The sequence below is a fragment of the Felis catus genome, chromosome B2 (assembly GCF_018350175.1).
Source record: "Felis catus isolate Fca126 chromosome B2, F.catus_Fca126_mat1.0, whole genome shotgun sequence".
Taxonomy (NCBI): Eukaryota; Metazoa; Chordata; class Mammalia; order Carnivora; family Felidae; genus Felis; species Felis catus.
In genome coordinates, this window is record NC_058372.1 from 151639409 (window position 1) to 151782382 (window position 142974).

Sequence of the window (142974 nt, forward strand, 5' to 3'; positions counted from 1 at the left end):
CGATTCGCGGCCACCGCCACCTTTCCTGGGTGTCCAGCCCCTCTCTCCTGGGTATTCCCCCCTCGGCCTCCCTCCGCTTGGTAAAAAGTGAGTTTGGTGTGTGTCGTTCGCGTGGCTGTCATTAAGGCAGTCTGTTATTGTGCGAGGCTGAATCAGTGGCTCTTTGTGCGCTCAGCTGTATGGTAATGCGGACCGCACCTGCTCCCCGCACAATGCCGAGAGAAAGAGCTCCCCTCCGCGCGCGCCGCGGCCTCTGCAACAATGTCCGGCACATGTTCTAAAGACCTTCCAGCCCGCCCCCCCCAACCCGAAATCTTTACACAACCATCACCTTATTAGGTTTTTACACGTCCATCAGACACTAGAACTTTTGTTTTCATTTTTTTTAAGGGAAATGAGTTTATTGGGAGGGCTGAGAACACACGTATCACACAATGAATTATCTAAATTGCTCTCATGCTTGTGTGCTCAATGCAGAATTAAGGTGGCGCATGGACCCCTACTCTGGCATCCAGCTTCATTAGGCACACTTCGGGGTCTTTTTCCCAACCCTGTCTGCTCCCCTCCCCCTCCCCCAGCACCTACGGCGGTGTCATCAGGGTGGAAGGTGTGAATGTGGGAGTAAATGTCACTCGGTGTGTGACACAGCCCCAGGGTGCCTGGCCACAAGGGCCTCGCCGCAGGTGTGCTATAGCCACCTTATTGGTGGGAACCGGCGCTGTCCTGGCAAAATGTGACCTTCATTGCAGCGGGTGTGGAGATCACAAAGTACTGTTTAATGAGCAGGAAGAGAGGAAATACCAAGTAAAACCACTGTAAACAGCAATCTAAAATCACTTGGGGACTCAACCATGGCCATCCTTCTGGACGTTAGGCAACCAGAACCTTGTTTCTTTGGCTCCCAAATACCCGTAAAGTTCCTGAATTGACAGATCTGTACACGTTAGGTTTTCCACTGCTGCCTGGTCAAAAAGCAAAGAATGAGTCGAAAGTAATGTGCATGTAAGGGTGAAGTGAGAAAGGCAGGCTTGGACCCCACCAGAACCCCCTACTGTTTGGTTCAGAACAAATGGAGACTTCAAAGATGCTACACCCCCGGGATGGTGGCAATCCCAGTGTGGCCACCCTTTGCAGACTTTGTAAGGACGTGCTACATCCCCACAGGGCCGGGTCAGCATGAATCCTAATTTAATCTTGCCACCTAGTGTCAGCATCCTTTTCTCACTACATCCATGTTTCCTCTGAAAGCTAGTTTCTGAGAACTTTGCTCTCTCTACAGCATAGAAGTTGGTGTGTGTGTGTGTGTGTGTGTGTGTGTGTGTGTGTGTGTATGGTGGGGGGAGCTGGGTGGGTGGGAGGGAGGTGAGAGGGTTCCAGGAGCAAGGGAGACACAAAGGAAGAAAGGAATGTGAGCTCTAAATCCTCTGTGCCTCTGAGTCTGAGAGTAGATTTCAGTAAGAAATGAAATTTCAGGAACCTTTTAATTAGAAAATGGAAGTGGGAAATAGTCTCGTCTGAATGCCTGTTTAGAAAACTGGAAATAAAAAGTTCCACGCGCAAGGGCTTAAACCTTGGGGGGAAAAGACTTGCCCCAAATCTTTAACAAACCCCCCTCAGTATCAAGTATTTGTTAAATTGACGTGGCACAGATTTCTCGATTACAGCGGCAAAGCGGAACTGAAAGGCATCGTAAAATCCATCAGAATCCTGCCCAAAGCGTTCATTCTTTTCCAACTTAATTTATGCCACGCGATTCTGTATTGGGGAAATCAAGCAGAAAGCCCTTTTCTTCTCCTTCCTCCTCCTCCTGTTCTTTCCTCTTCTTTTTTCTTCCTCTCCTCTCCTCTCTCCTTCTCCTTCCTCCTCCTCCCCTCCTTCTCCTCCTCCTCCCCCTTCTTCTTCTCCCCCCTCCCCCTTCTCCTTCTCCTCCTCCTCCTCCTCCTCCTCCTCCTCCTCCTCCTCCTCCTCCTTCTCTTTCCCTCTCCCCCCACCTCACGCTGGTCCCTCTCCCCCTCTCCCTTTCAAAGCTGAGCTAACGGGAGACTGTTTAACTTCTGTGTTTCTGTAGGGGCCTGTTGTAGTTTAACTCCTGCACACCAGTAGCTGAGATGAACAAAGGAGAGACTCGAGGTCCAACTATTCATCCTTTCTTTGCACTTTAATTTTCATTGATTGGGAAGACAAGGGGAGCCCTTAGGGATTCAGGCTGAAGGGGGGGACACGCCTTTAGACGCCATCAGCCCCCTAGCCAGCCATCTGCTCCGAACCAAATGGCGTTTTTCCACTCCTGACTGCGTGTCTCTATACTCCCGCAACGCACTCTGAACCCCCTAAATACAGGAGAAGGCTCCAGCTAGAGTATGTTAAATAGACTTGCCTCCACGCCGGCCCTAGTGGCCAGATCCCCTCCTCCCCGAACACTATAAATCCTCACCTTGCTTATTGGGAAAAAGCAGGAAACTTTCTTTTAAATACTTTTTGATTTCTCAGCAAATTTACTGTACAAAGTGAGACTCATTAGGGCTTAGAAGGCACCCAATCCATCAGACACAGGAGAGGACACAGAGATTTGCTGCCTGGTGGTGGGGTTTTAGTTTTGCCAGGCATGCATAGCTCATAGCCTGAATAACCTAGTGGCTAGGGTACGCTCGGGTTGTATGACCAGAACCATGGCCACAACAACTACAGCTAAGTTCCCTGTTTACTGGAGACCCTGGTTATTTTCCCCATCATTTTATTAGGCGACTTGGGGGAAAAGGCTCCCAGTCATCATTTTATCAAATTAAATGTGGCCACCTCAGTACTGGTGTGACGAAATACTGTGGACACCCAAATCTGTTTCAGTCCCCTTTTGCCCAAAGAAAGGTTCTATTCTCAGGGTGTGTGTGTGTGTGTGTGTGTGTGTGTGTGTGTGTGTGGTGGTGGTTGTGGGAAGAGGAAGGAGGGTCTGGGCAGATTGCAAAAAACAATGCCCAGAATAGGCTCCAGAGTCTAAGCCAGCCACAGGTTCAGTTTTCTGTATAAACAAGTCTGGAGACTGGAGTGATGTTTGTGTTTTCTTACACCAACTGAATACTGTATACCCAACAGAGAGGTTCTCTTATTCCTGAGAAGAATTAGAGTCCTTGTTCAGAACAACAAAATAAAAAAACTTCCAAGCAGCAAATCTGGTGTTGATCAAACATGCCAGGTTACTAGGAGAAGGAGGAGGAGGAGGGGACCTAAAGCATGTTTATTAATTAGTATCACATCCCCCAGCAATACATCCTACTGCCCCTTCTCATCAGTCACAGTTTGGGTATCTTTTTTTTTTTTTTAACCATACAACGCTATTACAATCCCATTGACTATGTTCCCTGTGCTGCACCTTCATCCCCGTGACTTATTTATTCCACAAACAGAAGCCTGTACCTCCCACAGCAGTTTTGGAATCACAAAGTGGTTAAAATAGCAGACAAATTGACCAACTTGCTGTGAAGGTGCAGATCTCTTCCGTAAGCCCTGGGTCTGTGTAGTGTAGTCACTAGGGACGTTTACTTCTTACTTCTTAAGGCTGTCTCGAGTCTCCCAGAGCCTCACACACACTGACCCCTGTGGATGTACGGATTTGTTTAGACTTGACTGAGCCCTGTGTGGATCTGTCGTTGAAGGTACATTCTGACCTAAGCCATCCATTCATACCCAGCAGGGAAAAAGAAGGGGAGGCGGGCAGAGCTAGCTTACATTTAGACACTGGGGACACTGGAGAATAAACAGGTCACAGCAAACCCAGTGAGGCCCCATCCATAGCCTCTTCTGACCTCCTGGGGCAGCCCCCTCATAGCAGAGATGGCCCCACAGACAGCCAGGACAGTGACTTTGGGCCGGCAGGTTCATGTAGGGCGTGGGGGGGGGGGGGTAGTGGCAGGAGGACAGACCCCAGCAGGAGAAGCAGAGGTCCTGACAGTTTCTCCTAAAGCTTTCCCTTCTCAGAGCAGGCTGGGCCGCTGGAGACTGTAAGTGGCACGGTGGCCCGGCCTTCCCGGTGGGGCAGGGTCATGGCGTGTCATCTAACCTTTCCTTTTCAGTGGGAGTGGCGGCCGTGGCGCGGAAGGGAAGGCAGGTCCCAGTCCCACGTGGTTTCGCGTGGCGGTCGCGGTGCCGCGCACGGGGGACACCCCACCTCCGCGGATGCAGGGGCGGCGGGTGGAGGCCGCAGGTCCGCAGCGAGTTGCAAAGGCATGTGCTGATTTGCATGAGAAAGGGCGAGTCGCGTGCTCAGCTGGCGGCCCCGGCGCAGATGACGGGTCCCCACCCCCCGCGCCGCTCCCCTCCCCCCCCCCCCCCCGTCCCGGGCCGCGGCCGCGGCTCCCCGAACCCGCGGATCATCTGCTCGGGCCGTCCCGCGCTCATCTCCATGACAAAGCGCGTGTTTACCTGGCCCGGCACCGGCGGGCACGCCTTTGTCCCGGATCGGATGACCGCACAGCTGCTCCCGCCGCCGCGCGCCCGCCCCGAGTGGCCCCTCAGAACTTTCCTGCGACTGAGCGCGCGGGGGCCCCGAGGGGGGCGTGGGGCGGAGGCTGCTGCGGCCCGGGAGGGGCTGTGCCGGACCGCGGCGCAGTGCCGGAGGGCTCCCCAGAGGTGGTGGCTCGGAGAGGTGCCCGCGATGGGTTGCAAGGGCCAGGGGGGCATGGGCGTGAGGCCGGTCACCCCCGCGAGCCACTGGCAGGTGCGGCGCTAGGGTGACGCAGGGCCACCCCGAGGGCCCAGGTCGACTTCGGGACGGGCCCATGCCAGCCGCGTGCGGCGACCCGGAGCGGTGGCAGGGTCGCGGCGCGCCCTTCGTGCGCCCCTGGAGGGGTGCGGCCTCTGGGGGGCCAGACCTGAACGCGGGGCCGTCCCCTGTCCGCGTCCGCGGCGGGAATCCTTGGTCCCGGGCCCAAGCGGCGCACCTGGAAACCGCAGCCTCGGACTTGGCACACAATGAGGAAGGGAAGAAAGGGCGTCGAGGGGCGCCGTCCGGCCGGCCCTGTCCCCAGGCCCTACTCCCCCAGGGCGCGCCCCCGCCCGGGGGGGGGCGGCGGGTCTCGGGCACCTGTCGCCCGGGCCCTGGGGCGGCCCGTCAATCACCCGGCCGGCGCGGGCGGGGGGCGCCTGGGGGCTGCGACCCTGTGCCCCGAGGCTCTAAAACGGAGTCGCCCGGAAACGTGGCTTGGCCCGGGGCCCTCCCCACGGAGGGTCCCCGCCGAACCCGCGCAGCCCGGGGCCGCGGCCGAGGAGCCCTGGGCGAGGCGAAGCTTTCGAGCGCGCTGTCCTTCCCACCTCCCCACCTCCCCTTTTCTGTGAGCATCTGCCCGGGGGAGAACAGATGTGGGCACCTGCGGTGACAGGCCGCATATGTTCCATCCTATTCACAGGCATTCAGACGTGGCCACAATGAGCAGCCTTTGTGCGCACAGTCACTAAATATATTAATCTGCACTCCCCAGAGCACCGGGCTGTTTAATTTTTCACTAGCAATAACATCTGATCTAATCCTTAAATCGGCTCCCGAAAGCCTGCCCTCCCGCCCTCCTTTTTTCTCTCTCTCTTTCCCCACCCCCTCTCCCGAAAAACGTGTGAAGCTATTCAACCTTCCACCTGTTGCCCGCTGAACTGGGCGTGGTTCTTGCAACATCTGATGTCGGTTCGGGCAGCGGGTGGGGGTGCGGGCGGGAGCGACCGTGTGGGGGCCGCTGTTGGGCCACATGGGCGTAGCTCGGGCATGTTTATCAGAAGGAAAATAAACACAAAGTGCAGAGTGCGGCTCCCCAAATGTTGTGCAAACAAAGAACGACAATTATTAAACAGCTTCCGAAGCAGCCCAGCACACCCATCCTCCCTGTGTACCGCCCTTAAAAACGTACGTGAAGTTGGCATTTATCTTTTTTTGATTAAACTCCAGGGGTTACTATAAACACCGGGCAATAGGCCGCGCCGCCAAAAGGTAACATAAATCTCAGACGTAAGACTTAGGTTTTTTAAGCAATTTTGTTGCATGGCTCTTTTTCTTAGCATCCCTTATTCTGTTTTGATTTGTCTTCGGCCACAATGGGTCCTTTAGTGCCATTGTGGGTGTCACAATGCAGACGGACATCAGGCTGTGAATGAAGACAGAGGCAGTTTAAACAAACCAGGCTCTTTCTTTCCTTCCCGTCCATTGTGATACGAATGGGCCTTCTGCACTGGCTGCTAGGAGACCGGCTTTGCAAGGCCCTACTCCAGTAAATGGGCTGGAGAGAAAGGGACCCCAATAAACAGCCTAAGTATTGGAGAAAAAAGAGGGGACAAATTTCGGCAAATGTCTTTCACCTTCGAATCAGCACATTTCTTAATCTCAAAAGGTAAGGCATGCTTTCTTGAGCTGCACTCCTTGCTTTTCGAGTTTCCTCCCTGCCCACTATGAAATTCTTAGTCTCTCCCCTATGATACGTCCCCGTCCCCGGAAGCAGAATGGGGACAGCACTGGCACTCCATCAAGGTTTGCTTTCAAAAAGCTATGGGAACAGGGCGGTGGCTGTTTATCAATCATTATCACTAATAACTAATGATCGTAAACTGCTTTCAAACTGTAAGCTGCTCACTGCTGGTAGGTATGTAGGGGCATGGTTGTGTGTCTGGATTTTTTTAGGAACAGTCACAAACCTATGCTTTCTTTTATTTATTTTTTTTAATTTTTTATGTTTATTTATTTTTGAGAGAGAGAGAGAGACAGACAGAGCATGAACAGGGGAGGGGCAGAGAGAGGGAGGGAGACACAGAATCCGAAGTAGGCTCCAGGCTCCAGGCTCCGAGCTGTCAGCACAGAGCCCGATGCGGGGCTCGAACCCACAGACCTCGAGATCATGACCTGAGCCGAAGTCGGATGCTCAACCGACTGAGCCACCCAGGCGTCCCTGCTTTCTTTTAATGGTAGTTGGAACTGTTCCTATTTACATTAGTAGGTTCATTAAGGCAAGAAATACAGTTGTTTTTAGGTTGTTAGGGGCCCAGTAGGAGTGAGTTAGGAATGAGCCACCGCCACCACCTTCACTTCTCGGTGGTTGGAACTAAGTCACAGGACAGCACTGAACCGACCATAGTCAAGGCAAATGGGAAAACCATGATGGGCTTATGGAAGTCACTGTTCACAGCTGGGGCTACAGGCAGATTTACTTGCCCAAAGCACATGGCAGCGAGAAGGCCACTTCAGTCACTCACTCATGTGTTCATCCACTCACCCGTCTTGGAGGCTGGAGGTGCAAAGGAAAGTTAGGTCTTCTCTCTGCCACTACATGCAGTATGCAATGAGTAGCGAAGGCTTTTATTTTCAGAAAGAGTTTGTATAGGATTACTTTGCCTTCCTTAAATGTTTGATGGAATTCACCAGTGAGGCTATGTGGGTCTGGAGTTTTCTTTGTTGGAAGGTTTCTACTTAGAAATTCAACTTAACAAATAAATGTATGGTTTAATGAATATAGGGTTACTCAGATTTTCTATCTCTTCTCAGGCTTGGTAGTTTTTATGGCTCAAGAAATTAAAAAACAATTTTTTTTAATGTTTGTTTATTTTTGAGAGACAGAGACAGAGCACGAGTGGGGAAGGAGCAGCGAGAGAGGGAGACATGGAATCTGAAGCAGGCTCCGGGCCCTGAGCTGTCAGCACAGAGCCCAACTCGGGGCTCGGACTCATAAACCGTGAAATCATGACCTGAGCTGGAGCTGACTCTTAACCGCTTAACCGACAGAGCCACCTAGGCGCCCCAGGCTCAAGGGATTTTTTCCTCTTACCTGAAGCTGTTCAAATAGTCTTCTTTTAACCTTTCGGTCTAAGTAAATTCTGTGGTTCCATCTTCCATCATTAATATGGGTGATCTCTGTCTTCTTTTTTTGTTGTGATCAATATAGCTACAGGTTTATCAGTTTCATTGCTCTCATCAAAGAACCAGTCTTGTTTCACCGAGCACCTTTGCTGATCAAGGCTAGATCTAGCCCAAGCCACTGGGCTTGCCTTCCTTCGGGAATCTCCACCCTCCACTTCCTGTTGTCTACTCCCTGAAAATAATCATTTCATATATTTTGTCTAGATTTCTAGTTGTTTAAAGTGGAAGGACAAGTTCTGTAGGAATTATTCCTTCATGGGCAGAAGCTGAAACAGGATACTTTCGGGGGCAAGTAACAGAAAATCCTAATTCAACACACTTAACTATAAGGAAGGGACACCATCAAATAGAATTCGGAGGTGGTCTTTGTGTGAGTTAATCTTTGGCTTAACCGCATCGTCCAGGCACAAGGCACTCTCCATGTTTCTGCTCCACTGGCTTTGGATTGACTTCAAATGTTGCTTAACTCCCTCCCATGACTGCATGATGGCTGAAGGGGCCCAGAAGTCACAAGCAGACATAACAATGACCAGAGGAAGAGGCTCATTTTCTTTCTGTGTGACACTTTGTAGCAGCCATAAAACACTTCAGTAACATTCAAGGTGGACTAACCATGTAGAAGTCAGTGTATTGTTATGGTTATGGCTTTTTTTCTTTCCCAGTTTTTGCATGGTGAACTATTGCTCAAATGAAACCACATCAACCCATGTGGTTGTGTTCAAAGAAATTCAGTTCGGCATTCAAATAAAATTAAAACTAACTCCAAATACATTTCAAAGGCTGTTTGTTACCAAGAGAAACCCGCCCTGATCCCACCCTTCCCAAGCTCATTTCATGCTCCATGTTTCTTCTGCTTCTCAGCGGATGTGAAGGCTTTGCCTTCACCATTATTCTCTCCCTTAACTCCCTTCTCCCTACTTTCAACCTACAGTTTCTTTCTTTCTTCTTTTCTTTCCCTCCCTATTTTTCTCTTTTATGTAAATCTGCCATCCTGTTTTTAGGTTCTCCTCACGATTCATGTCTGATGTGCACAATAGCGCATAGGAAACATCTATGTATGGTGTCAAGCAGGAGGTGGGGAAAGGACCTGAATAATCACATGTAACTTTTTTGCTTCTGTTATGCTGATTTCCATGTACAACTTTTCTTCTAGTGTCCTGGGAAAGGGGCCTGCAAAAGAATCTTTGGCTTCTCCCTTCCTTCACTATTGTGCACTGGAGTTGTAAAAAAAATTTTAAAGCCTCTAGAATTTAGACAGATTTGAGTTTGAGTAACAATTGTGCCACTTACCACTTGTACTAGTTACTTAACAACTCTTTAAAACTTAAATTTTTTTCTTTTACCAAAGTAATACAGTTCCAGATTTTAAAATTCAAGTAGTATTTCCAGATTATAACAAAAAATAGCAATCACCTACATCAAGCATTCCCACTTTCAATTCCTTCCTCTAACTTAACTCTTCGCTATTGTTTTTTAAAATTTACTCTCATATTTCTTTTTTAATGTTTATTTTTGAGAGAGAGAAAGAGAGAACGAGCAGGGGAGGGGCAGAGAGAGAGAGAGAGGGAGATACAGAATCCGAAGCAGGCTCCAGGCTCTGAGTTGTCAGCACAGAACCCAAGCGGGGCACAAAGTGTGAGATCACAACCCGAGCTGAAGCCAGAGGCTTAATGGACTGAGCCACCCAGGAGACCCCTCCCCCTGCCCCCGGGCCTTTTTTTTAATGTTTACTCTCCTATTTCTTATGAAAGAGTCTCTAATGCTATGTCTGTCTTATTCCCTTGCACGTATTGTCTATGGACTTCCCAGCTTTAGCAGACGAAGATTTAACTCTTCCACCAGATTTCCCACACGCATTTATGAACACGTATAAGATTGCCTCCCATTTTTTAAAAAAAATTATAGCATCCTTTTGTTTTAAACTACCATTCTGTATTTACTTTATTTTTTTAATGTTTATTTTTGAAAGAGGGGGAGAGAGACAGAGTGTGAGCGGGGGAGGGGCAGAGAGAGAGAGAGACACAGAATCGGAAGCAGGCTCCAGGCTCCAAACTGTCAGCACAGAGCCCGATGCAGGCATCGAACTCACAAACTAGGAGATCATGACCTGAGCTGAAATCAAGAGTTGGATGCTTAACTGACTGAGCCACTCAGGCGCCCCTCAATTTTTTTTTTAACAGATGTAATTTAAGGAATGTTTTCCATTCAAATAGAATTTTCTTAAAAATTTCTTTTTAAGATTTGTTATTTTTGAGAGACAGAGACAGAGTGTGAGCAGGGGAAGGGCAAAGAGAGAGAAAGAGAGAGAGAGAGAGAGAGAGAGAGAGAGAGAGAATCTAAAATAGGCTCCAGGTTCTGAGCTGTCAGCACAGAGCCTGACATGGGGCTCGAACCCACAAACCATGAGAACATGACCTGAGTTGAAGTCAGATGCTTAACCAACTGAGCCACATAGGTGCCCCGTGTATTTGCCTTACTAAAGCTAGGTAATTATTCACAGCTGAGGCATATGCGGTGATTACATTTTATTTTTTGTGCAGTTTTTTGTCTTTACTGGATTCAACAATTGCCTAATATATTTGCTTGACGTTTCTGTGTACCTCTTACTTATCATCACCAAACTCCAAAGATCTTCCTTTAAAGTATTCAGACACATCAGGTGTTCATGGGTGTCACTGTCCTGGATGAGGACGGTATCTCTGGGAGGCACCTGCTCTAGTTTAAATGGTCTCTGTCTAGGACTTACTTTCCTCCTCTGTCTTCACTTGGATTCCCTGCTACCCAGGTCCTAAATATCCCTCTTTCCTGACTACTTAATTTTCGAGAGTATCCCTCTGCCGGTTTCTGAATGGATTTGGTAGATCATATTTTTGAGCTGCGTATCTCAATATATCTTTATTCTACTCTCACACTTAACTAATATTTTGATTGAGAATAGAATTTAGTGTTAGAATTATTTTCTTCAGAATTTTAAAGTTAAGTCTCCACTGAATTTCAGCTTCCTGGGATTCAATTGAGAATTTCCATGCCCTTCTGATTTCCAATCCTTTAAATGTGACCTTTTTCTTTTTTCCTATGGAAACTTTTTTTTTTTTTTTAGGAAGGGGCAAGTCTGAATATTTATTACCCTTTTTAAAAATATGATTATTTACATAACTTGGTTTTTAATAATTGGCTCTCCTGAGTCAGTACAAGCCAGCTCCAGCACACCACTGCCCCTAAGCCTCTAGGAGGCCTTAGGATTGTACTGTCCACCAGGAGACAGCCCGACTACATTTTCTTATGGAACAAGCAGGGAAAGAATCTTTAGGCAGAATGCCACCAAGGTTCACTTAAATTCAGTTATCTCCTGGTCTCTCTTCTTCCTGATCTGCATGGAGGCCCAGAAGTAGAAGGATTTGCTCAAAGGAACAGAAAGGAACAAAAAGAACCAGGAAAGACTTCAATGCGAAAGGAACAGAGCCAAAGCTCTGGAGGGGGACAGGTCAGGGAAGAGCTGAGGTTGAAAGCCTCTGGCCCTCGGTTCTCAAGAAAGGCAGACTTAGAGTGGGGGTGGGGGGGGGGCAGATGCCTTTTATTGGTCTAACCAGCATAACTAGTAGTAGGTTTGGGCAGAGCTCCCCTATCTGTCCTGGCCCGCATCTTTCCTGGGTGTTCCTGACTCACCCCAGGGGAGGAGAGTGTTGGGCAGGGGTGGCAGGCAGAGCCAGGATCGAAAAGGGGATCAGGGTGAAGTAGAAAGCATGGGGTTACCAGATCACTCAAATAAAAAGCCCATCAGGGCAGAAGAGAGGATGTTTCCCCAAACAGGCCCCTCTGCCCTTGCCAGGAGTGGAAAGGGGCAGGAAGCTTTCACTAGAGGTTTCCTACTGTGCCCTTTGTGCTATCAGCATCTCCCGGATGTGTTCCTCAGCTTCCTTCACACTCTGCTCCAGGTAGGATTTTTTCTGTTCCAATTCTTTAATTTTTTCTTCTGCTATTTTGTTTCTCTGAGTTGATTGTGAATTACCTCCTTGGACTGAAGAATAAACATTCTTCCTACACCTTCATACATGTTAGTCTCATCTATCAAAGTCATAATCTCTGTATCTGTAAGATGTGCATGCTTTTTTGTCTGTTTAGCTGTTCAATCTGTATGTTTGCAACTTCACCTTCTGTTGAATGTCAATAACTTTGGCTTGAAGCTCTGTGAAGGCCCTCTTCAATTCCAGATCCACGGGAGCGGCCATCTTGGTTCACTCAGTGTGCCTCTCCTTATGGAAACTTTTAAAGATCTTTTCTTTATCGCTGGTGTCCTGAAATTTCATGATGTACCTTAGTGTGGATCATTTTAGATTTGTTGTGCTGGGCATTTAGCAATCCTTTTCAATATAAGAACGTGTCTTTTACATCTGGGAAGTTTTCTTGGATTATTTCTTGAGTATTTCCTCCTCTTCATTTTCTCTCTTTCTTGTAATTCCTATTTTTCACATGTCAAACTTTAATCTTCTAATTTTCTTATGTTTTGTGTTTCTCCATATTTTTCTCTTTGTTCCAATATCTGTGAGATATCATCAGATTTATCTTCTAACTTTAAACACTTTTTAAATTTAGGGCGCCTGAGTGGCTCAGTCGGTTGAGCGTCCGACTTCCGCTCAGGTCATGATCTCATGGCTCCTAGTTCGAACCCTGTGTCGGGCTCTGTGCTGACAGCTCGGAGCCTGGAGCCTGCTTCTGATTCTGTGTCTCCCTCTCTCTCTGCCCCTAACCCACTCGCATTGTCTCTGTCTCTCTCAAAAATAAATAAACATTAAAAAAAATTTTAAACACTTTTTAAATTTATCATGGCTTTTATAATTTTCAAGAGCTCTTATTTTTGGAATGTTCTTTTACATATTCCCTCTCTGTTTCTCTCATGGATAATCTTCAGAGATTGCAAAGAACAATGTTTTTTTACAGTATTTTTCTTCTTTCTTCTAGTTTTTTGTTTTTTCCTTTCCTTCTGTCTTCCTCACATGTCTGTCAATCCTCGGTCACAGGTGTCTATTTTGGAGGGAGGCAGACATGCTTATCGGAAGCTCTGTGGGATAGATGAAGACCGCCAAGTGGTGGGACTCACCTAAGGCAGTTTGAGGAGCTTTGGCTGGCCTGCCACCCTCCGCCTCCACCGTCTGGGTCCCCACAGGCTGCAGCTGGTGTCTCTGCTTGCCCCTTGCTCCTTCCGAACTCCTTTTGTTTCCTAGGTTTTCTTCTTCTGACCTTCCTCTTCTGAGATTCCACTTCCTTCCAGGCTCAAGTCACACTTTATCTTCTTGCTGCCTTCTTCATCCGCATGTTATAAACTTGACACTATGTTTCACTTGTTTCCCAATATTTAATGTATGTTCATTTGTCTTCCCAACCGCACCGTGTGTCCCTTAAGATGAGAGACCACTTCACATCCTTCTTGGTGTGGCACCCAACCAGTAGTAGCTGCTAAGCACTGTTGATTTTACCGAAAGAAATTTTTAAAGTCAGCCAGAGAGGAAAGCCTTGTATGCCGGGTGCAGAGATTCCTTCTCAGATGTAATACATACATGTGGTGTCGCTGCAGTTTGGTAATGCTTTCTGAGCACTTGATCTGTCAAGTGCTTTGCAAGAGACTCTGAAGAGAGCAGCATTTGATCATTTTACTTCAGCGGAAGCCTCTCGTTCCCTGGGGTTCACAGCAGCACTACCAGATATGTTGTGTGTACAGACAGGTTTTGAGATGCGGCCTAAATAACTAGGTATTACTAACAATTTAACTTCCTCCGTAATTTACCTAAAAATAAATTAGATTGGTTTAAAGGCTAATCTGCTATCACACTTGGCCAGTGAAACATTCTCTTGGTTGTAGAGAAAAGGGTGGCATTGCAGCTAGAGGAACGGACATTGGGTATAGTCTGGACTGCCTGATATCTGAGCTTTAAGGGAGCATGTCCTGACTGTGAACTTGACTGATCTTCAAGCGGTTTTCGAAATAAGGTGGATATGGTGCCTTACAAGCAGAGTCCAAACTCCTTAACATGAGATGGCGACGCTGCATGACCAGGTGATCCTGTTCACCATCCAGTTTTATCTGCCACCACTCTCTCATGTATAGGTTACAGTCCGTGAAATTCCTCTAAAACGTCCTGCTTCTGCACCTGTCCTTGCTTCTCCCCAGAAACCTCACTCCATTCAGACCAGAAAACCTGCCCAGCAAATAAATTCGGCTTCAAGGGTAATTATGATCATCATCATCACAGACAGCAATACCAACAAGTGGCTAAAATGTACGTGCTTACCAAGGGCTGAGTGCTCTGCCATATTCTTTGTTTTTTGGTTTGTTTTTGCTTTTTAAAATTTATTTGAGAGAGCGAGAGCAGCAGAGAGGCACAGAGAGAGGGAGAGAGAATCTCAAGAACTGTGACACCAAGACCTGAGCAGAAACCAAAGTTTGGTCGCTTAACCTCCCGAGCCGCCAGGCGCCCCTCTGCTATATTCCTCGTAAGCACTGCCTGGGAAGTACCATTACCGTCCCAACTAAAGAGTCGAGGAAGCTGTGCGTACAGAGGTTAAAAAACAACTTGCCCAGGATCACGCACACGATTCCGTATTCCCCACTCCCACTCCCCATACCTCACGCGTAAATGGGCACATTCAGAGTTGGTTAACACAGGTTTGCCCCGGTTTCCCAAAGTTTGTCACCCCACTTCGTCAGCGCGTTTCCGCTAACTCAAAGAAATCCGAAGAGGACTTCCGCTTGCATGAAAAAAGCCACCGGGGCACCAGTGCAGGTCTTTCCTAAAAGCGAAGTGGTGTACTCTTCGCTTTGCACCGTTTAGACTTAGAAAAGGTTTCAGAGAGCGCTCTGCTTTCCGACGGAGCGGCAACCTCCAAGAGCCTTTCGGGACAGCCGGGCTTCAGGCAAGCCTGACCTTCTCCCGAGCCGGCCGCGGCGGTCACCTGGGTCCCCGAAAAACTGGCGCCAGGGGCTCCGGGTAGCGTCGGCCCCCACAGGCCAGCAGGGCGAACGAGCCCAGGCGGCCAGCCTCAATCCACCCGCGGCCCGCAGCGCAGCACTGGCAGAAAGGAGAGGAAAGAGGCGGCGCCCCGCCGACGCCCACGGGAGGCGCAGGAACCGTGTGACCCCGACCGAGGAAGCAACGCGCGGTTTCCAAGGACACGGGCGTGGCGCCTGCGCAGCTCGCTTCCCCGGAGCCGGGGAAACCGGCCGGGCAGGCCCCGCCCCCCGTGCAGGGAGGTTCCGGCGAGCGGAAGCGCTTGGGGCGGAAGCGGAAGTGCGCAGACGGCTGCGGCTGGGCCGAGGGCGGTGCGGGCGCGTCTCTGGCTGTGCTGGCGTATCTCTAGGTAGGGCCGGGTCTGCGGGGCCAGCGCCGTCCCGACCGCTCCCCGCCTGCCGGGCTCGGCTCGCTGCGCTCGCGTTTCTGCGCCGTCGCGGCCGCCCCGGCCGTGAACCCCGTCGCGGGTCCCTGGGCCCGGGTCCGAGCCCTCCGCGGCCTTGCCCGCCCTCAGCCCCGCCGCCCCGCTCCGGGTACCTGGGAATCGCCGCCCACCGCCTTTTCCCTCCTGGGCCTCTCCGTCCCTGTCACCTCATTCCCTGATCTCCCTCCCCCCCCCCCCCCCCCCCCCCCCCCCCCCGGCTGCGACCTTCGCTTCCTCCTCTTTGGTGTCATCCTGACCCGAGCCTCAAGAGACGTGTGCCAATTCCGGGTCCTGACCTGACGGTCCCCTCAAGAGATGTGTGCCAATGCCGGCTCCGCTCTTCTCGGCTACCCGGCCGCACAACTGTGTGATCGCCCCCAGAGAGGCGTCCTCTGATGTCTGCACTCGCGTCTCAAAACTTGTGTGCCTTTCCCCCCAGGCATGTCTGGGCTGTCCTCAGCCGGGGCTCCAGCCCCTAGCAAGTGCTAAGTCCATGCAGAAAGGAAGATGAAAAGACGGCAGACCAGTGTATGGATAGCCGAGAGGACGACTTGTCTACGGTGGCCAAGCAGGGGCAGGAAAGTGTCTTTGCAGGAGCGGGGATTTGAGCTGAGGTTTAAAGAAGTAGGGTTAGATAATAGAAGTAGAAGGTAATAGCCTAGCGATGGGGAATGGCAGGAAGTTACAGAGAATTTGGGGCAAGGAAGTGAAGTGATCAGATGTCATTATTAAGAGTTAGCCTGGCAGGTGTAAGATGATGGCGTGGGGTGATGGTACATCATGACAAGAGGGCTTTTGCGGTTGTGCAGGACAGAAGCTTTAAAACCTAAACCCGGAAATGGTAGTGGAGAGAACTTGGAGGTGAGTTGGATGCGAAAGGCACGAGATGTTGGTATTTCTAATGACTTGTAGGTTTTTGGCTTGACGTTTGAGATGATTCAGAGAGTGAGAAATGGCTTGGGGAGCAAGTCTGGAGCATCAGGCTGCTGACTGCTCACCTCCCAAGCGTATTAAGTTGTTTGGCCTGGAGCTGTATTTCACGGTTCCTCTAGTCACCTCGCCCTTTATTTTTGTCCTTGGTCTCTGTCATTTGTGAGTCATGGCCTCACGTCTGCATGTGCTCAGTGACCTGCCCGTGTTTGGGCCTTGCTCGTAGGAGCTAGCCTCTCTGCACCGGCACAGCCTTCACACATTGTCTGTGTTTAGATTTCCTCGTCACCCTGTCTCCTGCCATCCCTAAGCTCTGCGAAGTGGTTCTCGCCGACCGTGTGGTCACGCTGGTCTCAGAGCTGCACTTGTCCTTCCTCACCAGCTGTGCTCAGGAAAAGCGCTGACAGCATCCCAGCTGTGCCAAACCCCTCACTGCCCATGTCTGTACGCACACTGTCTCTGAACCACCTTCCCTCTTACCTACCTTGTATAATTTCTAAACCCCTAATCTCTCCGACACGTGGCACCCTCTCCTCTGGTCACTTCTGGCCCGCTGTTTTCTCGCCTGCAAACTGAGAAGACAAGGAGGTGGCATCTGAGGTCCTACCCCATCCCTGAGCCTTAACCTGGGTGTCGTTTATGGGGTAGATTTACTGTGAAGCTAATGAAGACCAGGTTTCAGGGTCCCTCACTTTCATGGGCCCCTTCCAAGACGCTGGGAAAGACCTCAGTGGTCTTGTGTTTATAATTTTGTAGTTTTTAAAAAGAAGGACCCCAACCGTGTAGGCTTCAGGCCCTGCACAACTTGGATCCCTGTGAAACTGGCCATTTGTCACATCCTGCTGTCTTGCTGTTTGCATTCTTGTCCTTCAGACTTTCCCCTTCGTGTGTGTGCTAATCATCGGGGCTTGGAGACAGAACAGGAGTGAATGGAGCCCAGTTCCTGCTGGAACCCTCAGCCGGGGAGGGGCATGCATTTGGCAGAACCTTTGCAGCGATGCCTGTATTGATTTCACTGCTGCGTTGCCACCTTTTTCACAAAAAGGTTAATGGTGAGAAGGAAAGTCTGTTTAATTGAGGTCATAAAAGCAGTTCTTATCTCTGGAAGAAGCTACAGCAATACATGGAAAATCCTTCAGGGGAATTAATTGCATCCTTTCAGTAGTTTGAAAGTGAGGTAACCCTTATGCTGTAAGTTAGTTTCATAAGGCTTCATAATAAGTATGAATCACTTTTTATTTTGATTCCCTTTTACATATGTTTCTTTGTAAAGTGCCGTTGGGAAGATCTTCACAGACTAAAAACGTGTTAAGGCTTAAATTACTTACATAAAATAAGATATTTTTAAAGCATTTTGTAGCAGTAGGTTAAAATCTACCAAATTGAGAGGTAAATCATTATTTAATTTGTACAAAAAAGGGAATCGATGATCTACAAAGAGATTAAATGTTTTGTCTCCGGTCAGACATTGCCAACCAAAAACCCAGCTCCTGAGCATCCTTACAAGAAGGAACCCACTGCTTTTGCTGTAGAACATTTGCTATAACGTGGACCAAACCAGTAGGTCCTTCAGTATGCCTGTCTAGCTGCAGAGTCCTGCCGGGACGCGTGAGGTTCCATGAGGCTGTGCAGCTGAACTGCTGTTCCCATTAGCGCTGTAGCCCAGAGTGTTGCGTTATTGTAAAGTCATTTATATTCAAACCATCGCCACCCAGGACAAGAGGAAGGTAATTCTGTTTGAAACAGTGGACTTTTCTGGATAGTTTAATTCTGGGTTTTTGCCCAGTAAACACTAAAATCTCCCATTTCAGGGTGGCAGTCTTTGTAAAATATAACATTTCCCTGCTTTGTTAATAGAATGCATTGGATGTAGTATAAACTTTCTTTAATGATCTCAAACACTTTAAACATAATTTGTTAGTTGTGATGTAAACACTGTTAGAACTTGTTGAGGCGCGGGAAGCTATTCCGCTGTTATTTGTAAGGAGTTTTTGTGTCTCTCGGGTTTTTTTAGTTTTCCTGTTCTTCTGCTTTCTCCTTGTCAGCCCTCAGCAGTTCCTGCTGCTGTTGGTGTACATATGCCTGCTTCAGATGCCCTTTCCATATTTTTCTTTTCTGTGGACATAGAAGCTTCTTGTTAGAACTGAATAAAGAAATAGTCTGTAGATATAAGTAAGAGCTTGAAGAAGTCTCTTACGAATAAATTGTTTTAGCCTAAACTCATGAGTTTATATTGATTCTTATCCTGAATTCTGAATGAATGAAGCATAAATTTGTGCATGCATACGTGCGTCTTCACCTGTGTTCAGTGACAGTGATTTTCACATTATGTGTCATTGTCCTTTAAGGGGTTTTGTAGAGCTGCAGTGGGTTAGGGAAAGGCCCAGTGTTCTGGTTGCTCCTTCAGTCCTGATTATTCTGTTAATGCCCTTATGACTGGGAGAACCTTCAGGAAGGAGAGCTCTCTGGCTGAGGACACCCACAGGGTAATTCCCAGCACTGGAGCCGGCAGCAACCAGACCACTCCGATGTGACAGTTAGGTGGGGGTGTGGCTTAGTAAAAGGTGCGTAGGCTTTGGAGGCCGATGGGTTCAAATCTCGCCTCTCCTATTGTCTGTGGCCTCCGGCAGGTGCCCTGATGTGGCACACACACTGCCGCCCAGCACCAGCTCTTTTTCCTTCCTGGCTGGTACAGCATGCCTGTCGCAAGTCTGAAAAATGGATCATGGGCCCGTGGGACTAGAGATGTCTGCTGCGGGGCTTTTAGAGTAAGTGTGCAATATGGTGCATTGTGACACACGTGTGCACACTGCCAGGCTTTCTTCTCTGATGGACCCTGTGCCTTTCACTCCCTCTCTCAGGGCTCATATCTTAGTGACTTTGCCTTGCCTGCTGCTGTGTCCACAGCCGCTAGCACAGGGCCTGGAGTACAGTAAACACTAGATGGACATTTATGGAGCAAATCCGGGAACTTAAAACTCTTGCCTTTGGTACGTGTGTGGGGGCCAAAAGAGGGTCTCTTCCTCTGTTGTCTTGCAATGGGAGTTAGGACTCTGCACCCCACCAGTGTCAGGGTTCTTCCAGAGTCGGTGTCTGGATGTTGGGCAGCGAGAGCAACCAGTGCCTCCCAGAGCCCCGTCGTTTATCTCCAGTCTTGCCTGTCTCCATCCTTTCTCCACCGCGTCAGGTGAGTGTTTCTAAAATGTTCTTGTTTAGGAGCCTTGACCAGTACCTGGTCTCCCTTGGGAAGAAGTGCAGGTGCCTGTGTGTCCTTTGGGAGCCCTGTGCTATCTGGCCCTGTCTGCAGCATCATCGCCTCACTCTTCCGCCTTTAAATCAGAGTTCTGGCCACACAGAGGTGGTTTTTTGTTTTGTTGTTTTCCATTTTCCATGTTCGAGGAACACATAAGTAGCGTTGCAGGTAAAACTGCCGAATAGAACACATGTCTTAAGCACCTTAGAAACACCCATTTACTGATTAAAAAAAAAGATATCTTACAAACTTTAAAAGATTTTCACTCCTTATTTCTCCTGTGCCTCCCGCCTGCCTGCTGTCTCATCTCCACCTGGCGCACCCGTCTTTCCTGCCTTTCGTCAAGGCTCACTTCTAGTGCCCTGGCGCAGGACAGCCGTTGTGGATCCTTGATCTGGGATGGGTCCTCCTGCTGAGTATTCCCCAGCTCTGTGCCATTTCTCTGGCCTGTAGCTATGCTCAAGTGACTGTTGTTGGTTGAATGTTTTCCTGATGAAGCATAACCCTCTGGAGGGCAGGGCCCCTGTGTCTTGTTGGTAGAGAGGGTCTGCCGTAGTCAGTGACCTAAGGTGCTTGCTGAAGGAGTAAACCAGATGTATGTTCGGACAAGATCCCTTGGTATTGTTGAGAACTGAGTACTAATGAGTGGCAGCTACAAATGATACCTTGTCGAAAAAAGGACCAGTATGTGCTTTTACTTGACTCAGCAGTTTCATATCCAAGATTTGTCCCCAGGAAGTGCTCAGAGATGGGCTCAAAGATTTATATACACAGAAGGGATTCGCTTTCTTATCTCTGGCGTTGTGCATCCATTAAAAGTAACACTGCAGGAGAAGTTTAACACAATGATTTGGAAATCTATTCATGATCAATTAAGACAAAAAAGTAGATTACAGAAAAGTATCCCTATTTTTAAAAACAATGAGTAATAATAAAAAAGGCTAGAAATATGTACTCTAAAATTGTAGTCATTGTCTTTGGAAGATGAGATTATGAGTAGTCTTTTTTTTCCTCCCCCTTTGTGCTATCTCTGACTTTTCTGCAAAGGACATGACTACTTGTTAAATTAGGAACATTTTTGTGAATATATTTCCGATAGTGAAAAGTAAACCAACTTGTAAAAATCATAAATACAGTAAAACCTCAGTAAAACTTATAAAGCTTTGTTTTAAATTTTGAGATAACTTAAGAATTTTGACTGGTGCTGTGATGATTTTACTAACTTTAGGCGATGATGGTATGCTTTATGAATAAATTTGTAATACAAGTGAAATTGCGTCACAGTATATGAGGCAGGTCTTATACACCTCATTTGGCAGATAAGAAAAGTGAAGCTTATAGAATAAAGTAACTTGCTCAGTATTTTACTGCCGTTGAGTGGAAGTTAGAATCTGAATTCACTAGAGCCTTCCCTTTTATTGACAGTATTATACTGCCTAGCGGTCTGTCACTTCTCCCTAGGGCACTGCTTGGGGGGGACTGACCTATTGACCTAGCAGCTGCTGAGTGCCTACATCAGCCATGCGCCAGTCTTCTGGATCTTGGCACCAGTGGTCATGGCCTGACTGTGTCCTGGAGGGCCCCCCAGGACACCCTGCATGTATGATGTACGTACGGTGTACATCAGAATAGCTATAGGCTTTCCGTTGCTCATGTGAAGAGCTTCATAGAGATGTGGTGCGGGAGAAAAAATGTTCTGACACTTGCTGAAACAGTGCGGAAGGTTTTACTCAAGATTATGGCAATGGGGGTGTTCCACTAAGGGAGAGAGATGGGGCTCAGCTTTGAACACGGCAAAGATGTCTGGGGATTTGTAGCCTGCCAGCAGTAAGAACCAAGGGGATGACGCATTTGATCGGATCTTGAGGGTGATCATCTATTGAGGGCAGGGATCTTCTCCAGACAGACTCAGCAGGACTCTTGCTGAGTCTGGTCTCAGCCAGGATGCACGCAGATGCCCAAGGTTGAGGCCTTGTTGAGAGGAGGGCCCAGAGGAGTCTGACGGAAATCTGCCGCGGTAGGGCATCTTTTCGGTCGTTAATGAGTCCTGGGTGGAGGGGCTCCGAAGCATCGCCACCAGCGCGGTGGCGGCCGCCTGCAGCTTGCTTGTTCACCTGGTTTGTGCATTCGTGAATATTCAGTAAACACTGAGCTAACCCTGTCCCATGTGCTGCTGTGGCATAGGTATTCATGTCACGGAGTTTTCAGTCCTCTTTCTTGCCTTGCTGTGCTGAAGGGGGTCCCTGTCGGTTTCCCTTTGTAGGTGAGGTTGGTGGGGAGCCAGGGAAAGAAGCCCCACGTCCAGCGACAAGGTGACCTTCCTGAGGCGCAGGCCCAGCCAGCATGTGACCGGGGAAGGAAACACCTGACTTGGAAATGAAGCAAAGAAAAAGGAGGACCGTGTGTTTTGTCACCATCGTGCGGGCCGTTATTTAACAGATTCACCCAAGATTGTTTAGTTTTCTAACCCAGTGTGCCTCTCTGACTTTGCCACTTACTCTTGATTAGAGCCCGGATGCTGATGCTCCATGTGTCAGTTTATAGGTTTTTGTCTTGTACAGATACAAATTATTTCTGTCTGATAAACGTAAACCCCAAAGTTTTGATTTCATTGCTTTGTAGGTCTTCAGCTGAATTTGTCTCCGGCTGAAAATAGCTCATTTCAGTGAACTCCAGCTCTTTGGTGCCCTCTGAACCAGTGTCCCCTGTACAGACTTCCTCGTTAACTTGCATGCCCATTGGAAAAGTATGCTCTGACATTGTTGCATGCTGGTGCTTTAGGGTGGCCAGAGCTGCTGCTACCGATTGTCTTTCTGCAAACACTGATCTCTGGGTAGGAGGTGTCCCTCCCGCCCCCCCCGTCTGTGGGTTGTCCACGAGTCCGTTTGTCCCTGTGTCCAGAGGGACTCGGCCCCTTCTGTCAGTGGCGGTATAGAGATGTGTCTGTGCTGAGGCACTCACTGCACCTTTCATTTCTCTAAGTGTTCATCGTCGAAGGTTGTGAATAAAGAGACTTCGGGATTTCTCTTTCATCTTCTGCGTCCTCACTTCCCGGTAACCAGTATGTTGGGACGGGTCCAGCTGTATAGAGGGACGCCGTTCCTAGGAGGAGGCCCCTTCCCGTGTGACACGCTCTGTACTTGTGCGCCTGCTTCTCCTTCATCAGCTTCCTGCCTTGAGGCTTTGTTTCCCAAATCAGTGTCAGCTCCTTGAGGGCAGGGTCTCTGCTTCCTACTCTTTATTTGCCTGCAAATGGAGTCCATAAACTTCAATGCCTTCTTTTCATTCATTTATTCGCAAGTACTTACTGGGCCCCTGGCATGTCAGACACAGTGCTGGGTGTTGGGGATGTGACACAGTGACATCATCTGCCCTGAGGAGGCCTGCATTAATGGAAGTGATTCCCAGATTGTACTTTGGGCAAGAAACTCCTCTAATGAGACATCTGTTTTCTTTCTGAACGATATCTAGATAATGAAAATTGTGTATATGTAGGTATATGTACGTGTATATTTATAGTCACCTTTAAAACCACCTTTAAAGAATGAAAACCTCAGTACAGTTGGCCCCTTCGCACAGTCAAAAATCTGCAAATAAACTTCTGACCCCCACCCAAGAACTTACCTCCTAATAGCGTGTTGACGGAGCTGTACTGGTAACACTCAACTAACACAGTTTGTGTGCCATTTGTATTGTCTACCGTATTCTTAGAGTAAGCTAGAGAAAAGAAAACATTATTAAGAAAATCCTAAGGAAAAGATGATACTGTACTATATATATACGTGTGTATGTATATATAAAATCCACGTACAAGCGGACCCATGCAGTGGGACCCAAACTTGTGTTCAAGGGTCAGCTGTACGTGCTCTTCGCAGCAAAAGGCTTCACCAAAAAAAGGAAACCTACAATTATTTAAAACGGTAGTGTCCACAGAATTTATTTTCTTAGCCGTTTCATTTCATGTGAACTTAGGCGTCTCATTGAGGGGCGGGTGGCGTGAGCCTCAGAGCTGGAAGGACCGGAAGACGTCGTCCAGAGTCACCAGTCCCAGGTCTTCGCCTGCCCGGGGTTTTCTTTGTAAATACTGTAGAAGAGCACGTCGTAGCGGAACATTCCTGAGGTAATTTGCGATTCAGAATGTGAGAAATTGGCAGTGCGAAAGAGGAAAAACCCGTACATGTTTAATTACAATGGTGAGCTTTTCACTGCTGGGTGGGAAAGGACGAAAACATTTGAATAAAATCAAAGCAGAGGCTGAGCCTGACTTCTCCCAAAATAAAGAGGAGAGTGTTTGGAGCAGCTCAGTGTTGTCACTTGCAGTTTTAGTCGAAAAATGCTTGAAACAAAAATCCCTTTTTATCGGTGAGGGAAGGCAGCCAACCCGAATGTGGCGGAGCCGCCGCGCAAATGGGAGCCCACGTCTGTGTGGGAGCGGGCGCTGAGCTCTTTTGCTCCAGCTTGATCTCCGCGTGCGTCTTGAGCGAGCCAGTGGCCGACCGGGAGGTCCCCCCGGCGCCGGTGGGCTGGATGGGAGGGGATCCTCCTGCGCCGGCGGTGGGCTCTGTCGGATGCTGGGCACCCCCCAGGGAACGCGGTGGAAGCGGGGGAGTCTCAGGTCATCGTCCAGACAGAGTCGGAATCCGGAAGACCGCCTTCAGTAAAGCGCGCAAGTCTGCTGTTTTCAAAGCTGGGCACCGAATAATGGCCTGCAGTGTATGTGCTCTAAGCATCGTTTCTTTAATCCATCCTGACCACCCTTATGTGTGTTCTTTGGTTCTCTTTCCAAACCTGGGCCAGACTGCTGTGTTGGGACACCAGGACAAAAACTATCTGGCCTCAGAAACACAGCGGAACCTTCGTAAACAGAGGGTCCGCACCCAGAGGCCCAAACCGTAGAACTTCCTTGTAGCTGAAATAACCGTGAAGTCCAGCTTGGGCTTCAGACACTCCTACCTTGGTCATGTTCCCGAGGTAAATGCTATGAGGGTTCTTTCCGCAGTGGATTGGGGGGTGTATTCAGTAACTTAATGGGCAAGATTTTCTAAGTTTCAACATAAATGTGTGAGATTTATATCCACTCCATGTTTATATATTTTCAATATTCGTGGCCATTAAACAGATACGCAACTTCGGATCCTACTAGGGGCCAGTGTCCATTAACAGGCAATAAATTCTTAAAAGACAGTCCTGTGTGAGGGTACCTTTTTTCAACATAGTGATTTATTTGCGGTTTCTTCACTTGTAAAGTAGAGCTTATAGTGTTTTGCCTGTCAGAGATGTTTTAAAGACTGGAGATTTTGTGTGTTGAGTGCCCAGTGCCGTCTGGTAGGAGGCGAGCGCGCCGCGAGGCTGGACGTCACCGATGTGTGTTGGCAGCTGATGGCTGCCGCCCTCAGTCCCGAGCCTGGAGAGGTGTTTGTCCTCCCATAGCTATTTGTGTAATAAGGACTTTTTGTTTGTTCTGTCAGTGGACACGAAGCCATGATGAGTCTTAAAAGAAAACCAAAGTGAAAATTATAGGTCGTTAAGATCAAAGGTGTCATCATGGAATTTTTTCTGACCAGTGACAGATGTTATTACCTACTTGAAGAATGTCATGGGGCGCCTGGGTGGCTTCAGCGTCCGACTTCAGCTCAGGTCATGATCTCACGGTTCATGAGTTCGAGCCCCACGTCAGACTCTGTGCTGATAGCTCCGAGCCTGGAGCCGGCTTTGGATTCTGTGTCTCCCTCTTTCTCTCTGGCCCACCCCTGCTTGCGCTCTGTCTCCATAAATGAATAAACTTAAAAAAAAAAAAAGAATGTCATATGTTACATCCTTTATTATACATAGGACACCTTACTTTTTATACAAAGTACTCTGCTTAGGATTTTGCCAGATTTTCAGTTTGAAGTCTTTTTACTACTTTGTCAGTGTTTGCATTTTTTTTTAAGTTTATATATTTATTTTGAGAGAGAGCGAGTGAGTGACCGTGGGGGTGGGGCAGAGAGAGAGGGAAAGAGTGAATCCCAAGTAGGCTCCATGCTGTCGGTGCAGTGCCCAATGTGGGGCTCAATCCCACAAACTGTGAGATCATCACCTAAGCCAAAATCAAGAGTCACATGCTTAACTGACTTGAGGCACCCAGGTGCCCCTGTTTTTGCATTTTAGAGTAGACAGTTTTCCACTGAAAGCCAGTCACCAGCTCAGATGTTACATTTGACAGGGTGAAGTTTTATGTGTTTTTCTTTTTGATGCCTTTATTCAGGTATACTTGATAAATAGTAAACCACTTACAGTTTACAGTTTGATGAGGGTTAGCCTGTGTTTACCCGTGAAACTATCACCACAATTAAGGTAGTGAGCATATCCATCACTCCAAGAGTTTCCATTATGTAAATCCCTCCTTCCCAGCTGCCCTACCCCAGACCACCACCGCCTGCTCTCTGGTGCCACAGATCAGCCCCACTCTCGGTGAAGTAGAATTTCATACAAATGGGTCACATGGTGTGTATTCCCGTTTGGTCTACGTTCTTTCACTCAGCAAGATGGTTTTGAGAAGTGTCCGTGTTACGTGCATCTGTCTGTGTTTTGGGCTTTCAAAATTAACTTCTGCTTGAGTTCCTAGATGGGAAATGATGACTTTTTGAAAACTGTTACCCTTCATTAATAGTTTTAATACAAATCTTAGAGGACTGCTGCGCTGTGTTGTCCTTATGAAGGCCGAGTCTGGTGACTCATGCTTAGGTTAAGGTCCCTCTTTGTCTTCAGTGAAAACTCTTTAGGCTTCTAACCGGTATGCCATGTTACATACCTTGTTAGTGCCTAGAGTGTTTTGAAAATAGAGTGCGAATATTAAGCATTGTCTTCTGTTTATTTACTTTAAAAGGTATCCTATGTCTAGTGATCATGTCATAATAACTCATTTATTTTCCTTTCCAGATCCTTTCCAGGAGGTCAGTTATGGGTGTGAGAGGTTTGCAGGGATTCGTGGGCAGTACCTGCCCACATATATGTACAGTAGTGAATTTCAAAGAACTGGCAGAACACCACCGAAGCAAGCATCCTGGATGTACTCCTACCATTGTGGTTGATGCCATGTGTTGTCTCAGATACTGGTACACTCCTGAATCTTGGATCTGCGGTGGCCAGTGGCGGGAATACTTCTCTGCTTTGCGGGATTTTGTTAAGACTTTTACAGCTGTTGGCATCAGGTTGATATTCTTCTTTGATGGCACGGTGGAGCAGGATAAGAGAGATGAGTGGGTGAAACGAAGACTAAAGAACAACAGGGAGATCTCCAGGATTTTCCATTATATCAAGTCACATAAGGAGCAGCCTGGCAGAAACATGTTCTTCATCCCCTCAGGGCTGGCCATATTTACGCGATTTGCTTTGAAGAGCCTGGGTCAGGAAACTCTGTGTTCGTTGCAAGAGGCCGACTATGAGGTGGCATCTTATGGCCTCCAGAATAACTGTCTTGGTATTCTTGGAGAAGACACCGACTACTTAATCTATGATACCTGTCCCTACTTTTCAATTAGTGAGCTCTGTCTGGACAGTCTCGATACTGTCATGCTCTGTAGAGAGAAGCTCTGTGAGAGTCTAGATATTAGCCTGGCAGACCTTCCTCTTCTGGCCTGCCTGCTTGGCAACGATATTATTCCAGAAGGCATGTTTGAAAGCTTTCGGTACAAGTGCTTGTCTTCCTATACCTCTGTAAAGGAGAACTTTGACAAAAAAGGGAACATCATCTTAGCTGTAGCAGACCATATATCTAAAGTTCTTCGCTTGCATCAAGGTGAAAAAAAGCTAGAAGAGATGTTACCTTTGGGACCAAACAAAGCTCTTTTTTATAAGGGTGTGGCATCATATCTTTTGCCAGGACAGAAATCTCCATGGTTTTTCCAAAAACCTAAGGGTTTAGTAACTTTGGACAAGGAGGTGGGATCCATGAGTTCAGCCCCTGAATCTAAGCAAGAAGTTCCCATGTGTACAGACCCCGAATCCAAGCAAGGAGTTCCCCTGTGTACAGACCCTGATTCCAAGCAAGGAATTCCCATGTGTACCGACCCTGAATCCAAACAAGGAGTTCCCATGTGGACAGATCCTGAATCCAAGCAAGGAGTTCCCGTGTGGACAGATCCTGAATCCAAGCAAGGAGTTCCTGTGTGTACAGATCCTGAGTCCAAACAAGGAGTTCCTGTTTCTACAGACCCTGATTCCAAGCAGGCAGTTCCCATGTGTATAGATCCTGGCTCCAAGGAAGGATTCTTCCTGTGTACACATCCTGAATCCAAGCAAGGAGTTCCCATGTGTACACATCCTGAATTCAAGCAAGGAGATCCTGTGTGTACACACCCTGAATCCACGCAAGGAGATCCTGTGTGTACATACCCTGAATCCAAGCAAGGAGTTCCCATGTATGCATACTCTGAATACAGGCAAGGAGTTCCTATGTGTACATACTCTGAATCCAAGCAAGGAGTTCCCATGTGTACACACACTGAATTCAAGCAAAAATCACCTCTGGGTGCAGACCCTGAATTTAAGCTAGAAGCACCTATATGTACAAACCCTGGAATTAAACAAGAAGACCTTGTGAATATGGAGCCTGAAATGAAACAACAAGTAACCATGGTTTCAGACCCTGAAATCTTAAAGGTATGTAGATGTGCCCACCCAAATCTGACATGTCATGATTGAAAGTATATCCATTAATGGATTTGTCATGAATCTTTATTGACTACTTGCAGCGGTTAGGGCACTGTGGGGGACACAGAACAGGGCAATGTAGTTAGGAAGTATGACATAATGCATATGGAAACTCACATTATAAAGTATGCTGGATATTATTACATGTCTGTTCTAGAAGAGAGCTCTAGAAATTTGAAGGAGAGGTCACTGTGGGTTAAGTACAGAGAGAAGTTACTGAAGAGGTAGAGTGGAACCAGACCTTCATGAGAGCCGATATTTGTTCTGAATAAGCAGATCTTTGTTGCTTTGGGGCACATGGTAGAACAGTAGGCTGGAGGACAGGGTCTGAGGGGAGCCATGGGGAGAGAGGTTGGAAAGGGTAGAATGTAACCAGATTGGGAAGATTATTGCCTGCCCCACTAGGAGTTTGGACTTAATTCTGAAAGTGACATAGAGCCCTTCAGAGGTTTTACGGAGGACTGCTATTGATTAACTACGTGTTACGTGTGAGGCCAGGGGGGTTACACGTGTTGTGTCTTCCCCACAAACCTTCCATTGTTCCTAACAAAGTGTCACCATCTTCCATTCCAGGTGCGCAAGTTACAGACCTAGCAATTACCACTCCTGGTAACTGTTCTCTCCCTGTCTTGTTACTTGTACCTAGTCAGTTAGTCTCATCACCCTAGCATATGTGGTCTCTGGTCTGAATTACTCAGGAATGGCTGACAACTCTTCCGTGTAGACTTTTGCCCCTTCTAGTCCATTGGCCATGCTGCATGCAGAAATGAAGCCTTATTCTGTAACTCTTAGGGTAGAAACAGTAGCCTTAAGCAGGCCACGGCCTGCCATCACCTCACCACCGCCACTTCTCTAGCCTGGTCAGTCCCTTGTCTGTCATGGCCCGGCATGTGCTCCTCTGCCTCTTGGGAACCTCCCCTGCTCCTTTGCTGCTTCATGGCTACTAGTCTTCTGTCCCATCTGGGCGGTCACTCACTCAGAGAAACCCTGACCAGCCACCCACCTGCGGTAGCGCATGCCTCACTGGAATGTCATGCTCGGGACGGTGCCGCGAGGGCAGGGTCTCGTTTGTTTCTCCCACTGCTGAGCCCCTTGTGCCCGTCACACTGTGTCTCACTGTATCTTGAAGGCAGTATTCCTTTTCTCTCGTACCTTTAGGGCCTTTCCCTTGGTGGCTCCTTCCCTCCATCCTGTACAACTACATGGGTTCTCCTGTCTTGAGAAGTCCTTCACCTCTTCCTCCATTACATACATTGTAGCAGATAAGTTCCTTTAGTAACATAAAAAATTATGGTAAAAAGTAGAATGCAATATGTACTTTAAGAGAATTACAGGTGAAAAAGTATTAAGGAGTTAAAATTATCCTACCTGGAAGCATCCTTAAAAGGTGCTTCATGGAAGGAAAAGAACGTGAGTTAGAAATTGGAGGGAGGGCAGAATCTGAACCCCAGGTGGAAGTGTGCTTGGACAGTAGAGAAGGAGAGGTACGCATGGGGAAAGGCCTGTTCTCAACACAGACTTGGACACCATCCGAGCAGACTCCACTCGAAGTGAGGGAAGTGGACAGAGAAGACCTAAATCTAATTCTGCTTGTTTATTCGGTTTGGTTTTATCATGAGGCTGGATGTGAGAATGCTAGTTTAATACAGACCATGCAGAGATGATTCTCCACTGACGTATCTTTGTACGGCTGTTTGTAGTTACTGGAGGCTGTGCCTCACGTCGCCGGCCTTAATTGTCACGCAGCTCTCGGTAGACACGCTTGCCTCCCTCCTCACATGAGAACATGTTGCGAAAGGGCTAAATGACATTGCCTGCAGTCACACAGCCAGTACTTGGCAGACCCTAGCTTTGAACTCAAGCCTCTAACTGCAAGTTTGACCCTTTACAAGATCACATCTGTGCTCCGTCTCGCACGGGGAGAGGCGGGTTGGTCGTGGTCAGTAGTCTCGAAGTGCGAGCTCGGAAGAATTGGTCAGCTCCTGCTCAGGCCTGGCTTCAGAGAGAGAACTTGGAGCCACCGGAGCAGTTTGCCTGCAGGACAGGACAGGGAAAGGCACACGGGCAAAGGACGGCAGTGCAGAAGTGGAGCCTGCAGGGTACCTCAGTGCCTAGAGGAGGGCAAGGTCTGCCTTTCAGCCAGCCCGGCACTCGGGTCGAGTACGAGGCAGCATCACCCTGGGCTCTCTGCCTTTCCCGTCTTGACCCGGCCCCTGCTGGTTCCCGACCCACGCTCATTTCCCAGTTGTGTGTGGCCTGAAGCACCATTAGGCAAGGGAAGGTGGGTTCTAGTTGGGAGCAGAAGACAGGGTGCCACTTGAGGTGAAACGTCATGGGAGAGGGGCTTGTGAGGTGGGGGGTGGGGAGGCCCAGAAGGGGTGCATTTCCGGGAGCCCAAGTGAGGCTGGGGAAGGCTTGACTATGCCTGAGGAACAATGGAGCTGTTCCACTGTGACCGCATGGCAGTGGTCTCTAGCGGGTGTGTTGGTGGACTGGAAAGAGGACGCCGGGGCCTTGAATGTTAGGGTGAAGGTTTGTGGTAGCCATTCAGACGCTCTGGGGAGGGCAGTGGCTGGACCTTCTTCTAAGAACACAGGCTGTGGGTGCTGTGGAGGGTGGACTGGAGAGGGGAGGAATGGGCCGAAGTCAGTCGGACGTTTTCATAGTAATGCCTGTCATCGGGCAGACAACACGCTGTGTGCTAAGTCTGCTGGTGATTGGGAGGCTGGAGGTGGAGGAGGAATGAGACGATTTCGAGCCCAGATGCCCCGAGGAAGGAAAACAGAGACGCCAGCTTGATGTCATGAGCTTGAGGGGCGGTTGCTCCATTTCCGAGAGCCTAAAAACACTGGCATGTGATACAGGGGTGTTGATTTTTTCTCTTTAGAGGTTACTGTTTTGTTTTCAAGGAGAAACCAGTCATATCTGAATTTTGAACAGATTGCTAGAGCACATCACGTCCAGGCAGAGAGCTACCTGGTGTACAACATCATGAGCAGCGGGGAGATCGAATGCAGCAACACCTTGGAGGACGCGCTGGACCAGGCTCTGCCCAGCCAGGCTTTCGTCTACCGCCCCGTGCGCCAGCGCGTTTACTCCCTCCTGCTGGGGGGCGGCGAAGGTGAGTGGGGCGGGCCGCTTAGCAGCAGTGCTCTCTGGAGTTGGAGTCTGAGAAACGGGCCAAATGAGGTGGAATGCATTCTTTCAGGACGCGGATACGATTGGAAAGGGGTTTGTTTGTCTTTAAAATCTGTCCTTGAGAATACCAGTCACATCTGTACGGCATTAAGGGAAAACGCCAGGGGGCATCTCTCTCTAATCAGTAAACGGTTGATCAGTACTCATTAAAAGAAGAGTGCATCGTTGTTATAAAATCTTATGTTTTATCTATTTATATTTAATTTATTAATTCATAATTTATAATAATAATTCATATAATAATAATTTATTTATATTTAGTTTTGTATTTTTTTTCCTTAGAAGGTTTGGTGGTTTTTAAAAATGTGAAAACCCTTTTCTCCTGCAGGAGTGTGGGGTATGTTTATTATTAGAAGACAGTGCCTACTTACTCCCCCCTCAAAATGTGATTTTCATAAAATAATTTCATAAAATCTAGTACATCATGTTTTAAAGTATAAATGAAATTTTCCTTTAGAGTAGTTGTCGTTTCCTATCAATATTTTCATTGTGCAGTAGCAACAATTGTGTAGGGGGAGGACTGTCAGTGACCAGAACAGAAAATCTGGGGGCCTTCAACGCCAGGTATAAAATTAATTAGACCCTATCGCTCTCTTCGGAGCAGTTTGGGGGGGCATCGTGAGTGGAGAAGAGCACTTCATAGTAGAGACCAGGGACACATGACACGTGGGTCACCTCCTGCGTAAGGTCCTGCTCCCCCAAGACAGGCCTCCTGGGACACTGCTGTCTGACTCGAGAGTGCTTTGATGAGAAACGGGGCCTCTCACACTGTGACCAGGACTGGAGATAGAAGCAGCAGGGTCCCCATGAAAGCATGTCTTTGGTCCTTCTGCCTAAACTCCCATTATTTCCAAACATACCAATACAGTATTGGTGTTAGTATTATTCTGTTATTCCGGAAAGTAAACATTTACCTGACCTAAAGGTGGTGACAGAATTGTCAGATTAAAATACTGTAATCATTCTTTTCCTTGGTGGGAGATGGAGTGGCAGAGTTCTTTGAATCCAGTTTTATTAGATTCCCGGCACTGCCCAGGACATACTGCCTTTTCCCATGTGTGCTGTCAGGCTTCAGAGGCTTATGGGTCCTAAGAAAGACACAAGAAAGATGCTTATGCTAATTTAGAAACAGAAACAAAAGAACCTACGGGATAAACTTAGGGACCAGGTATTGTTTAAGTAATTTTTTCTATTTTCTTATGTGATTCTCTCTCCATATTCACTCTTCACATGAGTGATTTCACATTGATTCCCATGATTCCCATGGATTGATTCCCATGCACGCGCAGCCTGGCAAGTCGAAAGTCTGAGAAATCAGCCTTTTCTTTTAGGAATTACCAAACTTAATTTCCTCTTCTCTTTTTCTTGATTTTTAGGCATTTAAGAAGATTATTTCATTTCAATTCAGACACACCGAATTGTTGCCCATGTTTCTGCTGTAGTTTCAAAGTGCATGCCAGATTAAAACCTCTGAAATTTTGTTTTTCCTGTTAAACAGAGTTTTATTTTTTTAATTTTTAACATTTTTAATTGAAGTGTAGTTGACATACAATATTCATTTTAGGTGTACAACACAGTGATTCGACATTTATATAAAATAAAAAACGCTCAGCATGATAAGTATGGTTACCATCTGTCACCATACAAGCTTATTCCCACATTATTGACTACATTACCTACGCTGTACTTTCGTCTTCGTGCCTTATTTATCTTGTAACTGGAAGTCTTCTCCTTAATCCCCTTCCGCTGTTTCATCCACCCTTCCCTCCCCCCACCTCGTCTCTGGCAACCTCCGCTTTCTCGGTATTTATGAGTCTCTTTCTGTTTGTACATCTGTTTTGGTTTTTTTTAGATTCCACGTACCAGTGGAAATTATATGGTACTTGTCTTTCTCCATCTGGCTTGTTTCACTTAGCATAAGACCCTCTACACCCATCTTTGTTGTTGCAGCATTTCATTCTTTTTTATGGCTGGCTGATAATTCCTCTGTGTTTGCGTGTGTACCTTTATCCATTGGTCTATCGGTGGACAACTTGGGCTGCTTCCATATCTTGGCTATTGTAAATAACGCTGCCACAAACATAGAGTTGCACATATCTTTTCAAATTAGTGTTTTCTTTTTATCAGGGTAAATACCCAGAAATGAAATTACTGTATCACGTGGTATTTCTATTTTTAGTTTTGTGAGGAGCCTCCGTACTGTTTTCCGTAGCGGTGGCAGCAGTTTCCACTTCCACCGACAGTGAATAAGGGTTCCCTTTTCTCCACGTCCTCCCCAGCGCTCGTTGTTTTTGTCTTTTTGATTCTAGCCATTCTGACAAGTGTGAGGTGGCATCTCATTGTGGTCTTGATTTGTGTTTCCCTGATGATGGGTGACACTGAGCATCTTTTCATGTGTCTGTTGGCCATCTTTGGAAAGATGTCTGTTGGATGTCTTTGGAAAATGTCTGTTCTGGACCTCTCTCCCATTTCTTAATCAGATTGTTTGATTCTTTAGTGTTGAGTTGTAGGAGTTCTTTATATATTCTGTATACTAACCCCATATTGGATATGTTGTTCGTAAATATCTTCTTCCATTCAGTAGGTTGCCTTTTGGTTTTGTTGATGGTTTCCTTCACTGTGCAGAAGTTTTTTAATTTGATGAAGTCCCAGTAGTTTATTTTTGCCTTTGTTGCCCTTGCCTCAAGAGACAGATCCAAAAAAGGATCGCTCGCACCAATGTCCAAGAGTTTATTGCCTCTGTTTTCTTTAAGGAGTTTTATAGAAAAATCTCTGAAATTATGTGGCACCCCAGATAACAGACTAAACCCTAGGATTTTTCAGCAGTATCTGTTTCTTTTAAGAGGATCTCAGGTAACACTTTACATCTAGCTCTGGGTTTTGGAAGGATTGCGGAGTTTAACTGCGTCTGTGAGAGGGATAATTTGAATAAAAGTGAAAATGCTGCCATCTGAATATTTAGGTTTGGAAAAGTCATTAACCAGACTCTAAAACTTAATTCTTGTAAATGTTGACATTTTCTAGCTACTGTGCACTGCCCTTGTGGCCTCTCATGATAGAGGAAGGAAGTGAGGACGCACCTTGGGTGTCCCTGTTGCCCAGCAGCTCACGCGGGGAGGGGCAGAACCCACAAAGTGATTTAATGCTCCTTTACTTGCCCTGCACCTCAGAAAAATACTCATGTTAATATCTCTGTCACTTCCTGTATCCTGGCCCACAGCTTCAGATAAAAGTTCATTTAGGGAGTGAAAGTTCAGATCAGCAGGGCGGCTTTAACTTTAATCCTCTGGCTAGCTAATTTGTTATGTGATAGAAATTGCGGGTTTTCATATTCAAGCCTCTGTGTGGTCAGTACCTGACAAGTACTGCGTTTTCAGCAGCGTGGTTCACTCTTGTTCCGTGACTGTATTGTGTGGTCAGTGAAACTCATTGGGTTTAAGTCAATCACCTTAAAAGCAAAAGCTTTTGTTCTTTTGTAAATTAAGAGAAACTTTGTTAAGGGTTAATGTGGACTTAACCCTACTGGCCTAAATCGTGGAGAAAAGAAGGAATTTCCTGTCTGTGCTGATGAGAATTCTGGAGAAGAGGGGGAAGCCGGGGTCTCTGCTGGTCTTCGGCCCAGTGCGTGCCTTGCACAGAAGCAGGGTGTATGGATCCTATTGAGCTGGTCTCACTGGGCTGGGCAGCTCTTCCTGGATGGTAGCTGAGTAAGTGACTGCTGTGTGGCATTTCTCTTGGAATATGTGTCCAAAAACCGACTTCTCTAGGTCTTAACAGGAGAGGAAATAAAAGAAAATGTACCTGGTGTTGTTTAATAAAGGATACCAGTGCCTATCATGAAACTTCTTTCTTCTCATGTTGTTTGGAATTAAAACTCTGAGAAGTCAACCCCAAACCCTTATATGTAGAGATTTGGAGCAGTTGTAGATGAAAGATGACATAAAATGTGGTTTTGTAAATGTTTCAGTCTTGCTAAGGAGACAGTCGGCAGACTAGGCACGTGACGGTGGTTGAGTGTCCTCATCCAGCGAGACGCCAAAAGCCGGTGAGGTTTGTCTTGGGTGTGAGAGAATGCTCTCCTTTTGGAAATAGTGGCTTAGAACACCATTCACTCAGCTGACTGTTTTTTAGGGTGGTGAATACCTTGGCCAAGAGGATTACGTAGAAAGTAGGTTGGGTGTTTTTGTTTGTTTTTTTAGCAGCCATAAGAATACTATTCAGAGTTTCTTTGTTTCTTTTTCTTTTTGTATGTGTGGGATTTAGGCTAAGTTGAATGTGTTCATTAAAGTTAGTAAGCATCTGCCCTGGGACCCTGACGACGACTCTCTCCTGGTACCAGGAGCTCGGTCGGGTGGGCAGTGAGGGGAGTAAGCAGGCACGTGCAGTGTCGGCCAGAGAACTGTGGTGGGGAAGCACACAGGTCTTGAGTGGAGGAAAGGGCGAGGGGAGGGGTGTGGACCACATCCACATGTGGAGATGAGAAAGAGCATGGTGGGGTGGAGGATGGGAGGTGCTGTAGCCGGGGAGCAGGATGTGAGCCAGAGCTGGGGTCCTCGGGGGCCCAGCCGAGCAGCACACAACCCCAGGCACCGGTGAGCCAGAGACCTAGGGGTGCTGCAGGCCCGCCGTGCACAGATCCAGGTGAGGACGCCAGGGCACATGGCGTGTGTTGGGGCGGGGGCTGCGGGGCTCTACGTGCTCCCAGGTCTACATTCTTATGCTGGCACCTTGGGCTTTATTGTGCGATTTCCATTTAGGGTGTGCAGCCTGGTCTAACTTTCATTGCAAAAAAGCAAAAGCCAAAAAGCCTGCATTTACATGGACAGTGGCTTGGATGGGGTGAGTCTGAAGACAGTCTAAGCAGGGCTGGGCCGTGTGGGGAAGGAAACCAGACCTCAAAGGGTCAGGGGGTGGTCAAGAGGGCCCTGGGGAAGGGGAGGCAGGCGTGGAGGCAGGAGGTTTGGGTGCTGAAGAGACAGCAGCCCGGAGACCCCAAGCTAGGTGAGTGTGTGCGGTAGGAGAGCCACCTTCCACCTTTGCTTACGGAGTAAGGTAGAACAGAAGACAAACTGAATTTTTTTCTAATTTCTTTTTCAATCGTTTATTTATTTTTGAGAGAGGTAGATGTGAGCAGGGGAAGGGGCAGAGAGAGAGGGAGACACAGAATCTGAAGCAGGCTCCAGGCTCCGAGCTGTCAGCACAGAGTCTGAGTGTGGTTCGAATTTGCAAAGGTCGAGATCATGACCTGAGCCAAAATCGGACGCTTAACTGACTGAGCCCCCCACGTGCCCCATAAACTGAATTTTTAATAGCAGTTAATAATCCAGCACACACAATGCCTGTTTTATTTTTTACTTTATTTATTTATTGAGAGAGAGAGAGTGAGCAAGCGAGCACACACATGAACAGGGGAGGGGGGAGAGATAGAGAGAGAGAATCTTAAGCAGGCTCCACTGTCAGCGCAGAGCCCCACATGGGTCTGGATCCCATGACCCTGGGATCGTGACCTGAGCCGAAATCAAGAGTCGAATTCTAAACCAACTGAGCCACCCAGGCGTCCCAGAAATGCCTTCATTCTATATTATTCCTACCAGCTTTTTGAACTGTCTAATGTCATAGTAGTCTTGATAGTTGCATTAAATAGTAGATTGAAGACCAGAAAGGACTGTCCTCCCAGTTTTCACTAAATGCTATGTGGAGCAGTGTGAGGGCCCAAAAGGAAGGACATTATAGGAACCATCTAGGTGGTTACCTCTGCCCTCCATCATTGCTTACTTACCCAAGTTATCCTGCCGGCTCTCCCACCCCAGAGGTTCTTGTTCTTGTTGAAATGGGATCGGAGGGTAGGGAACTAATTGTTGGATGCCTGAGGTCCCTCTCAGTGACCTTGGATGTAAGGACTCCCTGTACTCACCAGCTTGAAATTGGTCCCCGGGGGAGCTGGGTCTGTCTCACTGTTAGCCTGGTGACGCGTGTCGGTACTCATGCGTATCTGTTGATCCGGCTGTCTCTACTCAGATGGCGCCAGCACCTGCCCCACTGTCAAGGAGTGGTTTGTGTACTCTGGGAACCCACTGAGGCACCCGGACCTCGTCAGGCCTCTGCAGATGAACATTCCAGGTACAGACAGCTTTGGTTTCAATAAATCAAATTTGTTCACCATTTGATACAAATCCAGTAATGGATCCATTGTGGAAACATATTTTTCTAGAACTGCGCTTAAGCCAATTTTCATTTTAACCCTGGGCCCAAGAGGAGTGTATCTGTCTAACAACATTCAAACATAGCAGAGGAAAGGGCGTTCGACAGCTGGGAACAGTCTGGGCCAGTCTGCTGCCTGACTGCCTCACCCCACCTGTGCTCTGTTCAAGGCCCACACTAGGGGAGAGCGAGCCACTCCGAGACGAGCATGGCTGCGGGTCTGAGCCCATTGCTGCCAGATCCCCAGGCCTCGTGCCTGGTCATCGCTCAGTAAATGTCCACCAAATTCACAGGGTTGGGTTCTTGATATTCTGATTAAATTAACTCTTGTCTCTTCCCTACCCCTGGAAGTGTGTTTTGATGAACTGAAAAGAGAAGAGAAAGGGAAGTTATTTCAGCTGGAAAAGTAGATTTTCCTTCCACGAGCGTTATCTTAAAACCCTTAATGGGAGGGAAGGAAAAACAAAGTCACCTAGAAATTAGCTGAAGTCCTTTCTTCCTGTGAGTTCTTGGTACCTACACAGGAGCACGGATTTATGACTCAGGTGGTGTTCTACACAGAGGCAGGTCCAAGTGGGGGGGGGGGGGGCGGTGAGGGTTTATTTTTAGTGTCCCTTGTCATTGTTTCAGAGAACAAATATTTTCTAAAATTTTGATAATCCGTATTTGTATGCATTAAATTCTCTCATGCCACTATTATTTTTAATCACGTGGGCCTGTAGTTTACCAAATAAGGATGTGAGCACTGCAAAGTATTTTTCTTCTAAATAGAATTGTACTGGGGGAGAAGGTGAGGAAAGTTATTGTACAGAATATTTCCTTATTCTCTCAGTCAGTGATAGACGCACACCTAAAAAAGTACTTATCAAAAAAACAAATGAAGATGAATTGACATTTGTGTTTACAGCAAGAAATATTTTGAAAGGATAACCAAAATAATTTTTCAGAAATGTTTTATTATTTCCATCTTATTGTGTCTTTCCAAAAATAATATGAAAAGGGATTATTATAGTTTTCTAAATGGTTTGAATTAAAGAGAATGTTTGGCTATTCGTCATTATATTATGAGTTAGTTTTAAAGGCCACTCCCTAAAATGTTTTAATAAACTCTGGAAGTCATAAAATTATCACAGAGACTCCTTCTGGGGCTTATGCAAAAAGTCTCCTTGGCATGACTGGCCCCACAAGGTTCTGCCTGTGATGCAGACCCACGCGGGGCAGCGTGCCGGGCTCTGCTCTAGGAAGAGCTCGTGCAGAGGGCCGGGTCTGAAAGGCTCCTTTGTCCCCCATTGCCAGTGACCTGGATGTGGTCCTGAGCTTCCGTTGCTGATAATGTACATGAGTCGCTCTGCTTGTTCATGCTTGTGTTAATGATACAAAAATGACAAAATTTTAAATTTATTTTTTGAGTGAGAGAGCATGTGCAAGTGGGGGAGGGGGGGAGAGAGAGAGAGAGAGAGAGAGAGAGAGAGAGAGAAAGAACAAGCGGGGGAGGGGCAGAGGAGGGGAGAGCGGGGAGAGAATCCCAAGCAGGCTCCACTGTCAGCCCGGAACCCGCTGCTGGGCTCCATCCCATGACCCTGGGATCGTGATCTGAGCTGAAATCGAGTCGGACACTTAACCGACTGAGCCACCCAGGCGTTTCCCACCCCCCACCCCCCCGCCGCTGCTTTTTTAACAAGATTTTTTTTTAAATATTAAATACTTTTCTGTATCCATGAGGAAACATGCCAAATGGTTTTTAAACTGAAATGGAGGAACAGACTGTCCATGCTTCTGTGACAGGCGTTTTTCGAGGCTGAGACTACATGTGGTTAAAAACCATGGAATCCTCTGACCGGTGCTTTCCTTACACCTATATCAGAAGACTTGACACCTGTAGGTGCCTCTCATGTGGGTGTGAAATGCCCCTGAGGTCTGATCAGAGCCCTTGTTCCCAAGTGAGGCCAGTAGTGCTGTCGGTGGAAGGAGTGTCACCTCAGGACACACGTCTGATTTTTCTTGTTCTCCTGAGAGAGCTTCAATCAGGTTGATTCCATAAATGTTATATTTTCAGTGAATCTCCTGGTAGAGAGACCAGAGTGTTTTTCTCTTAAAGGCTTTCTTCTAACAGCACATTTGATTTAGCTTGCTTTCTTAAATAGTAGAAATAAAACGGAAATCATAAGATATTTTTCAACAAAATGGAAAGGAAACAGGGGAGCAGAAAAATTGCAGAGGTTACCTAAAAAGGAGAAAGAATTAAAATTGACCAGTCAGGGAGCAGAAAAGTAAATGTCATCACTGGCATATTTTATTCAGGTTGCTCACTGATCTTCCTGTGTTCCCCTGTGTGTGCAGGTTGTAGACAGTCAGATGTCCCCCCCCCCCCCGTGTGTGTGTACAGGTTGTAGACAGATGTCCCCTGTGTGTGTATGTAGGTTTTAGGCAGTCAGATGTCCCGTGTGTGTGTGTGTGTGTGTGTGTGTGTGTGTGTGTGTGCAGGTTGTAGACAGTCAGATGTATGTGCGAGTGCCTAATCTGTGTTACAGGGATCACGTGTTGCTACGTGTTACAGCTCTCATTTATCTCACCACATATCGTGAGACCTGCTGTTTCCAATGATGCAAGAAGGGTGTACCTTGAAATCTAGCTTCCTTTCCCCAGACACAGCTCTTGAAGAGTCTGGGGACATGCAACCTGCTTTCTTTCTTCTTCCTCACTTACCAGTGTTCCGCATTTCATGGAATGAGTCTTGGAGCAAACAACAGGCGGGCATTAGAAATAGCATTTTTATCTCCAGAATTGGAGATTTTTTTTCTTTAGACAAAGTAGTAGTGATTTTCTCCCCCCCATTGTCATTTTTCAGTCCCCATAAACGTACCCTTATTTTAGAAACCTGGGACAGCTGATTATAGACTTCTAATTGGCAATTTGTCTACCTGCAGTTTTTTTCAAGTGTTGTTCAAGAATCAGTAAATAAACTTAGTATTTCTGGCTATATAAGGACATTTTACTCACCAAAATCTTTCAGGTCCTCTTAGGAGACTTTTACAAAGTGAAATGACATGAAATGGTACATTTCCTGAAAGAAGGGCTGTGTTTGACTCATGTCTCCTTTGCTGGGAAGTGGTAGTGAAGCTTTCTAATTTCAGCCTCTCTTCTATATACTGTTGACGCTTTTCATCTTGACACCTGATGGGTGCAGATCAAGAAAGTTGTCAAATGTTGGCAGCTTCTATGGGTGGTGAGTAGAAATCCCCAGCTGCCATCGGGTGCACACCAGGTGAGGAGGTGATGACAGGACGGCCCACTTCTGGAACTGCCTACCTGAGATCTTGGATCAAGAGAAATGGGTTTGGTGGGCCGTGGTGGTTCAAGTCAGTGAGGTGTCTTGATACAAGCGTGGGTCATGATCTCGCATTTGTGGGATTGAGCCTCGTGCTGGGCTCCTTGGGATTCTCTCTCTCCCTTGCTCTGCTCCTCCCCCGCTGTGTGCACATGCTTTTCTCTCCCTAAATAAATAAATAAATAAATAAATAAACATTTTTTAAAAAGAGAGAAATGGGTTTAAAACCTCAGTTGTGGTTTTCTTTCCATTTGTAAAAATAGTTTGAAGATTTGTCGGATAATGTGTTACAAATACACATTTGAGTCATAAGCCAACAGTTGAATTTCACACTGCTTTTTATAGCCACATTCACTGTATTTTGAGTGCATTAGGTAGATGTGGTATAACAGTGTCGTTTCGCAAGCGTGAAATTAGACATTTCATCCATGTACGTTTAGAGCTGAATATGTTATTAATGCATTCTACTCTGTTTATAGCTGAATGAATTTTTTTTCCTCATTATAAATAGGCTCTTGAAGTTTACCCAGCCGTAGTGAAGATTCAGTTCACATATAAGTCCTCAGGGATTTTAATTTTGTTTTATTTTGGCCAGGAATGCTCTATTAAACAAATATTCATGTAAATCAAACTCATGAACTAATAAATAATAAAGTCTTCCCAGGTAAACATGAGACATAAGATGTATTTAACTTTGAGAACCCTCGTCAGTCACATCCTGACAGTGGGCACAAACCAGACAGGTGTGTGGTTTTTATCACCCTAGTGATGGGCAAGGGAGGTAGCCATAAGATAAGTCTTAAGACACAGCTATTGAAATACGTATTTCCATATAAAAAGTGTACACAATGGCCATGGCTTAGAGTCTCAAGAGTGTCTTTACTCAGTCATGTTCACTGTTGTAAAAACACAAACAGAACCATTGCTCTATTGCTTTGTTACTCAAGAGGTGCAGCCAGCAGCCCTTTGCCAGCAGTGGGTCGTCCAGGTACCTCTCGAGAAGGTCTTCACCCTTGCCATTCACAGAAGTCACTTCCTTCCCTAGCCCTCTGCCCCACCTCTGTGGACTCGGGTCCCCCGGAGGGCTCCTAGGCTTTCCTGACCATCTGTTCACACAAAATCTTTTACCAAGTTACATAAGCAGGTTTTTGAAGCTGATGTGTTTTAGATGCGATGCTAGTTGATGACCTAAAGATGAGATTGATTTTTTAGGTCTGTGGCTCTTTGAAACATCTCAGCTGCCCATGGAGATCTGGGGGAAGTATAGGGGCCACCCTTGATCTTTTCTGGCACAGTCTTGTCTGTCCCCAGGAGTGAGGGGTGTGTGTGTGTGTGTGTGTGTGTGTGTGTGTGTGTGTGTGTGTGGCTGTGGTGGAAAGATAGGAACTCTGAGCTGATCAGAATTGAAAATTCTGATCAAAATAGGTTTCGTGGGTTTTTTTTTTTAATAATTTTTTTAAGTTTATTTACTTTGAGAGAGAGCATGTGTACATGAGTGGGGGGAAGGGCAAAGAAAGAGGGAGAGAGAGAATCCCAACCAGGCTCCAAGCCATCAGCATGGTACCTGACATGAGGCTCGATCCCATGAACCACGAGATCATGACCTGAGCTGAAAGCAAGAGTTGGACGCTTAACCAACCCAAGTGCCACCCAAGTGCCCCCAAATTAGGTTTCTTTTAATTTTGGTTTTCATTTTACTTATTTCAGAGGGGGAGCGCACAAGTTGGGGGGAGGGAGAGAGAGAATCCCAAACATGCCCCTTGCTCAGCACAGAGCCCAGCGCAGGGCTCGATCCCACAACCCTGGGATCATGACCTGAGCCGAAATCAAGAGTCAGATGCTCAACCAGCTGAGCCACTTGGGCGCACCTTAAACTGAAATTACTAACAGTATCTTTTGTGTTAGGTAGGCCCAACCTCTTGGGTTATCATACCAAGGTTAAAAACCACTTTGACTAGAATCAGTTTACGAGTAGAAGAGAACTAATGTAAATGATCCTTCAAAGAAATTCACCCTTTATGGCTTAAGATGATGAAATGTATGGGGCCCCTGGGTGGTGCAGTCGGTTAAGCGTCCGACTTCAGCCAGGTCACGATCTCGCGGTCCGTGAGTTCGAGCCCCGCGTCAGGCTCTGGGCTGATGGCTCGGAGCCTGGAGCCTGCTTCCGATTCTGTGTCTCCCTCTCTCTCTGCCCGTCCCCCATTCATGCTCTGTCTCTCTCTGTCCCAAAAATAAATAAACGTTGAAAAAAAAAAAAAAAGATGATGAAATGTATCAACTGAGGAGTAAATCTGTGGGTAGTACTTAGGAAGAGAACCAACCTTATAATTACAGCTGTTACATGGGGTCATCAGAGGGTCCCCTTACAGCCCAGCGAGTACTGCTTGTGGCATGAAATGATGACAGCTCCAGAATATGTGGTCTTGTATTAAAGACAAAGACCCTCACGTTCTGGAGAAGGCTGTGGCGGTGTCTTACCTCCTACATTAACATGCAGATGGGTGTTCAGTGCCTATTTCTTGACTGAATAATTGATTGAATTTAGGATTAAAATTCTCTAATTTCTGAGGACATGATTTTTCTTTTTCTTTTTTTTTTTTCAACGTTTTTATTTATTTTTGGGACAGAGAGAGACAGAGCATGAACGGGGGAGGGGCAGAGAGAGAGGGAGACACAGAATCGGAAGCAAGCTCCAGGCTCCGAGCCATCAGCCCAGAGCCTGACGCGGGGCTCGAACCCACGGACCGCGAGATCGTGACCTGGCTGAAGTCGGACGCTTAACCGACTGCGCCACCCAGGCGCCCCAGGACATGATTTTTCAAACTGGTAGTTTTCTATAATCTATTTTATCATTAGACCTCAAGAACCAATTTAATTATTGGTAAGTTATTCTTGTTTATGTAATTGATTTTTTAGCTTTTTTTTTTTTAAGTTATTTTTGTCTGTGTAAATTATTTCTTAGCTGTTTCGTGGTATTCAAACTTTGCCTGCACCAGAATCACCTGGAGAGCATGTTACAAAAGATTGCTGCCCCCTGCCCCCTGGAATTAGATTTAGGAGGCCTAGGGCAGGGCCCCAAGAATTGGTAATTTAAAAAATATACATATTTATTTATTTTTTGAGAGGGGGGGGGCAGGCGGGAGGGGCAGAGAGAGGAGGAGACCCAGAATCCGAAGCAGGCTCCAGGCTCCAAGCTGCCAGCACAGAGCCTAGTGTGGGGCTCGAGCTCACGAACCGTGAGATCATGACCTGAGCCGAAGTCGGACACTTAACCGACTGAGCCCCCCAGGCACCCCAAGAATTGGCAGTTTTAACAAATTCCCAGATGATGCTAAGGGTGGGAGTAACTGCCATCAGCATGTCCCACTGTTCAGAACATCTCATGTTCATTACTGCTACAATACTTGGCTCTAAATATATCTCATGAAGCTCATTCTTCCTGTATTAAACTCTTATGTGTAAGCAAATGAACACAAGTAAAATCTTTCATTGTTCATCCCCTTGCACTGTAATGGGGACTTGGCCTCTTAGCTGGGTGGGTAAATGCTTTACATGCACTGAAAAAAGGACCAGAAGCTATGTTTTAAAATATGGCTATATCTGAGTGACAGGGTTGTCGATGATTTTTATTTTTATTTTATTTTATTTATGCTATTTTTTCTTAAGTTTTTTACAATGCATGACTTGGGGAGGGTAGAGTCAGAAAAAATGTTTTTCAACTACTTTAGTATATTTGAAATAACTGATAATGGGATATTCATCCCTTACCTTAGATCAGGGCTTGGCAAACTTTTTCTGCAAAGAGTTAGATGTAAATATTTTAGACCTTGGGGGCAATGTGGTCTCTGTGCTGCTACCCAGCTCTGCATTCAGACTGCGCAGGGAGCCACAGGCAGCACAGGAATGAATGAGTGTGGTACTGTTTCCATAAAATTTTATTTAGGGACATTGAAATTGGCACTTCATGTAATTTTCTCACATTGAGAAATATTTTTCTTTTGATTTTTTTCGGTCATTTAAAACCCCCCGAGAACCATTCTTAGTTTATGGGCCTACAGAAACAGGATGAAGTGCATTTGGCCCATGGGCTACGGTTTGCTGTCACTGCAAGATGATTATTTCCCTGAAAAGCGTGTTTCTGGGAAGTCATGACTGACCATTGTGATCACCTTGAAGTAGTATCTCTGTCTTATTAACTAGTGCGGGAGATTGGGTCTGGGTTTTTTTTTTTGCCAGTTATCTTTAGTATTTTCAGTCTTGAAAGAGAAAAATGATTTTTTTTTCTCCCCAGAATAATGATAAATGTTTTTTGATAGAGGAAACACTTCAGCCATTTCAGAAATGCAAGTGACTTTGCTCGGTTGTTTCACTTTTGATGGTGGGAGATACACAACTGAGAATGTTAAATAATACTGTGAGCAATATAAGGAAAAAAGAGCTTCCTTTTTGAGTCATTTAATTCTGATGCCATTTGGTTACTGGGTTTTAGACCCCAGCTGTCCTGGCTTTTCAGGCATGACCCTACAGAAATGCCCAGCAGCTGCCCGTACAGGGACCTGGCTCGGCCCGGAATCTGTAGCTCTGTCGGCCAGCACCAGCGAGGCCTCTGTCCTTCCTGCAGACTCACACTGTCATTTGTTGTGGTTTAAGGAAATGAGTAATGGCTGTCTCTTTGTTTTATTTTACTTTAATAATTTAAATGTATATGTAAAACATAGAAATGAAACACTAAAAATTATGTTAGGAATTTCTGCTTCCTAGTTTTAGGGACATGCTTTGGAAAGCATGGGGTCCCCAGATGCCCTGCACCCAAGCCTGCAGGTTGTTCAGTGCACACTCCAGGTACTCTCATAGCTGGTGGAGCGGGCTTTCTGCATGTAGGACCCAGGAAAACGTGGTTTTTACATTTATATCTGTCTCTGCAGCGGGTTCTTTTTACACTCAAGTTTGGAAACTGCTGGTTAGGGGAATAAGAGAACACGCTAACAGGGTCAGTTGATGGCCTTTCCAGCAGCGTTTCGTGTGGCTGTGTTGTTTCTCACACCCTGAGACAGGGCCTTTGACACATACTCTGAAAAGCCCTCCTCACAATGCAGGATGCAGCGCAGGTAGGAAAAAAGCCCTCATTTCCCTCAAAACACAGCCTTTAAGAAAAGAAGAATGTTCTCAATGAAGTACATATGTGTTGGCCTTTTAGGGTTTGTTTCTTTTAACCAGGTAGGTCTGTCCATGTTTACTTTCTAGCTCTTTAAGCCCTAAAGCCCAAGGATGTCAGAAAGAGAAGAGGTTTGTGTCTTTTATTCTTTTATTGTATTTCTACAAGAAGCATGTGATAACTTGGTGGTGCAAAGGATAATGATAAGTGGAGTTTGTGCTTTTACCTAGGGGGAACCCCTAACTTGAAATTACTGTGGCTGAACCAAGACGCAGGGATACAAGCCCGGCGCTTGGACGCGCTGCTAGGCTGCTTCGACCTCTCCTCTTCAAGAGAAGAGCTGCAGGCAGTGGAGAATCCCTTCAAAGCGCTGTGCTGCCTCCTGACCTACCTCTTCGTGCAGGTAACCTGAGCTCCTCACCCTGGGTGCTGCAGTGGCTCCTCACTCCTGCCCTTGCCTTGTGGGAGGGTGGTGGCCTAGGGTGTGGCTACGGACTCTTTCCCGTGCCATTTTCCAGCATCTACCCCGTGAGCGCTAGCCCCCCGCGGTTCTCTAACTAAAACACGGGTTCCACGTTGGCACACACGTCAGAGGCCTGTCTGCTGTCAGACCTGGAGGCTTGCAATGCATGTAAGTTTAGTAGAGGCTGGGGAGACCTCGCAGGTGAGGGAACCTGCTTTCACTTTGCTTATGCTTTCCAAGCATTTTGACTCATGTGGTGCCTCCCCTGTGGCCGTCACTGTCTGCGAGGTGGCTCCCGTCCTGGGGTCCAGGGTTGTGGTGAGAAGGCCCAGGGCTTCTAGCAGCTTACTTCCACTGTCCAAGTTGCAGTCGCTCACTCCTCTCCAGATGTTTACTAAGCACTTCCCTATCCCAGTCTGGGACGAGGTGTGGTTACTCCCTGGGGTTACTGGGGCATTGCACTGTGGGACAATGACATGTGTTTTGTAGAAGGGCCCAATAAAGTGTCCACTAGGATCACTGTCGTCACAGTGTGTGTCCTCCTTGCCCAGATAAACCCGGGGTTGGAGGCCTCGAGTTAGGGTGCGGTGCTAGGTCTTGATTGGTGTTCCTCAACAAGTTGGACAGTTTGTTTCTTTAGTTTTACACTTAATGTGTGAGAATTATAAAGGCGCATGAAGGTATTTGCCTTTTTAAAAAAAATTTTTTTAAGGTTTATTTTTGAGACAAAGAGACATACAGCACAAGCGGAAGAGGAGCAGAGAGCAAGGGAGAGACAGAATCCAAAGCAGCTCCAGGCTCCTGAGCTGTCAGCACAGAGCCCGACACGGGGCTTGATCTCACAGACTGCAAGATCATGACCTGAACCGAAGTCGGGTGCTTCACGACTGAGCCACCCATGTGCCCCAGTGTTTGCCTTTTTAATAGTTGCCCAAGTGCAGGATAATGTTTAGACACCTCAGTGAAGGAAGGACCGGATCATTCCCTCTCCCACTTCCCTTCCTTGTCTGTATTATTTTTAAATGACTTTTGTCTCACTTTTGTCACAGCAACAATAAAAAAAGGCCTTTGCAATCACTTCTCTATTTCTTTAGCCCACTTAGACCTCCCGTATTCTCAACCCCCCGTGTTCTCAACCCCTTTGAGCCATCTTACCTTCTACTCTGGGCTCCGATGTGACAGATCTTGGGTCTCTTTCTTTGGCATAACCATCAGATTTTTACTTGGCTGGAGTAGAAAGTTACATGACTATTTCTCAAACCTGAATTCACTTTATGAATTATTTATTATCATTAAGAAACTTATTCTTGGGGCGCCTAGGTGGCTCAGTCGGTTGAGCGTCCGACTTCGGCTCAGGTCATGATCTCACAGTTCATGAGTTCGAGCCCCGTGTCAGGCTCTGTGCTGACGGCTTGGAGCCTGGAGCCTGCTTTGCATTCTGTGTCTCCCTCTCTCTCTGCTCCTTCCCTGCCTCACACGTTGTCTCTCTCTCAAAAATAAATAAAGATTAAAAAAATTAAAAAAAACCTTCCTCTTTTCGTGGAATTACATTTCAAGGGCACGTTACACTGATTTTTCTTTTTCTTTTCTAAATTTTTCTTTTGTCTCTGCCAGTCTATAGCTAGTTCTGCATTTTGCATTTTGTAAAAATGTGGTATGGCTAAATAACTCACAGAGATTTTATTGCTTCATTACTGGGTTCACATGCACCAGTGTAAACTTTAGTTTTTGCATTACTGGTTTTTTTAAAGCTTTTTTTTTTTTTAATGTGTGTTTATTCGTTTTGAGAGAAAGAGTGTGGGGATGACAAGCAGAGACAGAAGAAGAGAGGGAATCCCAAGCAGGCTCTGCACTGTCAGTGCAGAACCCAGCATGGGACTTGATCTCACGAACTGTGAGATCATGACCTGAGCCAAAATCAGAGTCGGACCCTCAACCGACTGAGCCACCCAGGCACCCTGCATTACTGTTTTGAGTAGAAACTTCCGTTATTTGTACCAGACTTAGAAATATAAATGGCAGAAGATAGATTTTTAAGTGTAAAACTGCTTTTCTTTTGATAGTATTTATTACATACACATGCATTATCAGCTCACATTTTTGGCTGTGAGGGGGCCATAGTGGGGACTGGGAATGGTGGATAACCAAGAGCTATAGCTTCGCATCCAGAAACATTCGTGTGTTTTCTTCCTAATAACCGTATGCATATGGACAGTAACTTGTGGGACACACAGTTTGAATTACTTTTTCAGCACAAGAGACGGGCTGTTGGACCCAATGACGGTCACTCATACAGCTCTGTGCTTGTCACTTGTGCAGGTGACTGTCAGTTATGAAAATCCATTTCCAGCAGAAAAAAGTCCAAACCACACAACAGTAGCTCTACATCTCATATATTTATATAAACCTGAAGCAAATAAGCATCAGGAGGAAAATTTCCACTTTTATCTTTCTGGTGATACTAATAATTACCTTTAAATAAGAATACTTCTAGTGGGAGTCAGCGCGAGGTAGACATGTTGGCCTGACTTAAAGGGCACATTTAAATGAGGACTTTTTAAAACTGAAAAACAATGAATCAACACATCAGTGGCATCTCTGAGATGAAGGTACTAAAATGTATTCACAGGTTCATTATTTTCTTAGGTTTCATAAGGCTAAAAATATAAATTTATAAAAATACTATATTTTTATACTGTCAAGCTTAAGTTAAATGTTTTGATGTACGGTGGGTGGTAGAGAACCTATGGAGAAGCTAAGTGGTCTCATAACCTCCAAGTTAGCAACAACACTTCCTATTAAAAGTTTATCTGAGAAAATTCCCTGGAAGAGTAAGTTTACATCAGAGCAAGTGTACATATTTTTTATAATTTATAGTAGAGCAAATGTTTTATAATAATAATGTCTGTTATGTGAAATTCTAAAAAAAAACTTTGGTGTTATTAAGAGTTTGGCACTCTCTGCTGTGGTTTAAGATTGGTTAACTACAAAGATGGTGGCAGAATATGAAATTAGCTAAGTGTAAAAACCATGACATATGAGATAGTTATTCTTTTCTCATAAGTAGGCATTTTGCTCAAAACTTGCTAATGGCAAGAAGTAGAATTACAGGGGCGCCTGGGTGGCGCAGTCAGTTAAGCGTCTGACTTCAGCCAGGTCACGATCTCGCGGTTGGGAGTTCGAGCCCCGCGTCGGGCTCTGGGCTGATGGCTCAGAGCCTGGAGCCTGTTTCCGATTCTGTGTCTCCCTCTCCCTCTGCCTCTCCCCCGTTCATGCTCTGTCTCTCTCTGTCCCAAAAATAAATAAACGTTGAAAAAAAAATTAAAAAAAAAAAAGTAGAATTACATGCGAACAAACCCAGTCTAAACAGAAGAGAGGTGGGCGCTTATGGAATAGAAAAACGGTGTGTTCTTTGCTTGGTCTGGCTTCTGTAGACTGGAGCCTTATTCTTGGTCATGAGTACCACACATCTGTAGACTTTTGTGTTTTTCCTGAAATCATTATAGCTGTCATTTATACAAAGGCAACAACTTCTTCAGAATAAAAATGGAACAGGGCAGGGTAGTGACAGGGTTGCTGCCTTGCGTGGGGCAGAGGTGACGGATGCCAGAAGTATTTGCCTCTCCAGGAGAGCAGGGGGGAGCAGGAGTCCCCAGGGAACAGTCGTTCTGGTTTATGATGGGGTCATTTTTATTGGGAGTAAACATATTAGCCATTTTTATCATTGAGAAAGAATCGAAATTCTTATCCATGAGTTTGTGGTTGTTTCCCTGATTTTTTCCCCTTCAAGCGTTTACTTGCCACAGAATGCATTCCCTTCCAGAAAGAAGGTCTTGTGTTCCTACGATGGCAGTGAGAACGCTGAGCAAGGCTTTGTGTAGTGCTTTTGTCTGGCTGGCAGAATTTGGTGGCTGAGCTGGCAAAGTCACTGCCCGTAACCCTGAGAGGAGATGGTGTCCGAGAGTAGCCTGCTGTCGTCATGCCCATCATTCGCTTGAGATCCGGAATTTCCACATCCACTCTTTCTCCACACCCCTGCCCCCCTGTTTTCACTCACACTTTGGTTAGCCCCGATTCCACGCAAGACTGGAGGGGCTCAGATGTGGGGGTTGTGGTTTCCGTCAGACTGGGATCTGAGTACACAGGTTTCACCGGGGCTGGCAGGGGCGGAAGTTTATCCCAGCCTTGATCTCGCCAGCTCACACTACAGACCCCTGAACTGCCAGCCCTGGGAATTGGTGCCCAAAACAATCACCTGTGTTGCCCTAAGAGTCCAGCTTGGTTGTGGCTCATGCCCCTCCCGGGCGTCCCAGAGATTTCTGCCTTGCTAGAGAGTGACCAGGCCTGGTCCATCTTGGCCCTGGACGTCATGGAGAGCTTTACACCAGGACTGTGGACTCCTGCTCACCTCTGCCTCTTCTGCTGCCCTGTGCAAGTGCCTGCATTTAGCCATTGAGCCCATGGCAGGGTCAGGTTTTTCCCAGAGCTGATGCTGGTTCTCTTTCTCTGTCCCTTTCAGGTGGACACGCTTTGCCTGGAGGATCTGCATGCTTTCATTGCTCAGGCCTTGTGCCTCCAAGGAAAACCAACTGTGCAGCTCGTAGACTTACAGGTACTGCATGACTGACTGATCGTCACAGTTCTGAAGACACCCTGCCTCACCACCCCTTTGTTCTGTTTAGTTTTGGTTGGTGTTTCACAGAAAAGATAAAAAGGCATATTTAGCCAAGATGTTTTCCTGGTGCAGTGGTGTGGTTCGTCTGTCCACAGCGGAGCCCTGAGTCCTGCTGGGTTAGTGAACTTCAAGCAGATCTCTGTACAAATGGCGTCCCGCATTTCTTGGAAGTGGCCATCCAGACCTGTGTCACAGCTGGGTCATGTGCTCACAAGTGCTGCCTCTTTCCAGTGCTGAGAAATTGACAGTTCTTAATCCTGTCTCAGTGTTGTAGTAATATAAAGACAGCAGTCTGGTCCCTTATAAGTCTTGCTAACTTTAGGAGAACAGGATGCCTTTTTCTGGTATTAGTGACTTTAGTGCATATACACCTTGTCTCCCATACTTGGTGTCTGCTCTCTGGGGCTGGGCTACATCCCACCTGCCTTGTGTCCTCTCCCAGTGCCTTGCTTGTGAAGTGTTTAGTAAACAGTGTTGGTCACTGGAGGTTATTCAGACGCTGCCATTCACGAGTGTTTACTCCTTTAATTTCACGAACTAGTCCGTTTGCAGCTAACCCCGGCTACTCTCCTTTGTGGCCACACCCTCTTACGTCTGATGGTTATTTCTTAGAAGAAGCCCCAAGGTCAGGCCAGTTGTTTGTGGAAACTTAAGACTGTGCTTTGTAAATGCCATTGGATTATGATAATGAGTTTTATCCATAGTTTCTAGTTAATTGAATTAGTTTTCACTTGTCTTTCTAGTGAAAAAAAAAGCCTGATAAATTTCATTTATAAACAATATTTAATCTAATCTCAGAACTCTTATGTACTAGGTTTACTTCATAAACTAATTTTCATGGTGGTCCAATTAAATGAACAGGGCCGGGTTTTTTCTTTTGTATTTTCACTTTTACATCCATCATATTCAAGAAAGTTCATTTTAAAAGTGGACTTTTTTTCCTCCTTTGGCAAGACGCCATTTTAAATAATGGGTTTGGGGTTATTAGTAGGTTAGTGCTAATTCTTTTTTTATTGAGGTATCATTGACATTATAGAAGTTTTAGGTGCTCAACATGATGATTCAATATTTGTGTATATTGTGGAATGATCGCCACAGTAAGTTTGGCTAGTATCTGTCACCACACGTAGTTACAGAACATTTTTCTAGTGATGAGAACTTTCACGGTTTCCTCTCTTAGCAGCTCTCAGATCTGCGGCACAGCAGTATTAACTATGTACATCCTGTGGCTTATTTATGTTACCACTGGAAGTCTTACCTTTTGGCCCCCTTCACCTATTTTGGTCACCCCAGGGTCAAAGATATGAGTGAAATCATATGGTATTTGTCTTTCTCTGACTTACTGCACTTGGCATGGTGCCCTCAGGGTCCATCGATGTTACCACAAATGGCAAGATTTCTTTTTTTTTTTCCTTTATGGTTGAATAATACAGTATTGCATTGTGTATATATACCATGTCTCTCTTTTTTGTAATCTGCTCATCAGTTGATAGACACTTAGGTTGTTTCCATATCTTGGCTGTTGTGAGTAAGAATGCTGTAGTGAACGTGGGGTGCACATATCTCTTCAAGATAGTGACTTGACTTCCTTCAGATATTTCCATAGAAGTTGGATCGCTGGGTTGTGTGGTAGCTCTATTTCTAACTTCTGGAGGAACCTCCACACTGTTTCTGACAGTGGCTGCACCAGTTTGTGTTCCCACCAGCAGTGCACAAGGGCTCCCCTTTCTTTACATGCTCGCCGACACTCATCTTTTGTCTTTTTAATGATGGCACTTCCAAAACCAGTGTGGCAAATTAATTGCCCATACATGCTTGGATTTACTTTTGAGCTTTCTATTCTGTTCCATTGATTGTTGTGTCGGTTTTCATGCTGATGCCATACTGTTTTGTTTCACGATAGCTTTGTAATACAGTTGGAAATCAGGGAGTGTGATGCCTTCGGCTTTGTTGTTTCTCAAGATTGCTTTGGCTATTTGGGTCTTTTGTGGTTCCATACACATTTGAGGATTGTTTGCCATATTTCTGTGAAAAATGCCACTGGAATGTTTTTGAGGTTGCACTGAATCTGTAGATTGCTTTGGATAATATGGGCATTTTAACAACACTTGTTTTCCCATCCACGATCAGGGGTGGTCTTTCCTATTCTTTGTGCCGTCTGCAGTTTCTTTCGTCAGTGTGTTACAGCTCTCAGAGTACAGGTCTTTCACCTTCCTGGTTAAATTTATACCCAAGTATTTAATTCTTTTTGGTGCAGTTATAAATGGGACTATTCTCTTAATTTCTCTTGCTGCTATTTCATTCTTAGTATATAGAAATGCAACATATTTTGTGTGTTGATATTGTGTCCTACAGCCTTATTAATTCATGTATTAGTTCCAACCATTTGTTTGTAGAGTTTTAAGGGTTTTCTGCATGTAGTATCATGTCATCTGAAAATAGTGACAGTTTTACTTCTTCCTCCTAGTTTGGATGTCTTATTTCTTTTCCTTGCTCGATGGCTCTGGCTGGGACTTCCAGTACTGTGTTGAATAAAGGTGGTGAGAGTGCACATCTTTTTGTTGTTCCTGATCTTAGAGGAAAAGCTCTCAGCTTTTCACCATTAAGCATGATGTTCGCTCTTCGCGTTGAGTATGAACACCTGATCGCTGTTCCTCCTTTTGGCAAAACACAATTTTAAAAAGTGGATTTTCAGTTATTAGTGGGTTCATACAGTTCTTAGTACCAGATTGGGGCCTTCCTCCCAGACTGCTGTCCTGCTACCACTGGCCTCTCTGTTCCTTGACCCTCATCTGCTTTCCTCTCCCCTCCCAGTGAAACTAAACAGGCAGGCAGAAAGAGAAAGGAACTTGGAGGTCATGCTCTCTCCTGCCTTGTTACGTGGATGGGGAAACTGAGGCAGTGTGGGCAGCAGAGTGAGCTGGAGTTTGGGGTCATGCTGATAAGGGTAGGTTTGGGTTCTGTCACTAACCAGCTGTGGGAACTCTAACGAGTTCTTATGAACATACCACAGAATACAACTCCTCTTGTGAACTGGAGGGGATGTCTTAACGCCAGCACCATGTGGGACGTTCTTTGACTTTGTCTACATCAAGTGCATCATCCTACACTTACCTTGTCATTGGCGGAGCCAAAGTGGAACGGCTCTTGACAACCAACCAGTGGTCTTTTCTGAAAGAAAGGCGCTATCACCGGGAGGGAGGGACCGGAGGGAACGTGCGCCTTAGAGTTAGAGTGACTCCAGCGGGAGCTCACCTTGCTGTGCCCTCTCTCTCTGGCTCAGCACTTACTCTGCACTCAAGATTTGTGGCCTGTCCAGTCAGACCAGGTACCTTCCCCGTTGTCAGAGCTTCTCCAGCAAAAATGGGATCTGTGCCAGCTGTTATTGGCGTCGGTTCCCCGTTAGGACCGTAACCGGGTGGTGTGTATTCTCCTCACATGAAGGGCCGCTCCCAGGGGCCACTAGAGCCCCTGTGGGAAGTGTCCCAAGGAGGATGGAGGTTTTTAACCAGTGGTGGGGACTGAAAATAGATGCAGTTTCAGTGGCCTACCTTCTCATCAGCCCAGGGTCGTTCCCTCTTGGCTGTCTTGGTTGATTGGATTGGTTGTGAGTGTGGGCAGGGCAGGGCCCCCCCAGGGCCTCACTCCGCTCCCACTGCCGAGGAGCGCCTTGTCTGGGTGGTCCAAACGTCTGTCTTCACCATGAACAGTGGACCCATGTGGCTGCAGGGCTGGGCATCCCTGCTCGCTGGTACTCATGGGCAATTTAAAAAGTGCCCTGTTAGGTTTGCACCCAGCAATATTTCTCTTGTCCCAACAGCTTGACTCTAGCTTTAAGGTGGTATATGGCTTTACATATTTATTAAAAATCCAGGGAGGTAGATTATATATGTGAAGGTTATATCCCATATTATACATACATTCATTTACAGACGCAGAAGTCTGCGATCTATGACAAGGAGTCATCTGCAACAGTTACATAAAAAAAAGAAAAAGAAAGGGCTGCAGTGTTACTTCTAGTGAAGAAAAATGCAAAGACAGCTTGCCTTCCTCACGCACAAAGGGCAGTCACACAGCTAACAGGAGACGCTGTCCTCGGTGCTGAGAACACATGCAAGGAGCCGGGCTTCCCAGCTGTAGCTGCGTCCTCTCTGAAAGCTGGCTGTGTGCTTGCTGCTCTTCCTGTCCGTGTTGATGACTGTGCATGCATGTGTTCACCTTACCGTTCTAGAGGACATGGTCGTCGTTGTACTTTGAATAGCTCAGGGAGGCCTTTGGCGCTTGGCTCGTACAGCCCATGTGAGAGCATACACAAAGGTGGGGAATGTATGGGATTAAGTTGGGATCTCTGCATACTTAGGAGGGAAAGTCAGCGAAGCAATGGACTGAATTACACAGTGATCAGATAACTTGTGAGGCCCCACTTTAAGGAGCTGTAGGTGGGGGGGCGGATTGTTGGGGTTTTGGATCTGTGCAATTGAAGACGAGGTTGCCAAGGTAGAGGAGATAGTCGCGTGTCTTGAGGTGTCCCGCAGACACTTCTGTCGATGCCTCGCCACCCTTGCCTGGCTCTAATAGCTGGGCCCCTGGCGTGTGACGGGGAGTTCTGGGCCTCCGGGAGCCCTGGTTCCTGATCCATTCTGTGCACACTGGCTTCTGATGTGGGCATGCATGTACTTGTCCAGAAATGTAGAAGGGCTAGAAGTAGCTATCTCACTCATTCTGTGGTATTTTGTCAGACACGGGTACCTGCCCAGAGCATTTTGTGAAGTCCTCTAGAGAAGATGGGGTGTCCCCCTGCCACTGCTGAGCCAGGTAGAATGCAGCAAGCAGACGTGGTGCCTGCTCTCAGAAGCCTCCTGCTCTCCCCTTCCCAGAGCACAGTGGTGCTTTTCAGTTACCTCTTGCTGCTCTGTTTGGGAAGAGCCAACAGGATGCTTAGGACATTCCAGATGCCTCTCTGGTGTACCAGGGACCTGGGGAGCACTGTCTGAGTGCCCCAGCGGCTTCTTCAGAGCTTACAGGAGGCGGCAGCCACCTTTTCTGCTCATCACCACTCATCAGAAAGTGGCCAGTCATCTTTGATTGGGGAATAAAAGGAAAGAAATACGAATAAATGGAAGGAAAGTCCTGTTATAAAATCCGAGCCATACCACATCAGAAGCAGCGCACTTCAGTGCCGCTGTAAGACTTTTCAAGACTTAGTGGATGCACGGCTCTTGGGGCACACACGCCTTGGTGGTGTCACCGTGAGCCGTACCGACACCAGCAGCACCATGCACGTGCAGGGAGCATGGTTTGGCCCACAGTGGACAGGGAGTCTCATACGGGTGAGCTGTGTGCACAGCCCTGCAGTGAAGGTCAGCTAACGTCCATGCAGCATTAGCTTCTGGTTGGACTGGCCTCCACATGCCTCAGGCAAAGCCTGACTGTATTACGGTCCTCTTTACCCTGGCGCTCGGCGACCCGGCCCTGTTCATTCCGGGCACTCGGCGGGCAACTTGAGTGACAGCATTTCTGAACGTGCCACTCTCGGTGAGGTTCCATCATCGTGTTTATCACACATAACACTCTTCACGCCTTTCCTGCGGGCGTCTCTGTTATGTGAGGCAAAACAGCCACCTTTGAACTCTAAGACTCTAATAGTCTTTGAGTCTTCACGAACTCCTTGTGTAGTCTGTAGGTTTTAAACTTCCATACTTTAATAATTTATGTTGTAAAATTGCAGAAATAATCTGGAAGAGTACTTAAAATGGGTCAGCCTTACTGTTCACTGCAAGTGTGGGCACTGCCCTTCGCCCTGAGGCTTCTCCACCTGGGCCTGGAGCCCGCCCCTCGCCCTCCCTGGGGGCTGCTGTGCAGATGGGCCCCGCTCCCTGTCTTTGCTTCCGCTTCATCCTCCGTCTTTAACTTGGTCTCTCTGACTGGCTCTGTCCTTTGGTGGATAAAGCAAAAAGCTTCTGCAGTAAACATTCGCAGCCAGTCACTTGCCTCCCTCATTCTTCAGAGGATGCTGCAGGATGGGGCTGCATGTTTGCTGGTCTTCTCTGCCCCCTGTCCTCCAGCCCTGCGGGAGCATCATGCCTCCGTTGCACAAGGTCACTGAAGCAAAGGTTAGGAAGCGCTCCGCTGACACCGGGTCTCGTGCTGCCTTCTCTCTGCTTTCGAGCCTGTGGCGCACCTTTTATTTATTTTTGTTAGGTAGTACCTTTCACGTTCTAGACATCTTCCATCAGATACGTTCGCTGAGCCTCACTCTGGAGCACCAGTGTTGGTAGCTCGGGAGTAGAGCGAGGGCAGGCTGTTGTGGTGGGGACCTCGGTGGGGAGGCTGCGTGTCCCGAGCGGGATCTTCGTGATGTCCTTCCTCTGCTAGACAAAGGCCTCCTTGGAGGGAGGGTCAGTGCTTTCTCTCCCATTCACTTTCCAGTGCCTGGTACCCTGCTGCTATGGCTAGAGCCAGTTTGACTCCACAGACTGCTTGTGCAGGTGCAGCCCTTGTGAGGAAGCCCCCTCTGCAAAGCCCCTCTGCTTCTGACATGTCTCCACGAGGTTCCCAGCAGGACTGAAGAGATGGCTGTGGCTGGGTTCTGCCCTGGGGCCCCGGGGGGCCGGCAGGGGAGAGCAGGAGGTGCAGGAGGCCCTTCCTCCTCCCAGCTGTTCTCTTCGGGCAACTGCCGACATAGAATTTTACCACTGTGTTTGCTGTGGCTCGTGGTGGGAGGACCGGAGCCCTGGAAGCCGCGCGTGGGCGTGGGCGGCTGTGCAGTGGTTTCAGTCAATTGGCTCCTGGCTTGAAAAGCAGAGTGAGGACCCTACAGCTCCCAGCATGAAAGCGGGGAGGGAGGAGAGGGTGGGGCAAAAGTGGCAGAGAAGGAGGGGGCAGGAGAGAGGGCTCTGTGCCCATCCCATTTCTGCCTCATCCACTGGGAAGGCAAACCCCACATGGTTTCCTATCCCACAGCTCCCACCTGGTGCCCTGCTCATGTGGAATTGAATGCATATATTCCTTTTTGTGGAACTGTTCACGCTTTTCAGACATTCGGATTTTCTGAGACCAAAATGTGATACGCCAAAGCTTATGGGAGACTTCCATCATGGTTACGTCTGAACATAGAGATGGGGATTCACATCGAACTTCAGAACTTGCCAAGAGTCGCAGGCAGAAGAGACGTCTGCACTCAGCTCCTGGACTTCTAGACTATGTTCTTGCTGTATCAGGTCTATGTCATTCATTCTTGGCTTTTTAAAACTATTGTATTTGGTACTTTCCTTTGACAGTATTTTATAATTATCTTGCATCTGAGAGATGTGTTTCTGCAGCTAAATTGTATGGTCCCAAGGGCAGGGACTGTATCTCATTCTTGTTTATAATCCTCCGGCATCTGGCATAAAACAGTGCCCAGTGAATGCTTGGTGAAGTGCCTCATAGCAGCGATGAATGATTTTTATGGAGCGGATCCACAACATGCAGTTTTATCTGTTTCCTGTGCTTTAACGTGGGGTCCGTATCATCTTGCTAGAGCACTGTTGGACGTTTAGCTGCTAGAGTAGAAATAAAGAAACAAGGCATTTTGATGTTTCTGTGGGCAGTTTTCTGGTTCTGCATTGGATCTGGGACTTCACCCTTTGATCATGTTCCTCGTTCTCAAATAATCTCCATCTGAAAAGAGGTTGCCAGCAGTGTTATAAATGATAGCAAGTGCTAGACCACGAACCCACAGAGGAAAGAATCACCAATCAGGACCAATCAAATCATCAAGACAAGGGCCTTGATGTCTCCATTCGGGAAACGTAGACCTCCTGGGAGAACCTAGGTCAGAGCTCTTAGCAGAGCTGGGAGCAAGAGCAGGGCGGGCCAGGGCTTGGGGGAAACACGCGCACTCACCCACCCATCAGGGCCGCAGAGGGCCTCACCATGGAGTTCCTGAAGATGTTCTATCGCCACTGTTGGATGGAGCGACTTGTAACAGGCTTGGCATTTTTTGCTAAAACTGCATGCGTAGAAGTGGAATGTTTGATGAATCAAAGGATCTGTTTTCTATCGAAGGACCAGGAAATTCCTTGCTTTGGTGATGGGGATGATCCATCTCTGGGAGGAATATTTGTAACGTAAATCAGTTAAGGAAAAATAAGTAAAATATAGGTTCAGTGAGGTGCCACCATTTGGTGAGACGTCAAATGCCCAGATTTTTTAAGCTAAAATGAAGCCTCTCTGCAACTAACTGTTAGGAAGTGGCACTAAATTGCTTTTACTGGGGAAGAGTGTCTTACCGGCTGAAGGTAAAACAGACTTACGGGATGAGACCCGCGGTCTGATGGGTGCGGTGTGGGTGGTGGGAACTGGTTGTGTTCTCACAGGAAGGGGCCGCCGTCCTTGGGGGGGCTGAGGAGCCGCCACTCGCCAGGTTTCTTACCAGAGTCTCCACTTGCCTTACAGTAGAGGGTGTTTGCGGACTTGGAAAGGGAAGGTTAGGTGATGTCTGCCTGGTCATGACCTGTGCGCCGAGTGACAGGTGGTACAGGGTGTGGGGGACAGAGGTGCACACACCTGCCCGCCTGTGCCCCTGACGGCCCGCACCTGTCAGGAAGCCCATTGTTCTCCTGACGGGAGTGCGGGTGCCGGGGTGAAGCTCTGAGAGCCGGGGTGCTCGGGGCCTCCACACAGAGCGCCTCGGCCTGGGGCCACAGCCATAGAGCTTGCTGAAAAGTAAGCGACCAGGGTAAGGAGCATCCTTGAATTGCAGGCTTTGGAAAAAAACATTTTGCACACACGGGCAACTCACTGACAACTCATTGAACCGAGTCTGTAAAATGGACAGTATTCATGGGCCTCTCCTCTTGGGACGTGGTTTCCGTGGACACGTGTCAGAGCACAGAGCTCACGGGGCCGCTCGGCGTCCTCCGACCACGGGTGGGTGCACAGCTCTGACGGAAGAGCACACTGCCTCAGCTGTCTTCTCACCTCAGAAGAGTATCGAAAAACTGCTCTATAAGCCACTTTGAAGTTTGGGAGAAGACTCAAAGAAGGGTCATGTCTCATGACGTGTGGAAATTATGTGAAATTCAGATCTCAGCGTCTAAGGTTAAGTTCACACCGCGACAGCAGAGTTGAGAGCTATGACAGAGACCGTAAGGCCCACAGCACCAGAAATACTGATCTCTGGCCCCTGGCTTAAACCAGCAGGTAAGTCTGCAGGCTCTTCAGTGAGCAGAAAGGTCACTGGATAGTGTGTTTCCTAAGGACAGAGTCCGTCCCACTGGTCATTGTGCTGGGCCTGGCATACATTCCTCAGGAACAGGAAAAATTAGAGCATTTTTGGGGGAAATTAGGAGGGCTTCGTAAACATTACACAGTTAATTTTTATATCATTCCTTTGAGGGAAATAAAGTCCTTGTTATGTTGGTAGGGAAATGAAAACAAAGATTGGTGTCTTGGCTGAGGTCCCTTGAAGGGTCTGGTGAAGGTGCATGTTCTGTGCTCCGGAGTCCAGCCTGCCCATGATGCAGCCTGGATTTGGGGTCTAGGGGGTGGGTCCGGGACGGTGGCTGGCTCTTGTTGGATCCTCTGTGTTGCTCGATGCCGTACAATGTCTGATGCTCAGTAAGTTTCAATACTGAAGATGATGTTGTCTGCTGGAGCCAGATGAACGGGACCTTGGTGGTGGTGCAGGCAGGCTCTCCAGTCAGGCTCTCGTCACAGAGTGATTTGCCCAAGGTCAGGGCACCAGTGTGTGTCACAGCCACGTTAAGAAGTCAGGGCCGCGAGGTACACCAGGCATCATCATTGCTTCCCACCATCTCCCCCGAACAGCCTCTAAAGTGAAGAGCAAACATGGCGTGTGTAACAGCAAGTGTAGAAATCTTCATTACAAGATCTTGAGTCAGTATTGCCCCTGCTGGCGAACCGTCACTTTCCAAATCAAACACTTCAAATTCTAGTGATAAAATCAAAATGCTTCAAGGAGATCACGTTTTTAAAGCACATCAGAATAAAATCTATGAAATGGTGCTTTACTGATTAAACTACTAAAACAGCCAGAGAAATACAGGATAGTGTAAATGTGTATTAAAAGAGATATTTAGAAAAAATGCTTTTACTGTTAGGCGCTCAAAAAGTTGGTGAATGAATGAATGAATGAATGAATGAATGAATGAATGAATAGTAGAAATAGAACCTATTGGGAGCGCCTAGGTGTCTCAGTGGGTTAGGTGTCCGACTCTTGATTTCAGCTAAGGTCATGATCTCATGGTTTGTGGGATCAAGTCCCGTGTCAGGCTCAGCGCTGACAGCACAGAGCTTTCTTGGAGTTCTCTCTCCCTCCTGTCCCCTGCTTGCACTTGCTCTCTCAGAATGGGAAAAAAAAAAAAAAAAAGAAAGAGAATCTATTGAAACTTTTAGTAGGCTTTTAAAGTTGATATGTAAGCACAGAAGATGACTCCCCAGATGGGTTAAATTAAATATGTCAAAGAAAACCGGTGGGAAACCTTCAGGGGACAGGCCCTCAGTCTGATGCTCATGTGCACGTAGGACTTGCAAATGCTTTTCCGGAGCATCCGCAGGCAGGTCATTGTGTGACTGAGCAGGAGGGCACTCTCAGGGGCCCAGCCACCCCTCCTGGATCTGGCAGCAGATGACAGTGTCCCTTCTTGTGCCTGTGGCCCTGTGATGAGGGTTACACACGTCACCTGGCGTGTCCCCAGTGTGTGGTTCAGAGGATATTAGCTCTGGTAAGCAGGCACATTTGTGGAGGAGCATCATCAAAGGTGGAAAAGGGGAGCGTATGGAGGAGCAGGAGCGTCTCCTGCTCTCGTGACGCTGGCGAGCTACCAGCACGGGGGCTGCGGGCCGCTGCCTGGCCCTGGTGCTACCCTGGTGCCTTTCCTGTGCTTCCGTCCCTAGTACTAAGGGGAGCTGTTTCTCTCTGTCCGGAGAGCCCGAAGGAAAGCAGATGTCCTCAGTGCCCACAGCCACCCTTCCGGGTTGTTTCGGAGGAGAGCTGGTGGCCGCCCATAGTTTAGTGAGGACAGGTTGGGCTGGCTCGGGACAGCAGGTGGGACACCTCATGGAAGTTCTCAGGGGAGATCTCTGGTGCCCGGATCTCCAGCACATAAGGGTCCAGGACGATCCAGATGCCCCACAGCTGACTTGCCTTTGCGGAAGAGAGACACGAGTCAGAATAGAGGTGTAGAGTGAGGCAGGCCACGCCCGGGCCACTGCCTCCGAGCTCAGTGAAGCTGCTTGCTACACAGCCTCGCCTGTCCTCCCATGTGGCGTCTGTGGATGCTGGCAGGCCACAACAGCAAAATTGAGCAGCCTCAGCATGGAGCCTGGGAGCCGGCCATACGTCCGCACAGACACTCAGGCTGGCGGTACCCGGAAGAGGCTCCTGTCTGTTCTGGGTGCCATTCACACCTGCAGAGAAGCTGTTTGCAGATTGGGGCCTCAGTCCCTCTCGATTTGTCCTCTGCTGTCCCTGCATTTCTCACTGTGAACCCTCCCTGGGACTTTGAATCTGGCCTCTGGCCTCCCCTCTGTTCGCTGCTTGCATCTGGGCAGAGATGAAGGACTGGTGCTTAGAGCTTTCACGCTGGGCCCTGGCCTGGCCTTTCAGGCATCCACAGTCTGATTCTGTGTCCCCAGTCCCATCCAAAGCCCCCCACCCCTCCCCTGCCCTGGAGGCAGGCCCTGCCCAGACCCCGGCCTCACTGCCTCCTGCATACACCTGCTGCAGAGGGGCTCCTTCCTCTGCTGGGTACCCACACATGGCGGTTGCTGATGTGCCCCGTGACACCTCGCCAGTGATGCCACATCTGCTTCAGGGCCTGTCCCCTTCCTCTCTCAGCGAGTAACCCTCTCTCCTGCTCAAGGATACCTGTCCCCTCTCCTGGGGTTTCCCTGGGCCACGGCTCTTCAGGACTGGACACTCGGCCTCATTCACCCCTGTGTCTTCCCTTGTACCCGCACTTTCTGGCAATTTAGCCGGTACTCAGCTAGTTTTGTTTAAATGGATTGAAATACATCCTCAGTTACTTGGGGTGGAAACTGAGTCCTCTGTGACTTTCATGGGATCTTTGTGCCTTGTCAGCACTCTGATGTTGATTTGCTTAATACTGTCATCAGTATTGACGTGTGCTTATGTTCGCGCCGGATGCTAGCAGACGCATTCTGTCCTTGTGAGTAAGAATATTCACGGGCGCCCAGGGGGCCCAGTTGGTTGAGTGTCCCGACTCTTGGCTTCAGCTCAGGTCATGATCTCAGGGTTGTGCAGTCAGGTCCCACGTGGGGCTCCGCCCTCACCTGGAGCCTTTAAGACTCTCCCTCTGTGCCAACTCTGCTTGCACGTGGGCGCTTTCCCTCTCTTTGATTAAAAAAAAAAAATTAAAAATAAGGAATCTTCAAATAAAATTTTTTTTCTATAGAAGAAACAAATCTCAGGATGGAATTTTCATTTTAGCTTTCTGTTTCAAACCCCATTCCACGGATTGGCAGAAATGTACCCTGGCTTGAGGGGGGTAGGTGTCCCTGAGATGTCCTTGTCTCTCTCTCTCTATGCCTGTGGTCCCTGTGCTGCTCCCACACTGCCAGCCCACAGAACGTGGGTACCCCATGTAGCATATCTCCCCTGGGCTTCAGCGGGCCCACGGGTGGTGGCAGGGCCTGTGCCCTCTTCTTCCTGTCTCTGTGCCATTGCTCCAACATTTCACGCCTGTGGCAGATCAGAGCCTCTAAAGTTCTCCCAGGAGCTAGACATTGGAAAGTAAGAAGCCAGAACTTCATGACTTGTAGCCTCATTGCTCCTGTGTATTGGTTGTAGGATGTCTTTGGTGACCACGATCCAGGCAGTAAGGGGGAAATGGTGGAATCACGGCTAACAGTTTAAATATTATCTCACTCTGTTTCTTGTAAAGGTTAGCCTTTTGTCATTCTCTTAAACTTTCCTGTGATTGTACATTCGTGAGTAGAGCTGTAGACCTCGTGGCGGTCGTGGGTCTGACGGCGGAGGTGGCAGTTTGGGTCTGACGGCGAAGGCGGGCGTGTTGCCATGATGTGCGAGGATGTAGGAGGGCAGAGAGGTGGAGGTTTCACCGAGCCCGTCTTTGGTGCCATAGGATGGTGTGGGATCTCCTGCGTGCTCAGCGACTCGGCCTAGAGAGGGTCCCGGGTAGGGGGATGGCCAGTGGTATGCTGGCCCACAGCAGCAGGGGGCTCTACCCTGCGGGATGCACACATACTGTGCCGCTCCCTCCGTGGTGTCCTCAGGCACCCCGAGGTCTTCAGGTCGACACGCCTTACACCCAGCTCTGCTTTCTCTTCTTTGCCCTGTTCTTTTGTCTTTCGTCTTTCCTGTAAGCCATCCAAAGAATACATAGAAATTGTTTTGTTTGTTTGTTGTGCGTGGTCATCCATTCTGGACCTTAAGAGCGCGTCAGGAGGGCTGCAGAGGAGAATGGTTGGTGCCCTGCCAGCTGGCACCTCGAGGCTCCCGTCCTGCTGACACTCGCTCCTGGGACAGCGTGCCGACCCGGCCAGGCAGAGAGTGTTTTCTCCACGTGCTGCTCCCAGGGTGCTGCCGCCAGCCAGTCCCTGGGGCTCCGGGCTCCTGTGTCCTGCTCTTCTGGGCAAGTGTCCACCCATGCTCCAAGGGCATCTCTTGCACAGCACGCTCCTGCCTGGATTAAAGATGTGACACGAAGTGGCATTGGGTGGGAAGGGCGTGGGAGAAATGGCTCTCTTGTGTGGCTTCTCAAGACGGGCCGTGGAAGGGCCAGCCCTGCTGTTGTCACTGGCCCGGCACTGCCCCTCCCCTGCCCCCGTGCCTTAGGAGAAAGGGGAGCCCATTTGTATTTCCCTGCAAGGCGGCCTTAATGGATCTTCATGTATTTTCATGTAAATTTTTGAATAAAAACAACAAGAAAATTTTAATTTTCTTATTGAAATATAACTGATATACAATGTTATATTAGTTTCAAGTATATAGTAAACAGCTATTTCTAAATGTTTATTTATTTTTGAGAGAGAGAGAGCACGAGCAGGGGAGGAGCAGAGAAAGGGGAAGACAGAGAATTTGAAGCAGGCTCCAAGCTAAGAGCAGAGAGCCGGACACGGGGCTCAAACTCAAAAACCATGAGATCATAACCTGAGCCGAAGTTGGACGCTTAACCAACCGAGCCACGCAGGCACCCCACTCAACAGCAATTTTTTTTTTTAATGTTTATTTATTTTTGAGAGAGAGAATGAGAGAGAGAGACCCAGAGTGTGAGCAGGAGAGGGGCAAAGAGAGAGGGAGACAGAGAATCTGAAGCAGGCTCCAGGCTCTGAGCTGTCAGCACAGAGCCTGACATGGGGCTCAAACCAACGAACCTTGAGATCATGACCTGAGCTGAAGTGGGACACTTCACCGACTGAGCCACCCAGGTACCCCTCCAATTTTTCTTTTTAAACATGTTTCTATGAAAGGAGGCTCGTGAGTTATCTGGCTGGCTCAGTTGGTAGAGCATCCGACTCTTGATCTCGGGGCTGTGAGTTCAAGCCCTACGTTAGGTGTAGAGGTTATTTATAAAAAAAAATTTTTTAACACTTTATTTTAGTTTTTGAGAGACAGAGTGAAAGCAGGGGAGGGGCAGAGAGAAAGGGAGACAGAATCAGAAGCAGGCTCCAGGCTCCGAGCTGTCTGCACAGAGCCCGATGTGGGGCTCGAACCCGTGAACTGCAAGATCATGACCTGAGCCAAAGTCGGATGCCCAGCCAACCGAGCCACCCAGGCGCCCCTCAACAGCTATTTTTAAATTACCTGCTATGTGCACGGTGAGGGGCCTTGCTGATAGGACGGCCCCACACACTCGCCTAATGCGTTTAACCTGAGAATGGTGTTCTCAGAGGCTCACGTGTTTATCAGGCACATCTGGCCATGTCGTTCCTGCACTTACAAATAAATGGCTTTTCCAGGGCCTACCAACTATCCTGACTCCGGAGGGTGGAGTAACAGCGGGATGTGAACAAAGGCCAGACCAGCATCCTCCGCTGGTCCTGCCCCTGCCTATCGAGTCTCAGGCAGTACCCTTGGGGGTTACTTTGTACCGTTGTGCCTCACTGCAGGCAGGGGACCCTACAGGTGAGCGGGAACTTCAGGCAGAACCTCTAAAATCTAATCAGCCTTTCAGACCAGAGGAGCTCCCAGGTTTGTTTTTGGTGTTTGGTTTGTTAGTGTTCTCACCCCATGTGGGTTTCCAGTTGCTCACGGGACAATCCCGCTGGTGAAGCACTGTCTGAAACTGAGTTTAGGTTGGCTCGGGGGCTGCAGCTGGCCAAGAATGGTAGTTTTGTTCCATAGGATCATCGTTTTACATAACTGCCAATAAGCCCTAGTTAATGAGCCTTCCTTGGCATGTGAACCCACGCCACACCGTTGACTGTTTACTGTTAAATATTTCCTGTGACGCTTTGGGACATCACAACTGGTTTTTCCAGTTTCTGGGTCCCCACCAAATGCCCCATCACCTGGGCAGGAAACGTGCAGGGCTTAGCTTTTCCTCGTGTTTATTCCAAAGCACCTTAAATCCTATTTCTAAAACACGGGCTGCTCGTCTTTATTGATTTTATTTATCTGTAAGGCCATACCTTTTAGCCACATGGAGCTGGTCCGTGCTTACTGGTGACTGAGCCTGGGCCAGGCCCAGCCTCCTGCCCTGACTTGGGCTCCCAGGGCCCTCAGCGCCAGTTGTTTGGGGAAGAAGAAGGATGGCTCTGGGGTCCCTCTGGTGGGAAGATGGCCTTAGAGTTTCAGGTGTCAATCCTGCAGCCTGTGAACACGGTCTGCTCTCCTCTTAGCCCAGTTAGTGTAAGTCCGGGGCTTTCTCTGCTCACCGAGGAACCGGGGAGTTGTTGGTGGTCAGCAGGCTTCCCCCGTCTCTTCACTCTGTTTCCCATGTAACTTCAGCCAGTTTGGGACAGTCCTCTCCCTGAATAGACTTGTGGAGGAGAGGGGGCGGGTGTAGATTGTCTTCCAGCCCTCACGTTATAATCAGAAAAGGAAAATCACAAGGCAAACGTGGCTGAGAAATGCTTTTTATTTTTAAGTTTGTTTTATTTATCTTGAGACAGCACACGAGCTGAGGCGGGGCAGAGAGAGGGAGGAGAGAGTGAGAAGCCAGGCAGCTCCACACTGTCAGTGCAGAGCCCGGCGAGGGGCTCAGTCCCTCGGACCGTGAGACCATGCATGACCTGAGCCGAACACCAAGAGTTGGCCGCTCAACCGACTGAGCCCCAGGCGCCCCTGGCTGAGAAATAGCTTAACATGTTCTGGGAAGTAGAACTTTCACAACCTGACGCTTACAACGGTACCTTCTGCTTCCCAGATGTGGAGGCACAGGAGAGCCCCGCCAGTGTGCCAGCTGATCCCGACACTAACGCAGTGCTAGCAAGCAGTTGTACGTGGCAGTGGCTCGACCTGGGCGAGCCAGCTGCGGGTCTGAGGCCCCGGCACCAGCCCTGCCTGTGCCGTCTGTCCCCTGGTCTCCCTGGGTTTTCCACGCTTGCTTGCTTCGAGCAGGAGGAAGAAAGCCATGTTTAGGAAACTGAATTAATGGCCGTACAGCTTCTTGAATTAAAAGTGTCCCTAAAGTGCCGGTGATGTCACCGCCCATCCTGTGACCCCAGGGCAGCGTAACGGCTTGAGACCAAAGTCCCGCGTTAGTTGTTTCACCTGCTTTGACGTGGTTACGGGCTCACTTCTCTTACAGAAGTCATTTGTAAGCTGTGAGATGGGGCACAGCATGTCCAGTGCAGCTCAGTGAGCCTAGAGGAAGTGCAGTGAACGGTGGGCCCTCGGGGGCTCTGTTTCAGCTGCCCGCTCCGCCCACACGAAGAACATGTCCTTGGTGCTGCCCTGTGCTCACTGGTGCCATCAGGACCTGGCAAGTCCCGACTGTACCCGACAGGGTCGCCGGGGATGGTGTTTGATGCTGAGGCTTTGTTTTCACTTAAAAAAGTGACTGAGCATGAACATTGTCTTTTACGGTTAGTTATTTTCCAAGAGCAGACTTTACAGTTTCCGTCACTCAGCCCTGAGTGACGCGCACGGTTGGTTGGGTGTTTACAAGATAAACTCTGCAGATCGCATCACTTGACTTTCCATCACTCGCGCCTTGCTGTAGCACACGACGACTTCGTATTCCTGGCAGTGGGGGAAAACTGCATTTGAAGGCTTTTGGAGGACCTCAGTAGGTCGGGTTTGGGTGTAAATCTGTCTTCGTTCCGTTGCACTTTGGTTCTTCAAGGACCTACACGTTTGCAGCGCACGTGGCACTCATCAGTACCGATGATGCGCTGGGACCAGGTGAGACCCACACGAGGTATGTGACTCGCTTGCAGTTGCTCAGCTGGGACGGGGACGCCCAACCTGGCTCTTCTTGTGGCAGCCTTGGCACTTGGGCCGCTCCTGAGCTGCGGTTAAAGTGAGTACGTGGAGCCTGTCCACTGTGCGACCATGGCTGTGACCCGTGTTCCAGCCTGGAGTTTGCTAGTTCAGCACCCCACTGAACGAGGACTCACAGAGGAGTGCTCACGGTGTGCACACGTGTGGACAGCAGGGCCTCCTAGAGCGGAAGCTGGCACAGCACAGCTCTTAGGGCCGTGTGCTGTCCTCAGCGGCACACGGCCGGGCACACCGTGCCTGCCTGTGCTACAGAGAGAGGCCCCCGGCTTGTGCAGAGCCACGACCTGCCCCGTGTCACGTGGCACATGTACAGGAAGGCAGCGGTTGTATCCTTGTACACAAGCATCATGTTATGAACTGGAGCCGATGTACTTCCTAACAGAGACCCTCTGCCTGCCATTTGTAGGGTCTTAATAGAGAAGTAAATCTCATATGTCATGTTGATACTTAAGCAGCAAGTGCACTCTTTCAGTAGAAACTGAATGCTGGCCCAGTGCCAGACCTGTACTGGGGGCGCAGGGGCAGGAAGGTGGTCGTCCCGGGAGGGTGGCTCAGCGGGAGTGCCACGGTGGTGACCTCCTCCTGGGGCGCGGGGGCAGGGAAGGCATTCCTGTCCCCCCTGCTCCTCCAGGCATCTACCCCTGCACTGGGATTTGATGAGTCAGAGGTGAGAATAGAGTAAGGACAGGAGGGCCTCAGAAGGGAACAAAGAAATTCGTTGGGTTCATTGAGCAGCTTAGAGCCTCTAGAGGTGGTCACAGCTGGTCAGAGCTGTGGCCTCTGGTCACAGCTGGGACTCCCCTGGCTGTTGAGGAATCCAGGGGGCTTCGGACAGCAGAGTGACAAGAAGCCCAGCCCTTCATGGGGGGGCCACGTGTGCCAGTGCAAGCGGGCCTAGAGTGGGGACAGAGTGGGTTCAGCGAGGGGCCTGGCATGGTGGAACTGAAGGTCGAGGTGAAGAGAAAAGTGGTGCCAAGTGTGCAGGAGGCAGGAGGAGCCTGGCGTGGGATCCTGTTTTCCTGGATCAGCTGTCCGAGGCGGGAGGTGAAGAGCTCCGTTTGGGGAGGGTCACATGTGAGATGTATGTCTGCACAGCGGGACTTACAAGTCTGGAGCTTGGGGAGAGTTGGCGTTGGAGGTGGACTTGGGAAGCATGAGCACATGTGGGTTTATCAACACAGGGAGAAGAAAGAGGTGTGGCCTGAGGACGTCCGCCGGGGGTCTTGAGAGCACCCTCATTAGGGATGGCAGAAAGAGCGTGGCCGAAGACGGGCACCCAGTAGGCCGGGCACCCGTGTGTGGGTGCGGTCAGGAGAAAGGATGAGGAAATGAACGTTGGACTTAGACCTGGAACGGCTTCTGGAGGGCAGTGGGGTGGAGGCCGGTGGGGAGTGGGGGTGCTGAGACAGGTGAGGGTGAGACCCCCTCCCCTCCATAGGGCCTGGAGAGGGGGAGCGTGGAGAGGGAGAGGATCAGGGGCCAGGTCAAGGGTGACTGAGTGCAGGCACAGGGGCGTGGGCACCCTATAAAGGAGAAGGAAGTTTCCTGCTTCAGTACAGCCTGCTGTGTGAGCCACTCGTGAGTGGCTCATATGGTGTTTCCTGACCCCGCGTGTCCAAGAGAGAGTGTGGCCCATTCTTGGTAGCCTGGAAGCCCTGAGAAAGCTGGGATCAAAAGGGAAATGATTATGTTTGAGAAACAAAACTATCAACACATCCAGCCCTTTAACACTGTGACCTGATTCCCAGTTTAATGTGCTTTTCTTGGTTTAGACTTTATTTTTAGTGTTTGATAATTAAATGGGTAATAGAGGCTCTAAAACTGCCCATGTCTTTCGGTGGAATTTCCTCTGTTAACACACTTTGCAAACCCTCCAGCAAAGATTACATCAATGTAAGGAAAGCAATTGCTGGTCCCAGGGTTACGGCCGTCTATTTAAAGTACTCACCTGCCACAGTGTGTGTTTATTTTTGTCAGACCCTGAATTGTTGTTGTACATGTGGTATAATTTTGAGGATTCTTTAAATGGGAGTCTACGAACTGGAACAGCAAAAAAATACATCTTTATTTTCACCAACTTGTAACTGAAATTCATCATTTCCCTTATGTAGTCAACAAATCCTAATAATAATGGCAGCACCTGTAGCTTTGTCACCAGGAGAAATCACAGAGGATCCCACGTTACGTTACAGTTGGAGAAATTCATACATGTTATCTCCTGTCCTCATTTTCTCAAAATTATGGTTATTACAGCCACTGTTTTCTTTTTATCTTTTAAGGTACATATGGAGAAGTTACTGTAAATTACTGCATTGTAAATTTATGTTATTTTGAAAACTATACTGTAACTAATTCTTTTATAAACCTATGTATTTTATTGTATGTATTTAATGTTAGTCTGAGAAAGAACCCATAGGTTTCACCAGGTTGCCAACAGTATTTTTGGTACGAAAACATCGAGAACCCAGCTGTGGAGACCAAGTGTGTGGGAGATACATCCTGAGGGTGTCTGGGTGGGTTTTCCTGTTGAAGACAAATAGAAAAGCTAACAAAATATTTTTTTAAAATAATAAATCAAAGTATCAGATGGCTAAAAGGGCCATAAAGAATTACTGAGTCGCGACTGTAGGAAACAGAAGTCCAGGAAGGTCAGCCCAGCATTTGGGAACCACTTTTGCTCCAGAGTATTTGCCTGGTGAGAAAGGAGAAAATATAATTTGCCACCGTCAGGAGTAGACGAGGTATCGCCACAGACCTGCCGAGAGCAGAATGGTTAAGGGAATGCTTCGGGCAGCTTTACACATACACAAATGCAGCAGCTTAGATGTAACAGACCAGATACCCCTAAAACACACATGACTGCAGTCTACTCATTACTAACAGATAGTTTAGACGGCCATATAACTGTTAAGGAAACTGCATTCATAGTTTTCAAAACTCTCTCCAAAATACATCTATAACCTAGTTGGTTTCACCGGGTCATTTATCAGTGTTCAAAGAATTAATGCCACTTCTACCCATTACCTTCCAGAAAATACAAGGAGATGGACTGCTTCCCAACAAGACCAATATTACCCTGATACCAAACCCAGATAAATGAATTACAAAAAGGGAATACGTCAGACCAATGTCCCTTGTGAACATAGACACAGAAATCCTTAACAAAATGTTAGCAGATCAAATCAAGCAATGTGTAAAAAGAAGCACACGGACCAAGTGGGATTGTTTATTGCAGGGATGCATGGCTGATTCAGAATTCAAAAATCTGTCTCTGCAATTCTCTAAAATGCTAATGAAGAAAAATCACATGATCACGTCAGGTATTCAGAAGAATAGGCATAGAAGGGACCTTCTTCACCTCAATAGAGAATATCTACAAAATCCCCTGCAGCTGGTATCATGCATACCATGGAAGGACTGCATGTGTCCCCCTGTGGTGGCGAATAAGGCCAGGAGGTCTGCTCACATCGCCCCTCTGGAGCTCAGGGCTGGCACTTGTGGCCTGTGCACCGAGGCTGGGAAAGGAAGTAAATGACATGCAGATCACTGAGTGAGAAAAAACTATCCCACTTTGCACATGACAAGATTCTCTACATAGAGAATCCCAAGGAATCTACCAAAAAACTCCTAGAGCTAGTGAGAGTTCAGCAAGACATCAGGCTGAAGATCAACATAAAAAAAATCTGTGTGCTGAGAATTATAAAATGCTGGTGGAAGAAGTCAAAGGAAACCCAGGTTCGTGGAGAGAGACATACCATGCTCATGGACTGCAAAGCTCTGCACAGTGGAGAGCTCAGTTCTCCAAATTGATGGACTGTTTCCAGCAAAACCCCAGCAAAGGTGTTTTTGTTGCTATTGATATGACAAGATTATTTTCAAATTTATATGGAAGAGCAAAGGAACTAAAATATAGCCAAAACCGTTTTGAAAAAGAACAAAGCAGGAGGAATATAGCTTGTTAACATAGCTTGTTATGTAACCACACTGATCGAGACAGCGTGGATGGGCTGAAGGATGGACACATGGGTCGGTGGAACCGAGCAGAGAACCAAGAAGCAGAACCACAAAGGTACTGCCAGCAGATTTTGGCAAAGTGCAAAGGTCTTGTCGACAACATGTGGTGCTGGAGCATTTGGACAACCACAGACAGCGGAGTCGTGACCTTAACCTTACTGTTCATTCGTGGAAAGTTGAACTCAAGTGGAGCACTGAGCTAAGTGCGAAGTATAGCACTATAAAACTTTCAGGGAAACAGGAAACCTTCGGGATCTAGGGCTCGGTAGAGAGTTCTTAGGTTTCACATCAGAAGCATGATCCATAAAAGAAAATTAATAAATTGCACGTCATCAGAATTAAAAACTTTTATTCTGTAAAAATGAGGAGACACCAAGCTACTGACTGGGAGAAAAATATTTGCCAACATGTCTGACAAAGGTCTTGTAAGTAGGAAATAAAAGGAGTTTCAAAACTTAGCAGTCAAAAACAAATAGCCCACTTAGAAAGTAGACAAAAGACACAAATAGACATTTCACTAAGAAAGATATTTGGGTGTGAAATATCAAGCAGTTAAAAGTCTTTCAACATCTTTGAAGCCACAGTGAGGGGCCACTGCGTATATATCAGAGCAGCCAAAACTACGCACGGTGAAGGTGGCAAAGGCTGGCAAGCATGGGGGTGCTTGGAGGCCAGCTGCGCAGTGAGGGGAGCACGGGGAAAAGTTCGTCAGTTCTCTAAAAAGCCAAGCGTGCACTTACCGCGTGCCTCAGCGGTTCCCCTCCTGGGCACTGGTCCCACAGAAAGGAAGACTTCTGCTCACACGGAACCTGGATGTGAGCATTCACAGCAGCTGCGTGTGTGGCGGCAAGAGCTGGAAACGAGAAATGTCTTTAAATAGGCGAGCGCTCGGGGCGCCTGGGTGGCGCAGTCGGTTGGGCGTCCGACTTCAGCCAGGTCACGATCTCGCGGTCCGGGAGTTCGAGCCCCGCATCAGGCTCTGGGCTGATGGCTCAGAGCCTGGAGCCTGTTTCCGATTCTGTGTCTCCCTCTCTCTCTGCCCCTCCCCCGTTCATGCTCTGTCTCTCTCTGTCCCAAAAATAAATAAACGTTGAAAAAAAAAATTAATAAAAAATAAATAGGCGAGCGCTCAAAGCCCTGGCCCATCCACACTGTGGGGTGGGACCAGCCGTAAAAGGGAGGGCCTCACACACACAACAGTGTGAGCGGAACTCAGTGCCTCGTGCTGAGCGAGGAAGCCAGCCCCGCACAGCCACACTTTCGGAACGAGACAGGGAAACGGAGAGTGGGGCAGGGCCCCGCCGAGGCTGTGCGCGAAGGGGGTCTTTGTGGTGATGGAGCAGCTGTGTCATGGCAGTGGTGGTGGCACAGGTTGCTCCTGTGATGGAAACTGCGTAGCACACACGCGCACACATGTACACGCGTGTGGAGGGGCCCATCTCCTGGTCTTGATGCTGCACCGTGGAGTGTAGAACGTTAGTGCTACTGGGAACGGGGTGCGTCCATGGGACTCTCCAGCTTCCTGTGAATCTGTCAGCACGGCAAAATAAAAGTCCCAAAGTAGCCACGCGCTGCCTACAGACACACACCTGGGGTGGAGGAGCACCGAGAGTCTGGGAAATAAGGACAGAGGTGAGCCACGTTCTCACCTTGAGAAACTGGTGTGGCCATGTTACAGGAAGTGGACTTCAAGCGGGGATCGCCGGAGACGAGGGCTGTGTCCTGATGATGTCACAGCTGACTGACAGCGTAAATTAGCCTGAGCAGCTTCAACGGTATTTCCAACGAAGAGTGGCAGACTTGAGAAGAGAGCTCAGCAAACCATGGCCCTGTGGGCTGGATCCAGCCCATAGCCTGTTTTTGTACCATCCTGCGAGCTAAGAATGGTTTTTACGTTTATTTTAGTGTTTATTATTTGAGAAAGAAACAGAGAGCAAGCAGGGAAGGGGCAGAGAGAGAGGGAGGGAGACAGAATCCGAAGCAGGCTCCAGGCTCTGAGCTGCCAGCACAGAGCCTGACGCAGGGCTCGAGCCCACAAGCCGTGAGATCACGACCTGAGCCGAAGTCGGACGCTTAACCGACTGAGCCCACCAGGCGCCCCGGTTTTTACATTTTTAAAGTGTTGTGTCTAAAAAAGAATGTTCAACAGAGACTGCACAGGGCCGGCAAAGCCTGGCATCTTTACTGTCTTGACTCTTCACAGAAAAAGTTGATTGATTGAGTCCTGCTATAACACATCCCTCTCCAGAGCTGATGGAGCGAGCAGAGGGAGAGTCACTAAGGGTCAGAGCACGAGAACACAGTGCACACACTTGACCTCCTCAGCATATAGATGTGCACCCCAGCATTGCAGGACAGAGTGTACATGGGGACCGCTGGCATCGACCGTGTGGTGGTCCTAGTGCCAGCCAGTCTCGGACCGTGGAGGCTGTCAGTCTGCTTTCTGACCACAGCAGAAGTGAGCTGGAAACCAACAGTAACACAAAAATTGAAACTCCCAATTATTTGCAAATTAAATAGCATAGCGCTGACTAACTCATGGGTGGAAGTAGAACTCACAGTAGATATGAAATAATCTGAATGACAGTGAAAATGGTAATATTGAAGTTTGCACATGAAGCTAAAAGCTGTTCTTAGCAGGAAATATACAGCATCGAATGAATATGTTGGGAAAGAAGGAAGGCTGAGAGCCCGTGGTGTGAGTTGACGTCTCTGTAAATTAGAAATGAGCAGGGGTGCCTGGCGGGCTCAGTTGGTTGAGCGTCTGGCTCTTGATTTCAGTTCAGGTCATGATCTCCCGGTGTGTGGGATCAGGCCTCGCATTGGGCTCTGCGCTGACTGCTTGGGATTCTCTCTCTCCCTCTCTCTCTCTCAAAATAAATAAACGTTAAAAAAAAGGAATGAGCAGATCAAACCCAAAGAGTGTGACAGGAAGATCATAAGAGCAACTATCAATAGGAAATCATAGGAAAGGAGAAAGCATAAACGGCCCGTTGGAGCGGCATCCTTGCAGGTCATGTGGGCACTAAGGAGATAATGAGAGGGTATTATGAACAGCATTACACCAATGAATTTGGAAGGTTAGGTAAAATGAATGTACTCCTCAAAAAATACAGTCTAGTAAGACTGAAACAGGAAGAAATAGAGAATCCAAATGGTTCTAAATTGGTTGAAGACATTGACCCTGAATCAGGAAACCACAAATCCCGATGGCTCCTAGTGAACGTCCCTAACACCTAAGGAGGAAGCAGCATCACTAATCCAACTTCTCTTAATGAATCCAGCAAAACCTTGGTACCAGAGACAAAAACAAATGAAAATTATAGGCCACTCTCTTTCATGAAATTAAATTCAAGACTTCCAGATAAAATACTAGCAAATTAAATCTGGCAATATGTAAAACTGATACAGAGTTGATTTAACATTTGAAACCAGTATGATTCACTGTAGCACAATAAATAAGAAAAAGCATATGGTTTTGTTAATGGATGCAGTAACAGTATGTGATTCAATTCAGTACCTGTTCATGATAAAACCCTCAGTCCACTAGGGTTAGAAGGGCACTTCCTTAATCGAGTCAAGATTAAAATCCACGGCAGAAATCACACTTAATGGTTAAATATTGAAAGATTTTCCTCTCTAGTGGGCGTGAGTGTGGGGTACCTTCCTTCACCATGTCTGTTGAATCGGAAGCCATGGCCAGAAAAGTCAGAAGAAAGAAATACAAGGTGTAGGGTTTGGAAGAAATAAATAAAACTTGTCATCGTTGACAGATGACATGATTACGTGAATGGAAAATCACATCTACAGAACCATCATTAGAAGTAATAGGCAGATTTTACAGGTGCTAGATTCAAAGCATATACAACCCAACTGTATTCTGTAAAACAATACCAGGTAAAAATAACACCCCAATTTTATGTTTATACTAACCTCAAAGAAAAAACAAGGATAGGAAAAAACAAAAGTTGTATAAAATCTCTACATGGACAGGCACAAAACATTTCTGAAAAAACCTAGCTTGAAGAAGACTCACCATTTAAAGGTGTCTGTGGTCCCCAAAGTCACGTTAGAATCTGTGCGTTTCCTGCACAAAGTCCGTGCAGTGGCACACGGGAGGGCAGTGAGGACAGCCTTCACACTCACAGCATGAGACAACTTCACAAGCAGTGTCACCATAAGCCAGAACCTATGCTGCCTGATTCATTTCTGTAAATTCACAAGCAAGTAAAACCAGTGACAATTTGAGAGGCTGGTGGGTGCTTACCATTTGGGGGAAGTAGGGGTGACAGGGAGGCCACCGGGGCTTCCTTATGCTGGCAGCATGTGCTTTGTCGCCTAGGTGTTGGTTACACGGTTTGTGAAAATCCAAGTGGCACACGTAGGATCTGTGCTTTGGGGCTGGCATAGCTCATGTATAATTGGGATGTATGTTCAAGTACACAAGGGATGAGCACACGACATGAACAAGAATTGATTCCATTACAGAAAAATCTGCCCAATTAGAGAATTTCTCCCAGCGCCTGGAGAAAATACGTAACATCTGTGTTAGGCACATTGCCCATTGGTCTGCCATTGAGTAGGCGCTGTGGTCTGAGCATCGGGGTGAGGCCCACGGTGCTGGGGCCAGGGTGAGGAAGCTGAGGACTGCTCATAGTCTGCAAGGTCGAGGCAGAGAAGAGGGGGTGTTTTAGACCGAAGTGGTCCTGTGGCACACTGTCCAGTTGGGAGGGCTTAGCTGCATGTGGCCCTGAGCACTCGAAGTGGGGACAGTGCATCTGAGAAGCTGACCGAGTTTGGTTTGTGGTTCATTTAAATTCAAATATCACACATGGCTCCTGGTGGCCAGCTCTGGTGGTGCAGTTCCATAGATGGACAGCTACAGCGTGTGCATAGATGAGGAAGTGCAAGGGCTCGATGCACTGAACACGCAGTGATGATGGAGGGTTCCTGAAGGGCAGTGAGGTGGGTCGTGTGTCGGGGAACGGCCGGCCAGCACAGGCCTCAGCTGGAGAAGCCTGTAGAGCAGGGAATGAGGACCCCCACCTTGAATTAATCAGCGTCCCCGCAGCCCCACAAACCTCTTCTGTGGTGGCCCGTTTTAGGACAACTTAAAAAGCAGTGCTATACAACAAATACATTTTCTTTTTTTAAAAACGTTTATTTATTTTGAGAGAGCGTATGTGTGCACACGTAAGCCAGGGGGAGGAAGAGGAGGAGAGAGAGAATTCAACTCCACGCTCAGCAGTGAGCCCAACGCAAAGCTCCATATTACAACTGTGAGATCATGACCTGAGCTGAAATCAAGAGTTGGATGCTTAACTGACTGAGCCACCCAGGCGCCCCAACAAATACACTTTCCTTAAACCTTAGATTAACTCTAGGGTAATCACAGTTGGTGATAACTTTCTTAAAATGATGATCTTAAAATGATCAATAACTGAAGTGAACCCTTAAAAAGGAGTTAAAATGTCTTTGATTTATTTTGTGGTTGATTTTGGTTTTATGAACTCTATTAGAGATGCAGTGACATTTAAAATAGCCACCATTGGGGGCGCCTCGGTGGCTCAGTCAGTTGAGTGGCCGGCCGACTTCAGCTCAGGTCATGATCTCGCAGTTTGTGGTTTTGAGCCCTGCGTCGGGCTCTGTGCGGACAGCTCGGAGCCTGCAGCTTGCTTCGGATTCTGTGTCTCCTTCTCTTTCTCTCTCTCTGCCCCTTCCCCACTCATGCTCTGTCTCTCTCTCTCTCTTTAAATTTAAATAAACTTGGGGCACCTGCATGGCTTAGTCTGTTAAGCATCCGACTTCGGCTCAGGTCATGATCTCGCGATTCGTGGGTTCGAGCCCCGCGTTGGGCTCTGTGCTGACAGCTCAGAGCCTGGAGCCTGCTGCGGATTCTGTGTCTCCCTCTCTCTCTGCACCTCCCCCACTCACGCTTTCTCTCTCTCTCTCTCTCAAAAATAAAACATTAAAAAAAAAAATTTAAATAGCCACTGTCGAATTGGAGCAGCCTAGGTCAACCAGACACCTACAGATTTAGTGGAGCTAACCTTGACCAAACCATGTGGACATGTGCTTAGGTGTCAGTTCACCTGTGTGCGTTCAGCACAAGCCAAGAATGCCAGAACCGTGAGCGGCGGCAAGCTCTCACCGAACGCAAGAGCCCGCCTGTAGCACAGCCACAGCCAAGCACAGTGATGTCAGGGTAGATCTGGCAACGAAAAGAGAAATTTAGATTCGTATGACCTTAGTTTGTGAAAAGTTACTCACCAGCCCTGTGCGATAATACCTATAATTGGAACAACTGAGTGTGATTTTTTAAGAATGCGGTGAACTCATCGGTATCTCAAATGATACTCTCTTGGCTTCTCTTCCTTTGCCTTTGCTTTTAAAGAAACTCAGAGGCGAGTACCCCTGAAGGAGACGACCTTGCAGGGTTTCCTGGTGAACCGCAGCTCTGACACGTGAAGGAGCCGTTCCGAGTCGTAGCCCAGTGGGCGATGCACGCACAGGCCCGGGCAGATGCCTGAGGTGTGCACGGTGGGTGTGCGAGTGAGCACGCACACTCACGGGTGCCGCTCCCTGCCACGTCCCCCTGAGCAGCAGAGTGAGCACACAGCGCTGAGGGGCAGCGTCCGCTTCCCCACACGCGTGACCCCTTCTTTACGTTCTCCGTGTGCCCCCACAGCTTGACTACATCGACGCCCGAGCCGTGCAGCTTGGCTCCCTGCTGGTCCGCGGCCTTACCACTTTGGTCTTGGTCAACAGCGCGTGCGGCTTCCCCTGGAGGATGAGTGACTTCATGCCCTGGAACGTGTTTGACGGGAAGCTCTTCCATCAGAAGTACCTGCAGTCAGAGAAGGGGTGCACCGTGGAGGCTCTGGTGGAACAAAACGTGAGTCCGTGGTGGTTTCCCGTTCAGAAATAACGAACAGGTTTGGTCAGGTCTCAGAGGTGTCATCAGGCTCAGAGTCCTTGGCCAGACGTCCGTTCTGTCTGTCCCAGCAGCCACCTCAGTGAGGAAGGCACACACGCGTCCCAGAAACGTCCCACTGGAGGGGGCTCGCGTTCCCACCTGGGATCTTACACCGTTAGCACAGATGCCGCTTACCTTGTGCAAACCACTGCTCTTCTGACCCAGAAAGCCAGAAGCGCGGGATGGGAGGCCTGAGGCCTCGGGGCCAGCGTACGTCCTAGCTTCCCCTGAAATACCACCGTGGGGCTTGGGTCCCCCAGACTCCTGCTGAGGGAGAGTGCGGAGCACCCCGCCCAGTCCAGCACAGCCCGTTTTCAGGTGCTTTCTCTCCTTTGCCCTTTTTGAGTGAAGAAGGGAGGTTTGTCCAGAGGTGACCAACCTGATGTGTATTACCTGAAAATGTTCCCTGAGGGCTGTGGTTTAGTCAGGGACATGGGCTCCTGTCCTGCTACATGAGTGCAAGTGCTCCGTGGTTCCTGGGAGGTCTCCACACGAGGCCCCTGCCAGGCTCACGTGGAGTGTGCATGGATAGCCACAAGTGTGCGTGAGAGTGCGGGGTCCCAGGAGGACTCCCCAGCTGTGAGGATGACGAACGCTGAGCTTCGCATCAGATAGGAAACGTTTGGAGAGGTGCTCCCACCTCCGTCCCTCACGCGAACAAAACCAGGGCACCCTAGGGGTTCAGGGGTTCAAGACTGAGAAGCAGTCTGGAAATGTGATGTGCGGCAGCGGTGGGGGAGCAGGGAAGGGCATTGCTCAGATCTGACTTGTCACCGTGTGTGGAACTGATGCAGGAGCAGAGCAGAGCCAACTGCCGCCACCACCCGTGAGCCCCCAGTCGTGGCCCCATGTCTGATGTGGTCGCACACCAGGTGATCGCACTTGTGGTTTAAAACAAGTCGGGGCAGATGGGGCCGCGTGTCAGCAGTAAATGAGGCAGCACGGAGGGGTGAGTCTGCCCGAGAGCGGTCACCAGTCAGGTGACGGGCCCAGGTTTGTTAGGACCACCCGGTGGCGGCCCAGATTCACCACAGAGCTCGGAGACCTCTTGGCAGTGACCATCGAACCCGTCAGACCAGAGAGGGTGTAGCGCTACCTCAGGAGAGTGTCGGTTTTCTGAGAAGCTCTCGTTAAGTTTCAGCCGTGAAGGGAGTGCTCGCCCAGTGTTCTCGGACACCGTGGTCACTGTTGTTGTTTCCAGAGTGCGCGCACGGGCCTGACGCTGCTCACGCTGTCTGCTCTGTCCGCAGAGGTCCCGGCTGACCAAGTTCCACGCGCTGAAGTCGGTCGTGTGCAAGGCCTGCATGAGGGAGAACCGGCGCATCGTCAGCAGGCAGCACTGGCACTCCCCCCAGCCAGGTGGGCACCGGGCCAGGCCGCGCCGTGCAGCCTGCCACCCGCTGGCTGCTGAGATCGGGAGAAAGCGCACACTTAACGCCACAGGGTGCCACCCAGCCTTTTAAATCCTGGTCCCTTGAGGAAAGGCATCTCAGATGCGTTCTGCGTATCCCGTGACCGAGAGCTCCACTGTGGGCCTGTACTCTCCCCTCTCCTCTCCTCGGCTCCCTGCAGCCAGACGCTGCTTGCGTGGCATTTGCCTGACCAAAGTTGTTTCTCTTCCTGGTAAAAGTATGTTAGGAACATTTAGCATATAAAGAAAGCAGATTTTAAAAAGGAAGCGTAAATAACTTGTATTCCGTCCCCTAAAGATAGCAGATGTTGGCAGATGATTTTTTGCAGTATTTTTCTGTGCTTCTACCTCATTGTGATGATCTTCTGTGTGGCTGTGCGTCCTCTGTGTGTCCAGACCCCTCGCACCCGGTTCGCCGCTGTGCCTGGTGGGAGAGCTCTGAAGTGGCTTCCGTTTTATGTACGTGATTTTCTTCAAACAAAGCAGCAGAGCGTACAAATTATGGAAGGAAATGCAATCGAATTTTAGAGAAATCTTGCCAGCTTGTCTTCTAAAAGCCTTTTATCGCTTTATACCTTCACCAGCAGTGATGAAGAGTTTGTTTCGTGGCCCCTTGTCAGCATTGGCCGGGTGTTGGTTTTTTTTAACTAACTTCATAGATTAAACAGTGTATCTCACTGACTGGATGATTCTTTAGCACTGAAGTTGACGTCTTCTAGATTAGCTGCTCGACGAGTTTTTATTACTTCAGGTCCTCCGTTGGTGAGGGTCTGTGCCTGTGCCTCTAGCAGCCCCATTGCTTTCTTTGGTGGAATCTGAGAACTCACCCCTGTTCCGACCCAGCAGACTGTCTTCAGGGCCTCTGCTTGATGTCTGCCTTGCTGGTCTCACTCTGAGAGGCTTTATGTCATGAGGTCCGTAAGCCCCCGTTGGGCGCTGTGTGTGGGACCCCGCGGCCCACAGGAGAGCCTGGGGGGTAAGAGCGGGGCCTCCAGCAAGTGAGGAGGGCACTTCCTCCCCCGAGTCCCGGGAGCAACAGACTCCCGCCTTGTCCTGTCCTTTTGTCTCCGTTTGGCCTCCTCCTGCCAACTGTGGATAGGCAGGATTTGACCCCAAAGCGAGAGCTTGTTCCTTGCAAAATACACGTGTGGCATTCTGCCTCTGTCGCCTGTGCCCGAACCGGTCTGCGTCCTGTCCTGCACGCACAGTGCCTGGGTTCCCGAGCGGTGGCCGGAGGCTGCAGATGGCAGAACGCAGGCTGCTTGAAGTTGGCAGGAGACTCTGAGTCAGACTTTCTCATGAAGAAGGTGTCAGAGCTTAGGAATTTATGCGAGGAAACGCCAGAGCAGTTGAGTGCGTGGAGGACTGGGAGGGGCCCGCACACCTTGGTCTGGTTCTCGGGGTCCCAGGCCCCCTGCTTACCCAGAACCCAAGTGCTGGGGGTCCAGAAGCTGTGCTGGCAGCCTGCAAAGCTCAGCCCCCAGGCCTGGGAGGCAGGGGCCCTGCTTGGTTGGAGCCCTGACAAGGTGCCCCTGCTCTGCCTCAGCGCCTGCCGGTCTGCTCGTCTGTCACCTGCACAGGGTCTCCCGGGGAAGGTGTTTAAATGCGGACGTCCGACTCCCACCCCCCTCGGCCCAGCTGTGGCCCCTCAGTCTGCATTTCTCACGGGCTTTCCCTGTGATTTAAGGGTACCAGAAGTTTGGGAACTACAGACCTGGTGCCACCCTGCTGCCCTCGTAGACAAAATGTGTCATTTGGGGTTAGGCATGTGGTGGCCTCCTAACGTGCTGATCACGTGTCCCTACAGGCAGGTGGGGGAGGCAGGGATCCGGCTCCCACAGGACGAGCTCCGGGTACAGCCGGGCAGGCCAAGGACAGCACTGGAGGGATCAGGGTCCAGGTAAGAGGCCGGCGGCCATGGGCTGCTCGCGATGGTGCTGTTTCAGCTTCGTGCTTCTGCTGAAGCCTGGCCACCCGACGTCTGTTTGGGCGTCGGTTGGTGTTTCCAGGTAAACAGGTCATTATACTGATGATGTCTGATTTCATTGCTGAGTGAAGTAGAGACCAGTAATTTCCAAGCTCGGCGCTAGTCGGTCTCTGCTCCTTGCCACTTTGTTTCTTCTCTATCAATTCGTTTCATCTGTTTGAGACCCAATTTTTTTTTAAGTTAGTCAAAGAAAGGTTCTTGTAAAGGTTTCATGCACAGGGATCCTTCTGATGAAAAAATAGCACAGAAAGTAGCATTTTACCAGTAGCAGCATTTTGATATTTTCTGTGATCTGGCTTGTATACAGAAGAGCCTTTTGGGTGATCCAGGAAATAAAATGAATCCTTTACTTCTTGGGTGTGTAATACAGATGTCTGATTTTGTGCGTAAAACTGAATTTAATATGTAGTAGTTTACATTTTAAATACAAAGAAAACCTCATCAGTATTTAAACTCAAAATTCCTTACAGTTTTGAAAACCTAACTGTACAGATCTTATAGTAGCTAAGGTTTACAATTTTATCCTTGCAAATACAAACATGCCTTTAATTTAATTTAGTTTTTTGCAAACTCTAAAATGTGTAGAGATTTCACAGATTACTCACATTGTCCCCCTGGAGCACAGCCAGTCCATGTCATTAAGCAAAGCCGCCTTTCTCGGTTTGTCTATGTGGGCGTCCACGGTGTCTGCTCACTCGGGATGTTGCTGAGGGGAACGCGAGCCTCTCGTTCTGGCAGAAACGTCAAGGGTCTGCTGTACGGTTCAGCGCTGACCGGAGTTCATGGGGACTGGTTTTGAAATGCCCACCCTTGGGGACAGAGGGCAGGCGGCTCTGTCAGATTCGTAGCTGTTTCAGGTGGCCCTTTTAGCTGGCGAGCCTGCACAGTCCACCTGGCCAGTCCTGCCCACCGTCGCCTGCAGCTTCTGGACGGTTGGCCAAATGCGTGTAGCAGTGTCCCGCCCTGCCCCCGCCTCGTCCAGCGTAGGCACACGGTGCCTCCACCTAAACCACCTGAGGGTTGGTGCTGGTGCAGCATGGCTGGGATTAAGGCAAATTCCTTCTTTCCGTTGTTTCAAGTATATTTGAGATTGCTTCTAATTTAGAAGCTAGTGCAGTTTATTGAGCTGAATCACAAAGAGAGAACCCAGAAGACGAAGAAGGGTTTGTAAACTTACCTACAGTCAGACTCTGACACCCGGAGCTGTGGGCTCGCGTCTGAGAAAGTGGCACTCCAGGTGCCCTCTGGTTGGACCCGTTGTGTGTGCACGACGTCAGCGCTTACTCAGCCTGTCGAGCTGAGCTGCCCTAAGGGTGCATACATGCAGCAGGTGGCCCCCCCAGCCTGGAGGCTCCACAGTGTGTGGCCTTGCCCCGTCGGGCTGTCTGCCTCTCCTTGGGGCTCCTAACTCGTTGAGAACGACACGTCTTCCAGCAGCCAGGCGGAGCTGGACAAATGCACATGGAGTGTGCATCTCCCCCGTCTTCACTGGGGTCCGAGAAAACCCCTCTGAGAGGTGGTGTTTAAGCAGAGACCCGGTGAGAGGGAGCAGCCACCAGACACGTACAGGAGGGGTGTGCACAGAAGGCGGGGCCCTCGGGACCCTGTGTGGCTGGAAGGGGAGCAGGAGGCAGGCAGCAGAGGAGCTGACCTTTCAGAGCCTCACAACACTGGTCAGAGCCCTGGAAGTTCCACTTCAGATGAGATGCTCCATGTGTCCATTCTGGAGAGATGTTCCCTTAGTCACCAGACCGCCACCCACAGATCTCGGAGCCTGTGGACCTTCAGTACAAAGCTGGTGACGAACCTCTTCTGTAATGCTAGCAGGGTGTGACCTGTAGGCCCCCATCCTGTGTTTGAAATACGTGTGTGATGGGCTTGGAGCGGAGAGCGGGTCCAGCCCTGTCCGTCTGCGTATCCCGTCCCACGTATGTTTAAGTAGCAGGACTCTGGGTCCCTGTCACCCTTAAAGCTACGGTGCTGTCAAGCTCGCAAGGCCCTGGCCCCTCCGGGTGAGGATCAGAGTGCACCCACCGAGCTCAGGCAAGCAGAATGAGGGCAGGCGTGCTGCACGCCTTCCAGGCAGCCCAGCGTGACGGGGTGTACGTGGTCCTCCCGGAGTTCCTCTGAGCAGACAACAGAGGCTCCCCGGCAGCCGCTCTCCCCGACATCACTGCTCCCCACGTATGGCCTGGTGTGGGAAATGGAAACCTTCCTCTTAATCCCCTTTGGCTTAGGCTTGTCTCATTTTCTTCCTGCTGGTGTCGCAAGTCAGGAAAGATGAGATAGTACAAAGTCAGGGAGAGGAGGGCTGCAAGGGAAGCCCGGGCACGGTAGAGGGGAGGAGGTGACGAGTTCTGCGGGGAGGTGAGCACAGTCACCTGGGGTGGGACAGACGACCACCACGTGCGCATTTCCGCTTCCAGGCCGCCCGCTCACGTGCTACATGCCCTCAGTCACGGCCTGGCAGCCTTGGTGTCCTCCTGGCCCTGAGCCCTGTGGTTCCGCCGGGGAGTAGCGACACCCGAGTGATGATGGTGGCGCCACTCTCAGACATGCCATCGAGGACGTGCCTCACCTTGGCCCAAGCCTGGTGCCCTTGAATTCGAGCTTTTCGGAAAAAGAGAAGGCTCTGCAGGATTTCTTAATAACTCATCTCATCTTTCCCCGAGGAGGCCTGCTGCAGTGGGTTCTCACGGGCAAGCGCAGCCTCAGATCCTGGACTCAGCACTCGCCCGTGGACCTGACCCTAGCAGGTCGCAGGGCCTCTAGGTCTGTCTGCCGTGAAGGCCACACAGAAAGGGCTTCTCGCTTCGGGTGTGATTCCCCCATCCACAGGACCAGCCTGGATTTCCGGGAACATTGGGAACTCTCGGGGATGTTTGTCAGGTTGGGTGCTAGACCACGGAGAATCAAGGAAACGCTGATGGCCTCAACGGCCCAAGCCTGCAGCTGCTTCAGAAGCGCCCTGGTTTGAACCCAATCCCTCCTCAGGGGACGGGACTGCGGTGGTAACATAAGAGTCCGGGAGTGGTGGTGCCTGAGGGATTGGGGCTGAAAAACGTGCTCGGCAGACCTCGGTCAAAGGCAAACGAGGTGGCTTGCGTTAGGGTCAGATGTCAGAATTTGGGGACGGGGATGCGGGCCTCCAGAGCACAGTCCCTGGCAGTGGACGCAGCAGCACGTGCAGATTTGCCGAGCGGGACATCGTGTGTCAGCTGCACTCAAATTAAAAGCAAAAAGAATGTGGGCGTGGGGGCGTGAGGAATTGAAAGGCTCCTGCAGGACAGTGGTTAAGCACGGACACCGTTTCATTTGCATTTTGCCTCACGTGGAAAAAAGTTCACAAAAATTTTGTTGGTGGTACCAGTATGTTTTCCAATTTCAGATGTGTCTGCATAAAATACATGTTCACACACGTATGTCACGCCTTTTATTTGTTAGGACTGGAGCATTGTTTGAGGTCACGTCATCCCCTTGTTCAGCTTTAGTTGCTGTAAAAGAATTACATCGTCTTTACTTGGCCCCCACACATTTTGCTGGGTTTTATCTACCCTTGAACTCCCTATTTTAGCATTTTTTAGAGGTATCTAAGTAGTCTAAGTAGAAAGTTGTCAGTACTGCCTGGACAGAGTTAATGGGAAAAATTCTTTGTTTTAAGTGAAAAACTAAAAACGCCTCGGAATGAACATATTGAGTTACTGAGACAGTTGGGAAGTTTCCGGGGCCGGTGCCTGCCTGGCCCGATGGAGGAGCGGGGAGCCTGCCCACTCTGCCGGGCAGGGAGACTCAGACACAGAGCTGCGGGGCCCTTCAGCGGCACCAGCCTCCCTGTGAAGCATTTGCTTCCAGACCTGTGAAGTGCAGTGGGGAACATCAAAGCCGCTAAAGTGAGAACATTTGAACATCTTCCTTTCTGTTGGTGAGAAATGTGTTAAATTCCACAGTCAGTAGCAAAGCACATTTGCCTGTGATTTCTTGAGCTTCTCACTTATCGGTGGTAAGGTGGTAATTCTGTAGGAGGCCTGGGCTGTTGTAAAACCACCTCTGGTCATCTGTGATAACAAGGTGGGGCCTGGAAACCTCATTCTGGCCTTGCTGTGACCTTCTCCTGCCACCCAGCCCTCTGCCAGAGCCCCTGCCAGCCTCACACTCCTGGGAGGGACAAAGGCCGCCCTCAGTGGGAGAGGCATGGGCGTCGTCAGTCAAGCAGAAGCATGGAAAGCTTTGTAGGAAAAGTGTCATTTTCTGAATGTGAAAACAGCCACCTTTTTTGATGGCAGGCTGGCTGTCTTCTGGTTCTCGCCTGCCACTCCCTGTATAGCAGGGGACAAAAAGTGGCCGGCTGCACTGGGAAGGGAACCTCCGCACTCAGCTGTAGGGCCACACGTTGCTTTTTCCGTCCTTGGCAAAGTGTCCTCCGTGAGCCATCTGCTTACGAAGTTCCTTTCCCAATATCATTGGCAGCAGAGACCGTCTAGATTCAGTGCAGGTGGTTGGACACTGCTCCGTCTAACAGCAGAACCGCCTCTTAATTAATTGCTTCCTACTCTAATGGAAAGTGTGTGCAACAAACTTTTAATCACAGTGGCAACATCAGAGAAGAGAGTAATAAGTTACGTCCTCCAAGTACAACTCAGCATGTTTTTATGCATACTTAGAAATGTGCGGTTTTCGCAGTTTGAATTTAGAGAAATGTAATTAACTTAGTTTTGGTTTGCATGTCTGTTTGGTGCAGGAAATAGACAGTATGAGCCTGACCATTGGAGAAGATACTCCTCTTCCGGGTAAGTGCACCTCTTACAGCCTCAGATAAATCCATCTTATCAAAGATGGAAGTCAAGTATCTGCCTTTGTAACCTAAATCTTTCATATCAGTTGCTAAACTTTAAAATAATTTAGACGTTAAATTCTGATGTGGGGCTAAGTGAACACGGTTTTCAGATAGGTGAGTTTGCTTCTAGAAAGAGTGTAGACAGAAAGAGACCCCGAGTCTGGACTTAGAGTCCTGGGGATACGCCCTTCTTGAAAGTGAGGCGCTCAGAACAGCATAACAGTTGTGTCCTTGGGGAGAAACAGTCTGTGAGGTCTAGACCTAGCTTTTCATGAAAAGGAAAAAACATCCTTTTCAGTGACTTCTCCCTTGTATCATACAAAAAAGCTCTCTGTTGACTTATTTTCAGAGGTTGTGCCTGAGTCCGTGGCCCCAAACACTTGTTAACAACCATAAGTTCTTCATCTGTGTCTGTGGGGAATGGTTGTTTTTTCTTTTCTTTAATGAGTTGGACTCTTACTGTGTCTTGCTTTTTTTAACTTAACAGCAGATTGTAACGATTGGAGACATGATGCCCTGTGGTTGTAGAATATTCCAAGAATTGCTTTCTAATTATAAATACAGAGAAAGAAGTCACAACCTCCTTCTCGCCTTCCTGGCGGGAGACCCTGCTCTGCATGGAGGGCCCAGCCCTGCCTGGGAAGCATAACAGTGTGTGGCCTGCGGGTCTGTTCCGGTAGTGTCGTCCTTTCCATTTTACTTTTGCCGGGCCCCAGCTCAGAGTTCTGACAGCAGTTGTGTGGGGCAGGCCTGGGTCCATCAGACAGGAGGCCTGGGGGGGGGGGGGGGGAGGAGGCAGTAGTTGAGTGTCAGCAGCCTACTTTATGACGCCACTAATGAATGGTTCATTTGTTGCTCTGGTCTGAACATTGAAGGGGTTTTGTTTTTAAAAAACCATCCTAGACACATCCAAGTTTCATGGGAGAATTTTCAGGTAATTCAAGAACTGAAATTGTAAGGCCAAAATTGTACTGAGCTCAACCCCTGGGGTATTGACAATGGAAAGAAATCTCGATTAGAGGTTAGGAGACAAAGGCTGTCCTGCACCACACGCCGTGGCTCTGGAGGTTCCCAGAAACTCTCAGAAATGTGCGTGCGTGTTGCCCAGAGGACACGTCCAGCTGCTGCTGTCTGGAAAAACCAAAGAAGCCCTGAGCATAGTCACAGTCCGGTCTGTATATTGCGCTGGATGAATTCCCCCAACAGCTCAAGTATGCAGAGCTCCTGGCTTTGTCTTGCCTGAAAATCCCAGCTAGCATTTACCAAAACAGGGATACAGTCTCCAGATATTTTTATGTTTGAAGCATCCTCACCACTTCCTGCAATTCCTTATGAAGGACATTTCCATATCTAATTACTTTTCATGCAAGTCTTGTAGGACCTACAACCTAATTTCCCATCTTTACAAATAAATTTTTTTCATTCTACTTCTGGTGTTTCCTATCTAAGTATTAATATTCTTTCATTTCTGCTCATTGGAGACCACTGCTGCTTCTAGAAGTTTCACTTCTTTGCGGCTATTTTTATAACTTTGAGATAAATTCTCATCCCTTAGACTAAAAGAGTAGACCTCCATGAAAATTATTTCCCCCTTTTATAATATCTGAATTCTAACTTGAGAATAAAATATTTGAGGTCTGTTAGCAAGCTTAAGTAAGCCATTGAGTTTGTATAATCTTTCTTGGGTTTGAAAAGCCAGTACAGTAAGTTTCTGTGATCTTGTTATTGTTCCGTAGGTTAATTACCTCTGTAGCCTAGTCTTTTGACAAAATGTCCATATATCAATTTAAAGGTGAAAATAAAACAATATATCACTCATAAGTAAATATAGTTTCAGGGATGCCTGGCCAGCTCGGTTGGGTGTCCGACTTCAGCTCAGATCATGATCTCACGGTCAGTGAGATCAAGCCCCACATCGGGCTCTGTGCTGACGGCTCAGAGCCTAGGGCCTGCTTCCGATTCTGTGTCTCCCTCTCTCTCTGTTCCTCCCCCACTTGTGCTCTCTCAAAAATGAATAAACGTTAAAAAATTTTTTTTAATAATACAATAAATATATTTCACATTTCTTTCATTATTTGGACATTTCACCATCCAGTATGTTGGGATCTTGGTGAAGGAAAGGATGTTGAATTTTGTCAAATGCTATTTCTGTATCAATTGGGATGACCATATAATTTTTTTATTCTTCATTTCTCAATGTGGTGTATCATGTTGATTGTTCTGCATATGTTGAACATTTCTTGCATCCATGGGATAAATATCACTGATCAAGGTATATGATCCTTTAAATATGTTGTTGAATTTGGTTTGCTGGTATTTTGAGGATTTCTGCATCCTTGTTTATCAGGGCTATTGGCCTATAGTTTTCTTATAGTGTCCTTGTCTGGTTTTGATATCAGGGTATCATGGCTTCGTAAAATGAGTTTGGAAGTTTTCCTTCTCTTTCAGTTTTTTGGAAGAGTTTGAGAAAAATTGACATTAATTCTTCTTTCAGTGTTTGGTAGAATTCACCAGGAAAGCCTGGTCCTGGACTTTCCTTTGTTGGGAGCTTTTTAATTACTGATTCAGTCTCCTTTCTCATTGATTAGTCTGTTCACATTGTCTGATCATGATTCAGTCTTTATAGGTTGTATGTTTCTAGGAATTCATTTGTTTCTTCCAGGTTGTCTAGCTGTTGGCATATAATTGTTCATAGTAGTCACATCTGTAGTATCAGTTGTCATTTCTCCTTGAGTGATCTTTTTCTCTTGTCAGTCTAGCTAAAGGTTTGTCAATTTTGTTTATCTTTTCAAAAAACCAATTTAGTTATATTTATCTTTTTCATTGTCTTTCTTGTCCCATTTATTATTTTTCTTTTAATCTTTGTTCTTTCTGCTGTCTTTGGGCTTAGTATTTTTTTTTCTAGTTTCTTGAGGTCTAAAGTTAGGTTGTTGAATTGAGGTGTTTCTTTTTTCTAATGTAGTAGGCATTTATTACTATAAATATCCCTCTCAGAACTGCTTTGGTTGCATCCTATTAGTTTTGTTTCCCACTAGTTTTTGTATGTTGGATTTCTATTTTTGTTTGTCTCAAGATACCTTTTGATTTCTTCTTGACCTACCTGTTGGTTGTTCAAGAATGTGTTGTTTAATTTCCACAGATCTGTGAATTTTCCAGTTTTCCTCCTCTTATTGGTTTCTAGTTTCACACCATTGTGATCAGAAAATATACTTAAGGGGCGCCTGGGTGGCGCAGTCGGTTAAGCGTCCGACTTCAGCTTAGGTCACGATCTCGCGGTCCGTGAGTTCGAGCCCCGCGTCGGGCTCTGGGCTGATGGCTCGGAGCCTGGAGCCTGTTTCCGATTCTGTGTCTCCCTCTCTCTCTGCCCCTTCCCCGTTCATGCTCTGTCTCTCTCTGTCCCAAAAATAAATAAACGTTAAAAAAAAAAAATTAAAAAAAAAAAAAAAGAAAATATACTTAATATAATTTCGATCTTGTTAAGTTTTTAAGACTTGTTTCATGGCCTAATCTATGATCTATCCTGAGGAATATTCTGTGTGTGCTTGAGAATAGTGTGTATTCTTCTGTTTTGTAGATGTCTGTCAGGGTCATCTGGTCTAAAGTGTCATTCAAGTCCAATGTTTCTTTATTGATTTGCTGTTTAGGTGACATACTCACTGTTGAAAGTGGGATATTAGAGTCCCCTCCTGTTATTATATTGCTATCTATTTTTCCCTTCAGTTGTGTTAATATTTTCTTCATATGTTTGCAAAATGTATCATCCTTTCATGGTAAAAGCTCTCAACAAAGTAGGTATAGAAGGAACGTACCTCAACTTAATAAAGGCCAACCAACCCATAGCTAGCATCATATTCAATAGTGACATCTTTCTCTAAGATCAGGAATAAGAGCAGGATGTCCATTCTCACCACTTCTCTGCAGCATAGTACTAAAAATTCTAGCCAGAGCAATTAGGCAAGAAAAAGAAATAAAGGAAGTAAGATCTGCTTGATGACATGATTGCATATGTAGAACACCCTAAAGACTTCATCCAAAAACTGTTAGAACTTTGAATGAATCCAGTAAAGTTGCAGGACACAAGATCAATATAACATTTCTACATGCTAACAATAGATTATTCAAAAGGGAAATGAAGAAAATCTAATTACGGTGGCATCAAAAAGAATGAAATACTTAGAAATAAATTTAACCAAGGAGGTGAAAGATCTGTATAATATAAAGTACAAAACACTGATGAAAAAATTGAAGACACAAATTAAATGCAAAGATATCTTGGGTTCATGGATCAGAAGAATTAATATTGTTAAAATGTCTACACTACCCAAAACAATCCACAGGTTCAGTGTAATCCCTATTAAAATTTCAATGGCAGTTTCCCAAAAATAAAACAAATAATCCTAAAATTTGTATGGAACCACAAAATACCCCAAATACCTAAAGCAATCTTGAGAAAGAATAACCAAGCTAGAGGTGTCACATTTCTTGATGTCAAACTATATTACAAAGCCAAACTAATCAAAGTAGTGTGATATTTACATAAAAATAGGCTCAGAGCTCAATGGAACAGAATAGAGAGCCTCATATGTATGGTCAACTAATCTTCAAAGTGGCTCCGAGAACACACAATGGAAAAAGGACAGTGTCTTTAATAATTTATATTAGGAAAACTGAATATCCACATGTGTAAGAATGAAATTAGAGCCTTAACTTACGTAAAAATGGATTAAAGACTTAAACATAAGATCTAAAATTGGAAAACTCCCGGAAGAAAATATAGGGAATAACCTCCTTGACATTGGTCTTGTAAATATTTTGGACATGACACCAAAGCACAGACAACAAAAGCAAAATAAACAAGTGGTACTGCATCAAACTAAAAAGCTCCTGCACAGCAAAGGAAACATTGTGATCAAAGTGAAGAGGCAACCTATAGAATGGGAGAAGATATTTGTGAACCATATATCTGATAAGAGGTTAACATCTAAATATATAAAGAACTATTATAACTCAAGAGTAAAAACAAAACCAAAAACAAGCCCCCCCAAAAAAAACCCCAGATAACCCAATTGAAAAAGGGGCAAAGGAAATGAATAGACATTTCTCCAAAGAAGACATACAGGTGGCCAACAGGTACATGAAAAGATGCTCAACATTTCTAATCATCAGGGAAATACAAATCAAAACCACAGTGAGCTATTACCTCATACCTGTTAGAATGGCCATCATCAAAAAGACAAGAAACAAGTGTTGGCGAGGATGTGGAGAAAAAGAAACACTTGTGCACCATTGATGGAATGTCAAAAATTGATACAGCCACTGCAGAACACAGTATGGCAGTTGCTCAAAAATTAAAAATGGAGGGGCACCTGGTGGCTCAGCCAATTAAGTGTCCAACTCGATTTCAGTTCAAGTCATGATCTCACAGTCTGTGAGTTCGAGCCCTGCGTTGGGCTCCATGCTGACAGCACAGAGCTTTCTTGGGATTCTCTATCTCACTCTGTTCCTGCCCTGATCACACTTGTGTGCGCTCGCGCTCTCTCTCTCTCTCTCTCTCTCTCTCTCTTTCTCTCTCTCAAAATAAAGAAACAAATAACTGACACCATGGGGGACGCCTGGGTGACTCAATGGGTTAAGCATCTGACTTCAGCTTAGGTCATGATCTCATGGTTTGTGAGTTTGAGCCCCACACCAGGCTCTGTGCTGACAGCTCAGAGCCTGGAGCCTGTTTCAGATTCTGTCTCCTTCTCTGTCTGCTGCTCTCCACTCAGGCTCTGTCTTTCTCTCTCAAATAAAGATTAAAGAAAAAAATAACCAACACCATGGAAATAAAAAGAATTATAAGAGAATCCTACGAAAAATCACATCCCAACAAATTGGACAACCTAGAAGAAATGGATAAATTCCTAGAAACATAGAGTCTTCCACATTGAATCAGGAAGAAATAGAAAATCTGAACAGACCAATTACTAGTAATGAGATTGAATTGGTAATCAAATAACTTCCATTAAGCAATAGTCCAGGACCAGATGAATTCTACCACTTTTTTAAAGTATATTTACTTATTTTGGGAGAGAGAGAGCATGTGTGTGAGGGAGAGGAGCATAGAGAGAGGAGGAGAGAGAGAATCCCAAGCAGGCTCCACACTGTCAGTTCAGAGCCCAACACAGGACTTGAACTCACAAACTGTGAGATTATGACCTAAGCCGAAATCAAGAGTCAGACACTTAACTGACCAAGCCACCTAGGTATCCCTCTATCAGTCATTTAAAGAGGAGTTAATACATATTCTTCTCAAACTATTCAAAATAGAAGGGAGAGAAAAGCTTCCAGATACATTCTGTGAGTCCAGCATTGCCCTTATATAGAAACCAAAAATATTATAATAGGAGAAAATCATAGTCCAGTATCCCTGATGAACATAGATGCAAACATTCTCAACAAGATAGTAGCAAACTGAATTCAACAATATATTAAAGGATCATTCACTCCAATCTAGTGAGATTTATTCTGGGGATGGAAGGATGGTTCAATATCTGCAAACCAGTAAACACAATGCACAACATTAACAAAATAAAAAACAAAAATTACATGATCTTCTCACTAGATGCAGAAAAAGCATTTGACAAAATTCAGCATCTGTTCATCATAAAAACTCAACAAAGTGGGTTTAGAGGGAACATCAACATAATAAAGGTCATATGTGACAAACCCATTGCTAACATCATACTCAGTGGTGAAAGAGCTTTTCTGCTAAGATCAAGAACAAGACAAGGATGTACACACTTGCAACTTTTATTCAACAAAGTACTGGAAGTCCTAGCCACAGCAATCAGACAACAAAAAGAAATAAAAGGCATCCACTTTGATAAGGAAGAAGTAAAACTGCCATTATTTGCAAATCACGTATTATACACACAGAACCCCAAAGACTCCACCAAAAAACTATTAGAACTAACAAATGCAGTAAGTTGCAGGATACAAAATTAATACACAAAATTCTGTTGCATTTCTATATACTAATAATGAAATAGAAAGAAATTAAAAAAAATTCCATTTACAATTGCACCAAAAAGAATAAAATATCTAGGAATAAATGGTTTTAAGGAAGGGGATGAAAGACCTATACTCTGAAAACTATAAAACATTGATGAAAGAAATTGAAGAAGATACAATGGAACAAATGTACATGTACAATGTACAAATGTACAATGTACAAAAGATACAATGCACAAAAACAAATGGAACAATACATCATGCTCAGGGATTGGAAGAATTAATATTGTTAAAATGTCCATACTATCCAAAGCAATCCACAGATTCAGTGCAATCCCTATCAAAATACCAATAGCATTTTTTACATATTTAGCATGAATAGTACTAAAATTTATATGGAACCACAAAAGACCCTGGATAGCCAAAGCAATCCTGAGAAAGAACAGTGTTGGGTTTCACAATCCCAGATTTCCAGATATACTACAAAGCTATAATCAGAACAGTATGGTACTGACACATATGTGTCAAATATGTGTATGTGACAAACAGACATGGATCGGTGGATCAAAATAGCCCAAATGCACACTTACATGGTCAGTTAAGCTATGACAAAAGAGGCAAAAATGTACAATGGGAATAAGACAGTCTCTTCCATAAATGGTGTTGGGAAAACTGGACAGCCACTTGCAAGGGAATGAAACTGGACCGCTGTCTTACACCACACACAAAAATAAACTGAAAATAGATTAAAGACACCAGTGTGAGACCTGAAACCATAAACCTTGTAGAAGAAAACCAAGACAGTAATAGATAGGTCTCCTCAGGCAAGGGAAATAAAAGCAAAAATAAACAATTGGGACTACACCAAAATAAAAAGTTTTTTATACAGTGAAGGAAGCCATCAACAAAACAAAAAGATAACCTACCGAGTAGAAGATATTTGCAAATAATATATCTGATAAGATGTTAATATCCAAAATATGTAAAGAACTTCTAAAACTCAACACCAAAAAAACAAATAATAAAATTTAGAAGTGAGCAGAGGACTTGAACATTTTCCCAAAGACAGATGGCCAGCAGACACATGAAAAAGATGCTCAACATCACTAATCATCTGGAAAATGCAGTCAGAACCATAATGAGGTATCACCTTACCTCTGTTAGAATGGGTAAAATCAAAGGAAATAATGTGTTGACAAAGATGGATTCAAAGGAACCCTTGTGCACCATTGGTGGGAATGTAAATTGGTGCAGCCACTGTGGAAAATACTATAGAGGTTCCTCAAAAAAATTAGAAATATCATATGATCCAGTAATTCTATTACTGGCTATTTACCCGAAGAAAACAAAACACTGTTTGAAAAAGATATATGCATCCCCTTGTTCATTGCAGTATTTACAATAGCTAAATTATGGAAGCAACCCAAGCGTCCCTCTATAGATGATTGGATAAAGAAGATATAGTACATATACACAATGGAATATTACTCAGCCATAAAAAATGAGTTCTTTCCATTTGCAACAACATGGATGGACCTATAGGGTATTATGGTAACTGAAATTAAGTCACACAGAAAAAGACAAATACCGTAAGATTTCATTCATAAGTGAAATCTAAAAAAACAAATGAACAACAAGAAAAAAAAAAAACAGAAACAGACCCATAAGCAAAGAACAAACCGGTGGTTGCCAGAAGGGCAAGGGATAGGGGGATGAGCAAAGTGGGTGAAGGGGAGTGGACATTACAGACTGCCAGTTATGGCATGAATAAGTCACGGGATGAAAGGCACAGTAATGGGAATATAGTCAATGGTATTGTAATAGTGTATATGGTGACAGATGGAAGCAACATTTGTAGTATAATATATAAACTTGTCAAATTACTATGTTGTACACCTGAAACTAATGTGTTGTTGTGTGTCAACTGTAGTTCAAAAAAAGTTTCAATACACCAGGAAGATAAAACAATTACAAATGTTTGCTTACCAAATTACAGACACTCGAAATGTATGAAACAAAAATTGACAGAATTGAAAGAAATAATTCAATAATAATAGAGACTTTAATACTCCACTTTTAATAATAGAACAGCAGACAGAAAGTAAGGGAGGAAATAAAGGAATTAGACGACATGATAAACCAACTGGACCTAACTGACATCTGGAACACTCTTCAGGTTAGGCCTTATATTAGCCACAAAGCATGTCTCTTTGATACACAGTGAGAGGAAGTTAGAAATCAACAACAGAAGGAAAACTGGGAAATTCATAAAATTGAAAATTAAACAGCATACTACTAAACAACCAATGGGTCATAGAAGAAATCACAAGGAAAAGCAGAAAATACTTAGACACAAATGAAAATGAAAACACAAAGTACTAAACTCATGGGGTTCACCAAGAGCAGTGCTTGGAGAGAAATGTGTAGCTATGAACACCTACATTTTAAAAGGAAAAAGGATCTCAAATCAGTAGACTGTATTTCATCTTGAGGAACTATAAAAAGAAAAAGCAAACTAAACCCAAGGCTACCAAAAGGAAAGAAATAATAAAGATTAAAGTGGAGATATACAAAATGCAGAATAGAAAAACAATAGAGAAAAATCAGTGAAATCTAGAATTGGTTCTTTAAAAAGGTAGGGAAATTGAGAAATCTTTAGATGAAAACGGAAGATAGAAATAAAATCAGAAATGGAAGTGAGGACACTGCAACTGACATGACAAAGATAAAAATGATTTTAAGAGCATGGTATGAAAAATTATATGCCAGTCTAGGAAAAATGGGCACATTCCTTAAAACTTAATAAATCACCTAAACGGACTGAAGAAAAAATAGAAAATCTCAATAGACTTTAATAAGTAACACGATTGAATTAGTAATTAGAAATCTCCAACAAAGAAAAGTCCTGGACCGGATTGCTTCTCTGTGAGTTCTACCAAGCATTTAAAAAAGAATTGACACCAATCCTTCTCAAACTGTCCAAAAAAAAATTTTTTTAAGACCAAATACTTACTCAATGAGACCAAAATTTCCCTGATACCTAAGCCAGATAAGAACTTTACAAGAAAAGAAAATTATAAACCAATATAGTTTGTGAATATAAATGCAAAAATCTTCAACAAAATATTAATAAGTTGAATCTGATAGAATATTAAAAAGATTATTCACAGTGACCAAGTGGGATTTATTCTGGGAATGAAAAGGTTATTCAATATAAAATAGGTGTAATATACCACATTATTAAAATGAAGACGGCAGTCACATTCGATGCATTAAAAAAGACATTAGACACATTCCAAGATCCTTTCATAATAAAAACCCTCATAGGTTGCCTGGATGGCTCAGTTGGTTGAGCATCTGACTTCAGTTCAGCTCATGATCTCATGGTTCATGAGTTCAAGCCCCACATCAGGCTTTGCACTGACAGCACAGGTCCTGCTTTGGATTCTCTGCCCCTCTCCCTGTCTCTCTACCCCTCCCCCATGTGCACACTCTCTCTTTCTCAAAAATAAACATTTAAAAATTTTTTAATTAAAATAAAGTTGATAAATATCAAAAACTCTCAGAAGACTAGGAATAGAGGTAAAATACCTCACCATGATAAAAGGTATTTATGAAAAACCCATAGTTAATATCATATTCAATGGTGGAAGGTGAGAAGCTTCCCCCTTAAGGTCAGGAACAAGGTGCCCACTTTCACCACTACTGTTCAGCCTTGTACTGGCATTCTAGCTAGAGCAGTTAGATAAGAAAAAAATAAAAGCATCCAAAATGAAAAGGAAGATGTAAAGCTGTCTCTAGTCATACATGTCATGAACTTATGTATAGAAAATCCAAACATTCCACAGGAAAGCTACCAAAGCTAATAAATTCACCAAAGCTGCAGAATTTAATAAGTCAACAGACAAAAATCCATTGTGTTTCTAACACCAGCAGTGAGTAATGAGGAAAGGAAATTAAGAAAGCAGTTTATTTATTCATACATTCAAAGTATTTAATAGTGTGGGAAAATTGGATATCCCATGCAAAAGAATGAAATTAGACCCCTTACCTCACACCATATACCAAAATTAACTCAAACTGGGTCGAAGACCTAGACTCAAGGGCTGTAATATAAAACTCTCTCTGTTTTTTTTAAATGTTTATTAATTTGGAGAGAGAGAGCACCAGGGAGGGGCAGAGAGAGGGAGAGAGAGAAACCCCCAAGCAGTCTCTGTACTGTCAGGAGCAGAGCCCAGTGTGGGGCTGATCCTATAAACCGTGAGATCATGACCTAAGCCACCCAGGTGCCCCTAAAACTCTTTAAATAAAGCATTGAGAAAATTTTCATGGAATTGGCTTTGGCAAAGACCTCACGGATATGACACCAAAAGCATAGGCAACAAAAGAAAAAAGAGATAAATTAGATTTTATCAGAATTTAAAAATTCGGTACAATAAAAAATAATATTAAAAAAGTGAGGGGCGCCTGGGTGGTTCAGTCGGTTGGGCATCCAACTTCAGCTCAGGTTATGATCTCACAGTCCGTGAGTTCGAGCCCCATGTCGGGCTCTGCTGACAGCTCGGAGCCTGGAGCCTGCTTCAGATTCTGTGTCTCCCCCTCTCTCTGCCCCTCCCCCGCTCACACTCGGTCTCTATCAAAAAATGAATAAAAGTTAAAAAAAAAAAAAAAGTGAAGGGGCACCCGGGTGGCTCAGTTGGTTGAGCGACCAACTTCGGCTCAGGTCATGACCTCATAGTTCATGGGTTCAAGCCCCGCGTTGGGCTCTGTGCTGGCAGCTTGGAACCTGGAACCTGCTTCAGATTCTGTGTCTCCCTCTCTTTCTGTCTCTCTCTCTCTCTCTCTCTCTCTCTCAAAAATAAATACTAAAGAAGTGAAAAGACAATGTACTGAAAGAGAAAATGCTATGTTTCTGATAAGGGATTAATATCCAAAATATGTATATGTATAAAACCTCCATAACTTGACAACGAAAAGGTAACAGGGCTTGAATAGATTTTTCTTTTTTAAAAAGAAAATTTATTTTTTGAGAGAGAGCACACGTGAGCAGGGGAACGGCAGAGAGCAAGAGACAGAGGATCCCAAGCAGGCTGTGTACTGACAGCAGCAAGCCGCTGTGGGGCTTGAACCCCCAGACCGTGACACCGTGACCTGAGCTGAAGTCACATGCTTAACCAACTGAGCCACCCAGGTGTGAATAGACTTTTCTGTGAAGAAGATGTGTAAATGGCCAGGAAACTCATCAAAGGATGCTGTGCATCATTTGCACAGGAAATACAAGTCAAAATTGCAAGGTACCGCTTCACACCTACTAGGATGATACTACTACTACTAAACAGAAAATACTAAGTATTGACAAGCATGTGGAGAAACCTGACCCCCATGCGCTGCCGGAGGGAATGTGAAATGGTGCAGCCATGATGTTCATAACATCATTATCCACATCAGTCAACAGATGGGAACAACCCCAGTGTCCATCGGCAGAGAAGTGGCTCCTTACTTGGCAGCTCTGCGGACAGGCTGCACCCCCGAGAAGTCGGTGGGGCAAGTCCTAGGAGCAGCCTCAAGCTTGGCTCCTGTCCCCACGGCCCAGCCTCTGGACACCTGGACTCCAGGAGAGCCCCCGCGTGGAGTGCGATGGGGAATGCCACGGAAGGCAGCCCAAGCCAGCAGCCTTCCTGTCTCCAACACACCCGGCCAGCCGCCTCGCAGATGGCAGTGAGAAGCTGGTCAGCGTCTTTCAGATCTGGAACCTTCTTCCAATGATTTCTCTCGTGATGTCCTTCCTTCCATTCTCTCTGCTCTCTGTTACTTGTCTCAGAGGTTAGACACTATATTCCAGCCCTGTAATTGTCCTGTATTTTCTCTCCTTGTATCTTGGTCTTTTGCTCTGCTTTGTGGGAGATTACATTACATTTGTCTCCCATTCTTTCTGATCTTTAATTGTGCTGTTTGTAAATTCTGAGAGCTCGGAATGTCTCTTTTTCATAGCATACTCTTCTGTTTCGTGGCTGCAACATTTCTTTTGCATCTGAGTAAATTACACCAGTAGTTGTGTTTTATTTTGTTTTTTCCTTCTTCCTTCATAGAATCTCCTTCTGTTTCTCTTTCTATATGTTTCTTTTGGTCTTTGTTTTTATTTTAGAATAAAAAAATTTTTTTTAATGTTTATTTATTTTTGAGAGAGACAGAGACAGAGCGCAAGCTGGGGAGGGGCAAGAGAAAGGGAGACAGAGAATCTGAAGCAGGCTCCAGGCTCCAGGCTCTGAGCTGTCAGCACAGGGCCCGATATGGGGCTGGAACCAATGGACCAGGATATCGTGACCTGAGCCGAAGCTGGACGCTCAACCAACTGAGCCACCCAGGCGCTCCTACTTTAGATTTTTGTTCTCACATGGCTGGTAATTCTTCAGGGCAGATTGTGTTCCAGAGTCAGGCATCGTAAAAGTGATGGGAAGCCAGTACCCCAGGTGAGGCTTTCAGCCACGGGATCCTTGGGGAGGTCCTGATGCTGAAATTCTTGACTCTTACCTCAGGTCATAGGAAGAGCCTTCCTGTTCTTCCTGGAGACACCAAGGGGATGACGTAATTACAAAAATCTGAGGAAGTCCTGGGGGACCATTTGTAACTGGGGTGAGGGGAAACAGTAGAGAAGGGCCCTAGAATGATCCTCAGGTCCCTGACTTGCATTGAGTTCAGATTTCAGTGCTATTAACTTGGGTAGGAAATACAAGGGAAGGAGAGTGAGTGTAGACAAGCTTTAACTTTTGGGTCCATTGTGATTGCGGTGCCCCTGCTGGCTGTGGCTGACTTTGGAGCAGAGAAGACCGGTTCAGTTTCTGCTCTGTGGCCTGCTGTGTGTATGGCCTTGGACAGCACACCTGGCCTCTCCACTTCTCGCTTCCTAGTGAGGGTGATGTCACCCCTGCCCCCAGGATTCAGTGGGAGGGTGCATATGCTCACATGAATCTTGCAATGTGCAAGCCCACAGTGAGCATGTCCTCTGTTGCATCCGCAGCGGTGAGCTCCTGTCAGAGGAGGCATCTGGGGGGTGACCGGAGAGGGATTCGGCAGGGCCAGCATTACTCAGCACATCATAGAGACCTAGGCATTACATTTGTCTCCCAAGTCCTGGGCACCAGCACCTGCAGACCTGTGGGAAAGTGGGGGAGGCCTATGCAAGTGCCTCTCTAGGGGTCTGGAAAGACCAAGTAACACGGTGCCCTGGGACCTGGGGGGGACGGCATTTCAGAAGAGTGGTGGGCAGTTTCCAGTGTTGTAGAGGTAGGAATGATCTCCAGAATACGGAGGGTGCCAGCACTGAGGGCTACATGGGTCAGCACTCAGTAAGCACTCAATAGGTGACATCAGGACTAAGTATCTGGTTGAAACGGTGACCTTTGGTATTCACAATTAGGAAGTCAACAGTGATGGCCACCATTCTCCATTCAGTAAGGGTGTGCCCTCAACTCATTCTGGAATCGGGCAGGACGTGCTTACGTGAAACATTGTCTCCTCTCCCAGACCCAGGGATACACCACACACACGCACAGACACGCACACCCCCGTGGATATGCCACACACACGCACAGACACGCACGCCCCGGTGCATACGCCCCGCAGATGCACACCCCGGTGCATAAGCCCCACACATGTGCAGACACGCGCACCCTGGTGCATACGCTGTGCACATGCACAGACACGCACACCCCAGTGGATATGCCACACACGTGTGGACATGCGCACCCCAGTGGATATCCCATGCATACATGCAGGCACGCAACCCCAGTGCATGTGCTATGCACACCCCGGTGCATACGCCCCACACATGTAGACACGCACACCCCAGTGGATATGCCATGCACACGTGCAGACACACACACCCCGGTGCATACGTTGTGCACACACGCAGACATGCACACTCCAGTGGATACACCACACACATGTGCAGACGCGCATACCCCGGTGCATATGCCCCACACACGTGCAGACACACACACCCCAGTGGATATGCCGTGCACACGCGCGGACACGGACACCCTGGTGCACACGCTGTGCGCACACGCAGACACGCTCACTCCAGTGGATACACCACACGCGTGCAGACATGCATACCCCGGTGCACATGCCCCACACGTGCGGACACACACACCCCAGTGGATATGCCGTGCGCACGCGCAGACACGCACACCCACTGGCTCCGGCCAGGCCTGCCAGCTGTGTGCCCTGGGCACCTCCTCCCTGCGGCTAGCTTGCAGGATGCACTCATCAGGGAGGCTCATGCAGTCACTTGTGTTGCAGGTGGTCCAACTGACGCCCACCAGCTGGAAGAGGACAGACCCGCTCGCAGGTGAAGAAGGAATCATTGTAAACGTAGACATTGAGCATAAAGCCAGTACAGTACATCTTGCTTGCCTACAGCCAAGACCTAGAACGAGATTGCTGTATTTCACCCATTACGGGCACACAGTACAGACATGTTGAGTGAGGTGACCTGAACGTGGTATGTGTTTTTAACTCCACTCTACTGTGCCGTTTACGTGGCACCAGGCAGCCAGGCGGAGCTGAGGGCGTGTGAAGAACTGCCTGCTGCCTCCCAGAAGCTTTGCTGTGGCTCCACCCCAAGTGCGGAGATTCCCTGTAGTCTCTGACAGCTTGTAAATGTACAGACCTTCGTGGGGAGAACGGAGAAACCAAGAACGCCTGCGTCATCGAGGCCCTGCTCTGCGTGAATCTGCACAGCATGGGCCACAGTATCTCCCGAGACAGGGAAGCCAACCCGGAAAGGACTGCGTAGCTTCAGGCAGCCGCCCTTGAGTCCCTTATGCTTGGGTTACACGTGCAGTCGCAAGTTGCTTCCTGAGTGGTTGGCCCGGGCCTGGGATGTGCAGGCCCTTGTGAAAGTTCACTGTGGTCCTCACGGCACAGCTGAGGTCTCTGTGGTCACTTCAAGAGTGCTCAGTTGGTGAGTGGGAAAGACTGTTTTGTGGTTACCATTGTGTTCCAGGGAATATGGCCGGACCACCCTCGTGTGAAGGACACATCTGAGAACAGGCAGCACAGGGAGCCCAGCGGCTCCCACGGGACTGGGACGTGGGGCCCCGTCTCACGTGCTTGGTTCAGCAGCGGTAGGGATGGTGTGGTTGGTTGGGCTCATCCGCTCTCCTTTGTGTTGTGACGCTGATCTGTAATACGCATTTCGCTCTACCAGTTACCAGTGGTTAGTCTGCTGTTACAACAAGTGAAGACCCACTTCTTTGTCCCGGTTCTCATTTGGCCCTGTTGTCGAAGTTCTACAGCTGGAAAGGCCTTGGGCACCGGACATAGTCTGGCCAGGTCTCCTATGGGCTCTGTACCGCCCCTTCTCAAATGTAAGTCTGTACACCCGTGAGAGGAAAAAGAAAGTGGTGATTCCTGAGTCAATCTATTAATTGTTATTCTCATGTTGTTTAAATATGTGCAAACATGCATCAGGGTCCTTAATGCTCAGAGCTCTTTCTTAATGCAGCTTTCATTCCAACACGTCATTTAAATAAACTGAAACTAGATTCTGAGTCAAGTAGCGTTGTTACCACAGTCCCCCAGCCGCTCCCCGAGGGGGCCGGCCAGAGCCCTCATCTCTGGAGCTGCCGTGCTCGTGTCCACGGGAAGCATAGACGCCAGCGGAAGGCAGAGGCAGGGGACTGAGGGTGCCCATGACGGGAACCCTGTGAGTGCGCCCCTTCGTTGAACGGGCAGGGGTGCCTGGTGTGGCTGAGCCCACAGTGGCGTCTGGTGCGCTCGCCTGCACACGGGACTAGGTTTCAAGAGGGATGTCTGCCATATCCGTGAATTTTTGCCACAAGAATGACTTTGTGTGTTGTGTAGTTGAAAATAAAGGGAAAGAAATAATCATGGCCGGTGACCACTTTGGTATCTCCGGTAAAGTGGGTTTTTATTTCTAAAGTACTGACCAGTTGGATTTAATGAGTTCAGCACCCAGAGGATTGGACACGTTCACTTTTTTCCCATCCTTTGAACTTTGTGTTTAAAATTTTTTTTTCAACGTTTTTATTTATTTTTGGAACAGATAGAGACAGAGCATGAACGGGGGAGGGGCAGAGAGAGAGGGAGACACAGAATCGGAAACAGGCTCCAGGCTCTGAGCCATCAGCCCAGAGCCTGACGCAGGGCTCGAACTCAGGGACCCCGAGATCGTGACCTGGCTGAAGTCGGACGCTTAACCGACTGCGCCACCCAGGCACCCCGTGAACTTTGTGTTTAAAATTTCGAGCTGTTTCAGGCATTGCCACAACTTAGGATGAAAAATAAGTTGGTAGCGGCGGCATCTTCTGACTGTCACAAAAAGGAAAAAAAAAACCCTGGGGCTCCTGGGTGGCTCAGTCGATGGAGCGTCCGACTTCAGCTCAGGTCACGATCTCACAGTCTGTAAGTTCAAGCCCTGCGTCGAGCTCTGTGCTGACAGCTCAGAGCCTGGAGCCTGCTTCCGATTCCGTGTCTCCCTCTCTCTCTGCCTCTCCCCTGCTCATGCTCTGTCTCTCTCTGTCAAAAATAAACATTAAAAACGTTTTTTTTAATAAAAAGTTTTTTTAAAAATGCAAAAAAGCCCCTTTGCTTGGAGAGCTGCAGCTCCGTGTGGGGAGAGGGGACCCTGGCTTGTTCCCCTCCTAGAGGCCAGGGACCTGGTGTTTCTAATCCCTTCTCTTTTGATGCCAAGTGGACCATCCTGGGGCCTGAAGCCCATCCACACCAGCAGCCTCCGTTACTCTAGTGAAAGCTGACACGTGCCTCTTCCTCGTCGGCTTCCGTCCCCCAGTTGTCCAGGGGCTCTTGGTAGAGCTTCAGGAAGGGCCCCAGCAGTGGGGGCCAGCTTCTCCAATTTGACCCTGGGGTGCGGTGGTGCAGTGATGAGAGCCGCCAACGACTGACAGACATCGCAGTTTGAGCCAAGTGCGCAGGGAGGTCCTACATCGTTAGAGAACTGCGCCTCCACATCCCTTTCCGTCTCTGGCCATGGCTGAGGCCTTGTAGCCTGTGCCCCTGTTGTCCCCGCTCGAGGCCAGGGGTCTAGGCACATCGCATCCCCCACCTGCAGACAGCCCTTACTCGCAAGCTCTTTGTGGTTCTGAGAGAGAAGATTGCATGGGGAAAGCCAGTGCAGGCATCCGATTTCTCTCATTATGGCCAGCTCTGCCAAGTGTTAGATGAAAAGTAGAAAGTTAACTGTAACCTTCTGTATTTGACCAGCCACCTGAACTAAAAAAGCCAAGGAGCAGCCATTCAAAAACAGACCAACTTCACTTGTTTGTGGTTTCCCCAGAAGCCTCTTTCAAAGGCCTGGGGAGGCCGAGGTCAGGAAACCCCATGGGACACCTAATGAGTCATGGCGATCCCTCATGGTGCCAGCAGCCAGGCTGGGTGGGCCTGGTATTTCCCCAGGAGACCGAAGCTGAGGGCAAGTGTGACCCAGCCCCGCGGGCCCTCCAAGGGCATGTTGGCCCATTAAGGCACATACGTCCATATATCCTTAATCTTCAGATGGCGTGTCCCTCGTAGGGGCCATTGAATTGATAGTTTTCAGTCAAACTGAACAGTCATCCAGGGAAGGAACGTCTTCCAGGAAGGTTTGGTCGACACCAGGTTTTCTCACAGGCTGCCTGTACACTTTGTCTTTTCATCCCATTTTGTAGGAGACACGTTTTACCAGGTGCAGAACTGGCTGAGCTCTGTTCTTTTTTTTTTTTTTAATTTTTATCTTTATTTTTGAGACAGAGACAGAGCATGAGCGGGGGAGGGGCAGAGAGAGAGGGAGACACAGAATCCGAAGCAGCTCCAGGCTCCGAGCTGTCAGCACAGAGCCCGACGCGGGGCCCAAACTCCCAAACCGCGAGATCATGACCTGAGCCGAATTCGGACGTTCAACCGACTGAGCCACCCAGGCACCCCATGCCGAGCTCTGTTCTTGATGGTCTCTCGGCCTCTGGGCATGTCGGCCCACCGTGCTCCGTTTAGCCTTCAACCTGTGAGTTCCTGTAAGATGGTGTGAGACACATGCTCCCTTGTCGTGGGTCCTGTGGCTTTCAACTACGGGAAAGTCTGTTAAAGGAAGCCACCGATCTGTTTACTGAATGCTTCAAGCCACAGCCTTTAATGTACGATCCAAACAAAATGAAAGCCTGTCCCCTGTGAGGGGACAGTAGGAGAGTAGGAGCCACAGAAATAAGCCTGGAGCCCTCTTGAGCTGGTTCCGTGCTCGTGTCCCGGACAGCAGAGCAGGGGACCGGCCACTGTGTGATTGGGGACATGCAAGTCCGCTGGGAAGGGGGAAGCGGCCCCAAAGAAGCTGTTCCCAGGAGACAGACTTGTGGCAGCCGAGTGGTGACCAGAAGGAGTGGGCGCCAGTTGGGGTTACAGTTTTATTTTGTTCTGAAAAGGTTTTCCAAAGAGTCAAGACTCTGTTATCCTCAGAAACCTTTTTCCTTCGCTCTTTTTTTGCACATTTCCTTCCAACAGTTTGACCTTTCTGAGTCTGGACGCTGACTTGAGAGAGCTGACCTTGGCTCCAGAGGTTCAGCCGGCCGACTGTGAGGCCCGGCAGCAGGTGGGGGTGAGCTTGGGCCCGGATCCCGAGCTCGTGGGTGTGGACGTCACAGCAGTGACTCCTTGTTTGGGTCCTGAAGGGTTTCCCCTCTCAGAGAAACACGGATCATTATACCACAGACCTCCCCAGTCATGTGGATGGTGACAGGTGTGTAGGGCAGAAGTTAGATGGTTGTGGAAACTGGCTTTTTATCCAGAATCCACATTATTCAGCAGTTCACTCTTTCTGGCTTTAGTACCGAGGACGCCCTTTTTACTGTATTGAAAATTTTGAATGACAGAAGTTTTAAATATGTATTTATTTAAAAATAACAGTGCACCGATCATATGCCACCATTTTTATATCTCCTCCCCGCCCCAGGAAAAAGCTGGAGGAATGCCTTGTTTTACACTTTGGCAAATGGGTTTAATGTCTGGTTTTATTACAGGCAGAGCCTCAGGCCTCTGCAGTCATCTGTGGTCACGTATCGTTTTGGCTAAAGTACAGTTGAAGACCCCTCCTCACAGGCCTTCAGATGAAAGGGGAGGAGGCCCTTCGGCCCTTCCCAGAGGTTTCTAGATGCTCTCCTTGCACGCGCCTCTCGACTCAGCAGGCACAGGAAGGGTCTCAAAGCACATCGGATGTGGGCGGCTGCCTGCTTGCTGCTTGCCGTCCGTCTGTCGGTCTGTCTTGCTCTCTGAATGGATTTTTCTCTGCATGGTTTTGTGACATGCTTCGGTCACTGGGAAAGTACTGGTTATACAGATGAGCCATGCAGGTCTTGTAAATGCTCCTCACGGGAGATCAGAGATGTTTTTGCTAAACCACGCCAGTTTCATCAGCGGACCTTCAGTATTGACAAGCCCTGGACCTTCCGTATCTCATACAAGTATTCCAAGTTCTAATTCTTGCTTGAAATCTTGGATCTCATCACTGGCAACAAAGCTGTCCAGTGTTTTCCTTGAAGTGACAACTTCAGACCCCCTGGAAAGGGGACGAGGGGCAGAGACTTGGGCAGGGTGGTTAGCTGTGGTTCATGCTTTTAAAAAAGGCATCAGAAAAACACAGCAGAAAGCTAGTGCCTGTTGAGTCTAGACAACCAGCACAGAGACGTCCCAGGCATTTTGTGTATGTTTGCAATATTTTGTAATAAAAATTTACAAAGTAGTGAATAGGCCTGGAAACCCTGCAGCCCTAAGGCCTGTCCTACTCCCAGGGGAAGGGGACACAGGCACCTTTTACACTCTGAGGTGGAGGCCGAAATGCCTGATCTCAGGAACACCTTAGGGAACCAGAAGGAAGGAGGGGAGTGGGCAGAGGTGACCAGGAGCTTCAGGACAGAGCAGAGGAGGGCGGGGTCCCCACGTTTGCCGACAACTCTATGGCTGCGTTCCTGACGTGGCGTTTGCGCTAGGGACTGCAGTGGTCGGGCCCAGGTGGCTGTACCCGATCCTGCCACCCAGAGCGTGCTGGGAGGCACCCCACACCCACCTCAATGGCAGGGCGGGATGTGTTCGGCCCTAACTGAACAGAGAGAAGGTGGCCTGTGCTGTGACCTGGCAGGTGGACGGCGCTCATGGGAGCCTGTCTGTGTGGAGTGCAGCACTCCAGGAAGAACCCAAGCGGGGGGCAGTGTCCACAGAGGCTCCTGGGACCTGCTCCCAGAGCCCCCGATGCCCAGAGAGACTGGGTTTGACTGTGCGTTACTGGAGTTTGGAAGAGGCTGTCGTGGCGACAGGAGGGGCCAAGTTGGAAGTGAAGAGGCTAGTGGTTGTCACGAACATGGTCCCGTGGGTTCCTGACCTCGCTCAGAAACCTGGCGCATGTGCTGGAAAGACAGGACCCTTTGGAGACACCTGCCTGTGAGAGCCTGGGGTAGGGAAGACAGGTGTGCATGGCCCCGCATCTGCTAGGTCATTCCAGATCTCGTCTACTTAGAACACAATGTTTGGAGTTGTGACATCAACTAGCAATTTGGATTTGAGTCTGCAAGGCGTCTGGGAGCCTCCTCTCCGTGCAGACTGCCTCTGGCAGGTGAGCCCCCTTCTGCAGGATGTGGTTGGAGTGGCCCAGAGCCCCAGCTTCTGAGTGAGAAAGCACCAGAATAGAGCACAAGGAGGGGAGAGAGCAGACACCAAGTAGCAACAGGAAGGGGCCTTTGCGGTAAAAGAGAAATAAAAAATAAAATGAACTTTAATTTTTTTCCAAAAAGATAGCCATCCGGTGATGTTTCCTTTACTTCTTTTTTTCTCTTCGTCCACTGCACAAACTCAGACCTTTGATGCACTGTGAAAAGGGTCAAGTTAAATACCTAAAATATGAGGGATTCGGGGGCAGGTGATTCAAAACCGTAGCCAGCTTCAGACATTTATGCAGATAAAAAAAATTCATCGTTAAAGTGGCAGATCAGCTCTGATGGCCTCCCCCCGGTCCAGCGGTTTCTGCCCTGTTCACCGCACATTCTGACCCATCCCCTTGGGAGCACTCACCCCCAGGCAGGGTTGTTTGGCAGCTGTGCGGCTGGAAGGTGGTTAGAGAGTGAAGGTGGGTACCGAGAGCCTGGAGCCCAGACGGGTGATGGAGCCGCGGCCGCCCTCTGGGGTTCAGGTGCCGCCAGCACAGGGCCCAGCACCCAGGACCAGCCTGTGTGATGACTACAGGTCACTGAGGGATGCTTGCAGCCGTCGGGACAAGGGGCCCACGCTGTGCCCCTGCCGTGCGCTCAGCCTCAGCCTGGGACCACGTGTGCACACGCGTGTGCCGGCCAGACCCACAGTAGGTGTGTGGGCTTAGGCTTTCAGAGTTCAGGGACACACTCCCGCACCTGGTGCAGTGAGCCGGGCACCCTCCTGGCTCACGGAGACGTCTTCTCGCCCCGTGAACTGCTGCCCTTGAGCATTCTTTGTAAATCACTTTTACTAGGAATTGATATCAGTAAACTGGCCATTTTTCCCCAAAGTCTAATAACTGTTGGAAAGAAACCAATAAAAAAAGAACAAGAATATGCTTTTAAATTCAGGTGTTACTAAATGTCATGTAGCTTAACGAAATTGGTGGGGCTTTGAGATCTGGAAGTCTGCTCGAGGCCCCTGGTTGCCTAACCCCGTTTTGAGTTCACTTGCACTCCTTTTGTCTCTGTCTCTGTCTCCCCAGGGACCATAGATTGCCTTGTCTTTACCTAAAATAAACTTTTGTTTCCTAGCCAGTTGCCCCCCAGGCCCTCCAGCGGCTGCCATTTCTCTTACCTCTGGTCTAAGCAGAGTTTACGTCTGGCAGGTGCCCAGGGGTGGCCTGGAGGAGCTGGGGTGCAGGCTGGCCCTTGCTGTCCAAGTGAACCCCTCACATATGTAGCCCAGCATTGAGCAGGGGCAGGCGTCCTCAGGTGCCTGCCCTGTCACCGTGGGGCACCAGGCCCCCACACGCCAGTGTTGGTGTGAGTGGGCCTGTCCGGGCCCAGAGGCCTGTGCAGACCCCGTCATGGTGCAGGTCCTGGCCCTGAGGCCTGTGCAGACCCCTTCTGCAGTGCAGGCCACGGGCCCACCACAGGCAGTTGACAGAGCAACGTGGATCTGCCTCCTGCCACTTGGCCAGCCAGACCTAAGAGGTCATCCCCTTCCTCTGTGGCCCAGATAATAGCCTTGATGCTCTTGGGGCCCACAGAAATATGTCCAGGATCCATGATTGGCTTTGAAATCCTCTTGGGCCCTGAAGCTTAACCCTTCCTATGACCATTTGTGCATCTCGGTTCGGTTCAGGCAGAAAGGCCATGGCACTTTGTGTCCCCAGGGTCCCTCCCCTTCAGCCTGTGAGTGGAGGATATAGGGTGGGGTGCTCTGGCCCCCGGGGATCCTGTGCAACTCACCCTACAGCCGCACCCCCGGACTGCTTGGCGTGCTCGGCTCTGCCTGTGCCCGCTGGCATTTGCTCAGGAAAAGGGAGCTAACTTTAAAGCTAGCTGAGAAAACACACAATTGCAGAATTAATCGTGTGCCAAGTACCCATGAGACGTTCCAAAGCCTGATACGGGTTACGGATGGAAAGGCAGCTTCCTGGGACTGCTCGCCGTAGAGCATGAAGGGAGTCGGTCGGACGCAGACCCTGCTGCTCTGCAGGTGATTTCCGCCCCCCCCCCACCCCGTCCCACTGCACCTGAGGATGACACCACCCCACAGCTCAGGCTCTCCCCCTCCCTGGCACATCCCTGCACATCCTGATCGTTTGGAAAGAGCACGAATGACAGTCCACTGAAACTGTAGTGTGACTTTGGGAGGACAGTGAGCTGCAGGCCACGCAACAGCCCATCAGGAGCAGGCCTCGCCAGGAGCCCTCCACCCCACCCCCACCCCCACCCCACCCCCAAACGGGGCCAGAATGGCCCGTCTTCATTTAGTCTCCCAATGGAAAACATGTTCGTGAAAACCGTCGGCAAAAGGCATCCAGGAAGAACGTTTCACAGGAAAGAGATAAATGCCCCAACCCGCGTACCTGTGTCTCAGGCGCCAGCCGTCACATGAATGCGTCTGAATGAAGTGAAGCCCACTGGGAGTCACATCTGCTTTCTGTAAACTTCCCGAAGCCGCGAAACCTCTCTAGATGCCAGCCGTCTTCCCGTCAGTGTCATTATTCATTCATTTGTCTACGGAAAACTGTCTCTTTTAACTCAACCTGAAGCTTGGGTTTTTAAAACAGAACAGTCCTCAGCAGACGCAGGGTGACATCTTCTCTGGGGCTCCTGGGGCCCCATTCAGTCACCTGTTCCTTCACATGTATTGAGCAACGACTGTGGGCCTGGCGCCGGGGCTGCAGGGCAGGAGACGGTGCCCCTTCCTGGGGTCCCCAGCCAGCCGGAGAAAGCCAGGGGCACGCCGCAGCATGTGGCCGGGTCAGGAGGGCGTCACACAGGTAGGACTCTGGGGAGTTGTGGCTCATCACGGGGATGCGGCCGTACTCTCGGGCTGTGCATTTGTTACAAAATCAAAGAAAAGCTATGTTGTTGCTCTGAAACGAAACAGAGGCTCACTACGTTCTTTTTGGGTCTTATGTGAATTATGTCGAGGACGTTTATTCAGTCAGTATTTACTGAGCACGGAATGCATGCCAGGCACTCGGTTCACCACACATCTATAGTGGTGTTTGATTTTGTTGTTACTGAAGATTCTAAAGTCCGAGCGACAGATGAAGGATCGTGAGAGAAAAGTGTTCTGAGTTTTAAACAGCAGAAAGACTGTTAAATAATATCCTGACATTTCCCACCTTCAGGAAGTTGTTCCGTGGCCGGTCATAAGGATGCCTGAAACCTGTGCCCTCTGCGCCTCAGGGAAGAGCAGCAGCCTGGCTCCACAGCCCCGCTGGAGGCTCTGGTCCCCCGGACAGGCCAGCCCACATCCTTCCACACTGTCACCCAGGTGACCTGGATGTCCAGTCCCCAGGCAGCCTCTGAGATGAGCCGGTTCTGGTCCTCACCGCTGCATCCGGCTTCCCTAAGGCCTCCCAAGGGGTGGTGCCGCAGGGGGAGGTTGCTGGCATTTGGGACGCTCGGCTGTTAAATGACAGAGAGGCTCTCCGAAGGCCACCTCCACGTCCCTCCGCGCCACGAGTCCACCCTGCCAGGCCCTGAAGACAGGGACCAGTAGAAAAGAGTAAACAGATAAGGTGCTGTCCACACGTACCTTGGAACCCTTGCTCTTCCTGTAGAATCTTAGAAGACCCATCAGCCCGGGACATAGTTGACTGCAAACGAAACACTTGGGTGTGACAATCCAGTTCTGTGGGCTTGGTTCTCAGAGTGTATGTGGACAAAAGCTGTGTTCTATGTCTCCCTGTCCTGCCCTGGTGGTTCCAGAGTGCAGTCCACACTGTGTCACTCTGCAGGGCCAAACTAAGTAATGAAGTGACCGTTGGTACCCAAGGAGATAGGCAGGGTACAAGGTGTCCCCAAGGGCTCAGGCCAGAGGGGATGGGCTTCCTGGGCCCGCTGTCCTCCACGCAGTGCTGCACCTTCTAGGTTCCCTGCAGACCACAGAGCACCAAGTCCTCCAGGCGCAGTAGAGAGCTGGTCCCTGCCAACACCACCCCAGAGGGCAGAAGACACCCCCAGAGAGCCCCTGCCTGCTGTCCTGCCCACTGACAGTGGAAATGTTTGTGGCGTGGCAAGGCCCCAGGGACACAGGGTGTCCCAGCCCACTTACCGCCGTGGAACTGGATGCCACAGTCTTTGGCTTATCCATAAAATTTACTCAGCCACACGCATTTCCTCAGACCCTTGCAGATCAGCGGAGACACGAGGCCTGTCCCTTTGAACGTTCCTCTGTGGTCCGGCTTAGCCGGGAGTGATGTGAACTTGGACATCTTAACCCAAGTGACCTCAGAGAAGACACCCAGAGGGACCCAACCCAGATGCCCTCCACTGCTCCATGCTGGGTGATCCGGAGGAGCAAAGAGGAGGCCCTCTGCTCTCTCGGCACATCGCAGGCACCTGGCAGGTGTCGGGGGTGCCACCGAAGGAAGCCAGACTTTGTTTTTAAACAAATTGAGTTCGTCTCTCCTGATTTGTTATGGAAAGGACACCTATTGAGACCGCTTCCTGGTCACTTTCCAGCTGGCACGGATTTCCACAGTGTCTCACCCAGAGGCAATTTGGGAGGCGTCTCCGGGGGGCTCCCAGCAGGGCCACTTAGGACTGGGACACCGCAGCCCAAGCAGAACCTCCTGAGGACATTCCTCGGGAGGAACAGGCCCTGGAGAGCCGTGTCCATGCTGGTACTGAGCACCAGTGAGCAGTGAGTTTTGAGACCTGCGGAATTGGACCCCGGCAGCACAGACAGGCCAGGAAGAGAGCTGTGATGGGGGCAGGTGGACGCTGACCCATGCATACTCACTCCGGGTGGAGACATGCTCCCAGCCTGCAGACCCTGGTTCAGCAGACCGTCTGCAGGAGAAAGTGTGCCCGGCTCTCCTGGAGGTGGCACAGCCCCAGGGCGGGGCTCTCCTCCCGGGCCTGGCCACACACAGCCAGCCCAGCCCGTGCCCAGTGACCGTGAGGCCCCAGCCCACGCACCTACTCTGCCCAGGCTGCTTGGCCGGCGTCGGGAAGCCCTGGACGTCTCCAGGATCTGCAGTCGCACTGCTGGTGACTGGACGAGCACAGCCTGGTCTGCTGGCCGTGGTGGAGCCTGACATTTAAACCTCACTTCAAGGGGGCAGACGAGGTGCGGAGACGGTTAAATGAGGAGCCTACAGGAGACAGATCACTGGCCGACACCAGCCGGCCATGGCCTTGAGTCCGAGAGTCCCATTTCACCCCTCACCCCACTCTCTGCCCGTCCCCCGCCCCCGAGAATGCTCCCGACATCTCATTTCTTGTGTAAAAGCCACAGAAGCTGAGGCAGGACGGCAACGGGCTGTTAGGGTCCTCAAGGAGCGTCTGTGTCCCTGGCAGCCCCACCTGGTTGGGTGGAGCCTTCTCTGCGCGGGGTGTCGCTAAGGCCCCACAACCCCGCCACCTCCACCTCCGGAGGACAGTGCAGCGCCAGCGAGAGGCAGAGGGGACACGGCTCCCAAGCGCCCTGCCCACCCTCCATCTGTGCCCGTGTCAGGGCTTACGGAGCATATGCTGCCTGTTGCTCACTGACCATCTGCTCTCGAGCTGATGAAGTGTCCCCGTTACTGTGGCAACAGAGTCCTTGACTGGCGGTGGCACCACAAACATTCCCTGCTCAGGTTTCTCTTTTATCTGTGCTCCGGAATGGGGCTGGGGGAGGGGGAGGGGAGGGGCGGAGCTGGGGGGGGCAGGTTCCTCCACAGCTTCCTTTCTCCTGCTTTCCTGCCCCACCCCCCACCCCCACCCCCACCCCCGGCACTCCCCCCGACCCCACCGCGGGCCTGGCCCCTCCCACCCTGTGAGCAGGTGCGTTGGGCGTTCCACTGACAACTCTGGGGGCTGGGGGACAGAGCTGCCAGTAGAGCCCTGTGAGGACCCTGACCCTGGGCCCAGCCCCTCCCTGGGGGGTACTTCTGGCTTGGGTCCCCAAAGCGTGACGGAAGCATCAGACACCTGCCGAGGGTGTCGTCTAGGGCAAGACAGAACCTCTGCTGAATCCTGGGAATTGAGTGCCACAAAGTCAGATTCCATTTCTCCCATTAGTTCTCAGTCTGGTAGCCAGTGTCCGTAGGGAGAGCCACCTCCCCGGTCAGGGCTGTGACTCTGGGGCTGCCTTCTCTTCGGGTCAAGATTGGCGTGTATGTCTGGGGGGTGCCACCTGCCAGACACAAACAGATGCCATTGCGAGTGGAGGCTGTGCCGGGCTCTGGAGCCCTTGCAGGCAAAGGACTGCCTCATGTTTTATTGTGAAGAGAGAGTGTCAGTCTCCCCTCAGAAGAAAGAGCACCAGGCCGTCCTGCGATGTTCCAAGATGGCGACACCATCTGGGCAGCCTGTAGAACTGGAACCAGGCGGGAGGGTCTGCTCTGGGGCTTTTCTGGGGCCTCCTTAGCACTTCATGAGGCCAGACCCTATGTGGCAGCAGGGGGGTGACATACGATACCTGTGATGTCAAGTGCATTTCCACGGATGTGATTTCCAGTTTTCCTCCAGGATCGTGTGAGATAAGGAGAAGCCACCTCTTAGAACACAGTGAGCCCATCTCAGAGAAAACTCGCCGTGCCCAACCCAAGCCTTTCCCAAAATGCACTGGCCAGGCTGCCGTTGCTCTCTCTGCTGGTGGATGGCGTGAACCCCCAGGATTTCAAGAAACTATCTTTAAGGGTTCATTTGTGCTAATACAGAAAGTGACCTCCCCTCAGTCACAGGGGTTGGTGTCACTGCTGTGGTCTTGGTGCCCCAGGGTGGTCATTTTTTCAGCATGGCGTCTCTCGAGTTCTGCAGTGGCCCTCATCCCTCCACAGAGCCACAGGCCCAGCCAGGGTTAACTGTCTTCAACCTTAACTGGAGTCCCTCCTCCCAACCCCCCTTCAAAACTCCAATCACATCAACTTCTCCAAGACCCCATTGATGTGCACGTCTGTTTCCGTGTGTGTGTGTGTGTGTGCATGTGTGTGCACGTGTATCCGTGTGTGCATGTGTGTCAGCGTGCGGGTGCGTGTACACGTGTGTATCCATGGGGATGTCCGTGTGCACGTGTGTATCCGTGTGCACGTGTGTGTCAGCATGCAGGTGCGTGTGCGGTGCCCTCCTGGTGCTTGTCCAGCAGGCAGCCCCTCCTTGTCCTGTAGGATTCTAAGCTCCATAAAGCAGGCGCTTTGTTGCTTCTTAAATTACATTTTCCTGTCATTCATTATTGCAGTTTATGAGCATGATGTTTTTTAAATAGAATTAAAGTCTGGCCTCCAAACAACTTCCAAATTAACCAACAGACATGTGCTAGGCACCAAACGGGTGCAAGACAAGAGCAAATCAAACTTGGAATTTTACCAAAAGTAAAACCCCTACTATTACACTGTATTATCTCAGATTAAAATATAAATTTCTCCCTAAGTATCATTTATCTCCTGGTTTCCAACAGATGTACATAAAAGACCCATTTCCAGGTTCCTTGTGTAGAGTAGAGAATGCCAAATTCTGGCTGTGTCACTTCCGTGTCTGTTCCAACAGTATTTAGGCTGTTCCAAACATAGAAATCTTCCATCGTTTTATTATTGAAGTATGACTGGCATTCATGTCATATTTGTTTCAGGTCTACAACATACTGACTCAGCTTCCAGGGTTTTTTTTTAGTGAAACAAGCACAACTTTGACACCAAAGAAATCAGTACATAGAAAACCATCGACTAATCGAATGTACAAATAACAATGTGAAAATCCTAAATAATTAGCCAACATAATCTAGCAGTGTGTTAAAAGGATTATACACTGTGACCAAGTATTTTTTTCAGTGTAGCAGGAACAGCTCAATATCAGATCCATTGATACAAATCCCCATTTAATAGAACAATAGGGACAAATAATATGATTATCTCCATAGATGCTGCTGAAACATTGGATGGATTCAATATTCATTCCCTTTTTTTTTTTTTAATTTTTTTTTTCAACGTTTATTTTATTTTTGGGACAGAGAGAGACAGAGCATGAATGGGGGAGGGGCAGAGAGAGAGGGAGACACAGAATCGGAAACAGGCTCCAGGCTCTGAGCCATCAGCCCAGAGCCCGACGCGGGGCTCGAACTCACGGAGCGCGAGATCGTGACCTGCCTGAAGTCAGACGCTTAACCGACTGCGCCACCCAGGCGCCCCTCATTCCCTTTTTAAAATGCTCCTGATGAAATAGGAATCAATGACTACTTCTCTAATATCATCAGTGATGTGTCCCTGGGGACGTTCCCACCCACTTCAGTGTATTGAAGCCTCGAACACCGACAACCCACGTGCACTTTGACGTGGTGTTGGTAACACAGGCCCACACGACGTAGTCATGAGTAAGAAAGCAGAAGTACAAAGATAGTTACTTACAGGTTATTTTATTATACATCTGGAACCCCTAGAGAAGCACCTGAAAAAAAAATGCACAGAAATAGAATTTGGCACGTTGTTTAAAAGCAGAAACGAGAACCCCTAGGAAATATCCTAGAAGGAAAGACTGCATTTATCAAGAAATGACCCAATACCGACAAGTGTGGGGAGGAAATACAGATGCTTCATAGCAAGAAAATTGGGCAGTGCCTCTGGGGGGGGCCGGACAGACGGGCGGCAGGCACACACTTGACTGACACTGGGTCATGAGGGTGCCTGTCTTTGCAAAGCTAATCTGCACAAAGCATGCAATCCCAACTAAAATGTTAGCTCTTAAGCATCCAGACAAGCTCGGGGCGCCTGAGGGGCTCATCATTATGCCCGACTTTGGCTCAGCTCACGATCTCACAGTTTGTGAGCTCGAGTCCCACATCGGGTGAGCTCCACTTCTCTGTCTCACTCTCTCCCCCTTTCTCTCTCTGCCCCTCGTGGGATTCTCTCTCTCTCTCTCTCTCTCTCTCTGCCCCTCACTCTTGCACCCTTTTTCTCTCTCAAAAAAAAAAAAAAAATATCTAGACAAGCTAAATATAAATTGGTATGAAAGTAGAAACAAGAGGGCGCCTGGGGAGCTCAACTGGTGGAGCATCTAGACTCTTGATTTCGGCTCAAGTCATGATCTCATGGTTTGTGAGTTCGAGCCCTGCAGTGGGCTCTGCACTAGCAGCATGGAGCCTGCTTGGGATTCTCTCTCTCTCTCTCTCTCTCTCTCTCTCCCTCTCTCTGCTCCCCCCCCCCCCGCTCTCTCTCTCTCTCTCTCAAAATAAATAAACTTTTCTAAAAAGCACGTTGTTTGAATCAAACATTGGTTTAAGAAAAAAAGAATAGGTAAGACAACCCTAAAAAGAAACAAATGTCATCTCAGATGTTAAAACATATCATGAAATTATATTTTAAAGTCTACCCTACTGGCAAGTGAATAAGTACAAAGTGTAGACATAGACCCAAAATACATGCAAATTATATGATAAAAGCATTTAAGTCATTGGGGAAACAATTTTCCTATAATGATGTTAAGATAAATGGGCAGACATTTAGGAAACAGGCTGCTTTTTTATCATGCGATTGATGCTAGACAGGTCGAAGATTTAAATACAATTGAGAAGAAACAAAAGAAACATGGGAGAATCCGTTTAATGTACCGAAACATGGGAGGCCTAAAGATAACACAAAACCCAGAAATTGTGATAATATGTTAATAATATTAATAAATGTGACTACATGAGAGCAAAAAAATTCTTCATGGAATAAAACACTACCATTAGCCAATCAAAAGAACAATAAGCTGGAAAAAATATTTGAACTTGTATCAGAAACAAAGAGTAATTTCCCTAATATTCTAATCGATGAGAAAAGACTAATAAGGAAAGAGAGGTACAGGATATGATCAGAGAGCTCACGTGGGGTGATGCCCGATGCTACTCAACGCTGGCCGGCAGCCATGTCACCTGTCGGCTCAGGCGGGTGGGTTCCGCCGTGCTTTTGGTGGCGGCATAAAATCCATCCCTTCTCAAGGGAAGAAGACTTGGACACGCCCACCAAAATTACAAATGCACGTGATATGTGGACTAGTAACTCCATTCCGTGGATTTATGCCACAGACAGGGCCACACACATGTAGAATGGCACGTGTGTGCTTGTTCATGATCATGTTTCCATAAACGCTGGCAAGTAGCAGTTCCACCAACAGAAGGCTAGTTCTAGAACCTCCCTGCACGCGCACATGCTACCATGCACACGGCCCTCGCCTGGGATTCATGTCCTGATGTTCACTGTTCTTCATTCATTCCTTTGCAGAGGCTATTGCTCATTAAGTAACAGGCATGTGCCAACCCCGCTGAACAGAAAAACACCATACACTCCCTCTGGACCTTGGAGCTCGGCACAGTGGCCATCAAGCACCCTCACTCTAAGCTTCTGACCCCCATGCACACCGTTGTTCCTATTAGGACCCAGGGATGAAGGTTGCAGCTGGGCTGGCCAGGAGCAATCAAAGGACAGGCTTGGGGCAAGTGTGACCTCCAGAATCCCCTGTGGCTTTCTGAGCTCTGAGCTGTGGGGAGTATGTCCTGTCCTGGTCACAGACCATCCTACAGGGACACCTGGCCTTTTGCTGTAATGCCTTCAGGGTACTTACCACCTGGGTGAATACCACCACCAAGAGAGAGCAACTTCCTGAACGTGGCTGCCACTAGGTTCCACACCAGCTCCACCCAGCAGTGGGAGGAGGGCGCCTCTGTGCCTGCCTGGCATGAGCGGACAAATGTGGAAGGGCTGTCCTGTTGTCAGAAGTGGAGTGGAGCCCACACCGGCTTCCCTGCCCACAAGGGCCACGGAGCCCACCAGCTAGGGCCCCCCGGACAATGACCACGCTCTGCACGAGCTTGCAAGCATGTGGCCCATCCTGAGCGGCTCCTGCAGAACCTTCTTGCCTCCACTCAGAACATGAGTGTTTTACGTCCCTTTGTCATATTTACAGAGTACAAGGGACAGAAACACCCTTAGTACGTTTGCTGGTAATTTGTTCAAAGCTGTCATGCTCTCCATGCATGGCAGTGGGGTTCAGACTCCACTAAGGGCCAGGGCAGGGTAGCATGTGCGCGTGTGTGCGTGAGCGTGTGCATGAGCATGTGTGCGTGCATGAGCTTGTGCGTGTGTGTGAGCGTGTTCACGCGTGTGTGCCTTGCGTGTATGTGAGCATGTGCGTGTGTGCATGTGTGTGAGCATGTGCGTGAGCATGCATGTGTGCATGCACCTGTTCGTGTGTGAGACGCTGTGTGAAGCCAAGGCATTCGACCCCACACGGAGCGTGGTGCTGGGCCTTTGAACCGGAGCGGCGGCAGCCCATCTGCCCCTTTCTGGAAATGCAGTCCAGTCACGCAGAAGGCATCAGTGGGTCGTGTGGGTGAATTCCCTTGGGGAAGACGCAGACGTTAGATCTTCACGGTCTCCACCGTAGGCGAACTCAGCGTGGACACAGTTGGAGGGCAGCACAACTAGGACGCGGTTTACAGTCGGGCTCTCTGGTTCCGACAGCCGGCCCGATGTGGTGTTGGCTGTGCCGCTGCCACGTCCCCGCCGGGACTCGGTCACATCCCCGTCACATGCAGGCCCCAGCGAGCATGCACACGGCAGGGCAGATATTCCCATGCTTTGCCTCGGGCACAGAACCAGAGCCTGCCTCTGGGGACCGGGTTGGCAGGTGGCCCTCTCTTCCCCCTCTCCCAGCCTGCCCCTCCCCCCCTTCCCCCCAGCGCTGGCACACAATTCTCACTGTGTCCTCCCCCCGGATCTGAGAACTCCTGGCTTCACAAGGTGGTGGGTGAACGAAAGTATCAGAGCCTTGGTAATTTCAGAATTCCACAACGTGCAGAAAACCAGTCTCCAAAATGAGCCACGTTTACTTGTTTATCCCAAGTGCCTTGTCTCATTGGGGAATCGCACAGTGTCCTGATTTAAAGACAAACCCCGGTTCTAGAAGCCTCCACACACGGTTAGGAGTTCCATCCTGGCGTCAGGCAGGTGGGTGGGCACAGACGCCCCTCCCTGGCAACACCCAACTGCCCGGCCGACTGTACGTTTGCCCCCAGGGGTAGATGTTCTGTTTGGGCCACGTGATCACGATTACAACCATTTTTAATTTCTGGGCTCAGTGAAGCAGGTGCTTCTCAATAAGTGTGTTTGGTAAACATGGAGGACCCAACCTGTGACGAGAGCGTTGAGTGCGCTCATGGGGACGAGGAATGTGACGGGCGTCCCGGCTGGCTGTGGATGGAGAGCAGCCCAGGCCTCTGGCCCCAGACTTTGCAGCCCCAAGGCCGACTCCATGTGCTTCATGGGATAACCTGGGATCCCATGACCTGACCCGGCCACCCTTCATCTCCCTCCCAGCACACACCCACGCACACACACACGTGTGCGTCACACAGCCTGCGTGAACGCACACACTCGCAGGCACTCGCCCGCATGCCCACAGCTGGAAGCAGCTTCCTGGGAGCGTGGCTTCCCACTGCTCTCAACCCGCTTCCCTCACGCGGCTCCTCCTCTGAGCCCGTGGCTGAGGGTTGTCGCCTGCATGTCCTCCCCACTTTGCTGCCAGAACCCTTCCTCACCGGTTGGCCCCCACACCTAGAGGCTCCGTCTGTCACCCTCTGTCACCATCCGAGCACGGACCGACCGGGTAGCCCGGGCCATCCAGCCACTGATGCCCTTGTGTTCTACGTGCCCCCAAGTGCGCACGCCCATGTCGCTCACCCCAAAAAGCCCTAGGCTCCCAGCCTGCATCTGTATCTGGTTGCCAGGAGGGGACTTGCTTGTGGACAGTCATGGGCCACCAGCGAGGGAAGGCCTGGTTGCCTCTGCTGGATGCCCCTGGCTGTGCCCCTGTCCGGGTAGGAGCCCGGATAGCGGCCTGTGGGTAGGCAGCAGCTTCTCACACACGGACGTGGAAGTATGTCCAGTCCCTGCACAAGACTGGAGACCCACAGGGCAGGGCCTTGACCCCAGCTCGCCTGCCCAGAGCATGCCGCTGGCCAGTGCACTATGACCCTATGCCGCGTGGCGGAGACCAGCACCTGCTTCTTTCTTCTGACCCTGTTCCCTGCCCAGCTCTTCACACGGGCGAGACAGGTCCCCATAAAGTGGGGATTTTGAATGAGTGGTGTGTGTGGATGGCAGAGGGTGATGAAGAGCGTGTGAGTAAATGCAGTACGTGTCACACGCTGAGTGCAGAGAAGCTGGGAGCGAGGACCGTGAAGGAAGAGACTTCTGGAAGAGGGAAGGACAGAAGCAATCGTGAGGGTCGGCAAGCAGACCCCCGGGCTCCTGCCGTGGGGTCGAGGCCGGTGCACAGTGGCCCTGGCATGCCTCCTGAAGGGGGCTGTGTGACACGGCCTGGCTGCACAGGGACAGGTGGCCTCTCCACCTCGGGGACGCCAGGCGAGGTGGCTGGCCCTGAGCACAGGAGTCGCAGCCCGGTGGCACCGCCATCGCTGATGTGGTTTTGAAACGCGGCGGCTCCTGAGCCTCGTCTGCCTGCCCTGTAGCTCAGAAGACCGGAAGAGTGGGTCCCGACAGCCAGGGGCCGAGTCCTCCCCGGTGGAGCACCCACCCGCCACATCCTCTCGCCCCCGGCCTGTGTCTGTTCTTGGTGCCGGGCCAGTGAGCCACCTGGGGACACCTCTCAGGGAGGCTGGGTCCCCGTCACGGCGCTTCCTTGTGGCTCACTCGGGCCCCTGGGGCTGAGCCCCCGCTTCTGGGCCATAGTCTCATTTCCGTCCCCCCCACCGCTTCTCTGAGCTGTTGTTTCCCGCCAGGGCCCTGGCAAGGGAGGAGGCTGACGCGGCTCCATCGGAATAAGCACAGGCGTCACAATGTGGAAGGCGGGAGGACCGCCCCGCTTGGTGAGGGTGGTGTGCAGACTGGCTGTGACCTTCAGCAGTTAGCTTCCCCTCTCTGGGCCTCAGTTTCTTCAGTTTCTCGAAGAGCGAACCAACCGACTAGCGGATCATGTAAGAACCTGCAGGCCCCGCCTGGCGCGGACAGCGCTGAGCAAATGCAGCTCAGAGCCCTGAGGCTTAGGAAGGCTTGGTGTGCCTGGGAATCACACGCCAGCGGCTATTCCTGCTTTTCTCAGCGAAGCTGCCACCGCCCGCATGTGGCTGATCTGCACTGAAGACAGGTGCAGAGCCCCTCTGAGGACAGCGTCCGCTCCAGGGGTGCAGAACCAGCTGGGGGCCCAGGGAGCCAACATGTGTCTGCCTCAGACGCTGCTCGCAAAGGCAGCCGGAGATCCGCAGCTACTGTGTTCATGTTAGAAGCACCGTATTTCACGAAAGGGTCTTTGATGAGCTATTGTGCCCTTGGGATGACTTCCTGATGTGCCCCATTGACAGGAGACATTCGGTGGCGTTCCAGACCCGGGAATTGTGGCAATCTCCTTCATTATGCTGAGAACATGTAATTCGTCAGTTGCACGAATTTAGCACTATTTTGGGAACCTGTTGCCACAACAATTGAAAGGCTGCCATGTCTAGGCCACAAACCTGTGTGTGTGTGTGTGTGTGTGTGTGTGTGTGTGTGTGTGCCTATGTGTCTGTGTGCATGTGTGTGTGCCTGTGTGTGTGTGCTTGTGTGTGTGTGTGTGCGTGTGTGTGCCTCTGTGTGTGTGCCTGTGAGTGTGCCTGTGGGACGTGTGCCTATGTGTGCCTGTGTGTGCCCCTGTGTGTGTGCACATCTGTGTGTGCCCCTGTGTGTGTGCATGTGCCTATGTGTATGTGTGCCTGTGTGTGCGCCTGTGGGTGTGTGTGTGCATGTGCCTGTGTGTGACCGTGTGTGCCTGTACCTGTGTACTAGTTCTCCCTCTCAACAACCGTTGCCCGTGCAAAGTGTCCATTTAGAGCTCCCACAAGCAGGCACAGGGGAGCTGCCCAGCCGGCTGCTGCCCCCACCACCTCCCCTCCTCTCCTCTCCCCTCAGCCCAGGCAGAGTGGAAACTTTTGGGGTCACTATAATCCCTCCCTCCACTGCAGGAGTCCCTGTGACTTTGAGAGACACGAGGTCTCCGCCCTCTTCCGAGAGGGGGAGGGAGGACTGTGGGTCTGGGAGGAAGCAAAGAAGGTATGGAGCCCTGCATGTGGCCGGTGCCCCTGTGTGGCCACCACCGCCCAGCTCTGCTTGTCCTGAGCAGAAGACAGAGCAGGGCAGGGCCAGGCACCCCTCCTCGCCTCCAGCCAGGGGCTCTGGTGTCTTTCACGGGATGGTGTCATCACTGCCCTCCTACGGGTCCTCCGGGCGCCAGGGATATCTCCTTCCCTGTCTTCTAAACGAGGACCCAACTAGGCTCTGGAAAGCAGATTCGCCTAAACCTGGGGGAGGAGCAGGTGTCTGGCCTTGGGCAGTTCGCTCAGGCTCAGCCACAGCCATGCTGGCTGGATGCAGAGACGCAGAGCTGAAGGTGAAAGCCACCAGCCCGAGACCCCGCCTGCCCCAGCCGCTTGCTTTCTTCCCACAAGACTCGGTTGGTGTCTTTTCCTTGGAACGGAGATATTATTTGTCATCCAGACTTGGGGTCAAGTGCTTCACGGATGACTTAATTCAGCCCCCCTTTGGCCACATTTCCTTGAGCGCTTTTAAAAGGGGTAAATAAAACAGGATCCCGTGGGTGGATATCAGAGTTCCTGCACAGAACCACAGATGCTGGGCCCTGCCCCGGGTTCAGGACCAGGTGGGCCTGGGAACTTGCATTGCTAACAAGTTCTAAAAAGCTGCTGTTGCTGTGTCCCAGGAACCCACTTCAGAGCCCCAGACTACATTAAAGGCACCTGGGGCACCTCAGCCCAGTTTAAGCCCAAGGGGCAGGAAGGCACTGGTTGCCATGTAGACCAATACTGCCCAGCCTGCATTTGTGAAGGTGCGACCTGGAGGCCCGGTGAGCCACAGACGTGTGGGCAACACGGCTGAACATCTCAGGGGCCCTGCCCTTCCTACTGTCTGCCCCCTGGTCCCCATACCACCCCTCCCTCGGGAACCTGTTCTGGGCTCCGAGGATGGGAGTCGGGACCCCTGACCACCCTGCTGGGCCTCTGGGAGAAACAAGCTGTCCTCATGGCTCTCAGCTGCTGGTGGGGAACTGGAGGAGACAGGACCGGCCGGGCAATTTCCAGGTTACCACCGGAAGCACAGTCATGGACTTTCTTCCAGTCTCCCCAGCCTCCCCTGGGCACCAGGACCTAAATACCTCACAGACTCAGAGCCCAAGAGCAGCCTTGAAGTTGACAGAGGGCAGTGCCCCGGCCAAAGAGGACCTTACACTCACTTCCGTGGGCCTCGGGCACAAGGACGTTTCCTTTGTGCCCAACCCTTTAGGCCGGGGGTGTCTCTAGAGCTCATGCCCACTCCTCCCTGAGGCTTCCCCTGCAGGAAGCTTCTCTCGCTGGGCAGGCAGCCGCAGCTGCGGACTCCGGCTTGGGCGCCCATCAGCTGGAGACATTTTAGCGCTAGGGGACTCGTATGACCCTCGCAGGCAGGTGGGGATGTGTGATAAAGAAAAGCAAGCCCCCTTGCTGGCTCCTGTTTTTGGACATCGCGTGTCCCTCCTGCCCCGCTGGCGGCTCTAACTCTGATTCTGGGAGTCCTCGACAGGCCCCACATCGACATCACAAATCAGCGTCCAGACTGAGACTCCAGCATGAGCTGGCTGAGCCGCCCACCCTGGGCGCAGCCGGCAGTCAGAGCCCACAGCCCAGTGGCCGCTATGAGCAGGGAGAGAGGGAGCCCCTGCCTCTCGGTCTGAATAAAGTGATTCGAAGTCAGTCGAGGGCTGCAAGCTACAGACGCAGCTGCCGCAGGAGACGTGGCTCACATTTTCTCGGCTTCATTTGGCCTCATGGGTTCGGGCAGCAGAGGTGTGTGCGGCTGCTAATGGCTTCACACTTGGACTTCCCACCTTGGAGAGCAGCGCTAGGGGCTGTGCAAGCAGGGGTGTCAGGGCACTGCCCCCAGCTTTGGGTCCCTCCCGGGGCTTTGAAGTGGCCAGGTCTGCACCTCTGTCAGCAGGATGTCAGCCACACGTGGGGCCTCTTCAAAGGGAAAGAAGCTTTGTTGTTTTGGGAATCATAGGACTGCATAAACTCAGACGAAGGGGGAAGGGTTGGCAGCTGGTCCTGGGGCCTGGCCCACCTGACCCCCAGTTCTGTGTGAGTGTGTGGGAAGGGGGATACTTCCTGCAGAGTCCCTGTGAGTCCGGGGGTCCACCAGGCCCGGCCCTCAGTGTCCCTCACACCCCGTAAGGGGCCAGCCCACCTGTGAGCCCACCACAGAAATGTCTCCACGGTTCTAGTACATTGTTTCACCTCCTCCCAGGCCTGGGACAGGTGGACAGTGGCTGCACCGTGGGCAGCATGCTGTCTAGGTTTCAAACCTTCTGCTTGGCCATCCTTCCTGCTGGTCTCTGTCTCCCTCTCTCTCTGCCCCTCCCCAACTCATGCTCTGTCTCTCTCTGTCTCTCAAAAACAAATAAATGTAAAGATTGCGGAAGGAGCTGACAGAGGTGTTGGCTCAGAGGAGGCTTGTGTACAACCCTGGGACTCAAGGCTGGGGGTCCACGAGCTCTGTGAGGGCTCCCCAAAATATGTGACACTTGGAAAAAACATCATATGCTCCAAAGTATGAAGTTACAAAGTCAAATTAATATTCAAATATTTATAAACATATCATACTTAGGAGTTCAAATCAACTCCATTCTCACATCATATTAATTATATTTAACACAGGTTACTGGTTCAGTTCAGTTCACCACATTTGCTAGGTTGTGGGCAGAGGTCCAGAGGTGAGAGGGCCGGGAGCTGGTCCTGCCACTGGGCCACCCCACATGGCCCAGGTGGCCCGAACAGTGGACTCAGGTGGGGCTGCAGGTACCTGCATGCCTCCCCTCGGGGGCCCTCCCCTCCACGTGTTGAACCTCTGCTCGGGCACCACTCTCTCGGGCAAGCCTGCGGCCCCACGCCTGGGACCATCCCTCTCCCCAGAGCACTGGTCTCAGGCATTACGTGTACACCCATATGTGGGTTGTTTCATCAGCAATTAAGTAATTGCCCCTCACAGTAAGCCACATGTGGGCCAGTACATGGCTTTGTTCAGTGTTACACCCCAGTACCCAATATGCTACCTGGCCTATAGCAGGTGCTCAGTACATGTTGATTACATTACATTAATGACGTTAATTGTGTCCCCTGCTCTCTCTGTCCGGCTTTTTTTTCTCTGACCAACGTACACCTATTGGTCTTTTCACCATCCCATGAACGTAAAATGTTGTCTAGCGTTTGATTCCTTTCTTTTGCCTGGAATGATCTCCTTCCCCTCCTTGGTCAATCTAAGTCTTACCTGTGTCACAAGGAATGCTTTAAGCTGTTAAGACTCCTAGAATAATGGTGGCTTCAGCAGACTTTCTCATGGAACCAGAAGTCTTGAGGTGGGAGCCCAGGGCCGGGTCTGTATTCACTGATACCAGGGCACTGGGTGAGCATCTCTGGGATTCTCCTCTCTCCTCACAGTGACAACATGGCTGCAGCAGCCCCAAGTATCAAATGCTCAAAGCACCCAAAGTCAGAAAAAAGGGAGTGGGTATGAAAATGTCCAGCTAGTAGGAGTTAGCAAAGAAGAATCGTGTCAGGGGAGTAGCTGCTCTGTCCAGCCACCAGAGACCCCAGAGTCTCTGTTCTTGACCAACAGAGTTGCAGGGTCTGTGTGGACCCATCCAAGGAGAAAGAAACAGTGGGGATGGGAAGCAGCAAGCCAGTTTTGTGGGTAACAAAGCTGAGACAGAAGAAGTGAACCGAGGACCACTTTCACTACTTGGCTAAAGCAAGCCAAGTGGGACGTGGAAACTGAACCACATGTGAGCAGCTGAACCTCAAACAGACGGGGAAAGTGGCCTCACTCCCTGTTCCTGAACAGTCCAGAGGCTCCACCAGAGCAACAGACTAGACTGAGCAACCTCCTGTGTCAGAGGCCCCCGTGCTTGCCTGCTCCCTCTCCCCTTTCAGGAAAGTCACCAGTCGGGCCAACGCCAGCGGAGGCCACAATTGCTCCCAGACTCACAACGGCTGCAGGAACGTAGAGGGCTCTGGGCTCCTCTGAACAAGGCAGGAACACAGACGGTACATTCAGAGGGAGATACCGTGCCGTGCTCCCACGGATGGAGGTCTGCAGGAAGTTTGTATCAGAGGTCTCCCTTGGGCGTCAAGGGGCTTCCTGACCAGGACTTGAAGTGGTTCTCACCGTGCAGGCCCCTTTGTGTGGAGATTATTGGCAATACTCGGTGAGCACATAGTGCTATGAGGACAGATGCGTCCTCCTGACGGCAGAAAAGGAGGAGGCTCCCTCCGAGTTTTTGCCTTTGGGCCTCACACTTAAGCAGCCTCTGGCTGGCTAGAACAGGTGCGGTGAGCAGGGCTCCAGAGAGGAAGGACGCCATTGCCCCAGAAGTTTGGGAAATCGGGTAAACAAATGTGCCCAGTGTGCCTCCTGTGAGATCGCTCACGGACACCACAGGGCTCCTGTCATACATCGGGGGCTGTGAGAGCGCTGGGCACGGTCCCATCAGCCCCCAAGGGCCTCTTCCTGGAGGCTCATTGCCTGGTGGCATTTCTCAGTGAGGAGTGCCATTGTCGGCGGGGTCCTGCTCATCTGTGTCACTCCCCAGGGTTCTGGGCTCTCCTTCTTACTCCTGTAGTGTGCTGGGCACTGTGGGCCTGAGCCCCGGGGCCACAGGGTGCGCCCGAATCTAGTCCTCTACCTGCACCCATCGTCGTGGAGGCAAGTGTGGCCGGCCTGCTGTCTCCACGTTGCCCTTTGCCCCAAAACCCTCCCACCAGTTAGTAATATATCTGAAGACCCCGTGTGCCATAACGGTGGACCTTTCCAGGGCTACTTGGAGTTGCTTGTCCACAGCAGGGTGCAGGGAATAAATGGAGAGGGGCTGCATGGAGACGGAGAAAGAATGTTCTTTTTTCATACACACCGCGCAAGAAAAAAAGAAAGAGACAGAGAAGCTCTTTGGGCAGTCACTTTGCCCTGATCCAAAGTGGTAGCAGTCTGTTGTTGAAGCTAGTTTCCTTTCGCCCATCTGCTTTTGGAAAAAGAAGGAATTGGCATAGAAACACTGGAATCCCAAATTCCTTCCGGGTTCCTGAGCCTGTCCCTAGGACTCAGAGCCCGAAACGGATTGCAACTCTGCATGGCAGTCTAGAGGCTGCAGATCCAAGGAAAACGGAACCTTCTACCTACCCTGAGCGCGCAGGGCGCACGTGGAGGGCGGTGCTCATTAGGCCAAGCTTCTTAGACAAATCGCTATTAAATACACAACACTGTGACATACATAAAACCCTTGTATCAAGTGGCAGGCGATGATGAGAAGCTGACACAATGAATCTATGAAATTTGCATGATTTCATCGGACACGGGAGCTGCCAGCAACTGCTCCAACCACATGTACATGAGAGTCCTGGAGACGAGGGGCCCCGGGTCTGAGCGGGCTAAGACCTGCAGCAAAAGTCCTTATATGCCTGGCAGTTCAAGAACAAGGGTGTTCAGGGGCAGCCTAAGAAATGCTAGAGCATTTTCCAGAAACAACAATGCGTGATGTAGCATGCATAACACCTAGCACAGAGTAGGTGCCCAGCAAATGTTCACAGAAGGACTGAATGAGAGACGGGCGTTCACACATTTGTTTTATCATTGTATAACCGAAGAAATCCAAAATTCACAGCACCGCCCACCCAGCCAGCAGGCCCACGGCTCCCTGTGTGCTCCCACCTCTGCCTCACTCCTGTCCGGTGCCTGCTCCCTCCGCGTTCCCAAAGTGACCACAAGCGGCCAGCACCTTCTCTCCAGGGGTAACTGGAGGACCAGGAGGTGGAAGGAGGGGCTTCTCGTGGCACTGAAGTGCCCTGTGGCTCCCATGCACCCTTAGACAGCCAAAGCACACTTCCTCCTCCTTTCCCCCCACCTCCCCGCCCCGGCCGGTGCCAGGTAGTGCCTGCCTCACACCCTGAAGGCTGAGGAGGGGAAGTCTCCTCTTGGAGACAAGGACACAGACACGGACATGGACACGGTGTGCAGTGGACGCATCTGACTTAAGGAAGCAAGCGAGCAGGGGTTTTTCCCTCATGCAGGTCCGGAGGGTGAGCTCATGCCCCTTTCTCCCACCTCCATGTTCCCTTAACAAGACAGTGTTTGCATGAAGCAAGGGGTCTGGGAGATGACCGTCGTCTCCAGGCCTGGCTCAAGTGACCTGAGAGAAACCAGAGGAACTGTCCCCGAGGCCTCAAAAGAAAGAAGAAATTTGGGGCAACAGATGTATCTGGAAAGTACGAAACATAAGCAGACATGGCCAAGATGTGTAGGAGCCTCGGGAGTGACCCAGGAGGTCACACATAGTGGAAGGGTCCCGACTCACTGTCAGGACGGGGGTAGGTGGGAGCAGAGGGAAGGGGCCGTGAGACTTCGTGCCCTAAGAGAAGCACACACACACCAGGTGACGGCAAGTGAGGGGGGCTGTGAGTCGCCCCCTGGCTGTGAGCAGGGCTCCCGCAGCACTGCAGTGCCCCAGGCCCGGGATCAGGGGGCCTCAAGGCAGAATAGGACTTTGGGCACCTGCAGGATCGAGTCTGTGGAGTGGCTCCATCTGAGGGTTCCTCACCCAACCTCACGCCGTCACCCCTCCTCCCAGGCACAGAGCAGGCCCCTGAGGGTGAGAAACAGAATGTCTCTTGAGTTGTGCTGGACAGGTGTCCTTTGGAAGACTCTGGGGTCCAGGAAGCCGGCCTGCACGCCAGCAAGATGCTGCTGACCTTCCCCCAACCCCGACACTTTTCAGTGGTGGGGCAGAGTCTCCTCAAGGAGAAACCCTGGTGAGCAGTGAGCTCTGACAGAGGCCTAGGACGCGCCTTCAGAGATGACCTCAGGCTGGCAGTGCTGGGCTCAGCTCTGCTCAGGGTCACCGGGCACAGTGAGGAGGCGGGCCTGTCTGGGCCACAGGAAAGTGAGACTGAGCCAGTGGGCTAGGACGCAGATCCGGTGAGAACCGTCCAACGCTCGGAGCGCTGGCCCCTCCTGGCAGCCCGGTGCCGAGGTCCCCACCCCACCATGATGGGGGCTCGCCGAGCGCTGGGAGCACCGGAGGAGCAGGATGGCAGTCACGTTTCTAAGGGCTGCCTGGTGGTGGAGGACGCGGTCGCCCCGGGCACTGTGGCAGAGTGGGTGTGAGGTACAAGAGCGGTGAGTGGGAAGGCCACTGTGCTGAGAGCCCGGGCCTCAAGAGAGCTGGGATCGTGGCCACATCCTGTGGCCTCTCTCAATCTTTGAACTTTCAGGAAAGGCCTGAATTAGCTTTGGGGTCTTCCTCCTGAGACCCTCCAACACTAGGAAGCTCAAATGCAACTGAGACCCCTTTGAAGGGATCAGGGTGACAGCCCACCCCCACCCCCGCCGCCCCAGAAGGTAGGTCGTCTGCAGTGGGTGACAGGACAGGAGTTCGTCCTGGAGGTCTTGCCCTTCAGAAGACAGGATGGGCTCAGGGAGGGTGCAAGCGGCTTTGAAATCAAGAGAGCGGTTCTGACGTTGCCTCGTGGCGGCCATTGGAGGGACTAATTGCTCAGGCCATAGATCCACATGTGAGTGGCAAGGCAGACCCCGTGAGCACCCGACGGGAGGACCTTGCTCTGGAGTGGTCCGTGTGGCCCTGTGTCTGTCCAGCATCATCATGGGCGTCCCTACCCTCAGGACCATACAATCCTGTTCTCACCTGTGAGCTCCAAACATAGAGGAAACAGGCCGCTGGCCACATGGGCTGCAGAAGCCCTTGCTGGGCACAGACCCAACAACCCGCTATCTGGCCTTAGCCGGGGACTGGCCCTGGTCAGCACGGACCACAGGGTGGCCACACAGCCCCCGCAGCTCTGTGGACCAGCACTGCTTACTGCCCACCACCTACAAGGAAGGCCAGGCCTTTGAGACGGGATTTTCAGGAAAAGAAACAAAAAACAAACAGAAAAGCACAGAAAAGAGTGTCAGAAATCCTGAACAAAAGAAAAAAGAAAAAAGAAAAAAAAGAAAAGAAAAGAAAGAGAAGGAATCCAAATTAAGGCCCATTTCAGTATCACAGAGAATTTTGATGGTAGTTCTTAAAACATCCAGTAACAAAACTTCCAATGTTTGACTGCTAGGCAATAACACTGAATGAATCTAGAAACACAGCCACAGGAGGACAGACTTCACAAGGGATGCCACTTATATATATATATATATATATATATATATATATATATATATAATTTACATGCAGATTAGTTAACATACAGTGCAACAATGATTTCAGGAGTAGATTCCTTAGTGCCCCTCCCCCATGTAGCCCACCCCCCCGCCACAACCCCTCCAGTAACCCTCAGTTTGTTCTCCATATTTATGAGTCTCTTCTGTTTTGTCCCCCTCCCTGTTTTTATATTATTTTTGCTTCCCTTCCCTTGTGTTCATCTGTTCTGTGTCTTAAAGTCCTGATATGAGTGAAGTCAAATGATTTTTGTCTTTCTCTGACTAATTTCACTTCTCAGAATACCCTCCAGTTGCATCCACATAGTTGCAAATGGCAAGATTTCATTCTTTCTCATCGCCGAGTAATACCCCATTGTATACATAGACCCCATCTTCCTTATCCATTCATCCATCGAGGGACATTTGGGCTCTTTCCATACTTGGGCTGTTGTTGATAGAGCTGCTATAAACAATGGGGTGCATGTGCCCCTTCGAAACAGCACACCTGTAGAGGGATGTCACTTTTAAATAAAATAGACCTTTGGCTTTGTTTTGTTTTGTTTTGTTTTGGTTACCTTGGTGCATCTTTTAAAAGTACTATTGGGGGCACCTGGGTGGCTCAGTCGGTTGAGCGTCCAACTCTTGATTTCAGATCAGGTTATGATCTCAGTTTGTGGGTTCGAGCTCAGCTTTGGTCCGTGTGCTGACGGTGCAGAGCCTGCTTGGGATTCTGCCTCTCTCTGTCTCTCTCTCTCTCATCAGAAATAAAATAAAAAGTACTTTTGATTATGGCGTGACGTACGTGTGGTAGAGGCATAGTATTACGTGCATGTGCCTGTGTCACTGCCACTGAGACACAGATACAGTTTTAGCACCCCAGAATGCTTGCTACATTTTTTTTACTGAAATAGGGAAATGCAAATGAGCAGAGAAACCTAAGGAATTTTAAGTGACCCGTATGTCCAATTGATGAAGTTTTAGGGTGATGGTGGGGAGGTCCGGAGCCAATGGCCAAGAAAGAATGCTTGAGACATCTTTGGTGCAAAAAGATGACTTTATTAAAGCACAGGGACAGGACCTGTGGGCAGGAAGAGCTGCACTGGGGTTGTGATGGGGAACTGATTATAAACCCTCAGGTTGGGAGAGGGTCAGGGATAGAGGAAGTCTCTAAGGAATTTTGGAAGCAAGTTTCCAGGACCTTGAGGGGCTAGCTGTTATTAGAAAAACGTCATTTATTACCGCTTCATAAAACCTCAGCCATGAGACCCTTCAGAGGTACGTCAGGGGCCATAAGTCTGGAGTATGATTGCCTGCATGTATCATGGGGGAGTTGAGATAAAGGAAGTTTCCAAAGGAATTTTTATATGTTAAAGGAGACTTACAGAATCCTTGAGGTTGGGATAATGTTAAGCTAAGACTCCCTTTTGCCCTCAGCAAAGTGTCATCATGCAGGCAGCTGAGCTCCTAGAGGAAGGTCACACTGCCCATTTCGAGGACTTGTCACTGGGCTGTAAGCAGTGAGGGAATTTAATTTTTCATTCACTTTTGTTTCCCACATCAAATGGCCAGCACTTAAACCCCTTTCGATCTTGATGAGGGTATTAGGGCTTCAGGAAACGGAGTCTGTAGGTTTCTGGGGACTAGGATGTGGATGAGATTGCCTCTTTCTTGCGGTTACCAAGTTCTCCGTAAACTGAAGAGACCCCTGTCCTGCATGACTGTGATCTCCATCAGTCAACCACATGTTTTCTTTCCTTTCCCCTGCTCTTGGGCAGCCAGGAGAGTCCGAGGAACGTCACCCACATCCCACCTGAGGGGGTGGGTGCTCTTAGCCCGTCCTCTGCCCTCAGCTTGCCCCTCACTCCCTCGTCATAACGAGACCAGTACAATCTGTTTGGAGCCCAAATGGCGCCACCCCACACGGGACACGGTACAGAAAGCCCCGTCACCTGCCCTGCCTCTGCGGGTGTGTGGCTCCCCAAAGCCCTCACCCACCTGTGGGCAACACACAAAGACGTGCTCACACTCACATGCACAGCAGACTGCACACACACACGCCCTTCCCTGGAGGAGGCGGAATCGGTGACTCCGTGAGGCTGGTCGCCAGTGCTAAAAACAGAGACAGCAGCGCCTCCACACCAGTCTGTGCCTTCGATCCCACCTCAGCCCCTCAGCTGCCTCTCTCCACAGCGTCCGCAGCCGGCCTCTGTGGGCCTCCCCACAGCCCTCACCGGTCACCACCGCCTAGCCCAAGTATTGATCTTCCTGATGTATGTTTTATGGGTCAAATAAGTAACACAAGAAAATGCTAGTAGGCTTTGCAATAGCAACAGACGTTTGTTGAGCACCTGCTGAATGCAAAATTCCAGTGCCGCAGGAGGAGGGTTGGGTGAGGGGTGGTGAAGATACAGGCCCCCTGAGGACTCAGGGCCCACGCCGCCCCCACAGACAGGCCAGCAATGTCACCCAGGCCCAGGTCAGGCTGTGTGTGTTTGTGTGTGTGTGTGTGTGTGTGTGACCAGCATAGGGTCCACACAGACCCCCCCCACACCGCACGGCCCACGCACAGAAGGTCGGTGCGGAGCCTGGAGCCCAGCACATGTCCTTCCGCATAGCAGCTGTGGAACCAGTGGGCCTCCAGCCCCCACTGCTCAGCAAAGCGGGGCTGAACCTCAGTGTCCTGCCTTCCCTTCAACTGGCAGGCGGCCATCTGTCCTGGAAACTTCTAGGTGTGGTCCCGCCTGGAGGCAGGGGGCTGGATCAAATGAGCTTTTGAGGTTCCTTCCCTCACAAATCCCTAACGTCTATTCAGTGGAGCCCATGAAAGGTTGAAAATCAAAGCCTTACAGAGTCAGATTTCCACATAAAACAAGCGCGAATATAAAAGTGTCAAATGGAAGATTTGGCCTTCACTCCCCGCCTGCTCCCTGCTAACACCCCTGCGCTGTGCTCCAGAGGGCTGGCTCCCTGTTCGCACTTCTGTAAACTGGAGAGTTCAATGGAATGGGGCCATCAACACTTGGCTGAGAAGTGGGGGCTTCACCTCCTTCTGCCCCTCCCCGAGCCACAAGTGACCCTGAAGAGTGTCCGAGATCAAAGGAAGCAGGCCCCCCTCCCTGTCTCCGCTCAGACCCACAACCACCCCCAGAGGACGGGAACTCACACCTGCTTGGGCTGGAGCCCAAGTTGCGGATGACCGAGCTGGCCCGAGGCATCACCTGGAAAGATGGCTGAGCTTGGGCTTTCGGAGCGTGGCCACCTCCAGGGGTGACAGCGAAGGGGGCCTTCCGACATTGCAGAAGCTGCTGCTGGGATCCACACTGCAGCCCAGCTCACAGGGCCTTGAGGCCTCCCAGCCTGCTTTCCGCAAACTGACCCGAGGCCTTCCCTCCTCTGCAGCTTCCCCCAGCGCCCCGCCCCAGCCAGGAGGATTGCTGCCAGCTGGCCGGGGAGGCCTCAGCCACGCTGACACGTAAAACTTAACCTAGCAGCTGCGGGCAGGTCACACAGACCCCCGCAGACAACCCATTTTCCTGAACTTGCATCAGTGGCTTGACCGTAACTGGAGCGAGTAAACTGGCCTCTTGCACAGTGTAGCTGTGGCCCCTTATGTATTAGAAAGGAGACATTCACCCCAAAGATTCTCTAGAATGGTGCCTGTGGCTGGTGGAGCCTCACCCGGCGGGGGTGGGGGGAGGGGTGGGGGGTGATTGCTGTGCTACCATACCTTGCACACACTTGGTGCTCAATAAATGTTTGTTGCATAAATGATTTGATATTGAGATAATGATTCCTGTGGTTTGGGTCTGTCATGGAACAGTATTTACTGGAAACTCTTGAAATGATGTTTTATCGTTGTTTCTGCTGATTTCAGTTACTGCTTAAGAGTAATGTCCCTCACGGTTCAGTCGTGTGTGGGAACCTCAGCCCCAGTGTTCAGGCTGCTTTCCCAGGGCATACCATTTCAGGAACAGCTTGATTTTTGTCCACGAGGAGTGGACACACGAGGAGGGCCACAACAATAGCTGACACGTGCCAGAGTGGCAAAGCTTCTAGAAGAAACAACTTTCTACTCAAAATTTGCTGACATGACACAAGATTGCTTGTTTCTGAGTCTTTCTAAACCCTGACTCATGGCTACACATGGGCTCTGCCGCTCATCTTACTGATTTGAGAGTCAAACCAGTTAGTCTGCTTTCAGACAACGGCTCCTACAGCAGCGGGTCCGGCAGGTGTGTACCTCAGGCCCTTCAGCAAACACCACCACGTACAGAACCCTGGCCTGCCCTCCCACTCCACTCCGACCAGAGGCGAGGGTGTGACCCCCACAGTGGGCCCGTCCCCAACAGGCACGATTCGAGAGGTACACTGAGGGTTCCGGCGGCGGGTGGGGTGGGGGGACTCCAGGTGCATCCCAAAGCCCCAGTCCTGTGTCGAGGACACAGAAGATTGGCCCAGCAGACACTTGTCCTCCCGTCTCCATCACCCGGCACAAAGTAGGTGCTCAATGAGCATTCATTCGAGAAATGAATGGAAGAGGTAACGAGTCTGAACACGACTGCCTGGTCCCTTGACCGGTTCTGTCAGCAGAGGGATGGGCTGAGAGTGGGCCGTGGTCAGGTCACAGCCGTCCCTCTGTGTCGGCGCGAGACCCCTCACCGGCAGCTGTCAGGCAGCGGTGGCCTTTGGTCCCTGTGCCCGGCCAGCCAGACTCACACAGGCGGACCCCTGTCCTGTTCCTGGCTCCCGGCAGTGTTGATTCCACTTCCGTCTGGAAGAACTTCGCCGTGAGCAGAAGCCTTGAACACAGCACTGCGTCCTCCGCTTTCTCCCTGTGCCCTCAGCACAAGAAGACCGGGCTCCTTGGGGACGCTGCAAGGGAGCCGCGGGAAGGACCGCACAGCAGAGACTGTCTGCCAGGAGGCAGGGCTGGGCGGCTGGAGTTGAGGGGGCAGTGAGGAGGCATGGGGATGTATGGGTACCGATGGGACCCGTGCCCGGTTGCCAGTAGCCCCGTGGTCAGCTGGGCTCGTGGCCATTCTGAGGGGGGCCGCCTGGCGGGCCAGGTGCACTCGGCCGGTGTCTGCGGCGGGCCCTTTCACCTGGCTCGGGTTTCCACCACTCAAGCCTGCTGCCTCAGAGTGGCCTCTGCAAGTAACCCTCAGTTTAAAAAGGGGAGTGATTATTTCAACACCCTGTTCTGCAAATATTAGGAGATTGCATGAAAATGTGTGTAAAAGTCCTTCACCATTGTGAACCCTGACACAAATGCTAAGTGTTGTAATGAGACACAACTGAGTCACTGTGGGCTTCATACTAAATTACATGTGGGTTTTGCCCCAAATTCTTGCAATTCAAAGAAGTCCTCCACGTAGTTTTTCAAAAGGTGGTAGGAAAAAGACCTTGATCTGACAGTTTGAGAAAGCGGAAAGTAGATATTTGACTTTGGTGTTTTTTACCGTCACCTTTTAATTGCTTTGGCTTCTCTGTTTTGTGACCGTATCTTCTCAAATGACCGTGTCTGAGCAAACGCCGTGCTCTGGAGCAACAAGACAGTCGGGGCAGTTGGGGGGCGGGGGGGCTTCCTCTCTTGTCTTCGCTAGGCAGCCAGGCCCACCCGACGGTGGTGCAGTGATCCTGGGGTGCCTAGAGTGAAGGCAGCCCCTCCCTCCCCAGCCGGAGCACCGGCCCCGGCTTCCTTTGTCATCTTAGGGACACTGCGGAGAGCTGTGCGGGCTCATCTTGCTGATGGATGACCAGTGCCTAGGACAGCGAAAAAGGAAAAGAACTGTGTCCTTTGGTCCCTCTTCCCATCCAGAAAGTTTCAAGGGAGGCTGCTGTGGCAACCAGACACAGTCTGGGCTTTCTGGGAGACTTTCCAGCTCAGCCAGAAAGACAAGTCAGGGGTCTCAGATGTACCTCCCACCTGCTCTTCTGTCAGGCAGGGCCTCAGCGATCATCCTCAGGCTCCAGCTCAGGTTTGGCCAAAGAAAGACAAATTGTGAGAGGTCAGCTGAGAGCCCGGCCCTGGGGGCCACCTGGGCTGGGGCTTGCCCCAGGTATGAAAAATGTGGCCCACATACTCTGTAAACTCGTGGTGGATGGAGGAGAAAGGTGTTCTTCTTTTTTTTTTTTTAAGTTTACTTATTTTGAGAAAGAGAGAGAGAGCGCGCGCAGGGGAGGGACAGAGAGAGGGAGGGAGAGAGAATCCTAAGCAGGCTCCATGCTGTCAGCACAGAGCCCAATGTGGGACTCAAACTCACGCTCACGAACCTTGAAATCACGACCTGAGCCTAGACCAAGAGCGGCACACTTAACCGACTGAGCCACCCAGGTGCCCCAGAAAGTGTTCTTAGTCAACTCAGCCCAGCGCTCCAGCCTTGGACATCCTGTACCTGCTGTAGCACCTGGCATGTCCAATTCCTCCATGAGCAGGTCCTCCCAGTCACTCTTGTTTGGCATTTTACTTCAATTATGTCGTTTGTTCCTCATAGCAACTCCATGGGATGAGGGCATCAGTTAGGAATTGAGTTGAGCTGCCCGTGACCGAAAGGCTTAACGATGGAGGCCCAACAAACGCCAGGGCCTGTCTTCCCTTCCACAAGAAGAAAGTCCACACAAAGGCCCCAGGCACCCGTCTCCTTTACAATCCAGAGAGGAGGGCGGTTTCTCCTCCACGGCCTCTTGGAGACTACAACAGTGTCCTCCGGGTCCATGGGGAAACTCTAAGATCCTTATTCAGGAGACCTGGGCAGGGGTGTCTTGCAAACCCTTTCACAGGTGACTGGACAGAGGTTTGAGAGGCTGCCATTCAGCCCCAGATCGTATAGCTAACGAGTGGAGAGCCTAGGGTTCCAGGCCGGAATTCAAACCCAGGTCTGACCCGAAGCCTGTGCTCTGTCGTTGTCTGTAAGTGGATACACGCATATATACACTCTTGCACCCCAGTGCCCATGCACACGACCCTGAACAGCCACAAAGACCACCGTGCTCACTGTGTAGACTTGCTCCCTGTTGGGATGGAAAGCGGCTCTGTTTCCAGTCACTGCGTGCAGAGGAGCCCGGGAGTCCCCAAAGATGACCTCTTGTGCTTTAAAGAACCGCCGAAGGCCCGGCTGAGAGAGCCCTGGGAGGTCTGTCTCCTGAGCTCTGCTTGGCCTCCACGGTGGCTCTGGTTGCCTTGAATTCTAACCCTCGAGACCAGGTGGGTGCTTTCCAGACCGCTTCACCTAATGCCTGCCTTGCTGGCTGTCTGAGGTGGCCACTCCTAGTCTAACCCCACAGCCGGCCTCGTGCCAAGTGGTCGTCCAGCCTGAGAGTACTTGCGGGGATAGGAGGGCTCTGGTAACTTCTGTGACGCTACCCAAAGCATATTATTTCTCTCCCTTTCCCAGAACTCCGGGAAATATCTGGAGTGAAAAGCACGCCTTTCCACAAAGTCATTTTAAGAAGCAAAACTAACAGAAAATCCTACCTAACACACACCGCAAACATCGTGTGTGTGTGCGTATGCAGACCCCGTGACTCCCACCTGCAAAGCCCTTCGCCACACCTGCTCTACTTCCTGGCCAGACCAGCAGGTGATACCTAGGGTTGCACCTGCTTCTCCTATCAGGTATCCGGTTTTTCTGAGACTCCATTCCGGATCCCGTCCTGTCCCAGAGCCCTGTCTTTGCTAGGCTAGATAGCTCCCATGGTCCCAAGCTTCGGGAGCACTTAATAGATCTTTTCAAACTTGATTAAAGCCATACTCCCCTTCTCTTCACTAGCAGCCTTGCCTGCCACAGTCAGTGCTCGTCTTTTTCCGGGAGTCACAAGTCACCTGCAGCTGCTGCCTCCCCAGCGATCCCCCAGCAGCAGCCGCCAGAGAGATGAGGACCAGGACCCTGGCCACCTCACTCAGCTCCCCGTCTCCCACCCTGTGCTCTGGGCTTTCACTGTTGAACGTAATGACATCCTTTTCGGTCTTAATGGACTTTTTTACGTCTGATTTCCAGTGCCTCTTTCCTATAGGAGCAACCACAGTCCAGCATGAGCCATAGGTGCTCAGGAAGGGAGGGTTTAGCCCAAGGATGAATGGGTGTAACACTCCAGGATTCAGCTGAGGGAGAGGAAGACGCTCCCAGGCCATGAGCATTCCTGAATACTCCAGAACAGCACACAACAACGTTTTTAGCATAAAAGTTTTCTAAAGAATTTTTAAAACTATGAACCCCTTCACACGTTAAGTTTACACTTAAGATTTTTATCATGTGTTAAAATAGTTATAAAGAATATTGTTTCTGGTCTATGGTAAAAATTTACATTTAAAAATAAAACTGCTATATCATTCTTTTAAATTGATCCAATGGATTCTGAAGAAAACATTTGAAACCCCCAGAATTTCCTATTGCTTTTCTTTGTCCTTGAATTCATATTCTCAGTCTCTGCCTGACAGAATTTTACCCTGAAGTAATATACTTTTAGGGTTTACAACTTTATTTGTTTTACCAATCACCCCATCCTATTTTCCGTGATTTAAAAGGTATAAAATAAAAGTTGATGTTTAAGAATCTGCCTTCAGGGGGCTTTGGGGAGGGGATGAGAATATTTTGGAAACAGGTGGTAGTTGCCCAGCAGTGTGGACGTGCCAAATGCAGCTTCATTGTTCACTTTAAAAAGGTCACTATCATGCTACGTGCATTTCTCCTCAATAAAAAACAAATTAATTTTAAAATTCCATTGTCACCGTAAGCCACTGATTCATAGATTTCTCATTTTTAAAACAATTTGTTAAAGTTTATTCATTTTTGACAGACAGAGCGTGAGTGGGGGTGGGAGGGGCAAAGAGAGAGGGAGACACAGAATCTGAAGCAGCTCCAGCTTCTGAGCCGTCAGCACAGAGCCCGACGTCGGGCTTGAACCCATGAACTGTGAGATCATGACCTGAGCCAGAGTCCAATGCTTAACCAACTGAGTCACCCAGGCATCCCAAGAGGTTTCTCATCTTTTTTGACTTGGAAGGTGGTCTGGTGAAGCCTAAAGACCCCTTCTCAGAGTAATGTTTTTAAGTGCAGAAAATAAAATACATAGGATTAAAAAGGAAGCCAGGTGTGTTAGGGATATAGTTTTCAAAATAGTTTTAATTGTGATGTAGTAATAATACAAGTAATTCTTTATCACCACATTAACAAGATCTAGCTGTAAGTTCAATAACTATGGTAACTTTGAAGCAGAAGTAGAAATAATGTTTCAAGTTATGTGATACAAAGCTCCTTCTGATTTCTCCTGGTGACAAAGTTAGAGACGCTAATACCAGTAACATTTGTTGTTTGCATATGTGATAAAAGGAAGCCCTAAATGTCACTTAGAGGTTGGTGACACAAAGATGTAATTTTTTTCACCTGAGTTCATGAACACACTAAGCTAAGAACCCCTACTCTAAGCATAAAAAATTGTATCTATCTAGGATTACACCAAAATAAAAAGCTTTTGTACAGTGAAGGAAATCATCAACAAAACAAAAAGGTAATCTACTGAACAGGAGAAGATATTTACAAATGACATGTCTGATAAGTGGTTAATATACAAAATATGTAAAGAACTTATACAACTCAACACCAAAAAAATAATCTGATTAAAAAGTTGGCAGAGGACCTGGATAGACATTTTTCCAAAGAAGACATCCAGATGGCCAACAGACACATGAAAAAATGCTCAACGTCACTCATCATCAGGGAAATAGAAATCAAAACCACACTGAGAGACCACCTCACACCTGTCAGAATGGCTAAAGTAAAAAAGGTAAGAAATAACAAATTTTAGTGAGGATGTGGAGAAAAAGGAACCCTGCTCGGTCGGCACTGTTGGTGGCAATGCAAACTGTGCAGCTGCTGTGGAAACCGTATGAAGTTTTCTCAAAACCTTAAAAATTGAATTACCGTACAATCCAGTAATTTCACTTCCGAATATTTACCAAAGAAAACAAAAACACTAATTCTAAAAGATATATGAACCTCGTGTTTACTGTAGCATTCATTATTGACAGTAGCCAAGATTGGAAGCAGCCACGTGTCCATTGATAGAGGACTGGATAAAGATGTGGTAGATTGGGGCGCCTGGGGGGCTCAGGAGGTTGAGAGGCCGACTTCGGCTCAGGTCACGATCTCGCGGTTCGTGGGTTCGAGCCCCACATCGGGCTCTGTGCTGATGACTCAGAGCCTG

The 142974-nt window shown here is 49.1% G+C and overlaps 1 protein-coding gene and 1 pseudogene across 18 annotated transcripts; one reads left to right on the forward strand and one right to left on the reverse strand.

Annotated features, from left to right (window-relative positions):
* Positions 1-10392: 10392 nt before the first annotated feature.
* LOC101100816 lies at positions 10393-12562 on the reverse strand (annotated as a pseudogene).
* A 2516-nt stretch (positions 12563-15078) lies between these two features.
* Positions 15079-104413, forward strand: FAM120B (family with sequence similarity 120B). 18 transcript variants are annotated; one of them, XM_045058411.1, is made up of 12 exons: positions 15079-15235; positions 26415-28136; positions 31128-31308; positions 37404-37505; positions 46300-46472; positions 51052-51144; positions 79347-79553; positions 80885-80993; positions 82853-82945; positions 87771-87819; positions 100308-100588; positions 103161-104413. In XM_045058411.1, the coding sequence occupies exons 2-11, from the start codon at positions 26436-26438 to the stop codon at positions 100579-100581; spliced, it is 2982 nt and encodes a 993-aa protein (XP_044914346.1). In that variant the 5' UTR covers positions 15079-15235; positions 26415-26435; the 3' UTR covers positions 100582-100588; positions 103161-104413. The 18 variants fall into 18 exon arrangements, 16 of the variants coding, with proteins under 16 accessions (XP_044914346.1, XP_023110398.2, XP_044914348.1 ...); XM_019831534.3 differs by lacking the exon at positions 15079-15235 and adding an exon at positions 15584-16171; XM_045058412.1 differs by lacking the exon at positions 15079-15235 and adding an exon at positions 23483-23613.
* The last annotated feature ends 38561 nt before the right edge of the window (positions 104414-142974 follow it).

Coding starts and splice junctions, on each gene's coding strand:
- FAM120B (XM_019831534.3), top strand. CDS start 16,091: ATGACAAGAGGGCTTTTGCGGTTGTGCAGGACAGAAGCTTTAAAACCT. Junction 16,172..26,414: donor GTAGTGGAGAGAACTTGGAG/GTGAGTTGGATG, acceptor TTTCCTTTCCAG/ATCCTTTCCAGGAGGTCAGT. Junction 87,820..100,307: donor AGAAGATACTCCTCTTCCGG/GTAAGTGCACCT, acceptor TATCCACATCAG/TCAACAGATGGGAACAACCC.